Raw genomic sequence first — 144,179 nt, 5'->3', positions numbered from 1 at the left:
TGGCAAGCCTACAGGACAAGCACCGCTGCAATCGAGACAGAGGAGAGACCTCCGCGAAAAGAAGAGCAACAAGCGAGAAGTAGGTCCTACGCGCACATGGGCACACTATACACCCAGTAATACCACAGATACAGATCAGATAGTGTAGGCCTAAATATGAGATGGAGCAACACAGGCCTAATAAAAACATAGTTAAAGTTTTGAGTCAGATACAATTGGGGGAACTGTGTCCCAGGTTGGCTGTCTTTACGAGTTAGGAAAGTGAAACTGAGCCAGAGCCACAAAAAATTGAAATAACTCTTCTCGGGAAAAGGGGAGCAACCCTAATTGGGTTAAACGAATTAACTTATAAGGTAAGTTATCTAGTTGAACTCATCCATACAGGCTTGCTTGTACTTTCGCATGAACGTTTCAAATTCGTGTTTATTAATCTCACTTGATCATTTTACATCACGAATGAGAGTACTGACGAATTTTAATATTGCCTTAATACTGAACAGAGCATGTGGACAGTGAACTGTTAACAATAGAGATAATGTAAGGGGAAACAGTATCCATTACCTATTTTACGAGCCTGGCGGGCACTACATCCAAAGGGACAAGGGGGGCTTCATATGGGCTACAATATCCTAGACACACTCAGAGGAGTCAGCAGACAGATCATTCGACAGGAGAGTGTTGTTCTGCGCCCTGACATAATCTATCTATGCCCTAATGTTATCGATCTTCTTGGTGAGAACTAATAACAACTTTTCACATTGTTCAGGGGAAGAGGTCACATTACTGTTAGAGGAATCACTGACAACATCATTAATAATTGTGTTGACAGTTCTCAGAGAGACATTTAGAGAAATACTTTGCGCTTGCATCTTTAAATGCATCAATGTATTTGCTCATGAGATATTTCATAATGGCATAAAACACTTGTAGCATACATGCCTTCCATTCACACTGAGCCTGCTTTTGTAACCAGGGTGAGACTCAAGGGCAGGGTCAGCTAGGATAGAGCATATATACAACTGAAATGATCAGAGACATCTAAATCCTTAGTTTCCAAGCTATCTACATTGGCATAGAAAGGACAAAACAGATAAACACTGTACAACACACAATGTAGACATATACTGTCAAATAGACATGCTGTACAACAGACATATACTGTACAACACAGTATACAATCAGATTATGTACGGCAGATTCATGTAATTACCTACTCTCCAACCCTGCTAATAGGTTTGGGTGTAAACAACAACAACATCATTGAAAATATTGAAAAAACATGCTGAAAGTCATGTATGTTTGATTACGATATCAGTGATTTAAAAAAAAAAAATGTTTAGGGCATTTCTGCTTTTATTGGGATAGAGATAGTAGAGATTGATAGGAAGGATGGGTGAGAGAGAGAGGATGGATGACATGCAGGATATGTCGATGGCCGGAATCGAACCAGGGACCTTGCGATTATATGGTATTTGATTACTTTCAGGAGAATGGACCACAAAAGATATGAAGATCTCAAGAAGGAACTGGATGAAGGTAGGTGAACAGAACCAGTACTTTTTTCCAAGGTCTACATGTGCATACAGTACGTTACTTCTATTATCACCACAGTCTATTACTATTAGTATTACCTATATTTAGTCCTACTACTACAATCATTTATTGCAAATAAGTGTAGACAAAGCATGTAATAGCATGTAAAAGTCCACCAGAGGGAAATAAGTGCCAAGGTAATAAACCATTATTCTAATGCCCTTATGCTAAAATAGCGACCTCGTAGCCAATTGAAATTCTATAGCCTAAAACACTTGATAGATGGTTTGTAAACAATGTGAAAACTAAACAGATGAACAAGAGCAAGTACAGAGAGACTAGGAGTCACTAAGACAAGGATTTAGAGAGAGAACTAAATTGAGAGGAGGGAAGTATGCAACGCAGATGAAGAGCCCTCTAAGGTTCTAATTACTCTGTTGCGCGTTGTGCCTAACAACATCCCCTACCCGTGACAATATTGACTATAAACCACAGCTTCTCTGGCATTATTTCTTAAATATACAGTACATTAGTACATATGGTATGGAAGGGAAAGAAAGGGGAAACCTTTGTTGTGTTTTCAAAAAGGTAATCTAGATCATCTTCATCTTAAAAAATGTTGTGTGCTATCTATGTCACGACTCCAAGATGTCACGACTCCTGTCTTGTCCACTCAAGAGCAGGTACAAAAAAAATCCTAGTTGTTGTTGTCATACATTCTTTCTCTGACTGACTTCATATTGCTAATACTTTGTCACATGCTAATTACTGACTCTTTCAACAGCCCCAACATACCCAACAGAGGTAAGATTGATCGTGAAGCTCATTTTAATAATACTGATAATATTTTACCTAAGGATCAAAAAGGTTGTCCTCTTATAGGTAAGTCTTCACTTCAACATGTACTTCATTTAAGTAGATGACACATATTATTTTATTTCATTCAGAATAATAATTTTACTATCCTCCATGTGTAATAATTCCATACATTTACAATACATTGTCATGCCTAACCAAACTTGTTCAATGCAATTATAGTTCTATTGTAGATTGATAAACCTTTTACAAATAATCTATTAAGTCATTGTTTGCCATATATCAGACTAATGTTGTCATCAATTCTTCAATGCGTAGGGGAAAACTGCACCTGACCTGACCTCACTTGAGGAGGCAGTGCCAGATCTGGAAGGAGTGCCAGTGTATGTGTCTCTGTTAGTGCCTGACACTGACTACACAGATTTGACTTCACGTAAGAACAGTTACATATAATGATATAGATTTTAATACTTTACAGACAGATACATAGAACACAGAAACATACAATGGATTTATGGTTTGTAGTCCTTGTTGAGTATGTTGACACTGATGGGTATTAATTATTTCATATCCATGCTTTGTATTTTGGAGATGGGTGAGATGCTTTGACAGGTGGGGATATGAAGAAAGATATAATCACAACACATCACAAGTCTTGTTCCTTGTGACATGTATTTCAGTTTACCTATACCGGCTACCATACGTCCCAGAGGAGCAGATACAGTACGATCCCAAAAAACTAATTGGTAAAGGTGGGTTTGCCAGGGTCTACAAGGGGTCGTATCAGAAGACTGTGGCCGCAGTCAAAAAGATCCAGCTTAACACTACACCCCAAGGCCTCCTCAGTCATGAGATAATCATTAATACGTAAGTGCTACATTTTCGTATCCAAAATGTTAAACAATTGGCATCCTCCAATGTTAGTCTGTTATTTCTGTTTTTAACAGTTGCTTACATGTATACTTCAATCAATTAATTAAATACCTTTATGACAGTGGCTTAAAACATTGCACTTCCTGAAGTGTGTTTGATTGTGTCTCAGGACAGAGTGCCACCCTTTTCATTCAGTGACCTTAAGCATACAGGCACAAACCTAGAGAGGCCACTCACTTTTGGTTCTCATCGGCAATGACCATATCCTTGTCCTGTTGGCATATACTGATTAGGTTCAGAGTGATTTGTTTCAGACTGCTCCATTTGCTTTTGAAGTTGTGACTGGCATTTCGCTCCAAAGTAGAGTTTATCATGTATTCTGGTGCAGACGTCTTTGTAACTGCCCACTCTCTCTTTGGCATGGTTATTGTTTACTGCTGAATGGGGATACAGGGTATTCTTTCACAGCCCATGACCCTACTGTATGATGACTTATTTTGTATAGTTGTCCGACATCTCTGTGGATTACTGTGTATCTGGGATATTGCCCTACAGTAAATCATCTCTGTGGATTACTGTGTATCTGGGATATTGCCCTACAGTAAATCATCTCTGTGGATTACTGTGTATCTGGGATATTGCCCTACAGTAAATCATCTCTGTGGATTACTGTGTATCTGGGATATTGCCCTACAGTAAATCATCTCTGTGGATTACTGTGTATCTGGGATATTGCCCTACAGTAAATCATCTCTGTATAATGAGAACAGGACAGTACAATTACTGAATCGTGTGGGGAACTCATTGAGACAGTTCTTGTGCTGTGTTTGAATCAGACTCACTGTGTTGAGTGTACCTCTAACTCTTTCTCTTACAAGTAAACCCTGATGATGACACTGTGTTTCTGTTGTAGACGTCTGAGCCATCCAAATATTGTGAGGATGATGGCAGTGGCGAGGATGGACAATGATCTACTAATTGCAAATGAATACATTCATGGCAGCAGTCTTGACCGCATCATTCATGGAGTCATCTCAAGTTTATATGTGCGTTGTTGGCAGTTATACAGTAGTACACGCATAGTACACTAACAGTAACACATTTCAAAAAGAGTAGCACCCACTTTTGTAATCTTTAAAGTTTACTTATTCAACATGAGTACAGTTATTCTTCCTGTGAAGGATTTATAACAACACTATGATCTGCTTGATTGCAAATTTCTGAATTGTATTTTAACATAATAGCCTAACAGTTTAAAAAATAACATGATTTCTTAGCTGTGTGAGATGCAGAATACTTACTCCAACAATGTTACCCTATATCGAGGACTCACTGTCTTGGAATATTATTTTAGTAAATATTTTTTTTAATGAACACTGCTAAACTTCTGTCTTTCATATTCAGCTTGATGAAGAGACAAAGCAGTCCATAGCCTTCCAGGTGTGTCTTGCTGTGGAATACATCCATTCTATCAACATTATCCACCAAGACATAAAACCAGCCAACATTCTTGTAAGTACTCCTGGTCGGTGTGGGGATAATAATAAAAGTGTCTCCCAATCTGTTCTCAGCCTGTACCTGATGTGCTAGTGCAAGAATGCAACAGAAATGTAGAAAGGCTGTAGGTCCCTATGAAACATTGGAAAACACTGAATTACAATATTTTGCAGGTGGAGAAGAAGAGCAAGAAGGCTTTCCTGACAGACTGGGGGATGGCTAACATACAAGACCCAGTGGCTTTAAAGATAGGCAGCAAGACCTTCGTTGAATCTGTAGGACCTGTCGGCGGAACCGCCCTATACACCGCTCCAGAGTGCGATTTGAGCTATGTCTCTCCAAGCAAGCAGTCAGACGTGTGGTCACTGGGGGCTACCTTTGTTGAGCTTTCTACAGAATGTCAACCAGAGCGCAAAAGCCTGTTTTCTGCCCACAGTAGGCCCCATGCTTTGACCAAGCTTTCGGCCATTCTGGGCAGTCATTATCAGGCCTTGTTTGTCTTACAAACCAGAGGAACGTCCAACAGCCAGTAAATTGGCTGAGATGTTCCAGTGTGGGCTAGATGTGAACAAACTATATGGGTGGTAGTAAATTACTGTTTATTTATTTATTTTATTTATTTTATTTATTTTATTTATTTTATTTATACTGTAGCTATATGTAGCTGTTGTACAACTGTTCTTGTTGTGATCTTGTTGTACTCTTCAAATCAAATTCAAATCAAATCAAATTATATTTGTGAAATACATCGCATACAGCCGTAATTGACATAGTGAAATGCTTTGGGATCTTGCTCCTTGCTCAACAACAGTCAGCAACAATCAACAAGTCAACACTAAGAGTAATAAAAAAGTGACAATAGAAAAGTGACAAAAAAGTTATCACACTCTTGTTGTAATCTTGTGTTCTAGTTGTAACCTTGTGTTCTAGTTGTAATCTTGTGTTCTAGTTGTAACCTTGTGTTCTAGTTGTAATCTTGTGTTCTAGTTGTAATCTTGTGTTCTAGTTGTAATCGTGTGTTCTACTTGTAATCTTGTGTTCTAGTTGTAATCTTGTGTTCTAGTTGTAATCTTGTGTTCTAGTTGTGATCTTGTGTTCTTGTTGTAATCTTGTGTTCTAGTTGTGATCTTGTGTTCTAGTTGTAATCTTGTGTTCTAGTTGTAATCTTGTGTTCTAGTTGTAATCTTGTGTTCTAGTTGTAATATTGTGTTCTTGTTGTGATATGGCGTTATGGATATTGTCTGACCCTGCTGGTCATATATTCTCTTATACACACAAAAATAAATGTTATTGATTGATTGATAGGCTATTCATTGACTGAATTTATTTATGCTATTCTATTATTTTAGCCTTTCCATTCAACATCACTTAACAGACAGACACAGACATTATTTATCATTAATTGGAAATGTTGTCTGGAAGTACATATAAATGGTTCTGAGTAATTCATCGTCAGAAGTAGGTGCAGACAACATTCTAGGTACAACATTGGATCAATAGTCTATGGCAAATGTGTATTACATCCATATGACTTTTGGTGAGCATTTTACATTTAACGGGAGACGGTAACTAGCTCTACATTGAGGATCGGGCTGTGTGGTGCACTAGCCATTTATTCTACAATAAAAAGCACACGTCTCCTCAAAGTTTTTTGGCTCATCAACTGGAACCTCAACCAACTTGGCTAAGAAGAAGTTCTTCAGGCATAAATATGTGGCCATAGATTTATCAACACTGTTGTGGTCCATAGTGAAGTCAGACATAGTGAGAACTCTGTGGCAGTGAGAACATTGTTATTGGCAACCAGTAAACTTCCTCCATCATCACACACCAATGTTGCAGCATGGTCTGCCAGGTCTTGGTCTACATTATAATGTTGCAGCATGGTCTGCCAGGTCTTGGTCTACATTATAATGTTGCAGCATGGTCTGCCAGGTCTTGGTCTACATTACAATGTTGCAGCATGGTCTGCCAGGTCTTGGTCTACATTACAATGTTGTAGCATGGTCTGCCAGGTCTGGGTCTACATTACAATGTTGCAGCATGGTCTGCCAGGTCTGGGTCTACATTACAATGTTGCAGCATGGTCTGCCAGGTCTTGGTCTACATTACAATGTTGCAGCATGGTCTGCCAGGTCTGGGTCTACATTATAATGTTGCAGCATGGTCTGCCAGGTCTTGGTCAACATTATAATGTTGCAGCATGGTCTGCCAGGTCTTGGTCTACATTATAATGTTGCAGCATGGTCTGCCAGGTCTTGGTCTACATTACAATGTTGCAGCATGGTCTGCCAGGTCTGGGTCTACATTACAATGTTGCAGCATGGTCTGCCAGGTCTGGGTCTACATTACAATGTTGCAGCATGGTCTGCCAGGTCTTGGTCTACATTACAATGTTGCAGCATGGTCTGCCAGGTCTGGGTCTACATTACAATGTTGCAGCATGGTCTGCCAGGTCTTGGTCTACATTATAATGTTGTAGCATGGTCTGCCAGGTCTGGGTCTACATTATAATGTTGCAGCATGGTCTGCCAGGTCTTGGTCTACATTATAATGTTGTAGCATGGTCTGCCAGGTCTTGGTCTACATTATAATGTTGCAGCATGGTCTGCCAGGTCTGGGTCTACATTATAATGTTGCAGCATGGTCTGCCAGGTCTTGGTCTACATTACAATGTTGCAGCATGGTCTGCCAGGTCTGGGTCTACATTACAATGTTGCAGCATGGTCTGCCAGGTCTTGGTCTACATTACAATGTTGCAGCATGGTCTGCCAGGTCTTGGTCTACATTACAATGTTGCAGCATGGTCTGCCAGGTCTTGGTCTACATTACAATTTTGTAGCATGGTCTGCCAGGTCTTGGTCTACATTACAATGTTGCAGCATGGTCTGCCAGGTCTGGGTCTACATTACAATGTTGCAGCATGGTCTGCCAGGTCTTGGTCTACATTACAATGTTGCAGCATGGTCTGCCAGGTCTGGGTCTACATTATAATGTTGCAGCATGGTCTGCCAGGTCTTGGTCTACATTATAATGTTGTAGCATGGTCTGCCAGGTCTTGGTCTACATTATAATGTTGTAGCATGGTCTGCCAGGTCTTGGTCTACATTACACAACAGAATTGGTGTTCCTTTGAAAGAATATGTACAATTATTGCTTGAGAATGGAAATGTATAAACACAGTTTTTCATATAATAGTTTAAAGATTTGCTATCATAAGGGCATCATTATTTTCAATGCATATTAATTACTCGTGGTAGATGTGAAGTACATGATGTTGGGTCTCTCAAAGAGTCCTGCTCCAGCCTGCCTCTAGATCTTGTGGTTATTCCACTCCTTTTTCTCAGTGTCAAGCTGCTTCTCAATCATTACGAGATAGCAGTATTGCACACAATGTCTACTAAAGAGACAAACTGGAGACAACTGTTTGTCTTCCTGCTGCAGTTCTCTGTCAAAAGTGCTAGTAGTGTACATTGTGTTTATACTCTTTCTAGAATAAACTCAACACTACCTACATTTTAGTTTGTCTGTCCATTGGTCTGTCAGAATACACTGTGTTGCCTGTTTTGTATTGTATGAATTTACAGTTCATTATTTATCATGTTTTATTTATCATGTATGGATATATAAAGGTGTTTGGGATGTGCAAAAGTGCAATAGTAACATTGGATTGATATGTCTGCAAGAGTAAGCAACCAGTGACAGTTTTGAATTTGAAGGAGGACAAATAATGAGAAATAAACAAATGATCATTCAGTTGCACATTTCAAGCTTCTCAGTGCCTTATGCCATATGACTCAAAATAATTCAAATTTGGTAACTTATTACATTTTATTGGATGCAACAACTACTCACATGTGAATGGGATTGGAGATGTCCAACAAATCTGCCATCTGCATTGACCATAAATATATATTTTGAAATAAAGTGTCAGTAGTCAATGAATAGTGTTTCAAAAAGGATTCACACGGCACATTTATAAGACTCAATAAAGTAAGACATTCAACAGTTCTATTATGGTAAGACTGCATATACACTTAGGCTGACAGCAACGTAAATCCACTTTCAAACTGGCACATCCGTGAATAATCATACTTAAAGGATTCAAGTGCCACAAAATGACCCACACAAATATGTATAAAGTAGGTGCACTCTTAGAAAAAAAAAGGTTCATTTGTCCATACCCTGTAGGGTAACCCTTTGAAGAACCATTTTGGGTTCCAAGTAGAACTCTTTTGATTCCATTTAGAACTCTTTGTGGAAAGGGTTAAACATATGTGACTGGTGTGGAACTGCGTTGTGTTACTCTACTTGTTACCCAATGCATTGCAATACATTTCAACAATATAATGCAGGAACAATGGTAAGAATGAAGGACTATATACATAGTGTATGTGCAAAAATAATAAAGAGCAGAGGAATGCATACATTCTCCATTGAGAAGTAAAACATGAGAGAATTAATGAAAATGGAACAAGATTCAACCATAACATGGAATGTTCCAACAAAATACATTTCTTTTCAGCACAGCTAATCAAATACAAGACAAAGCTAGCATGTTGCCTATTACAAGAAAACAACACAGAAACGAAGTTTGGATAAAGTAAAAAAAAAAAGATCCCCACATTCTCCCTGTCCACTCTTGCTCTGCGCAAAGTAAACAGCTGCATTACTGTGTACAACACCAGGTAATACCAGGAACATTAGGGAGGTAAGGGAAGATTTGGTGTAATTCTATAAGGCAATTAACTTTGTTACACCCACCCTCCTACAATTACATACCGAAATTACATAACAAATGTAATTATTACAAACAAATTACATAAGAAAATCTGAACCACATAATCAGTGGAACATGTCAACAATATCAGTTACCTAATGAAAGTTTAGGAGATAGCTGAGAACAACCAAATCCCAGTGCACTCTCTAGACAGAATGAGGTGCCTTATATAGTGGGGGAAATAATTATTTGATCCCCTGCTGATTTTGTTAGTTTGCCCGATTACAAAAAAATGAGCGGTCTATAATTTTTGTGGTACTTTTATTTTAACAAATAGAGACAGAATATCAACAAAGAAGTCCAGAAAAAACACACTATATAAAGTTATAAATTCATTTGCATTTGATCGAAGGAAATAAGTATTTGATCCCCAAGCAAAAAATGACTTAGTACTTGGTGGAGAAACCCTTGCTGGCAAGCACAAAAGTCAGACGTTTCTTATAGTTGGTCACCAGGTTTACACAAATCTCAGGAGGGATTTTGGTCCACTCCTCTTTACAGATCCTCTCCAAATCCTGAAGGTTTCAAGGCTTTTGCTTGGCAACTCGAAGCTTCAGCTCCCTCCACAAATTTTCTATAGGATTACGGTCTGGAGACTAGCTAGGCCACTTCATGACCTTAGTGTGCTTCTTCTTGAGCCACTCCTTTGTTGCCTTGGCTGTATGTTTTGGGTCATTGTCATGCTGGAAGACCTATCCACGACCCATCCTCAGTGCTCTGGCTGAGGGAAGGAGGTTCTCGTCCAAGATCTTATGGTACATGGCCCCGTCCATTGGCCCCTCAATGCAGTGAAGTCGTCCTGTACCCTTAGCAGAGAAATAACCCCAAAGCATAATGTTTCCACCTCCGTGTTTGACGGTGGGGATGGTGTTCTTGGGATTGTAGCATTCAGCATTTCTCTCCCTCCAAACACGAAGAGTCGAATTTATGCCAAAGAGTTAAATTTTGGTCTCATCTGACCACATCACCTTCTCCCAAGCCTTCTCTGAATCATTTAGGTGTTCATTGGCAAACTTCAGATGGGCCTGTACATGTGCCTTCTTGAGCAGGGGGACCTTGCGGGCACTGCAGGATTTCAATCTGTTACGGTGTAGTGTGTTACCAATGATTTTCTTGGTGACTACAACTCTTACCCTGATGTCCTTTGAATGTTCTTTGGTCTTGCCCATGGTGGTGGAGAGGTTGGAATGGAAGAGATTGATTCTATTGACAGGTGTCTTTTATACCCATAACAAGCAGAGATTAGGAGTACTTTTCCTAAAGTGACAGGACTAATCTGTGTGCCTCATGGGTATATAACTGGTCTGTATGAGCCAGAATTCTTGCTGGTTTGTTGGGGATCAAATACTTATTTCCTTCGATCAAATGCAAATTAATTTATAACTTTATATAATGTGTTTTTTCTGGACTTCTTTGTTGATATTCTGTCTCTATTTGTTAAAATAAAAGTACCATACAAATTATAGACCGCTCATTTCTTTATAATCGGGCAAACTAACAAAATCAGCAGGGGATCAAATAATTATTTCCCCCACTGTACACCACAAGGACTTAGGCCATGTAAAGGACACAGCAAGGGCACAGCAACTGCTGTGACTGATTCTCTCATCAACTAGACGTGAATTCAGGGTTCAGTTCATGGAATGTCCCGGCTCTCTTACGACCACAAGCGCCCTTTCCTTTTCATTTCTGGCCTGCTGTCAAGGCGGAGAGGGGCTTAGCAATGGACGAGCATCCTGGAATTAAGTGCTGGTAGTATAGGACTATTCCAAGGAAGAATCTCATCCTCTTCTGAGATGGAGTGCAGCTGTCATCCTCCATAAGATCCTCCTTCTTGAAGCCAGAGTTGTCGATGATATGGCCCAGAAACTTCTGAGCGAGCTTCAGGTTGTTGGCTCTCAGCCAAGAGAACACCATTTCCAGCTGTCTCAGCGTCTCTTCCTGCAAAGGTGCAAAGACCAACAGGTCATCGAGATAACACAAGAGGCTGGAAAAATCAGAATCAGAATCAGAATCAGAATTATTTTATTTGACCAAGTATATTTGCACATACAGGAAATTGACTTGGTGAGGTTGGTGCATGGACATAAAAAACAAATAGCAAATATTGACAAGAAATTTACAAAATAGCAAAGTATTAACAAAATAGCAATAACAAATTTACAAAAAAGAGCAGCAGAACAATACATCTTGTAGGCTGTGTGAAACTAAATGGCAATGAGGCTAGAGGCTGTGAAATGGTTGTGGGGCATGTACACTATCAATTAGAATAATTTTAAATAATTACAAATTACACTGTCAGTGCATTGTTTGTGTGACATGGTGGGGGGGGGTCAGTGAGAGGCAGGGGGCTTGGTTGTGAGCCCCACTGCCATGGGGAAGAAACTGTTCAGGTGGCGCGAGGTTTTAGTCTTGATTGACCTTTTTTTGCCGGATGGAAGTCTCTGGAAGAGGTTGTGACCAGGATGGGAAGGATCAGCAATGATCTTTCCTGCTCTCTTACTGGTCCTGGAGTGGAACAGGTCCAGGAGAGATGGCAGGTTGCAGCCGATGACCTTCTCGGCTGACCGAATGATCCGCTGCAATCTGCCTTTGTCCTTGGCAGTGGAGGCAGCGAACCAGACGGTGATTGATGAGCTGAGGATGGACTCAATGATGGCCGTGTAGAACTCAACCATCACTTTCTGCGGCATGTTTTGTCAGCTGCCGCAGGAAGAACATCCTCTGCTGGGCCTTCTTGATGGTGGAGGTGATGAGGTCTTTTGAAATTATTGTCCTCAGGAATCTGAATGACTCCACAATGTTAACTGGGGAGTCACACATGATGAGGGGGGCGGTTGGGGCTGGGCTTTTCCTGAAGTCTACTACCATATCGACAGTTTTTAGGGCGTTCAGCTCCAAGGATGAAGTGGAAGATGAAGTGAAGTCCCATGTTGACTGCGTCGTCTACAGACCTGTTGGCTCTATAGGCAAACTGCAGTGGGTCAAGGAGGGAGTTGGTGATGGTCTTGAGGTGGGTGAGCACAAGGCGCTCAAAGGTCTTCATTACCACAGAGGTCAGGGCGACTGGTCTGTAGTCATTAAGGCCTGTGATCCTCTGCTTTTTGGGAACTGGGATGATGGTGGATGTTTTGAAGCAGGCAGGTACCATGCATTCAACCAGTGAAGTGTTAAAGATGTCCGTAAACACTGGAGACAGCTGGTCTGCACAGAGCTTCAGTGTGAAGGGGGAGACAGCATCTGGTCCAGCTGCCTTGCGGGGGTTCTGTTTCTTTAACAGTTTGTTGACGTCTCTCTCCTGGAGGAGAGAGGTGCGACGGGGAGGAGGAGGCTGTAGAGGTTAGTGTCTCTGTCCAGGCTGGGAAGGAGAGGTGCGATAGCTGTGGGGGAGGGTTGGTTTTGTGGGTCAGAGTCAGGGCTGCTCCATTGTCTCTTGAATCTACAGTAGAAGTTGTTCAGGTCATTTGCAAGTCTGAGGTCATCCATAGAGTGGGGGGGATTTGGTTTTGCAGTCTGTGATCACTCGAAGGCCTTTCCAGACTGACAAGGAGTCGTTGGCTGCAAACTGTTGTTCTAGCTTCTTTGAGTACTGTCATCTGGCCTCCTTAATCTCCTTGCCAAATGTGTACTTAGCCAGTCTAAACCTTTCCTTGTCTCCACTCCTGAAAGCCCTCTCCTTCTCCAAACGAAGATGTTTGAGTCTTGCTGTGAACCAGGGCTTGTCATTGTTGTAACTCACCCTGGTGTGTGTTGGAATACATCTGTCCTCACAGAAGCTGATGTATGACGTCACAGACTCTGTGTATTCGTCCAGGCTATTAGAAGCAGTCCTAAAAATGTCCCAGTCTGTCGTGTCAAGGCAGTCATGCAGCTCCTCCACTGCTTCTCTGCTGCTCCAATTCTTAGATGTCCGTTTTAATAACGGAGACTGAAGCCAGAGCTAACTTCGGAGTGTGCTCTCCATTTTATTAACCAAAATGCCACTAACTGAAAACAGGTACGGTCATGTGAATCGCACGTTGCCATAAAACACATTGCACTGACGCAGCAGTGCCAGATGTAACAAGTCCCCCCCCCTCACAGAACTAGGAGTGATACTCAGTCACAAAGTCACGCAGGTGCTCGGGACTGCCGCGTGCCCGAACTGGGCGGGGTTCAGGTGCAGCAACAACCACTGGCCCGTCAGGCTGGGCCGGAGGAGCTGGGATTGGTGCAGCCTCTAACCATGCAGCCGGCAGAACTCTAGCAGCGGGCACCACCAGGTCTGGCCTCGGGGGGGGCTTGCACCTTGCGCAGGCGGCTAGCATGCCAGCGTGTGCCGTCGGCGAGCCTGAATGAAGCCGGGCCAAGCTGTTGGCTGACCTGGACCGGGTTCGACCAAAACGACTGGAGCTTGTTGTCACGATGAGGTCGACGAATCCTGACCCAGTCCAAGACAGCGATGGCAGGTGGCTTAGCACGTCGGGCCCTGTTGAAACGGTCCTTCATCCGACGTTGGCGTGTGTCGACGGCGGCTCGAACCGGGTGGGCTGGGGCCCAAGCTGCTGTAGGGTGGAGCCTATCCAGAGGCAGCTGAAGCTCCCGCCCCAGCATGAGGGAGGCTGGGGAGACTCCTGTGGTGGCGTGTCGGGTGGCCCGGTAATGCAGCAGCGTTTGGAGGAGGCTGGTGGTGAGTGTGCACCCTTGTGCCAGATGGGCCCTAATGCCATTGAACCAACGGCTGAACCAAGACTGGTTCAGCCGTTCCAGCCCCCATTCGCAGCTGGGTTGTAGAATGCTGTGCGAATGTGGCGTATTCCTTTCCCCTCCAGATAAGAGGACAGTTCGTGGGAGACCATCTGGGGACCATTGACGGTCGTGATCCTCTTGGGCAGGCCCCAACGCGCGAACAGAGAGTCGCGAATGTCAATCAACTGGTCTGTTTGATTAACTGTTTATATTTAGGGAGTTTGTGAGTTAAGTTGCCCTTGTTAAAGTCCCCAAGGACAATAACTGGGGAATACGTGTTCACTCTCCTTCCCTCCACTCCACTTTCACGTCAGCTTGCGGGGGGATGTAAACTCCAGCCAATATAAAAGAAGTGAATTCACGTGGAGAGTAGAACGGTCTGCAGGAAAATAGAAACAGATCCCACCTCCTTTCGCCTTGCGAGTAGAAATCGGGTCGCGATCCGCCCGTAACAGCTGAAAGCCAGGCAGCAGTACAGCGGAGTCCGGTGTAGATTCCATCATCCACGATTCCGTGAAACACAAAACAGAAGAGAGGGAAAAGTCTCTATTTGTCCTGATAAGAAGACGCAAATCGTCCATTTTGTTGCACAGTGCGTGGACATTGGAGAGGAGTATTCCCGGTAGAGGCAAGCGTAATCCTCTCTCGCTGAAGCGCACTAAAGCCCCGGTGCGCTTGCCACGGCGACGCCGCCTTCGTCGCACTGCTTGGCCATGGGCCAGAGCACCTTTGACCAGAATGTCCAGCAAATCCACAGATGAGGCGAGAAAGTTGGGACATCAATCAGATGGTGTTGAGTCCCTGATGTTAAGCATCTCGTCCCTCGTGAAAATAAACTTAGTGGAATCACAATTAACGGAATTAAAGAATAGAAACAAACAAAGAAGTGCACACCAACACACCGTGGCAGCCGTATGAGGCGCCATCTTGCGTAAAAAAAATAATTCAGGTCACCAAAAATGCTGAGCATCATACGCATAAAGGACGCTGGACTGTTGCATAGGCCTTGGGGGAGCCTATTGTACTCATACAAACCCAGAGGTGTTGTGAAGGCTATGTTGAATGAATGTTGAATGAAAATGGTGCCGCCGATGCCGGTCGCCATTGTGAGAGCTCCGCAGAGGATGTGCGTTTTTTTAGCTTTTATGTATTTTCTAAATTCTCTCATTGTGAGAAACTCACTGGCACTGATATCCTACGACAAGGACACACTTCTACATGTAAATTACAACTTTAGACCAAGTATTTTGGATAATTATTCTATCGACCCGGCGTGGCCGGCAGAGATCAGAAGGACCCCCCACGATAACAACAATGGGAGCGCACCAAAAAAGAGGAGGAAACACTGGGGAAAGCGGGGAGGCATTCGGAATCGGCTGAGAGCTCAGGCCCACCGTCCACCTCTGCCTAGCATACTTCTTGCTAATGTCCAGTCTCTGGAGAACAAGATGGATGATCTCAGGACGAGGATTACTTTCCAGCGAGACGTAAGAGACTGTAACATCCTTTATCTAACAGAGACATGGCTTACCTCGTTGGTACCGGACCGAGTCATCTGCCCTTCCGAGTCCTTCTCTGTTTTCCGGGCGGATAGAACGGAGGAGTCTGGCAAATCCAAGGGTGGTGGAGTTTGTTTCATGACCAACAACAACTGGTGTATCCCTATCAACGTAACGACGCTTTCTCAGACCTGCTCGGCGGACCTGGAGCATCTGACCATCTCATGCCACCCATTCTACCTTCCCCGGGAGTTCAGCTCAATCATCATCACAGTCGTCTACATTCCACCACAGGCCAACACCGAGGCAGCGCTATCGACCCTACATGATACGCTGTGCCGGCATCAGAGCAACCACTCTGAGGCGGCGATGATAGTAACAGGTGATTTCAATCGGGCTAACCGACAACACATCAAGTGTGCCACCAGGGGAGATAGAACTTTGGACCATTGTTATACTCAGTTTAAGAATGGGTACAAAGCTGTTTCCCACCCTCCCTTTGGGAAATCAGAACACTGCGCCATTCTGTTGATGCCTGTTTACAAACAGAGGATCCAACAGGTAGCGGTTGTGAAGAGGGAGGGAAAGCGGTGGTCCGACCAATCAGAGGCCGCGTTACACGCGCTGAGTGACGTCGACTGGGATATGTTTCAATCAAGTTCCAGCGATGTCAGCAAGTTTACAGAGACTGTCTTGGACTTCATCTCTACATTAGCCGATAACATCGTACCAACTACAACGGTAAAGATCTACCCCAACCAGAAACCCTGGGTCGACAGTTCCATCCGTGCCACTCTGAGGGCTCGCACCGCCGCTTACAACTCCGGGCTGGCATCCGGCAGCATGGAGGAGTATAAAGCGGAGTCCTACAAACTGCGGAGGGCGGTGAAAGCTGCCAAGAGGAGATATGCAGACAGAATGCAGGCGCAGATGGAGAACAACGACACCAGAGGCCTATGGCGAGGACTACGATCTATTACAGATTACCGGCACACACCCCCCTCAACCGGACGTGCAGATGCCTCCCTAGCCGAAGACCTGAACTCTTTTTATGCACGGTTTGAGGCTGCCAACACCACCGCTAGCGCGCCGGCTAACAATAACAACATCAGAGTGCTGGCTAGCGCGGCTGACGGGAGTTCACATGCTAGGGCAGAGCAAGCAATCTCCGTGATGGAACACGACGTGAGGAGGGCTCTGCTGAAGGTGAACACTAGGAAAGCTGCTGGCCCGGATGGCATTCCGGGGAGAGTACTTAAGACCTGTGCTAACCAGCTAGCTCCTGTGTTCACTACCATATTCAAATTATCATTGGCAAATTCAGTAGTTCCCACCTGTTTTAAAAGATCCTCCATCGTCCCTGTGCCCAAGATCACCTCCCCAGCCTGCTAAAATGACTATAGACCCGTGGCTCTAACCTCAGTGGTCATGAAGTGCTTTGAGAGGCTGATTAAGGAATACATCTGCTCCTCCCTCCCTCCGACCCTGGACCCACTGCAGTTCGCATATAGACCAAACAGATCTACGGACGATGCAGTTTCCCAGGTCCTCCACACCACTCTCTCTCACCTTGACAGTCAGAAGGGGGGCTATGTGAGAATGCTGTTTATAGACTACAGCTCAGCGTTCAATACCATAGTCCCCACCAGACTGGCTGATAAGATGATTGGTTTAGGACTGAACATTCCCTTGTGTGCCTGGATCCTGGACTTCAGGCCACAGGGGGTCAGGGTGGGTAGACACACCTCCAGCTCACTCATACTGAGCACAGGGTCCCCCCAGGGCTGCGTCCTTAGTCCCCTCCTCTACTCCCTGTACACCCACGACTGTGGGTGTACAGGGAAAACTCCATCATTAAGTTTGCGGACGACACAGTCGTGGTGGGGCTGATCTCAGACAACAATGAGAAAGGCTACCTGGACGAGGTGGCGGACCTGTCACTCTGGTGTCAGGAGAATAGCCTCATCCTGAATGTCTCCAAGACAAAAGAGCTGATTGTGGACTTCGGGAGAGCACAACTAAGGGCCTACACACCGCTGGACATCGATGGGACTGCTGTGGACAGGGTGAGCAGTTTTAAATACCTGGGAGTCCACATCACAGAAGACCTGACCAGGACTACCCACATCAGTTCTCTGGTGGGAAAGGCAAGGCAGCGCCTGTTCCATCTCAGGCAGCTGAGGAAATTCAAAGTCTCCTGGAGGATCCTTCGGTCCTTCTACTCTGGAGCTGTGGAGAGCATCCTGGCTGGCAACCTCACCGTCTGGTACGGTAACAGCACGGCCCAGGACAGGCGAGCTCTGCAAAGGGTGGTATGCCTGGCAGAAAAGACCATGGGAGCTCCAACCCCCCCTCTCCATGTCCTGTACACCAGGAGGTGTAGGACCAGAGCCTACAGGATTATGAAGGACCCTCATCACCCGAAAAACGGACTGTTCCAGCCGCTGCGGTCAGGCAAACGCCTCCGCTGTCATGCAGCAAGAACAGAGAGGCTAAGGCTTAGTTTCTTCCCCCACGTCATCAGAATCATCAACGATGACCCCACCAGTGCCCCCCTCAAGTCACTCACACACTCACTGACATCATAACACATATGCACACACATAATCATCCATCTGCTGTTTATATTGCTTACTGCTTATACTGTTCATATTGTTTATACTGTTTATACTGTCCATATTGTATATTTTTTAGTACTTCTATTTTATTTTATTCTGGCAACCGGTGAGTGCCTTTTTTTTATATGTTTTTTTTCCGGGTATTTCTGCTTTATGGGAATGGAGACAGTAGAGAATGACAGGAAAGATGGGTGAGAGAGAGAGGAGGGATGACATGCAAGATATGCCAGAATCGAACCAGGAACCTTGCGAATATGCAATATGCGCATTAGTGTGCTACGCCACTAAGTGCCCCCAGGTGAGCGTCTTTGATTGTCTTTGCATTGATCCAACAGAAGTCTGTGCTGAACCTGAGGTCTCCATTCTTTTTACAGACCATGGCAAGGCATATTCACTCAGTGACTTGCAGATCATCCCTTTTTCCTCCATCTCAGTCAACACTGACACTGTCATCTGAGAGGTGGATCCGGTGTACGAAGTCCTTCAAGATTCAAAGATTCAAAGTGTTTATTATCATATGCACAGTAGAAAACACGTTTCCCTGTACAATGAAATTCTTGCTTTGCTGTCCGCAGAATGCCAACCAATGTAAAATGTACAATACTAAAAAATATACAATATATACTAAACAAAATGTACAAGATAACAAAATTTAAGGCAGCATGTGATAATAAAAAAGCAACAATCACCTCTCCACAATCCAGCTTGTCTGTAGGGTGACATCCTGATACTTCACCAGGAGGGCAGTCACCTTACTCTTCCAGTCAGTGGACACCTCACATGCCTCAACATCCACGTCTTGTAGTCCACAGGCCTTCAGCAGATGTAGAACTTGGGGGAGGAGCAGGAGAGCTGGGGACATCAGACTGGCATTGGCATAGCCCCTGAGAGATGGACAGATCCTCTACAATGAGGAAAGGAGAGACATCAGCTAACTTGGCATTACGGCACAGCATCACATGTCTCTTTGTGGAGTTCAGGACATTCATGGGGACCCAGCGGTCTCCGCACATGGGTGTCACAACCCTTCCCACCAGGATATTCTTAGGGGCTCCACTTGCTGAGGTGGGCTCCACCATGACAGTGCTCCCAGGAGACACATGAGCACTGCTCTGCAACTTTCCCCATACCAAGTACTCTTGCTGAGGAAGGATAGTAACTGCATCACTCTGCATCTTAGGGTCTGACCAGGGAGAGATACAATTCAAGAGCTCAAGAAACTGCTCACTCTCAGGGTCACTGATACTGGAGGAGATACGTTCCCAGTACCTCTCAGTCGATTTCAGGTTTTACAGGACAGACCTGTGTTGGAACAATGAACTTTGATCCATAAACTTCAATATCCAGATCATATATACGCTTTGGCTGTGTAGTTAGGCCACCACAGCCAACTATCACCATATCACTAGGTGCTGGCTGAATACATGGGAGAACACCACCCACTTGCAACTTTGACTTGCCCTCTTCACTAAGCATGCATAATATGCTTCCTGAATCTAACATACCCTTCAATTTAGACTAGCCACCGACTAACACTGGGCTATAAAACAACTCACTAGCTCCATCAACTCGCTGTGTCCCTACAAAAATGGCTATTTTGTCTTCTGGAAATAATCTGCAGCTATTTACATAAATGTAGTGTAAGTCTGGTTCTCTGTCAAGGGTAACTTTGCCCATACTACCCCTCTCACTGTATGGGCTGGCTAGTTTAAATCAGCATGGTTGGAGGGATGGCCTGGGGTGCTGTTGTTGGGGAACTGATTTTTTAAGTGCCCAGGGCAGAAACAGTGGCAACCCAGCCTGTGGAGCCTGCAGTGCGTGTAGGTTGTGTGGTCTCTGGTCTCACAGACTACATGGGCTGGGCTGGCTGTGTGAGCGAGGCAGCTGTCTGTGTGAGCGGGGCAGCTGACCAGGCTGCGCTTTTCCTGTTGTAGTGAGAGAGGTGGAGCACAGTGAGAGGACTCTTTCCCACAAACCGACCACATGACGAAGGGTTCCTCTGTGGAGGGACTGACAGGAGCGGGAGCAGGGATGGGAGCAAGAGAGAGGGCAGGAAGAGTGAAGGAGAGGGGCTGCTGTGGGTGTATCACCACGGGGAACTGGTGTTTGTCTGTCCATGCAACAGGAGGCGGGCTGAACATCATGGGGCTTTGACTGCATGTAGACAGGGTCACTGCATGTTGGGCAGGCATGGCAAGGCCGGCAGTGGCGATGGGCAGCCCTAAATAGATAGACGTAGTATATGGACCTACAGTAAATACAAATATGAGATTAAACATTCAAACACGCCCCTGGAATGGGTGGGCAAGACGCATGTTTGGATGGGCTGAGCCCACCCCTGCCCATAGCCACCGCCAGCCTTGCTGGGGTTTGTTGCTATTGGACTGGTGCATGGCGTGAACACAAGCTGTAATAGAATCACCAGTCTGCTTAGGTAGACCGGAAATTATGCTGCCCAATGCCCCTGCAGTGACAGGCTGAGAGACTATGTGTGTAATGAGAGTTACAACTGGAGCGACTAAGGAACCCAACACTGACTGCTCAACTCTGTAATAATGGTTCATCTCTCCTGGAGCTACTGCCCTCCCCATCTCATAAGTGACATCATGCTCAACAGGATCTGGATTGGTAGCATCAATAGCACTGAAAGTATCTTCAACTGACATGTTTGAAAATGTAGGTCATATCGAAAGAAAAAGGCAAATAATGTATGTCAAGTATATGACTGTATGAAGCAGGATCAGTGACAGATAACCACTTGAATAGCCTTCACTGTTCACAAACTAGAAACCAGAAAACTCAATATGTAAATGGAAAATGTAAATGCACTGTAAAATGCATGAAACATATGATAGCAACCAGTTTTCAATATTCAGGAAAATATATTTTTTAAATTTAACTGCATTATGTACACTGACATATACACAACAGGAGCGCCGGAAATATAACAGAATAGAATGTCTCTCACCACTCCGTGTGTTTATTGGCTGATGGACTATACATCGCGCGCACAATTGCATTTAAAGCACAGTGCGGAGCGCAGATGAGAGCGAGGGAAACAGACGGAAGGGGGCAGCGGCGGAGACCGAGCGCCGGTCTTGTAGTTCGGAGATCACGGCATCACGTGTGACCGGTGTGAAACTGCGTTGTTTTACTGTACTTGAAGAATGACTCCAACAACGACGTGCTGCGATGATTTTATTCGGCCTACATCGAGAATGTAAAACAGATCATTAATAGCAGGCCAAGGCTCTCACGAATACCATAGAAAAAGTCTGCAGACCTCAAAACAATCACAACCACAAACATTTAGCCAACATTAGGGAACAGAATGTAGAAAGTTCGCCAACAGCTCATGCATGAAAAAGTACGACCATCAACAAAAGAACGGTTACCCAATGCATTGCAATATATGCACAACAATATAATGCACGAACAATGGTAAGAATGAAGGACTATATACATAGTTTATGTAATAAAGAGCAGAGGGATGCATACCTTCTCCATTGAGAAGCAAAACATGAGAGAATTAATGAAAATGGAGCAACAAGATTCAACCATAACACGGAATGTTCCAACAAAAAGGTTCCTAAAGTTTTCTAAACCATGGCATCTCTTTACAGAGCCCAGCCCATGATTTTTTCCCCAAGGCACCCCGAGCCAGAAAATAAATGTTTGCATAACACCCATTTATTAATGATATCAATGATGATATGATATTGACAAAACTACCTACTCCTATAAAACTACCTACTCCTATCTCCTCGAGCGTATGAGCTGTTATTTCTTTCAATAGAGCTGCTGTCTTGCGCGCGGCTATTAATCAGTAATTAATGGGAACATATCTAGGTTCTCGCGTGCCACTCTCTTGCCACAGTGCAAGTCTAGACCGGAACCCTTTCAGTTTGTCCGTGGCCGTGATCACGTTTTCCTTTCTTCCATGCATTTTGGTGTTCAGTTTGTTTAAATCGCTGAACATATCTGACAGGTATAGGCGATCGTCATTCATCTGCTCTTTGTGGGGCAAGTCGTGCTCTGTTGAAAACTGTAGCAGTTCATTTCGGAGAGAATCATCAATTTGCAGTGCAATTTCTCAGATCGCCAATGCGACGTTTTATAATGTTGTCAGACAGGGGGATCTTATTTATTTATTTAGCAGCATTTGGCCCAATCCTAACATTTACAATGCGTTTGCAAGCTGGTAGAATTAGGGACTCAGTAATGGTATGGGGCTTTTTCGATTTGGCTATGAGCTCAACCACGAGTTAACTGGCCTCCTGCGCTTTTTCAGACGCAGATGCACACACACTTGATATAATGCAATTCTGTTGATCATTTGGGCTCTTATGCGCTTGAAGTACTCCACATCTTAATTGTAGATGCCTCTTCAGCTTACTGGGTACCATTGCAGCAAATTTCTCCCTGCAGATCAGGCATTGCGATGTCGGACAGCTAGCATCACCGAGGTACAAAAAGCGATACGCCATGTACTGTCTGTTTTTTTTTCTCTGTCTTTTTGGCTGCTGGTTTAGGTGTATGCTCTGCTTCAACTATTGTCGATGATCCCGGATCAGCCTTTTATGTGTGACAAATCTTTCCATCTTTCATCTTTTGCTGACTTGTCTCAAGCTGTCAACTGATCACACGTGCGCGAGAGAGCGTGGGGGTTATCCTGGCAACAGGCACGCGAGTTTCGTTGTCCGTTAGATAAACAGTTGCAGCATAATGCGCTTAGGCTATCTAATTAGGCTATATGAATTTTATCTTTGTTTATTAGAGGATTTTAATCTGTTTTATGTGTTTTTAAACGTTATTTGTGTATATGTGGTTGAAGGTTAGACTCAGCCGGCAATTAAAAATCTAAATGAGACTGCACGTTACCTCTAGCCTGTTGTCACTGCACCCCAGGGTGTCGCGGCACCTAGTTTGGGAACCACTGCCATACAGGGACAAAATGTAGAACCCTGTTTTGGTACTAACTAGACGTTTTTTTCAAAGAGTGTATATTAAGTACGTAAAACTCACACAATAACGCTTAGGGTATATCAAATGAGTAAAACTCACTCAATAATGCACCCACTACACAATGATACATAATTTGTGGGACAACAACGGAAAGATCACAGGAATACCTGAACTGAATGAATTACCTCAAAGTAGCTCTGCCAGAGAACAATCCAGGATCTATTCAGCACACAGTTAAAAGCTTCTGCTCGCTGATTCTTCAATAAGCATTATTATTTCTACATAGAAAAGCAAAACATGAGAGAATGAATGAAAATGGAGCAACAGATTCAACCATAACATGGAATGTTCCAACAAAATTCATTTATTTTCAGCACAGCTAATCCAAATACAAGACAAAGCTAGCATGCTGCACATTAGAAGAAAACAACACAGAAATGAAGTTTGGATAAAATAAGTTTCAATGTAGAAAATAACTTTAGAAATGGACAAATCCCCCATAAGTGACAACACATTCTCCCTGTCCACTCTTGCTCTGCGCAAAGTAAACAGCTGCATTACTGTGTACAACACCAGGTAATACCAGGAACATTAGGGAGGTAAGGGAAGATTTGGTGTAATTCGATAAGACAATAAGGGGAATTACAAAGGGGAAATATTAACTTTGTTACACACAGAACCCAAAAGGGTTCTTCAAAGATTTCCCCTACAGCACATGTGTCAAACTCAAGGCCCGCGGGCCGAACCCGGCCCGCCACGTCATTTCATGTGGCCCGCGAGAGCTTAAAAAGTACATAATTGTCTTAAAATAAAGGTCTACGCTGCTTTACAGCGTACAGTGACCATAAACTACATCTCCCACAATGCATGTCAAATTTGTGACCCGCGAAATGACGGGATCCTGCCGCTAGATCGCATAGCGGCGTTTGACTAAACCGGTGATGGATATGAAAAAGATCTACAAATAATCCCAAAATGTCCAAGAAGAGAAAAGTCGATGCAGAGGGAAGGCAATTTAATGAAAGGTGGGAAGGCGAATACATGTTTTTGCTTCAAGGAGAAAAACCGATATGTCTTCTGTGTTACGAGGCAGTGTCGGTGATGAAGGAGTACACTCATTAGTTGCATGTATGCCCTCTGTAAGGCTGTCTGCAGCTATTTGTTTTTGTTAAATGCCACACATGTCCCACATGTTTTAGCAGCTCACAATTATTTGTTCTACCATAGTTCTGCCCTTCTCAACTGTGACAAAAAAAGTTTTTTAAAAAGTTGATTTGTAATAACTTGTTTAATCATATTAAACTTTGTTATTCACTTGAAAAGTTTGATCTTTGATTGATGGAGTAATGTGGGTTTCTTAACCTGATAAATTAAAGGGATTTATGTTATAATAACAGTGCAATGTGCTTACATATATTTTTACATTTATGTAAATGCATGTACAATATTTGTACACTTGAATAAATAATAATCAAATGCAGACAGTTATTTGTTACAATATGTTAAGGAGAAGTAACATGTATACAGTCTTACAGTTACAACCGGCCCTTTGAACTGGCCCGGGGTGAAAATGAGTTTGACACCCCTGCCCTACAGGAACACATATAGAACCTGTTTTGGTATTAACTAGAAGTTTTTTCTTCAAAGAATGTATATTAAGTATGTAAAACTCACACAATAATGCCTAGGGTATATCAAATAAGTAAAACTCACTCAATAATGCACCCACTACACAATGATAGATAATTTGTGGGACAATAAAGGAAAGATCACAGGAATACCTGAATGGAATGAAGTACAGTGTCTTCGGAAAGTATTCAGACCCCTTCACTTTTTCCACATTTTGTTGTGTTATACTCAATTTAAAATTGATTAAATTAAAATAATTTGGCATCAATCCACACACAATACCCCAGAATGACAAAGTGAAAACAGCTTTTTAGAAAATTTTAGTAAATTTATTAAAATTGAAATACAGAAATACCTCATGTACATGAGTATTCAGACCCTTTGCTATGTCACTCTTAAAATTAACTAAAATACAAAAATGTCATAAACAAATCACTCAATAAGTTGAATTGAGTCCATCTTAACGCAAGGATAATAGTTAATTAATATCTTTGTTTTTATAGGGTCTCTAATTTGCATAGGAATAAATTACACACTGTGTGGATCAGGTTGTCATTACAAACTGAGCACTGTCATAGGATACCACCACGTAAAAATCTGTCTGTCCTTGGTTGCGGAACTCATTACAGAGTTCCAAACTGCGTCTGGAAGCACAAAAACTGTTCGTCAGGAGCTTCATGAAATGGGTTTCCACGGCCGAGCAGCCACACACAAGCCTAACATCACCATGCGCAATGCCAAGTGTCAGCTGGAGTGGTGTAAAGCACACTGCCATTGGATTCTGGAGCAGTGGAAACACGTTCTCTGCCGTGATGAATCACACTTCACTATCTGGCAGTCTGACGGACAAATCTGGGTTTGGTGGATGCCAGGAGACTGCTACCTGTCCGAATGCATAGTGCCAACTGTAAAGTTTGGGGGAGGAGGAATAATGGTCTGGGGCTGTTTTTCATGGTTTCAGCTGGGCCCCTTAGTGCCAGTGAAGAGAAATCTTAATGCTACAGCATACAATGACATTCTAGAGAATTGTATGCTTCCAACTTTGTGGCAACAGTTTGGGGAAGGCCTTTTCCTGTTTCAGCATGACAATGCCCCCATGCACAAAGCAAGGTCCATAATGACATAGTGTGCCAAGTTTGGTGTGGAAGAACTTGACTGGGCTGCACAGAGGCCTGGCCTCAACCTCATCAAATGCCTTTGGGATGAATTGGAACGCCGACTGCGAGCCAGGCCTTCTCGCCCAACATCAGTGCCCGACCTCACTAATGCTCTTGTGGCTGAATGGGAGCGAATCCCTGCAGCCATGTTCCAAAATCTAGTGGAAAGCCTTCCCAGAAGAGGGGAGGCTGTTATAGCAGGAAAGGGGGGACCAACTCCATATTAATGCCCATGGTTTTGGAATGAGATGTTCAACAAGCACATATGGGTGTGATGTTTGGGTGTCCACATACTTTTGTCCATGTAGTGTATGTGTCAACCAACCCATCAATACAAAGGTGGTGTTATGGTCCCTCCTCCTAACCGACCCTCTAGCACAACCTTGAGGCCCTGGCGATCATCACTGGAGCGTCCAGCTCCCAGTCGACAGCACACCTGTTCCCTATCCCCAATCAGCACACCTGCGACCCATTCCCAATCACCCACCTATAAGAACCCTGTCCAGTCTTCACTCCAGTGCCAGATCGTACTGTGACTTACGGTAAACCTTTCCACGAGACCCGCAGATGCTTCTAGCCCTCCCAAGTTTTCCTAGCTGTTCCTTGTCTTTTCCCTTGTGACTCACCTTGTTTTCCTGTGCCCCTCTAGAACCCTCGTCTCTCCCCCCCCAGACTCCCTCAGTACCCCTTCCACGGACCCAGCCCTACCCTGCACGTCGACCTTACCCCCACCCCTCTCTGCTACTGGATTCCCTTCTAACGACCACTGGACCGAACCCCGACTACCCCTTCGAATTATCCCACGGCTCTCTTCCCTTCCCTCGAACACTGGACCTCCTGCTATCAACCCCCGGACCGGACCTCGATGACCCCCTTGGATTATCCTTCTCTCCCCTACCCCTACCCCTACCCCTTTCCCTATTTATTATTATTAAAATACGCCTTCGGGCTACACATCCCATCTCTCTGTGTGCCGTCATTTGGTTCCTCAGACGTTCGTGTAACAGGTGGAGCCATATATCCCATAGAACCTCAACTTGTCATTGCCTAAAATGGAAAGAAACAATTAATTAGAAATTAACAATATGCAGCTGCATAAATAATAACATCATGATTTGGCATTTAACAATTATGACATTTACCATCAATGTGCCAAATGTAGTTTGGTCCTTTGGGCATTGTACTGCCTCCTTGGGATATGGCATCTCTCTGGTCTCCTCTTCTCTAATCCAGTAGCATCCAATTCATGCATTACAGCATGGACGTCCTCTCTAGATATATACAGTATTTTGCACATATCAACTCATCATACAAGACATTGCATCTTCATTTCATTTGATATTCCGAGAGACCAGCAAATGCTGTATTCACACACTACCTGTAGCAAGGCCTCGCTCCCATCTCTCACCCATCTGTGCATTAGTTGTGCTTTAGTTTATGACCAGTTTTTTAGCTCCTAGAAAAATGTGTTCAGCAAAAAGTTGTTCACATACAAACAGGGAAGTAATTAACTAATTAGTACCTGCACTGCTGCATGAATGGCCTCAAAGACGCGGTCATCACTCCTTTTCCTCAATCCAATTTTATGTAGATATTTCCGTATTTGACGATCCCTGCAACAATGAAAAACCTATAGCTTCTGACAACATGGGAAGATGAAACAAAATGATGCAACTGACATCACTAATGTTAATAGTTTTGAGTGACAATGCCAGGGTGTTGAGAGAGAGAGTGGTAATTATGTGAAGAGGACAACATGAGAATGCAGCAGCTTTTAAGAGACTGTTAGCCAAACGCCAAACAAGATGGGTGCGTGTTGCTATGATCCAGGTTCAGATCTCACTGAGGGACTTTCAACTCTCCCACCAAACTCTCCCACCAAATTGCTGCAGTTTTTTTTTTTGTTACTTACTTCACTTGCAGAATCACAGACATCTATTTTTGTGTGTATTCTTGCTTGAAAAGGCACTTGATCATATTATATTCTACAATACAAAAGTGAGCCATACGTTACTCTAAGTTGCCCCTATACAGTATCTACATAACTACACAATAATAACTATGTTAAGCGATATGGGTTATTAAACAATTGGAAGCCCGGTATTGATAGGATCTTGATCTAGACTAGGACCTGGTCAAAACAATTGTAACAAGGCACAGAGTAGAATTCATGTCACCGAAATGTCTGTCTCTCTTGCACTTGTGTAATAACCTAGCTATACGCTAATCTTTATTACCATTAAGTAGTTATAACTGTGTATATAGGTATAAGGTAATCTTATGTTACAGTGTTCCCCAAAAGTGCACTTTTAATAGCACAATACTGTATTAGACGTTATTGAGAATCGTGTTAATGAATCACAACATTTGGCTTAGTAGTTAATTCCTCCTCCCCATCCTTCTCTTCCAATAATGCTTTCACTTAATAATAATAATAATAATAATAATAGTAATAATAATACACTTTATTTATATAGCACCTTTTTAAACAATGTTACAAAGTGCTTTACAAATAGATAAAACAGACATGCAAAGGACAGGCAGGATCAATTAAAGGCTAGTCTATAAAATTAGTTTTAGGAAGAAATTTAAAAGAGAATACTGATCTTGCTAGCCTAAGATCCTCAGGTAAGGGCCCTACTGGTAAAGGGCCCAGCCTGAGGATCTTAGGCTGCGCTGAGGCTCATATGGGATTAAAAGGTCAAAAATATAGTCCTATGCCAGACCCAGCCAAGCCTTAAAAGTTATCAGTAAAATCTTAATTAAATTAATTCTAAAACTAACAGGTAACCAGTGTAGGGAGGCTAAAATTGGGGCAATGTGGTCTCTTTTTCTAGTTCTGGTTAAAAGCCTAGCTGCTGCATTTTAGACTATCTGTAACCGTGCAAGGGATTTTTTTTTATTGAAGGAAGAATAGAGGGAGTTGCAATAATCTAAACAAGATGACATGAAAGCAGGGAGGACTTTTTCTATATTGGCAAATGACAAGAAGAGCAGTAGTTTGGAAATGTTTCTCAACTGATAAAAACATGACTGTACAAATGTTTTGATTTGTTTCTCAAAATTGAGGTCAGCATCAAAAATCCTCCTCGATTACAAGCTGAAGATTTCACGTTGGCAGACAGACAGCCAAGACTGTACTGTGTTACTACCGTAGAGCTAAGAGGGCCAAATATGACTGCCTCAGATTTACTGTCATTCAGTTGTAAAAAGTTTTCAAGCAATCATTATGAGAAGCTAAACTGGACGAATCATGGGTTTTAATGGGAAGATATAACTGGGTGTCTTCCACATAACAGTGAAAGGAAATATTGTGTTTACGGATAATCTGGCCTAGTGGAAGCATGTATAATGAGAATAAAATTCTAAAGAGGAGCCTTTTGGCACACCAAAGTTCACTTGGGCTGAGGAAGAGACACACTTTCCTAGACCAACAGAGAACTGTTTGCCAGAGAGGTATGACAAGAACCATTTTAAGGCAGTGTCTGTCATCCCTACACAATATCTAAGACGGTTTATTAAAATGGTATGATCGATTGAATCAAAGGCTGCACTGAGATCAAGGAGAATTAAAATGGAACACTGACCTGAATCAGCTGCTAAAAGTAGGTAGTTTCTGAATTTAAGTAGAGCAGTTTCAGTGTTATGACAGGGGAAAAAAACTGATTGGAACTTTTCAAATAAAACATTCTATCCAGATAGCTTCTCTAAAACTTTGGATAAAAAGTGGAATTTAGAAATGGGTCTAAAATTGTTTAAAACCGATGGGTCCAGACTTTTTAAGTATCGGTTGGATAAGGGTTGTAAGGGTGGAAGGTTACTTTTGTAGGAGTGCACAAGTACTCCATAGGCCCCACAGCCATAAATATACTGTTCCAGAGTCATAACCCTCCACCATCAACCTGTTACAATTCTCTCTTGTCTACTCACTGGCACTACCATGACCTTTATTGCAGTTGTTTTGAACATATTTGATTGTCTTATGGTCTTTGTATTTATTACTCCAACACTTCAGTTGACTATGAATGTTTAGACTGATAATAATAAGAACAATAACAATAATAATAATAATAATAATAATAATAATAATAATAATAATAATAATAATAATAGTGCAAAAGGCCTGTTTATTGTACTGCAGATTACAGGGATAGTGGTTAATTTTTATGCACTATGTTGAACCTCAACAAGGAGGCAGAAACTTGGATGAACATGTCATAGCTACCCACTGTAATAATTATTTGCAATCAACAAACTGCTCAAAGAACACTTATGAATGTAATTCAGAGGCCTATTCAGGCCATTTTCGCATCACGCTGCATTCGTTCATTGGGCCACTGTCCTAATTATACCTTCAAGGTATGTGACCTCATAACAACTATCTGAAAACATAGATTTCACTTTCTTGGTGGAGTCGACATCTGTGTGTATTCACCTATTTTCCTTGTGGATCATTACAGCCTTCCCTTGAGGGTTTTTGTTTTTTAAATTCCTGGGGTTTTTTGGTGGCCAGAGGCATTAGACCCTGTAATCCAGCAGTTCCCAAACTCTGATTGTAAATTGGTGTCCCTTGAGAAAATCAAACTAATATGATTTGATAAATAAGACAAATACTTGTATTCCATATGAAGAAGACAAACAATGTATTTCAACTGTAGCCTATATTGCAGTGTTTTGGGGTTCAAATCCAACCAATTATAGCATATTTTAGATGATTTAGAATACACTTGGACATCATTATTATGTGTTGGCATAGCCAGCAATCACGTTGTTGGGGTCACAGGAAATTATTGATGCCAATTTGGGGTCACAAGACAAAAAGGTTTGGGAACCCCTGCTGTAATCTGTAGTACCTTGTCTTCAAGTGTCTCTTTTCAGCTCTCTTGCAGTGATTTGTTTTTAATAAATGTGTGCATGAGGTGATGTAAATTAGTCCAAAATGAAAGGTCTATAACTATATCTGCAGGGGCTTTGAAAATTACACAGCCTCTTGAGATGGAAATCATCATCAACTAATGTTGTCTCAGAAACAGATTAAAGAGGCAATGGTAATGGTTCCATCATGTTCTGCATCAGGGGTCTCCAACCTTTTTTTTACGAGAGAGCTACATTTTTTCCCTTTAATTTTATTAATGACAGACTTGATGACACTGCATGTTCAGCTTCCAAAAACACATTCTCCTACTACTCTATTATCTCCTCTCCTCTCTGAGAGGGTTGACACCACATGCTCTCCTCTCCTCTCTCCTTTCTGTAAAAAACAAGTGGCAGACAAGGTATGGTGCCATGCCACCATAGCTTTGTAGTTTGGAGTGCATGTTCGCTCAATGTTCTTGTGGTCTTTGAACAATGTCCCGGCGATGAGTGTCACGGCATCTTAGACAAGTTATTTAGCTAGTTTGCTTAAAACTACTCAACGGCGCTCACAGCCTTCTCCCACCTTCAAATTAAAAGAAACTACACGGTACGCGATGACGTTTAACGTTTTATGTTGACAGGTGGGCATTGATTGGCAGATGTGTGATTATAAGTGTGGCTCGCGGCTACTCTCCGATGGAAGCCGCAAGCTTTCTGATTATTTGTGGGAATTTTTGTTTCAGCGCGGAAAATGTATGTACTTTCACTAGTTACAGCTACTTATACAGTTGGCGGCCCGCGATCAGCAACTTATAGCTCGCGATCGACGGGGTGGAGACCCCTGTTCTACATCTTACAGTAATTTAACTCTGACCTTTTTCTTGGAGTGAGTCTACCTTTGAATTGCGTTGAATGGATGCAGCAGGCTATGTAAATGCATACAGTACATAATGTACATAATGAAGTGTGTGTGTGTGTGTGTGTGTGTGTGTGTGTGTGTGTGTGTGCGCGCGCGCGCGCATGCGTGCGTGTCAGAATATTGTTGGCCCTTTGACATAAGTTTGGCTGTTTCAAAGCTTTAATTAATTAATTCAGTTTGCCATTCACAGGAGAAATCCAAAGAAGAAAATAGCTGTGATATTTGTCATTAACAATGCAGCAGAGACAGAGGACAATACTTCATTGTTTGTGTTGACAGTGCATCATGAATAAGCAAAGTCATGGCAAAGTCAAGGCTCCTCATCACCTCTATTTGGTACTGTGTTGTATGGTTTATACAGAAAAGCTGCACTGTCTAGTGAAAACATTGCTTCATGTCCCATCCCCCACCCCAGCCTCAATGTCACACAGAGGCCCTTTCCCTGTCCTTTAATGTCCTTCACATTATCCACTGACAATGAGCACTGGGGTGCATGATGTCCATCATCAGAGCCTCCCAGCAGTCTGCCAGCGATGTTTATCTCTCGCCATTGACCCTTTTAGAAACATGTGCCCTAGAAATAGCTGTTGTCAATTGTAGCCACTAATACAGTATCGCTCCCTTTGTTTATTGATTGTAAGAAATTCCTTTCATGGGGAGATGACTTGTCTCAAGATTTCTCTATATCTCGCCCCCTCCCTCATTTCAATCCTGAATACTTGCACCTCTGAGAGTCTGTGTAATAAGACAGCATGGGCAAGGTGCCAGACTCAGGAATTATGCTTACAGATTGCCCCTGTGGAAAAAGCCAAAATGGCAGTATAATGTTCCTACTGTAACTTTTCCAATGGTTTTACTTTCAATCTCAGAACCATAGCTCATTAAACAGTGATGTTGTTACAGTACACACTACTGAGTGCTGTAAATGTAAACAAATTCCTCCTACAATGCACTGCATATCGTATTACTCAACCACACATGACCTCCATGTAATGTAACACTGACAGCAATATTTGATCTGTGTAATATTGAGCTGTGTATTTATAACACAGTAGACATATTCATCCATACTGTAAGTGGGTGGTAGGAGGCCATCTGTGATTACACTTAGAGTTCACCATATTGTTGCTGCATCTATTAAAGGAGTGCTTTGGTCAAGTATATTTCTCATCAGTCCCATTTTTGACACAAAGTACATAATCAAATCACGCTTACAGGAAGTAAATATACGATTGACATTAGGAATTCTGTTCTGTTTTTTTTTTTAGCTCTGCCCAAGCAAGGTATTTGATTGGTATGACATGTGTGAGGCATCAGTAAATTCAAACGGGTTTCCACCCCTTTGTAGCTACTTTCTGCAAACGATTTCCCCAGGCAAAGCCATGAAAGCCTGGTCTCAACAAGGTTACCCATTAAATAATGGCAATAATCAATAACATCTTTTTTTTAATTTATTTTTTTACATTTGGTGTTATTTGAAGCCAATTCATCATGTTTAAATCATCCCAAATGTAGTTTTACATGAATAACATAGTATAAAGAACTATTACATCCAATGGTGCCGCACCAACCCCCTTGAAACACAGGAACATGAGCACAGATGTAAGACAGTTAGAATCAAACAAGAACCAGCATCAAAGGTACATCAGTTAGTGAGATAATGCACTACAAAGAACAGGTTTTCGTAACAGAGATTTTGACCTTTTCTTGCCATGTTTTCAGACTGGGTTTGAATCCTACCACAGGACACCACTCTCAAAAAATATGTTCTTAATGAACTGTTGCATGTAACACAACCTATTGATGTGTAATTCATTTAATTAAAGAAAACACGATAATTTACTGCACTATTGGCTTTATTTTACAATGGACTGTACCTTAACAGTGTCTATTTTACCTTGGGATTTTACCTTGGGAAGACTGGAGTGGCTTTTCTCACACCCAAATCTTATCAATCACCCCCCCTAGTTCAATAAAAAAAGCAGCAGTCATATCACTGGAAATATATTGTAAATGAATTCTACAACAGTGCCCACTGGAACATAATTTGTAGCTGTCACATGCAATACTGGATACATTTTTTAAAACAATTTTCCCATTCTTAGGCCATTGTCTCACATCAGAGAGCCCCATCTGCACCGTTCTGTCTCGCATCTCGCAAACGGTCATGGGATAGATCAAAAGTAGCCTGGCTAAAATGTGCTGTCATATCATAACTGAAACAATAAATCTATCAATTAGTTTCATTTTTGACTCCAGCGAATTTCTTAGTTACATGACCTTGAAACTAGCAACGAACTTTGGTGGTTTAAGGTGTAGTCATTATTTCGTTTGGAAATGTACACTAAAACTTTAGGCAATGCTGTGCAAACTTAACAGTGCATATAAATGATTATTAAAAAAAAAAAAAACAGTAACTTCGTATATAGAGTTTTGGTTCCACATCCTACAAGGCAGGTGACGCCAACTGTCATAAAACACAATGCCCTAGGCTAGGGCCTTTTCACACAGCGCTTAGGCCCAGGGAGCTTTTAGGCGGGGCAAAGCAACTGTTCACACTTGCACTTTCTGAAGTGAGCTAGCACCGACTTTAGCCCAGGGTTTGTACGGACTTTTCAGGTTGTAGCCCCAGACTTTCCCCCAATACGGTGCCAAAACTATCCAGTGTGAAACAGGGTCAGGGTAGTCAAAGAGTCAGAGTCGGCAATTTTGAGAGGGAGAAAAATCGACTCCTGCTACAAAAAACGGTAGCTAATGTCAATCTTCTCCCAATGCATCAATAGCCCATTTTAAGCACTCACGCACACATCCTGACTTTATTCGGGATTATTCATTTTACTAACATTTAATATCTCTTTGTCCATCATTTTGCCTAGTATGTTTCCTTTTGTCAATCATTTGTTGGTTTCGTCCCGATGGAGCACTAGCAAGCTATCTATCTGGCCAATTTGCATGGCTAGAATGGTCGCATGTTGCTATGGTTATTTCAGTTTTTTACATTTACATTTTATGTAATTTGTTTTACGCCCCTCCTCCGCACCCTCCACTGGCTCCCGGTTGCAGCTCGCATCAGATTCAAGACCCTGGTGCTCGCCTACCGGGCGGCAAAGGGAACAGCCCCTCCCTACTTGCAAGCAATGGTTAGCCCCCAAACCCCTGCACGATCACTCCGCTCTTCCACCTCGGCTGCCCGCCTGGCACCGCCGCCTCTACGTGGATGCAGCGGCCGCGCCACTCGGTCACGGCTTTTCACTGTCCTGGCGCCCCGCTGGTGGAATGAGCTTCCCCCCACTGTCAGGACTGCAGAGTCACTACCGATCTTCCGCCGTAGATTGAAAACCCATCTCTTCAGGCTATATCTTAACAGTCCTTCCTAAGACATTTTCACCCCCGCTACCCTCCCTGTACTAACCCTAACCCCAACCCTTGAGACCTCTTCACCCCCACTTCCCCCCTGTACAAGTTCTCTCCTGTTAATAAATCATTTAAAAAAAAAAATTGGCTTCTGGCATTACGACTGCCAATGGCCCCTGGTGTGAGCATTGATTACTTTGTCTTAAGATGACTGTTGGATAGATGATTCACTTCATGTATTTGTTATAAGTCGCTTTGGATAAAGGCGTCTGCTAAATGCCATAAATGTAAATGTATTTCAGTTAACCTATAGCACAAGTGTGAATCATTACCAAATGCCTGTGTGAATCGAGGGTAGCCCTGAGTCAGTCAGGGCCAGACTAAGGATACCCCTAGGCTAAGAAACTGCAGTGTGGAAGCCCATAGAATTAGCACCTGTTGTTTACCATTTGAGCTTCACCCTCGATTTACCCTCGAAACTGACGTTACAGTTATGAATGGCGTACCTATTTCAACCATAAAGGCTATCAGCAACATTTACAGAAAGACAATAACTTATTTGCATTATCAATGCGCGATTACATGTGTATATAAGCCAGCGCGCAACCAGCCTCCGAAGACGAGACAGGTATCCTTCATCACACCTGTATGTCAAAATACAGGCTTATTGTACTCAAACCACAACATAGTTTTTCTCTTAGTCTATTTAGACCTTGATTTCAATGAGCAAGTACGTGTGTCTGTGCGTACAGGCCAGTGATAAACTGTTTATAACGGGGTCAAATACCGAAAGTGGGACGTCAATGAGTAATGATGTGGATACTCTGTGTGTGCTTGTAGGCTAAGCGTGTCTGAAAACAATTACTCAGTATTGTCCATCGGAAACTACAGTAATAATACTTTCCATACCTGGATAGAGCGGGTGATGAAGAATTATCTTACTTTTTATAGTACAGCTTTCCAATATGCATCTCGCATTCCCTGGCAAACAAGTTGATTGCAAAGACGTAAGCATGAAAAAAGCAGACATGAGCTTTCTGACCCTCACTCTGAAATACGCTCCACATTTGACAGCGGGTTTAAATACTTTTTCACTGTTTTATTAATACACAAAAAACTATGACTTACTTGTACCTTATTCGATGTACAAATAAAATCGATTACATTTATAGAATTGTGTGTTTGTCTCTGATTTTACTGTATGATGTGTTATAAACAGCATCGACCCCAAATCAATGTAACAAATGGAACCCACATTACAGAATTTCAACTTTCACCAGCTGAGTTGAGGCACAAAGGTACTAAATGTACATGCTTGAATATACAGAAGTTATTAAAGGCCTTGTGCCAAATCTGAAGAGCCATTATTTAATCACCGCTGCATGCTGATACAGCTAGAATTCAACATCAATACCTGCCCTTCTTTGTGTAAGAGGAGGGGGTGGGTTCACAAGTCACAATGCTTTAATTTCATTGATCAGTTACTTCATCGTTATGTTAGAGAAAATAGTACTTCAGGTGTTTTAGATGCAGTGGATGGATTTTCCATAATGATCCTCAATGTGCTTTGCCTTGAACACTGCATGTATTTCACCACATACATATTGTAAAGTGCATAAGCCAAAGACACTGCATGGGGTGCATCAACATAAATATTTAAAGCTCTATAACGTATGTCTCTGTCTTTGGCATACTTGCTTCACTTAATGGAAAAAGCCATGTATGCTTTTATTATTTGGCAAGTTACATGTTTGGGTGGAGGAACTAAACACTGTCTGCAGTAAACCACATTGAAACAAGTTTGACATCTTTGAAAAATGAATCAAAGAATTGAGAATAGAATGGGTGGGATAGATGGCAAACAGTCTGGTAAAGTGAGGTAAAAGTGAGTCACACACAAATGTGTCAGTTCTTTAATTTTGTATACCTGAGTAATGCCAGATTAATTCACCTTATTTTTAATTCAGATTAATTCACCTAGATTTTTCAGGTGCACTTTCAAGCTGTGAATCTCCTGTTCTACCACATCCCAAAGGTGTTCTATTGGATTCAGATCCAGTGACTGGCAAGGCCACGGAAGAACACTGAACTCATTGTCATGTTCATGAAACCAGTTTGAGACGACTTTTGCTTTGTGACATGGTGCATTATCATGCTGGAAGTAGCCATTAGAAGATGGGTAAATTGTGACCATGAAGGGATGCACATGTTCAGAAACAATACTCAAATAGGCTGTGGCATTCAAGTGATGATTGATTGGTATTAACGGGCCCAAAGTGTGCCAAGAAAACATTCTCTGGTGAGGCTCTGCCAGGCCTGTACAGCAGCCATCTTCAGTTTCTGTCTGTCCAGGGTCTCCTGGCCAGTCCAAGGTTGCCCTTTCTGTCCTCTCGAAGCATGACCGGATGACTCAAGAAGAGGTGCATTGGAGAACGTTGGAGGAGAGACAGAAATGGTGTGTGTGTGTGTGTGTGTGTGTGTGTGTGTGTGTGTGTGTGTGTGTGTGTGTGTGTGTGTGAGGTGAACCAACTCTGATGAGTCATTACTCTCTATCAACCGGTTATCTACAGTGCCATTGTGCAGTAGGCACACCAATGTTCCCTTTCCATAGGGGTAACATATGGGGGGCTGGTGGAAAGGAATTAATAAATTAATGAATGAGAGAGAGCAAGTGGATTGAGTCTTCATGGCTCCAGGCCTCTTATACGGTGACGCACCAATGTTCTGTCCTGTTTCTCAGACAAACATATTTCTACAAATAATTGTCCAAATCACGATTCCCATTGAGCTTGATGAAATAGCCTAGGTTTTTGTATAGGAGAGGAAATTGTTTTTAAATGAGAAATGTATTGTACGTATATGGTTTGACATCTTGTGCTGCTCATTAGGTAAGGAATGTGGTGGTCTTGGTAACAGTGGGACATGTATCGAGCTAGCTTTATGTAATGTAGAGAATCACAACAGTATTTATCCAATTAAACATTAGGCAGCCATAAGCGCTGTTCAACTCGATCATTAAAATGAAATCACCCGAATACATTTTCACACCCAGTCGGAATTCTACTTCACAGATCATCATATACACTTGTTGCCGCCCTTTCTCACGTAGTCCACGTAGCATGATAGAGATGTCTCTGCTATTTTACGCATGAGGTGCAGGTTTCGATCCCCGTTTGGAACATTAAATTGGCTCAATATTGTGTAGGAAGATTATTTCTGTTACTTAGCGTAGGAGTTGAGCGGTTTGTGTTATTATACAAGAGGAATTAGGAACAGTCCTTATTCCACTAGTAGTAATAGCTTAAACTGCTCAACTTCATTAGTATGCAATTACAAAGAAATGATCAACTTACAGCATGTTAATGTTGTTGGTAGTATAATTACAGAGTTACTACACAGGTAGGGGCAACTGTAGGCCTACTCACTGTAATGTGAGATCAGAGGCTCCTCCAAGCAGTTTGGCGGAATCCTAACTCCCTAGGTAGGATAGCCTACACTTTATTCAGATTTTGGCTATTTGCAAACTTTTTCCTCCAATTTTGAGAAACGTGGGTAAATGATGAGTCTTGCCATAGATGCTGAATTTACAAAATTACACTGGCCCAATTGAAAAAGAGATTGTTAGGAGTTTTGAGGTGACGCCGATTTATCTTATGATGATGCGGCTAAAGTGATAGGTACTGTACCTAAAAACGATGATTGACAGAAAAATATACAAATGGTTAATTTGATGTTTTCAGGTAGGCCCTATCTAAAATATATATATATATAAAATAGCTTGCACTATTAGATTAGGTCTGTTAATTTTCTTAATCGACAGAACAGAAATATCTTTTGTGAGGGAAGCCATACAATACCTTTTGGTTAGGCAACGCATTCATATTTTCTGGCATTTCCCTATCTGTCATTGTGCCTCCTCCATCAGGGAGTTTCAAAGGAGATCTGTGCACAGAGCTCAGTTTTTTTAACTACATCAATTGTTCTAGGCTACTGTATTTGATAACTGCCCACTCGCACCCGATTTAGGATGGCTAAACACAAACATTACATTACATTACATTTTTGACATTTAGCAGACGCTTTTATCCAAATCGACTTACAACAATTGTCTAAAGTAAGTGAATCATCTATACATCAGTCATCATAAGCAAAAATCTATGCTAGGACCTGGTGCCATTGGCAGTCACAATGCGCAAAGATGAGTGGAGACAAACTGGTTTTCTTCTCATAAAAGTATAACAATTACGATTCCCCCTTGCCAAATCCATTCATAGAGATGTTCTAGAGACTGCACCTGTAGTGTGTTCATTGTATGTTCACAGGAGTGTGTAATGAGTGAAGCCAGGACTGCTGAAGAGGCCCAGGCTGCCCTGATGTTGGAGGCAGCAGGTCCACAGCCAGCCTACATCCCACTCCCACAGAGGACAAACAGGCAGGCCAGAGGTGGAGGGAGAGAGAGACAGGAATGAGACGGAGAAAGAAGGCAACGTTAAATGGGTGAGAAAGGATAGGGATGGGATGATAAGGTGGAAAGGAGGGAAAGGGAGGTGAAAGAGGAGATCCGAAAGTTTAGAGAAGATGTAGTGAAGAGGATGAAGACAGAAATGGAGAGAGAGGGAGAACATTGAAAAGAAAAGAGCAGCGAACCTGGAGTTTGCAAGAGAGAGCATGGAGAGGGCTTTCTATAAAGAGAAGTAAAATACAGGTATGCCCTCCATTATCTGCTTACAGTGTATTCTATGCATGATCCTTTTTTCTTCTCAAATCACCTAAAAGATCAGTATCTGATCTACACAAATGATAAGACAATTTCTCTCTATCTTCTCTATCCTCTTATACCCCATACTCACTCCTGCTCCACACGCACTACGTCACTATAAACACCCCTTTACCCCTTCACTACAACTTCCCACAGAGTAACCACACACATTCCAACTACCCCAACAAGGCTTCATCTACTCCTTAATTATAATGCCATAATTACCCCAATCACTACAAAACACTTACACAATTATGAGGTGGTCTGAGTTCCGGTTCGCTTTTTTGGATGCAATGTGAGCGCAAAGCACTCACAGTCCACTTGTCATTGGAACCACTCTGTCCTATACTATCATGACTCTCTTGGTCCTCTGTGCTTGCCTTACATGTCACATGCTCAATCAATATGCAATTACCTGAGGTAAAAAAGAGCAGTTAATTGAGTTCTAATGAAAAGATGATGCCGTGAAAGCAAAGTGGACTGAGACCAATGCTGAAATGGACCAGCAAGAAAGCAGGGTCCTCTTTCAAACAAAAAGCCAGTGTGATTTCAGAGTTCTGTTATTTTAAGCACTTTCTCCCATTCCTGCAAGGACAGCATTTTCTTGTCATAACGGACAATACGTCCACAGTCCACAATACGTCAATCGCAAAGGAATAATGCACTCTCTCCAACTCATGTCAGTGGCATTTGTTCTCCCTAAGGGACATTCATGTGCCAGGAAAGCTGAACACAGGAGCACACTTACTGTCGCAGCAGGAAGACTTCTAGGGAAATGGCTGAAAAATATCTGACTGAAAAATACACCCACAGGTCATGACAACCGTAGATCTGTTCTGAGAAAACGCACGCTAGGCACAGATACTTTCGCCCACCAGTGGCCACGTGCGCTCCTGTGTGCCTTCCCTCCAGTGGGCCTAATCCCTCCCACTCTCGACAGAATGAGAGTGAATGGTCCGTCCCTACCAGTGGAGGCTGGTCCATTGAGGAAGAGGAGAATAGTTCTCCCTTGAATTTTGACTAAATAATAAAAAATAAAAAAATACAAACTAAAATAAACAACAAAAACTATAAATCTGCTCGATTCTGCTGCCCAAAATGCACTTAAACAGCTCACACAAACCTGTGTAACTGCTTGCTGTTACCATGATTGTAAACATTGAATGGAATTGTAGGTTACCCGTATTGTAGGTAACTGTTTTTAATATGGTGATATGTTGTGTAGCGGTTATTGGAGAGGTTTTTGCGGCTGGTTTTACAGACAGCTGTTGTGCACTGAAGTTCCCAGATAAAGAGAGAAGGTGAGAGGAGAAGAGCGCGTGGATGAAAGAAGGAATTATACAACAAGCAAAGTCATGATGCTGTATGTAGCTGCTATGAAATTGTACTGTGTCTGCGGGTGATCAGATTAGCTAGATCCAGGCAAGTACAAGGTGGTATTCAATGTGTCACTGTCACTGTCAATCTACAGTTAGGTCCGGAAATATTTGGACAGTGACACAATTTTCATAATTTTGGCTCTGTACGCCACCACAATGGATTTGAAATTAAACAAATAAGATGCAATTGAAGGGCAGACTTTCAGCTTTAATTCAAGGGGTTGAACAAAAATATCATATGAAACGTTTAGGAATTGCAACCATTTTTATACACAGTCCCCCATTTTCAAATGTAATTGGATAATTAACATAAACATAAATAAAATGTTCATTTTTAATACTTTGTCGAGAATCCTTTGCAGGCAATGACAGCCTGAAGTCTGGAAGTCATGGACATCACCAAATGTTGGTTTTTTTCCTTTGTGATGCTTTGCCAGGCCTTTACTGCAGCTGTTGTTTGTTCGTGGGTCTTTCTGCCTTTAGTTTTGTCTTCAGCAAATGAAATGCATGCTCGATTGGGTTGAGATCAGGTGATTGGCCATTGTAGAATATTCCACTTCTTTGCCTTAAAAAACTCCTGGGTTACTTTCGCAGGTTGTTTTGGGTCATTGTCCATCTGTACTGTGAAGCGCCGTCCAATCAACTTTTCTGAATTTGGCTGAATCTGAGCAGACAGTATATCCCTAAACACTTTAGAATTCATCCGGCTGCTTCTGTCTTCTGTCACATCATCAATAAACACTAGTGACCGAGTGCCATTGGAAGCCATGCATGCCCATGCCATCACACTGCCTCCACCGTGTTTTATAGATGATGTGGTATGTTTTGGATCATGAGCAGTTCCAAGCCTTCTCCATACTTTTTTCTTCCCTTCATTCTGGTACAGGTTGATCTTAGTTTCATCTGTCCAAAGAATGCTGTTCCAGAACAGGGCTGGCTTTATTAGATGTTTTTTGGCAAAGTCTAATCTGGCCTTTTTATTCTTGAGGCTTATGAATGGTTTGCACCTTCTGGTGAACCCTCTGTATTTTCTCTTGTGAAGTCTACTCTTTATGGTAGACTTGGATAATGATATGCCTACCTCCTGGAAAGTGTTCTTCACTTGGCTGGATGTTGTGAAGGGGTTTTTCTTTACCATGTGAAGGATCCTGCGATCATCCACTGTTGTCTTCCGTGGACGTCCAGGTCTTTTTGTGTTGCCGTGCTTACTAGTGCGCTCTTTTTTTCTCCGAATGTACCAAACTGTTGATTTGGCCACTCCTAATGTTGCCGCTATGTCTCTGATGGATTTTATTGTTTTTGCAGCCTAAGGATGGCCTGTTTCTCTTGCAATGAGAGATCCTTTGACCGCATGTTGTGTGTTCACAGCAACAGTTTCCAAATGCAAATGCCACACTTGGAATCAACTCAGACCTTTTACCTGCTTAATTGATCAAGAAATAACAAAGGAATAGCCCACACCTGTCCATGAAACAGCTTTTGAGTCAATTGTCCGATTACCTTTGGTCCCTTGAAAAAGAGGCGGCTACATATAAAAGACCTGTAATTCCTAAACCCTTCATCCAATTTAGATGAGAATACCCTCAAATTAAAGCTGAGAGTCTGCACTTATATAACTGTAACTTGAATATGTTTTGGTAAACAGCTAAAAAAGAGTCCAAATATATATGGACCTAACTGTATCTCTCCTCCTGTGCACCTGTGTTATAAACTTTCATGTGTAGGCTAGGTTGTAGCAACCTCATTATAGGTAAAGGTTCAGCAAAATCTGGTATCATTCCCGGGCTGGGTGTTAGGCGGGTGGTAGTGCGGTGGACCCAAGTGCGGAGAGATACTCAGACAACAGCATAAAGTGTTCTAAACAGGGGTTTTAATCACAAAAGTGGGGAATGGGGTACAAACAAACACGGGGACCAAACGGCAAAACAAGGGTGGAGAAAACAAGCTCCGTTAAACCAGGTACACACTTAACAAGTGGAATAATACGGAGGACGGGATAATCACTGGGACTAGTGAAACAGACAGGCAGACAGGGTACTTACTAAACAGACAGGGAGAATCTCGGACAAAGACATGGGGAACACACAGGCTAGATATACGAACAGGAGACAGAACACACAGGTGTGACGATTCAGGGTAGATTGGGAGGCCACTGACCCGTATAGCCAGAGGGGGGCGCCAGAGTCACCAGACAGCAACCTCAGGCATGACAGTACCCCCCCCCCCCCCGATGAACGGCACCAGCCGTTACTTAGGTGCCCCAGGATACAGGCGGCGGAAGTCAGTAATCAAGGCGGGGTCCAGTATACTCCGCCGGGGCACCCAAGTCCGTTCTTCCGGGCCATACCCCTCCCAATCACCAGGTACTGCAGCCCCCTCCCCACCCGTCTACACCCCAAAATCCGGTCCACCGTGTATGCCGTCTGTCCTCCGATGAGACGAGGTAGGGGAGCAGGGCGGGGAGGGGGGGGCAGGGGGCAAGAGATAACGGGCTTGAGGAGGGAGACATGAAAGATCGGGTGAACCCGCATGGAGGGGGGGAGCCGCAGCTTGTAGGCGACCGGGTTCACCCGCCTAATGATCTGAAAGGGGCCCACGAAGCGGGGGGACAGCTTCCGGGACTTGACCCGGAGGGGAAGGTCGCGGGTCGAGAGCCACACCTTCTGGCCCGGGCGGAAGAACGGGGCCGGGCTACGCTTGCGGTTGGCCTGGAGCTGGGACTTGGCCAAAGCCCTCTTGAGCGCCGCCCGCACCCATCTCCAGGTCCTGCGACACAGACTGACCTGGGCCTGGACCGAAGGCACCTCTGCCTCCTCCTCTTGCTCAGGGAGGGGGGGTTGGTAGTGTTATGGAAAATACATTCATAGAACTATTTTCAGGTTATACACTTTCATATGACTGATACAACTTGTGTAACTACTGTGATTACATTTTCTCTTGCCACACCTCTAAAGTTCTATAGCCATTGTTCTGAGAAGCACTGTATGATTTACCATATGAACAGCAGTGATTTCAGAGGGCGTGGTGAGAGAGCGCAGTAATGGGGGAACAGACATATCCTGTCGATAGGTGTGAAATGTTGAACGCCGATTAATCAGTAAGAAAGCGCTGATTGATCGGTAAGAGAGTCTCCCCATTGTTCATTCTCTCCCGCCCTTTCTCACGTAAGCACAAGCCCATGAGCCGATAGCCTTGGCGGCGCCTGGTTTATGTTTAAACTGTATAAAAAACAACTCTGATAATCGTATCGTCAGACTTGCGCTGAACGGAACCCTGGATCTACGCTGGGCTGCTGTTACGCACTTGTCTCTTGTTTGCAAGCAATAAACACCGGACTCAAGTATTGTGGCTACTCAGGACTTGTTTCTTGATTCTTACCTCCGAAGAGCTAAAGTACAGAGTGGTAAATCCTAGACTTCCACCACAATTTGGGGGCTCGTCCGGGATCGCCTGCCCTGAGCTCGTCGTCTCTCTGCCAAGAAGGTCAAAACTCGTATACGGACAGGATATATTCCTGGAGCCGAAATCCTCCCTTTGAAAGTTCAGAACGCAAAGGTTGAGAGAAAGGCGCCTGAAAGGAGAGGGACGGAGTTCTCAGGCACGACGAGTCCATAAAGACATTGAACTCGGAAGAGGTAAGACCACAACATTTGTACTAAAAATCCCAGCCCTCGGGTAGGACTGGGTGCTAGCAAAATCCCCAGCTGGGTGCTGGGTCGCTTTTATAACATCTTCAGTGTAAAATCCTGTTTTGGTGATAGGTCTTCAGTTGTGAATCCTGTTTTGGTGATAGGTCTTCTGTTGAAAATCCTGTTTTGGTGATAGGTCTTCAGTTGTGAATCCTGTTTTGGTGATAGGTCTTCTGTTGAAAATCCTGTTTTGGTGATAGGTCTTCAGTTGTGAATCCTGTTTTGGTGATAGGTCTTCAGTTGTGAATCCTGTTTTGGTGATAGGATTTTCAACAGAAGACCTATCTGGCATAGGTAAGTGTCGAGGACACTTGTGTGGAGGACACACCGTTGGTCTACAGTTGTAAAATCCTATTTGGTGTGGGTGTACTGTTGAAAATCCTATCTGGCATAGGTAAGTGTGGAGGACACTTGTGTGGAGGACACACCGTTGGTCGGCTGTCTGGAACAGTTGAAAATCCTAAACCGCGTTTAGGTCTGCAGTTTGTTGTTTGTTTGTGTTTTAGTTTTTTAATCTAGACAAACTTCTTGCTGAGAGCCGACGGGCTGATTAACACTTTAATCGAGAAGAGGTGTCGGGGACACTCAATGTGTGGAGGACACACAGTTTTTGGTATACCTAGAATTTGCATGAAACGCGTAAAAGACCGGTGTGGAGACACGTGAATAAAAGGTAAGGAACTCACCTATTGTCGTTGACGACACTTAACCTTTCTAAAATACCTGAAAAAGTTGCTACACTAATTGATAATGGGGAAAGCGGCCAGTAAGGCGAACCCGCTGCCCTCGAGCACGGAGGGATGCGCCAAGATAATGATTGAAAAATATGGTTGATGGACATGCGAACAATTGCCTATGTGGGAGATTTTGGGTTTTCCAGTGAACGGCAGTTTTAGCCAGAGACAGATTAACATACTAGAAGATAGGCTTGAAAATTATGCTGCTGGTAAGATAAAGAACTTACAGAATGGGTCGCGTAAGGTAGATTGAAAGGCACAACAAGCACAGGCGGAGCAGCTAAGGATGAAAGAGGAAGGTCAGGGGGAGTCAGGGAAGGCAAAGCAAGTCGAGTCAAGGAAGGTAAAGCAAGTCGAGTCAGGGAAAGTAGAGCAAGTTGAATCAGGGAAGGGACAGCAAGTTGGGCCATGTAGGCTAGGGTCTTCTAACCAGAGTCCTGTAGTTTTATTGTCTGAACAGGTTGATGTGGATCTCGACTGCTCCTCTGTCTGCCCGTCGACTGAGCCCTTCGTCGCCGCCGCCGATATCTTTGAGAACGAGACAACACAGCCACGACCCCGGCAGCCAGGGCATGTTCCCTATGGTGGAGGTGACTAATCCGCAAGCTGGGATGGACGGTCAGCCAAATACCGTCCTGGTGTATCGCCCCTGGACGCCTGCCGACCTAAGAGAGGTGGCGTCAGCACTGCCGAACCCCGATAAGGAAGGGGGAGAGAGACTTGTCACGGCCCTTGAGCTGCTAATTAGCCAATACAAACCCAACACGGCCAAAATCGAGATGGTAATGATGAAAGCCCTTATGCTCAGATGGACATTAGTAAAGGGGACCTGGCCCCAGCACTCTGTAGTATGGAGTAACGCAGAGGGGAATCACTACCGAACGGCTGTGCACGCATTATATGATCGAATCAGAGAGACTTTCCCTTTGCGAATGAACTGGGAGAAAATTAAAGACTGCCATCAGATAGCGGGCGAGAAAGTAAGCGAATTCCGACTTCGATTCGAAAAAGTGTTCGGGGATCATAGTGGCCAGGCCAGACCCAATGGGGCTGATGACACTCCCTGGGAACAACAGTGCAAACATAACTTAATAGCGGGACTTTTGCCGGATATTCAGGATTACGTGAAGAACAATTGCATCATCTATGAAACCGGGAGGATGAGAGAGGTCTGGCCGTACATTAAACACGCCGAGAAGGTGGTAGAAAACCAGAAGGCCGAGATAGGGAGAACTAAAGAGAAAAGGGAAACGAGGTTGTAGTTGGCCCAACTGAACCACTACGACCAAGCCAGAGGAATGCGTGATCGGGGGCGAGGAAGGTTCGGAGGCGAGCGCAACAAAAACGATCATTTCAGGCACCCGAGACAGATGGGGTGTTTTCCGTTGCCGAGCGGAAGACCACTGGCTGAGAGACTGTCCCGAGCCAGCGGAAGGAGAGAAACTGAGCTATAAACAAGGGATTACTGTCAACAATTCGAAGGGGAACGGAGCGAGAGGGCGACTAACGGGCAGAGGAGGTGGGAGAGGTCCCATCGACAGCATTACCCGGTGAGATAAAACCAATACGCGAGCACACACGTACACCACAACTAGACATACAGGCTATTAGGAAAGAAAGTACATATGAGGTACTACCTAGAATAACATTGAAGGTGGCTGGCAGATCGGTTACATTTTAGTAGATTCAGGAGCAGGGTACTCTGTCTTAAGAACAGAAGATTGGCAACCCCCACCGAAACTCAGTGGAAGGGTAATCACCATAGTTGGAGCAGAGGGAAGAGGGGTAAAAGAGAGATTCACAGTCCCTTTATCTGTGTATGATGAAGATGGTTGTCAATATAGTAAACATTCATTCATATTATCCGACTGCTGCCCAATCAACTTACTAGGTAGAGACTTGATGTGTGGGATAGGACTAAATCTGTGGTGTTCAGAAGATGGAATTAGAATAGAATCAAAATATATCGTTGGGTAATGCACCACTAAATTATTTTTACGGATGGAACTTGCCTGTCTCTCGGCTGACATCAATTGCACAAAAATTGTTGGCAGAAGCCGAGCTAAGAATTAGAGATTGTACGTTCATAGATAAAGATAATTCTTATTGTACAGCTAAGGTCTCGGAAATTCAGGATGAGTGTTGAAAAAGTTTGGTTCAGAGAGAAGCCATAGATGATATTTACACCAGCTTTTTAGGCATTATTGTTCCATGTCCTGACAGCCTTTTGTTGTACTCTCATCATCCCCATAAAAGAGGCCAAACAGGAAGGCCAACCACAAACCTGGCGCTTTGTTCGGGATCTTAAAAAGGTTAATGAAGCAGTCCAAGCGCCCCCCTCTATTGTTACGGATCCATATACTAAATACACATATACAAAGTAATGCTACATATTTCTTAGTGGTCGACCTAGCTAATGCGTTCTTCAGTATTCCTGAACATAAGGATCCCCAGTTCTGGTTCGCATTTCGCTTTAAGGATAAGTGATATGATATAATATATATATATATAGATAGGTATAGATAGATAGATAGATAGATAGACAGACAGACAGACAGACAGACAGACAGACAGACAGACAGACAGACAGACAGACAGACAGACAGACAGATAGACAGATAGACAGATAGATAGATAGATAGATAGATAGATAGATAGATAGATAGATAGATAGATAGATAGATAGATACATGGTCTAGAGCCTCTATGGGCTACGTTGAAAACCCAGCAGTATTTAGGCAGCTATAAGAGATAACTTTAGTATCTATTTAGTAAGAATTTGGTGTTGAAAGGGGGTAGGCACCCTTGAAATATTTGGCAGAACAAAGCCACAAGGCAAGCTTGCAGAGACTACTATTTGTAAAGGTTGTTGCTGTTGTTGTTTGTTTTTGGGCCATAAGCTCACCAGGGAGGGCAAAAGCCTGAGTACAAACAGAATAGACGCAATCACTAAAATACCTAAGATAATTACTCTGAAACACCTGTTATATTTTTTGTTTTGGGTGGGCCCAAATGATAACCCATGTTTACCAAAATGTTAATTTTATTTTTATGAAGTGTTGTCACATGGAGAAGATCATGTGTCAAAAGGGGGGATGACGGATATTGTAAATAAGCATTGGTACACCCAAGGCTTTTCAAATTATTCACAGAATTTGGCATAGTGTATAAAGAGGGCAAATGGTTCCCCAATCAAGCCATCCTCCTCCTGATGGCCCATTTGATCGTGTTATGATGGACTTTGTTGTTTTGTTGAGTTAAACCCCTGCGAGGGAAAAAAATATTGTTTAGTTTTTGTGGGCATGTTTTCTGAATGGGTTGAGGTTTTTCCGTTGGGAAAAGCAGATTCCTCAGCAGTGGCGAAAGCATTGGTAACTGAAGTAGTGCCACAATTTCCCAAGGAAATTGTCGAGTGACGATGGGTCACACAAAATGTCTGAATACTTAGGGGTGGACTAGAAAAAACTCACTGCTCTTATCACCCCCAGAGTGGAGGTATAGTGGAGAGTGAGAACAGGACAATCACAATGGAACTGACAAAAGGGTGTGAAGAAGTCGGACTGAACTGGGTTAAAGCTTTTCCATTGATCCTCACAGCTATGCGAGGGAGGCCTAGGGCAAAGAACGGCCTGTCTCCTCATGGGATCCTGACTGGTAGACCAATGCTATGCAAATTACTAACATACTGTGCTAACTTGACCAGAGTTTTAAGAGGCATCCACAGAACCGTGAAGGAGGCACTCCTCACACCACTAGGGGGACCTCTCCACGACATCCAGCAAGGGGAGTGGGTGCTGATCAAGAACTGCAGGAGAAAACACTGGAGCAGTCCACGGTGGTTGGGGCCTTTCCAGGTACATGTCGTCACGCAGTCTGCAGAGAGAGGCACGTGGGTACATGCCACACACGGCAAGAAGGCATCACCACTGGAAAGACCAGCGGGGACGTCAGCGGGCAGACACGGAGTGACCCAGTGAGACCAGCCATCAGCGGGCAGACCAGGAGCGACCCAGCAAGACTAGACTTCAGCGGCCAGCCCAGGGGCAACACGACGGGACCAGGCATGACCAGCCAGGAGGGGAGAAGTAGTAAGGCCCAAGACAAGGACAACACTGAGCCACCGCAGGGCTCCAAGAAGAATCATGTGCTAGTAACCTCTGATTCCAACATAATTGAAACACCATGAAGCCGCCGAGACGATTGCGGCCTACGGAATGGGGTTCCGGAGGGGTGAGGATGGTGATCGGATGTTTTCTGATTGTTGCCCTTATTGTTAGAGGATGTTAGACAAGGTAACATGACTGATTGTTGGATCTGCCAACACATCCCTGCCTTCTCATGATCCCCTGAAACCACAGAACTGTTCGGTGCCACGATCCCCAGTGGCTGTATATGAGCTACATAATGTGACATACTGGTTCTCTAATAAGACAAGAGGCCAAGTTTATCTGGAAAAGAGTGACTGTCAGGATAACGCAGGAAACCAAACCCAATTAGACCTCACCGTAGCTAAACCACTGCCAGAGCAAGTGTACTTAGTCTGCGGTCCAAAAGCTTACAGTTGTGTACCTAAAAATGCAGGTGGAACTTGCTATTTGGCCTATGTGATGCCCTTAATCAGGCGTGCACTTAGCGCTTTCTTGATGAAAAATTGTTATATATAGTGTAGTGATGTCGGTGGTTGGCAAGGCATGTATAAGGACGGCGGCCACCCATATAATGACAACTAACATGGTACTCGAACGAATGGAGACAGGGGATGACCTTTCTAACCCGGATCCCTTTCCCAGTTTAACTTATTTGATGTGGACAAGGAGGATATGAGAACCTCCGTCCAGTGAAATATGATATTTAGGCTGAAGTGTTGTTAACATTCAAGGAATTAAATGTTAAAAGGAGGGATTGTTATGGAAAATACATTCATAGAACTATTTTCAGGTTATACACTTTCATATGACTGATACAACTTGTGTAACTACTGTGATTACTTTTTCTCTTGCCACACCTCTAAAGTTCTATAGCCATTGTTCTGAGAAGCACTGTATGATTTACCATATGAACAGCGGTGATTTCGGAGGGCGTGGTGAGAGAGCGCAGTAATGGGGGAACAGACATATCCTGCCGATAGGTGTGAAATGTTGAACGGTGATTAATCAGTAAGAAAGCACTGATTGATCGGGTCCTGGTTGACGCGCTCCATCTGCCCGTTGGACTGGGGATGGAATCCGAACAAGAGGCTGATGGAGGCGCCGAGGCTGGTGGCGAACGCCTTCCAGAACCTGGAGGCAAACTGGGGACCCGGATCCGACACCACATCCTGGGGGAGACCGTGGATCCTGAAGACATGCTGCACCATCAGGTCCACGGTCTCCTGGGCCGAGGGCAGCTTGGGAAGGGGGATGAAGTGGGCCGCCTTGGAAAACCCGGTCCATCACTACCAGAATAGTGGTGAACCCGTTGGAGGGGGGAAGGCCTGATATGAAATCCAGGGAGATGTGGGACCAGGGGCGCTTGGGAATGGGAAAGGGCCGGAGGAGACCCGCCGGGGCCAGACGGGGGTTCTTTCTGCGCGCGCACACCGCACATGCTGCCACGAAGACGCGCGTATCCCCCTCTGCCGTGGGCCACCAGAACCTCCTCTGGATGAATTCAAAGGTCCTGGCGGCCCCTGGGTGACCCATGAGGGAGGACGCGTGTGCCCAGAGGAGCAGCCATGCGCGCGCAGCCTTGGGGATGTAGCGTCTCCCCGGTGGACCCCCCCCGGGGTCGGGCTCCCGCCCCAGGGCCGCCCTGACCACCCGCTCTATGTCCCAGGACACAGGGGCGAGGATGAGCACCTCCGGAATGATGGGGTCGGGGGTCTCCACCAGGTCCACCGGGTCGAACTGACGGGAGAGGGCGTCAGGTTTGATGTTCTTCGCCCCTGGACGATAGGAGATGGTGAAGGTGAACCTGGTGAAGAACAGCGCCCACCTCGCCTGACGGGAGTTCAACCGCTTGGCCCCCCGGATATACTCCAGATTCTTGTGGTCAGTCCACACTTCAAACGGCTGGACGGCGCCCTCCAGCCAGTGCCTCCACTCCTCCAACGCCAGCTTAACCGCCAGCAGCTCACGGTTGCCCACGTCGTAGTTCCGCTCTGCTGGGGACAGCCGACGGGAGAAGAAGGCCTGTGCCTGGTGGACCTTCCCGTCCGTAAGGCACCGCTGGGAGAGCACCGCCCCCACTGCAGTGTCGGAGGCATCCACCTCCACCACGAAGGGCCGGGCCGGATCCGGATGCCCAAGGACCGGGGCGGAGGTGAAGCGCCGAGTGTGGCGAAGGCGTTCTCTGCCTCGGGGGACCAAGCGAATTGAGGGCAGCTGGACTGGGTGAGGACGGTCAAAGGAGCAGCCAGGGCACTAAACCCCCGGATGAACCGCCTATAACAATTGGCGAACCCCAGGAAGCGTTGCAGCTGTTTCAAGGAGGAGGGTTGGGGCCAGTCCAACACTGCCTTGACTTTGGCAGAGTCCATGCACAGCTCCCCCCTGGAAACGATGAATCCCAGGTGAATCCCTGGTGAAAAACGCACTTCTCCGCCTTGACATACAGTTGATGGCGGAGAAGGTGTTGCAGGACCTGGCGAACGTGCAGCCTATGTTGGGCCAGGTCCTTAGAAAAAATGAGGATATGGTCCAGATAGACGAAGACGGACTGGTCCATGAGATCCCGAAGGACGTCGTTGACCAACGCCTGGAAGACCGCCGGGGCGTTGGCCAATCCGAAGGGCATGACCCAGTACTCATAGTGGCCCCTCGGTGTGTTGAACGCCGTCCACTCATCCCCCTCCCGGATCCTCACCAGGTTGTACGCGTTGCGTAGGTCCAGCTTGGTGAAGACCCGGGCCTGCTGCAGGGATTCAAAGGCCGATGTCATCAGGGGGAGTGGGTAGCTTCACGGAGACGGCGTTCAGGCCCCGGTAATCGATGCAGGGCCACTGTTCTCCGTCCTTCTTGGCCACGAAGAAGAACCCTGCACCCGCCGGGGACGTGGAAGGGCGGATATGTCCCGCGGCGAGCGCCTCCTCAATGTACTCCTTCATGGCCAATGTCTCTGGTCGGGACAGGGAGAACAAGCGACCCCTAGGAGGCATAGAACCTGGCAGGAAGTTGATAGTGCAGTCGTAGGGCCTGTGGGGTGGCAGGCTCTTGGCCCGTCACTTACTAAAGACCTCCGCCAGGTCCCAATACTCCGGGGGAACACCGGTTAGATCGGGAACAAGGGAGGTAGGTGGCAGTGGGTGGGGAATGGGGGTAAGGGGACTGGATGGACAAGGGTGGACAGTCAATCCTACCCCCAGAACAACCTGCCCGGTAGCCCAGTTAATCCAGGGGTTGCTGGAAGCCAGCCAGGGGTGGCCCAGGACAAGGGGGCAGTCAGGAGTCTCAATGATGTAAAAATGAGCCCCCCTCGACCTGGAGGCGCACGGGGATAGTGATAAGGCCAGCTCCCAGGGGCCGACCGTCCAGGTGACCCGACCGGCCGCAGTACAGGCAACGCCCCTCGCTCAGGCGGCGCTGTCTCTCCGCCTTCGAGAGGTGCGCTGCTCCCAACTGCATAGGCTCCTCCTGAGGGTCCTCCCCAGGGAGACGGGGAAAGGGTTCTGGGTAGGGAGGCACAGGGGGAGGCGCGCCGCGTGTCAACCGTCGCTCCCTTAATCTCTCCCGGCGACGGTTGTCCACGCGTATAGAGAGGTCGATGAGGTCGTCCAATTGCTCAGGGAGCTCTCGGAAGGCGAGATCGTCCTTCATCACCTCTGAGAGCCCCTGGGCAAAGAGGACGACCAGCGAGCTCTCCTCCCAACCTGCCTCCCTCGCCAGGGTCCTGAACTCCATGGCGTAGTCCGCCACGGAGTGCTCACCCTGCCGACAGGCCGTGAGGCGACGGCCGGCCTCCAGGTGGGAGGGGCTGCTACCCTGCTAGTCATCAGCAATCACAGAATCTGCATTTATATCGTGACGATCACAGAGTGACAGCCTCTGCGACAGCCTCCTGACACAAAGACGCTTGACACAAAGACGAAGGAGTCAATCTGTGGACTCCATCGAGGAAGGCCTGAAAGGAAGGCCAAACTACTAAGTATTTGTATTCTATTACGTTGTTTTTTCACTACTCTGAGTGCTACCTACGTCTTGTATTGCCCACAAACCCTCTATCTCTATACCGGCAAATATCACAACGTGCTTCCTCCCCATTCCTGTTATCTCACCCCTCAGGAGGACACATCAACGCTACACCCCCACTCGCAACCCTTCCAATGTAATCTACCCACCATGCTCAGTTGAGCACGACTTTGCTGTCGCGGGAGGACTTTGGAACTGCCAGTCAGTGGTCCGGAAAGCAGAGGCTATCTCAGCCCATGCCTGCTTCATGTCCCTCCACTTCCTTGCTCTCACAGAGACATGGATTACACCGGATAACACAACTACTCTGGCAGCCCTCTCTGATGCCTACTCCTTTTCTCATTCCCCTAGACTCACTGGTCGAGGTGGAGGAGCAGGACTCCTCATCTCGCCTAAGTGCTCACATAATGTCCTTCCCCTGTCACACCTGTCCATATCCACCTTCGAATTCCATGCTGTTTCTGTCACCTCCCCTGTCAAACTTCACATTGTTGTTATCTATCGTCCACCAGGTCAGCTTGGCCACTTCTTAGATGAGATGGATGTCCTTCTCAGCTTCTTCCCTGAGGACGGCACACCGCTCACACTACTGGGTGACTTCAACATCCAGTCGGAGAAGCTTCACTTGTCACCCTTCTCTCCTCCTTCGGCCTTACCCTGTCCCACTCTCCTCCAAATCATAAGGCGGGCAATCAGCTCGACCTTGTCTTCACCAGATCCTCCCATATCTCCAACCTTACTGTTACCCCTCTTCTGGTTTCTGAATATCATTTTGTATCCTTCTCCCTTCCTCTCAAATCCTCCCCCTCCCAGTCAGTCTCTACCCACACTGTATCCTCTCGTCACAACCTGCGTACCCTCTCACTCACCGCTCTCTCTTCCTCTGTCTTATCCGCCCTACCCTCTGTTGAATCCTTCTCCCTTCTATCCACTGATGCAGCCTCCTCCACCCTCCTGTCCACTCTTTTCTCATCATTCGACTCTCTGTCCACAGACCTCAAGGCCGGCACAATCCTCTCCACGCGCTCCCTGGCTGCCTTAAACCCTGCAAGCTTGTAGAGTAGGGCTCCGGGAAGCTGAGAGGAAATGGAGAAAAACTGACCTCCCTGATGACCTAGAACCTTATCTCTATCTCCTCCTCAACTACACCTCATCTGCATCAGCTGCTAAAGTTTATTACTACCATTCCAAAATTCAATCCTCTGCCTCTGACCCAAGGAAACTGTTCTCCACATTTTCCTCACTCCTCAACCCACCTCCTCCACCTCCTCCACCTCCTCCCTCCTCCCTGTGTGCGGATGATTTTGTCACCTACTTTGAAAAGAAGGTTGATGACATTAGCAGCTCTTTCCCTCTAACTCTCACCAACACTGCTACCTCTCCTCCTAAACCCACTGTGCTACACCCGGTCTCTGGTTTATCAGATTTTTCCCCCCTCTCCCCTGATGTTCTAAAACTGGTCACGTCCAAGCGGGCAACCACCTGCCCCCTCGATCCTATCCCTTCCCCCTTCCCCCTTTCTCCAATCCATCTCCAAAGACCTTCTTCCGTTCCTTACCACCGTAATTAATTACTCTCTATCCACAGGATCTGTCCCAGCTGCCTTCAAGACAGCCAGAGTCAAGAGTCTGGCTCTGCACTCTCCTGGTTTGCATTCTACCTGGCTGATCGCTCTTACCAGGTGACAGCAATCCTCTCCACGAGCCCTCACCACTGGGGTCCCCCAGGGCTCTGTCCTAGGGCACTTACTGTTCTCCCTCTATACCAAATCTCTTGGCTCAGTAATTTCCTGACATGGTTTCTCCTACCACAGCTACGCAGATGACACTCAACTCTTTCTCTCTTTCCCCCCTTCTGAATCACAGGTGGCAACATGTGTCTGTACGTGTCTTGCAGACATTTCCGCTTGGATGTCAGCCCACCACCTCAAGCTCAACGTTAACAAGACTGAGCTGCTCTTCCTCCCAAGGAAAGCGTGCCCTCTCCAAGACTTCTTCATCACTGTGACCTCCTTCCATACAGCCAAGAACCTTGGGGTGATCCTTGACAACCACTTATCCTGTGTGGCGAACATCACAGCGACAGCACGCTCCTGTATATACTTCCTGTACAACATCAGAAGGATACGTCCACCGCCACTCGAGAGAGATGGGCCCGAGCGGACTGGGGCAACATCCTAGCCCCCTTCCTGACTGGGGAGGCACAGAGGGTCTGCCGGGATCTAACCGCAGCTGGGGCCGCCAACTACGACACCCTGAAGCCCACCGTCCTCGCCCAGTATGGACATAGCCTCCTGGCCCGAGCCCAACGCTACCACCAGTGGACATACAACGCCGGCTTACCCACCCAAGCACAGGTGGCGGCCCTGAATCAGCTGACTTGCCGCTGGTTGGCAGAAGGGGACGGGCCTTCCTACTTGGAGCATGTGGTGCATGTGGTGCTCCACTGCATCAGAGGAGTCCCTGCAGAGGCCAAGATATGTAGCCCAGCAGGGCCCCATGACCGTAGGAACCCTGATGACCCTACTAGAAAACCATCAAGTGACCCAGGAGATGCTGAGGACCTCCCAACCTGAGAGCGTGAGTGCCGCATCACCAGGACCCAGAGCAGACCATGGATTCCCGAGGAGGAGGAGCGCCCGGTGGAGGGCCCCCAGTCCGCAAGGAAACCCGAGGCCAGAGACGACCAAAGGTGCCTTTCTTGTGGCAAAGGGGGGCACCTGGTACGAGACTGACGATGGCCACCACCTCAGAACCCACCCCCCGCCCCTGTGTGTTCCTCATACTGGGCGCACGGCGAGGTCAACGCCCTAATGCTCCCCATCAAAGTAGAGGGGTGAGACACCACGGCCCTCCTGGATTTGGGCAGCAGGGTGACCCTGGTAAAGCCCAAGTACGCCAGTGCATGCCGCAGAGAACATATAGCTGTCGCCTGCATCAACAGAGATGCTCACCCCGGCCCCACTCTGGAACCACCGCCTCTGACGCCACCCTCAGGCCCCCCGAACCCTTTGAGGAGAGAGACCCCTAGGAGACCCTCTCTGACTTCGCCCAGCAGCAGGGAGACCCCGACCGGTTTTGTGAGCAGCAGCAGTGGACCCCAACCTTACGCAGGCGTGGTGGCGAGTGCGCCAGATCGACGGCCTCCTACAGGACGGGGTGAGTGAGATCGCCGACCCACATTTCATAGTAGAGCAAGACTTACTGTACCGGGTGCAACAAATTCGGGGGGAATGCGTTAAACAACTGTTAGTCCCCCAGGCCTACATCTTGAAGGTCCTGTACCTGGCCCACACCCACCTCCTTGCCGCCCACCTGCGAGAAAACATACAACCATGTCATCGCGCGGTTCTACTGGCCGGTGGTGAGGACACTGCACTGAGTGCCAATTGCAACCCCTGATCCCCCTCCCTATCATCAAGGTCCCCTTCGAGCGCATTGCACTGGACAGTGTGGGCCCCCTCCCCATGTCCAGCCGTGGCCACCGGTACTTCCTCGTCATCGTGGACTACACGACCCGATACCCAGATGCCACCCCCCTCCGTACGGCCACCGGCAAGGGAGCTAGGGAGCGGCTAGGGAGTTGTTCCTGCTGTTCAGCCGGATGGGGAAGGAGATCCTAATGGACCAGGGCTCCTGTTTTATGTCCACGGTGATGAGTGCGATGTGCCGGCTGCTGAAGGTCACCCAGATTCAGACCCCTGTGTATCATCACCAGACCGATGGGCTCGTCGAGAGGTTCAAAAAGACCCTGAAGGCTATGATGCAGAAGATGATCGACACAGATGGGAAGGACTGGGACCAACTCCTCCCCTACCTACACTTCTCCATCCGGGAGGTCCCCTGGCCTCCACCGGGTTCGCGCCCTTTGGGATGTTGGAACATATGCACCAGCGGCAGAGCCGTATATGGCCTGTATATGAGCCATATATGCTGCGTGAGCACATACAGCACGCCCAACTCGCCCAGGCATGGGTCTACAATCGGGGCGCTCAGGCCCACAAGTTCCAGCCCAGCGATACGGTCAACTCAACCCATGAGTGCAAGTTCCTCACCAAGTGGCACGGGCCATATGAGGTGATAGAGCGCACGGGGCCAGTCAACTACAAGGTGAGGCAAGTAGGACACCGGCGCACTATTCAGATATACCATATAAACTTGCTGAAATGTTGGCACGAGCTGGTCCCATTCCCGGCACAGGCCCTCTAGGCTCTCCTCTCCCCCCAGATCAGGAGGTCCAGATCAGGAGGTCCAGAACACCTGACGACCCACCAACCAGGTCCGGAACCGAGACGTCTTCTTTAAGCTGCCAGGCTGCACCAGGCTGACTGCCCATGACATTATCACCGAGCCAGGGAAGAAGGTCGAACTCCGCCCCTACCGGATCCCAGAGGCCCATCGGGAGGCCATCCAAGAGGAGGTGCGGAGGATGCTGGAGCTGGGGATCATCGAGGAGTCACAGAGCGATTGGAGCAGCCCCATTATCCTCATCCCCAAGCCTAACGGGACCCTGCGCTCCTGTAATGACTTCAGAAAGCTCAATGAGATCTCCCGGTTCGACACCTACCTCATGCGCAGGGTGGACGAGCTCATCGAATAGTTGGGGCCGGCCCGGTACATCAGTACTCTGGACCTGACCCGGGGCTACTGGCAGGTCCCCCTTACGTACAGAGTGAAGGAGAAAACGGCGTTTGTCACCCCAGATGGCCTGTTTCAGTACAGGGTCCTGTACGGCGCCCTGGCCACCTTCCAGCACCTCACGGACCAGGTCCTCCACCCCACCAGGAGTATGTGGCGGCCTATCTGGATGACATCGTCGTCCACAGTGCTGAATGGGGCACACACCTGGGCAGCCTCGAGGCCATGTTGGGGGCGCTGCGAGAGGCCGGACTGATGGCAAACGCCACCAAGTGCCACCTCAGCTTGGAGGAGAACGCGTACCTGGGGTACACGGTGGGACGGGGATGTATGAGGCCCCAGACCACCAAGGTGGACTCCATTGCGTCAGGTGAGGGCATTTTTGGGCTTGGTGTGGTATTACCGTCAGTTCATCCCTGCCTTTGCCTCTCTCGCAGCTCCCCTGCACCACCTCATGTCCAAGGGCCTGCCCAGCGCCATCGTGGAGTGCCAGACCGTGGAACCTCTCCCCCTTCGTGAACCAAACATCCGAGTGAGACGGAACCCCCGGGAAGACCCGGACACCACAACGTTCACCCCCTCCAAGCCTGACGAGGTCCATCGGAACTGAGAGAAGCGTCGCCCCATGAGCCCCAGCGAAATGAGGGAGTGAGACACCCCAAGGGGAGAGCAAGACTGATCTCTTTATTTGTGTTTCCTACAGGCCACGAGACCGGGCCAGCCCGAGTGAGATACCCCAATCTGGGAAGAACATTAGTTATTTTCTCCACACTCCCCCTGATCGAGCATAATAAAATCCTTTATTATTTACTGTACCGCCGACTCTGTTCGGTTGCGCTATATATATATATATAAATATTTATTTATATATTTTATATACGTATATATGTGTGTGTGTATGTATGTGTATGTGTGTATATATATATATATATACACCCAGCTAAGGCATTTCATGCACACATAATGTTAATTTCTTATCAATCTATCTTTTGCTTATACCCTTTGTTCTTCCTTACTTGTTTTATTCCATCTTAAGAATAACAGGTTCAAACCTTGCATTGCTGCAAATGCTTCACAAATCCCTATGTGTGTCTTCTTAACAGAGCCCTGCTCCACTGTTTCTGTGGAAGGAAACTCAATCACTGTTCATTTCTAATTAATAGGCCTTAGGGGAAAAACAACTGCGGTGATTCATTGGCTAGATCCCTTGCCACAAGACCCAGGCAGACTTGTGATGAATGTCAGCACCTTTTCATTCACTTTATGTTGTTATGTGAGACTAGCAATGAATTTCACCCTATTGCTTGTCTATTGAATCATCTGGAGCCGAACAACTGTATTTGAGTTAAGTGAAGGATAAGGGTGGAGAGAGGGAGGGGTGTGTGTGTGTGTGTGTGTGTGTGGGGGGGGGGGGGGGTAGCGTGTGGGCTAATCAACATATGAGTGACTTATCTGCTTTTAGATCTTGGAAAACAACAATGACGGCAAGGTCTTCTTCCTGCTCTAGGATTAACTCTGATAACATCACGGGAGGTTTAGGCCATCCTCAGAGGACTCTGTTTACTGCAATAAGCAACCAAAATCAATGTTGTCTTCTTTGTTTTGTTTCAGCAATGCATAAGGATAAACTGTGCTATCATTATCCCTGCCCTTCAGATCAGATCCTGCCGGGGATCACAAACATGGATGCCACTGTGCATTAAGTTAATTACCCATCAGCCCCTACCCTCCGCCACTTAACCCCTTATTAAAGGAGAGTGTGGGCTGCTCTCAGCACACACATGTTTATATTAATGGAAGCTCTTGGCCTTGGATATTCTGTTACTAAGAGGTTTCTGGCAATAAGCTCTCATCTGCAGGAGCTCTGCTGCTGTTGCATACTCTCAACTTCTCGCAGATGAAAGAGTGCCCTGGTGATTTCAGTATTGCAGCGTCAAATGCAAAACACTATCCACTCGATTCCTTTTTAGTCAAGTGGATAGTGTTTCAATTTGAAATCAAACATGTTTGGATTTGAAATCAAACAATTACTATGAGGTTAAAGAAGAGATTCTCAACTTTTATTTGAGGGGTACCAAAAGTAATGGGACAATTGGCTTGACAGGTGTTTCTGGTATTGTAAGTCAAGTGTGGTCTGTGCAGGCATAAGAGAGCTGTCAATGTCTAGTATTGATTCTAGATATGCCTTTGGAATCTGCTATTGGTGTCGGTCCACATGAGGACCAAAGAGGTGTCAATGAAAGTAAAGGAATTATTAGGCTGAAAAATCTGAATTCTGAATCAGAAACATAGCCAAAACCTTGGGTTTGCCGAAACCAACAGTTTGGAACATCAAAAGGAGGGTCAGTTTTGGAGGGTCAGTTTTGCATACTTAAAAAGCCTGCAGAGGTCTGGAAAGAATGCTTGTGGACAGATAAGATGAATATTATCATGTACCGGAGTAAGTTTGGAGAAAAAAGAATCTGCCCAAGATTTACAGCATACTGTACCACCTCATTAGTGAAACATGGGGGTGTTATGGTTTGGGCATGTACAGCTGTCACTAGAACTGGCTAACTTGTCTTAAATGATGATGTAACTGTTAATGGCAGAAGCAGAATGTATTCTGATAAATGTACAGAAACACCTCGTCTACTCGACTACAAGCTTCATCATACAGTTAGACAATGCCCCAAAACATAGTGCCATAGCAACTAGCAAGCTTTTCAAAACCAACAAGTGGAACGTTCTTGACTGGCCAAACCATTTCCTGATGATTAGATGTTAGTCAAAAACACCTAAAAACAAACAACAACTGAAGATGGCTGCAGTACAGGCCTGGCAGAGCATCACCAGAGAAGATACCCAGCATCTTTTGGGGTCAATGGGTCGCAGACTTCATGCAGTTATTGCATGCAAAGGATTGTCAACCAAATACTAAACATGAGTGCTTAATTTAGACATTATAATCTGTCCCCTTACTTCTGGTGCCCTGAAATAGGGGGACTATGTATACATGTTGTAATTTCTAAATAGTGAAACCAATATATACACAAATACCATCAAATGGAAGCTGAGAATCTCTACTTTAACTTCTGAGAAAAGTTCTGAACTTTTACAGAATAGAGCCAAAAGAATAAAAAATGCTTTACTGTCCCAATACTTAGGTAGGGCACTGTATGTTCGCTGTAGGACAAAACAAGACATTGAGTAGTTTAACAACTGCAGTCTGCAGGTACAGTATAAACAGGTATATATTCTCTATTGCTTCAGCTGCAGTGATTATTATTTATTTTTTCATATGTTTTTAGGGCATTTCTGCTTTATTGAGATAGAGACAGTAGAGGTTGACAGGAAGGATGGGTGAGAGACAGTCGGGGTGATATGCAAGGTATGTTGAGGGTCGGAATAGAACCAGGAACCTTGCGGTTACGTGGTATGGACCCCCCAGGTCCAGTGATTTACACAGAGCCTATCAGTCCCCTTGCTATGAATCAGCATGGAATACATGCTTCAACATTGGCATGTGTAGTACTAAATTGGCATGTGTAGTCTGGAGTGTATCGAACCGTTTCAGATACATGACATTCAGCACATTCATGTCTTAGAGTCTGATATGATACAACTGAGCTTACATATACTTCGACATGACAACTGCAACTCCCCTGCCCCACCCCCTGCTAGTCTTGTGGAGCGCTTTGAGCTTGTTAATTACCTCCGCTCCGTCTAAGCATCCGGCTGGGCTGAATGACGTTTTCATTAGTTAGAGAGCAACCCGGTCTCCCTCTGATCATGTCCATAGGGTACTCACCAATCCGGGGAGGAGTTAGTGCTATCACAGCTCCCGCAATGTCTTGTAAAATAGATGAATCATCTCAGTGGCTGGCAAGCTAATACTTCTGACAGGCAGTGAGATGTTTCTGCTGACATGAAATATGCACAGTGTGTTCAGGTCATTAGTCATTCTGGGTGTAACAGAGTTGGCAGTGTGCAGAGAAGGAGTGGAAAGGGAGTATGGACGCATAGGGAACACTAAGGAATTCTTGAACATGGTCCATAATCTAGGTCCTCTGATTCAATCAACACTCAGTTTTCAGTTTTTGTATTCTTCTATTTGTCAGAGCACACTCTCACTGTGTGGGTATAAGTTCTCAATTCTCAGACAAAACAAAAAAAAGCCTTAACAACCATTATGCAAAAACTGCAGAAGCAAAGCTTTTGTATACATAATGAAGATGTATGACAATTATTTGCAACTGAACTAACCCATGTCAAAAGAATTGTGCGCATTGAAACCACAGACATACAATAAACATAATTGTTTAAATGGAAATACTACATTTAATTGGCAAGCGCTTTATGTCAAAAACAATGACTGAAGTATTGAAAACAGTGAGAGTTTTGACATAACAGTATACAGCAGGAAAAATCGAATCTGTATTGCAGTAAATCAATCAATTATCACATCTATTCCAGTATGTGTGTATAAACAAAAAGCATCCAGAGAGAGGTATTTACAGCATGGTTCCCACCTACAAGGATTTGGGTTTCTCTGCCCTATTGATTTGTGCATATCGACATGGGGCATCTCTGTGTAAGCAGGTTCCATCTAGGAGGTGCAGCCTGTGCACATTATGCCACTGACAGAACTGAATAGCATGTTGTTCAGTCCACATTTCAGGTGTGGGATATACTGTAAGTGTAAGCAATATTGTGCTGTGGTGATACATCAGTCCTCTCTTGATGATTGCACTTTATATAGACCCTTATCTTACTTCATAGGGTTACTATTCAACCAAGAAATTACTCCAATGTCAGTTAGCTGCAGTGTGCACAAATATGTGACATCCACAGGTCAATTAAAAGTAATGTATAATAAATGTACACCCATGTTAATCTACATGTATGGGTGACTGACAGCATTATCAGCCCTTAAATGAACACCTCTTTACAGTCAACAGGAGCTGCCAAACATGAATGATAAGGTTGTGAATGCTATTGGGCATTAAACACCCTACTTCATAACATCACTGTTCGAGTAGAGGACAAGCCCTGTAAACGTATGCCCTTGGTGCAGATTGTACCGTGCAAGTGTCCGATCTCTCACAGGATGTTGTCGTGATAAAATTTGCACTTCAATCTTGACCATCAGAAATAAAATCAGTCATCAAGTGTGGCACAGCTAACAATTGACAGTTTCTCATTGCCAAAAATAAGATAATTGCTTGACAGTTGTGGGACTCTTTTCCATGTCATGCCCCTCCTTTGATGCATCCAATGAATTCAATCAACCAGTTTGGTCAGGTCTTTCCATTCTGACTGACTGTCCCATGCTTTGAAGTCACAAAATCCATTGCCCCCAAGCGAATCACACTGTCAGTCCAGGGGGTGGGGGCAAAGCAAGGCTACAAATGGTGGTTCTTGGAGAGGTATGCGATGAGCGCTACAGCCACGCCCACATATATACCTGTCCCGATGGTGATTGACAGCACAGCCAAGAAGAGGGCACGTCTGGAGCTGGAGCTGGCCAAATGAAAGTCCCCCTTAGACACTGCCTTGTTTGTCTGTGTGTGTGAGAGAGAGAGAGAGAGAGAGAGAGAGAGAGAGAGAGAGAGAGAGAGAGAGAGAGATTTACTGAATTAATGGGAGGAAATGATACAGCAAATTGGCCTATTTCCAGGCAGATGACTGGATGCGGATCTCGTGGAGGAGCTCAGCAAAGAACGGCAACCCATGGGTAGATAATGAAATCGCCATAAATCAACCCATCCAACAGGGTCCTCAAGCCTTTGATGTCACAGACATTACCACGATTAGGGCGAGATGAATGTATTTCTGTCTCAACATCCTAGAAGTATTCGTTATGTCATCTCTACCTGCCCTTATAAGGGCAGTGTAGGGTAGCTCCCCCGGTTACCTTGCTGAGGCTCTGATGTGTTATGTAATGGGGAAAGGGGAGGTAGACTGTTAGTGGGCAGACCTTTCATCTTCAGCGTAACGGGTGGCCTTCAAGTGTTGCCTAGACAGGCCCCCCTCTAATATAATCTTGCCTGTTTGAACTCAGTCGTTGATTTATTAACCAGTCCTAATCTGGAGATTCCAGACCAATTTCATCACAAGGTGGCTATGAGCAAAGCTTATTACCCCCAGTGGTGCGTGGCTCAAGTATTCAACAATGTCTTCTGTTCTCCTGGGTCAAAGAAGGGTGCAGAGTGGAGATGAAAGGATCATAATGGTTGTCATTTACAGCATTCAGGGGCATAACAAGGACTGATGTTAAGGCTACAAGGACTATGTGTGGATCAAACTGTAAACTGTTGATGCCAAATAAGTTACAATCATAATCACAAGAATTGCTACGTATACTGAACAGTACCACAATCACTGATTTGATCTCAGTCCCTGTTTCTCACCAATTTCATACTGGAGAAACATTCCTTCTCTGCAGTTGCAGCACGTAGGAGGCAGCACAATGCATACAGTATAGGGAGCGAGAGTCAGAGCAAGAGAAATGTGGGAGAGAAAGAAGGAGAGACAGGAGGGAGGAGGAGGGTGACTGGGAGAGAACGATGGGAGAGGACCTATGGTCCATTGTGAGCTCTGCAAATTCATTTTTCTTAACGATAATTTGTATTTGATGCTATTTTTTTCAACATTTCAGAAATGTTTGGGAATTAAATGCGGCTCCACTCCACCACTTTCTGTAAAACAGGATTCTAACAATCCATTTCAGTAAATGTGATCTAATATCTTCTTTCACTGACACGTTTGGGTGTTGTTTAAAAAGCAAACAGCCATTGTGTGCCTCTTTAGTATACCTAAGCCTCCTCTACAGACATTCCCCTGTGGCCCTGTGATACACATTCAAGTCAAAGAGATGTACTGTATGTAATACTTTATGTCAGGGCATCAATTTCAGTCCTTGAGCCCTAATAGCACAGCAGCAAGTTGTTATCTTCAGCACTGTGATCCACTTGTTTCGCTGGAGTGTATAGCAACCTAAACCTCAACACTATGGAACACAGTATGTAGTTTAGCTACACTCATTGTCTTATTCAGCAGTGTTTGCAGCCTTCACTTTGTTGGGGAAGATCAATACGACATTTTTGAAGGGACCAAGTTGCAGTCCAGAACCTCTTTTCTAAACAGTATATACAGTATCTATCAAGATGCGTCATACTTCATCCAATGAAAAATTGGTATTGTATATTCAACATGAGCTTAAACCTAATATCTATTAGGGATAAGTAGATATACAAAAAGAGGTAATCTTATTTAACATGGAATCAAAGGCTTATTCCTTGGCTTGAAAGCAAAGGATCAAGGAAATTCTAACAATTATTTTCAGAATTGTTGTATCCCCTACCCCATTGCATACATATACTCACATACATACTTTCTCCGTCCAACCATCCAACTCCAAGCTCCAAATGCTGATCATCATTCCCAGCATTGGGATGAGTGATCATGGTTAATCTGGGCTTGAAGGTATTATTTCATATAAAGAGATCAAATTCCTGTCCACTGCCCCCACTATCCTCCAAAATAGAAGGCCCTGCACTGCAGGGACCATGTAGATCAATAGCAGACCTGACTGCAGGCCATGTCACCGATTTACTGAAAGGCACCACTAATCATTTATCCTGCATAGAGCTGGCAGATGTGGGCCTTGGACCCCAGCATCAGGTAGGATTCTGCCCATCTACCCCACCAACATCTAAAATGTATCATCAATGAGGCATTTTTACTATAATGTACATGATATCAGAGTTACATAAATCAGACTATTCATACAATGAGAGACAACTAAATAGGGTGTCTTCCATATAGTTGTTTGTAGGATAAGAGGGAGATGGAGATTTCTCAGTAACCCTCAGAAGCCTTTCAGCTACAGATGATTTGTTTCAGATGTGAGCTGCTCCCAATGTCTATGTCTCATTATTCTCATCTGTTTAACTACAGTGTGCCGCATACAGCAAGATGAGTCTTAAGGAGACACCCATTTTCAATCCTGGCCTCCCTGCAGTTAATGAGCATACTAAGTATGCAAATACGATTAACGACCATATTGTTCTGTGCAGGCAAGAAACAGTTATTTGTAATTACTGGTTCAAATCAAGTCAGCCTGATTAATTACAATCAAATCGAAGTACAAACGAATTAACCATACAGCTACAGCACCACAGTTCCTCAGATGCAGTAAGAAGTGAAAACAGGAGATAATTTCAGACTGTGAAGGAAAAACGTGTCTTACAGACACATTATACAGTACACAGTTATTTTTTTACCCTCGAGATCTGAGGGCATTGCCTAAAAAAACCAGACAATACTCCTACACTGTCATCCACTGGTGCATACACGCATATACATGAAAGTATAGAGAAGTAGGTCATTGTGTGGATGCGGGGATAGAAGAAAAAATAACATAGAACCACACCAGTGGTAAATACAGTAAATAAAAAAATCTCTGCTTTGTGGAATATGTCTGTCCATCGCCCAAGGAAGGTATTTGTTCCTAGCTTATTCCATACAAGGCCCACTCTCACACTGTATCGAGCCAAAATATTATGTAAAGAGCTTACCCCATTTGTGATGGAGCATGCTCTAAAAGCAGTGAATCAGATTATGCACACTGGCTTAGCAAAAACAGATTGTTGCAGTTTGCTATTGGGACACAGAGGGACCCCCTCTCAGGGCTTTTTGAACTTTGCCCATAGTATCAAACATATTTAGAGAAAAGAGGATATTAACCAATAATGTCCCTCCTTTACAAAAAACTCCTTTACCTTGCATTGGACTTAAAAACATAAAATCCAATTTTTACATACTACCATTTTTTTCAGTCTACCACTACTTTCCCCTGAGAATATCAATGAGTTTTTATGCACAGGATAATTGTCTTGAAAAAGCCAGTGGCTTTGATTCCTTCTTTCAGCAAAGTTTTAGGAAGAGAGTATCAGAGGTGATAGAAATAGGTAATTCATGTGTGTTTATGTCTGAAGCTATGATAATCACTATCAACACAAACATAATTAGGTATTACTCATGGCTGACCCAGCAACTAAATGACCAGACAGTGCACGCTTCATCTGAAGAAGATCACATTGTGCTCCTTTGTTGTTTGTCTTGGCTGGTCAGTCTGTGTTTGGCCAGTACTCTCCCAATGTTATGAAGCACATAAATGGACCTAAGCAGAGATGTCCACAGACCCACAGAGTTTGCACTGGGATATTTGACAATAGTAATGTACCTGCTTTACCTGTTTTCTCTATCTTAGTATAAATAGAGATCATCATCACACATCGGTTTGGTCTTGTTGATATACAGTATTCACCGAGCAACATGCTGAGTCATACTGTATGTGCTACAGCTGTACAGCTGTTGTTTTATGAGTTTCAGCCATAATATGCAAATGTACATGACATATATTTCTGTATTTCAAATTTAATACATTTCCTGACATTTCTAAAAACCTTTTTTTTGCTTTGTCATTCTGGGGTATTGTGTGTGGATTGATGGCAAATTATTTAAATTCAATCCATTTTAAATTTCACAATTTAACAAAATGTGGAAAAAGTGAAGGTGTCTGAATACTTTCCGAAGGCACTGTATATGTTACCCTGGAAACAGCATGCTGAGCAGAAAAGATGTTGATATTCAGAACAGGGTAGAGGACAGACTGTTTGAGTGTGTAAAGTGTGGTCTTGACTGAATGATGAGGCAATGCGTATACGAGTGTCAGTCTCTCTTTTCTTAGATCAAGGTCTTCATATTCTTCTCATATTATGATGATCCCAACTGGACAAGGATACCTGGATAGCATACCTTCCATACTGTATTAGTTATGATTGTCTTGGAATATGCCCATCAATGCAGCTAACACATCTGAATGATGTCTATTTATGTACGATGGGGTCTACAGACTCTACTCAAAACTGTCCTCTGGCCCTACCCTCCCCCTCTAACGCTCTGGTGGGTTGGTGAATGTCTGAACTCCTGCTTGCATATGAATTTCACAATATAATCTCTCTTGGTTTTCCTTCCGCCCTAGAAGAGATAGGATGTAATGTGGTGGTGGATGCATTATGCATGAAACAATGAAGCTGTTCCACTCTGCAAGATGGTAATCATGAACTGTTTTACTGTTGGTGCTGTATTAATGAAAGTGACTCTGCCATAGTCCTAAATACTTCATCAAGGCAAATTCAGGACAGCAACATGTCCGTGCATCTCCCTTAGACAGTGACATACGAAGTGTGGGAGTATGGAGACTGGAACATGCATTCCTGCTTTATTGGGATAGAGACAGTAGAGATTGACAGGAAGGATGGGTGAGAGAGAGAGGAGGGATGACATGCAAGATATGTTGAGGGTCGGAATCGAACCAGGGACCTTGCGATTATGCGGTATGCACATCAGTGTGCTACGCCACTAAGCGCCCCCCGAACATGCAGAACATCCAAATACCATTAATTTCTCTCAGAAAAGGACATCATTATCACCTAGAAAAAAGATATGGATAATGTTGGTGGTTGTGACAATGATGCCTTCTCAATTGGTGCAAGGGAACAAACCCTCAAAGACAAAAGGGGTAAACAATGTAAATGTCTGCACAGAATGAATACACAATTCAGGTTTGAAGTTTCCAGGTTTGACAGATTTACATAATAGTTTTTTAAAGGCAACTGCTAATGCTACAATAGGTTGTTTATCTAATAGAAAGTGCTAATGCTAATGCTACAATAGGTTGTTTATCTAATAGAAAGTGGTGGATTCCCTGCAAACTTATTCCATTAAATCTAGATTTGTCCTGCATTAAAGCATCTTTCCTAGTTCACTCTGATGCCCCAATGAGCTGTGTATTGATCGCTTCGTTCTCCCTCAAAGGAGGAAATTATTTGGAGTCCTGAGCATACAAAAGGCAAATGGAATCAGTAAAAAATGTGTGTGGCCTGTATAGTCACTCTCGATATGAAGAAACTAAGTGCAAAGCTTAGAGCTACTCTTTTACAAGGTCCTACCACTGTGAACAGTAGCTAGTTCCTGCTTTGCTTTGACCATGTGAAGTATATCTTCACAGAATGTGCACAAGCAACAATTTGATCTTCATTAAAGTTAAATACTCTGGAGGGAAGTGTTGAAAGAGGATCTATCAAACACAATGCTGTATGTGTGGGCAGTAGACATGGTGTATCTTTAGCATCCACATAAATGCAGATGGTTCTGTATCAGCCTTGCACTAAGATAGTGGGATGTGTAGCGGAATATAATTTGTTATGTTTCAGTATTCTACCTCTCATTCCTTTTGTCTCATGCATCAATGCACACAACTTCCCAAGTGCATTTAGTTTTTTCTACAGGACAAAATGTGTTAAAGAGATGATCATATGTTTCATCAATGTGGCTGGTCTTTTCTAAACGCTGTCATTTCTACCATTTTGCCATGCTTTGCAAACTATCTCCAGAAGAAGATATTATATATATCGGATGATATAATCTTAACGTGTGCTTATATGTGTTAAGCAAGTTACTGAGATTCAGAATTTCGAGCTGTGCTCAGTCGTACAGGATCTTTGAATAGCTTATCTGTGATACACTGAAGCTTTCAAAAACCTCCCTCAATGGCAAAGTGGCTTTCTGTTGTTTTAATTCCAGCCTGTGACATTGTTTGGTACTCTGCAGCTGCATGGCTTTATAGTTGGATTTTAGGGAATTGATTTTAGTGTGGGCTGTGTTGCCTATGCCAACCAAGCCACATTTTAAATGGAGAATGAGAGAGATGCAGTCGTGACCACAGTGGTGCAGAGTGGGCAGAAGCCTGCTTTAGAACAAGCTCCCCGCGAGCTGAGGCTGCGAGAGCAGCTCACACTCAGAAACATCATTATCACAGACACTGGGAAAAGATAACCTGCTGAGGCTGACCTGTGATACGAGCTGATAAAAGCCACAGCTAAATTCTCCTAGATTAGTTTTTCAGTTTTCAATATGATTAGTTTTTCTTTACGGTGTTCTACCTCCCAGGCTCCCCCTGGGACCCATAGCTTGACTTTTTTTATGTTTCAAATGTTAAACAGCACAAAGGAATATTGAATAACGACTCATAAATTCCAACAACAGTAGTACAGGCAAGAGCCCACTGCCTGACTCAATTACATGAATGAGGCACAATGAAATAGGCTATATGGTTTCATTGTATGTCACAAATAATTGCCTCTAGGTCTGAGATTTAACCATACATTCTAAGCCTTGCATCTAGTCTCTTTCCACAGCTGCTGTTAGTCTGGCATTCAAGCCTACTTTACTGTCAATACTATGCCCTGAATCTGTAAATGATTAATTTATTACAATAATTTATTTGAGCACATACTGAGGATAGAAAAAACACTGCCTTTTTAGTTTGACAGACAGTTGTTTGTGTTTTGGTTGGAGAGATAGGTGTGTGTCAGTGTAGTTCTCACCTCATGGGACAGGTAGAAGGCTGCGATCCCCAGGGGCCAGAAGCAGCACAGCATGGAGAAAACACTCAGGCCCAAGTGGTCTCTAGGTGGCATCATCAGAAAGTTGTCCTCGCTCTCTGTGTCACTGGAGTACTCACTCTGCAAAAATACACCAAATCACTACTTTGAGATGAGGGTCAAGACAGAAGATAGGTCTAAAGGTCTGTAGAACAGGGGTGAGTTTCCCAAAAGCTTCGCAGCTAAAGTAGTACTTTATCTCTTTTGAAAATCCAGGCCCACTCCTACCCTAGACCAGCAGAGTTCTTTATTTAACAAATTTCGTTAGTTCACGCACAGAAGATTGACCTGCAAACAGTGACTTTACAATTGTTAATTTAAGTACTACAAACCTTCCAGGGTGGTACTCATCAGTCATATTCGTCCTCTTCGGATGAATCATGATGTTGTGAAGCATAGGCTCTAAGTTATTTGGGATACCCTAATATTTCAATTGGTTCAGCTATAATTTTATCATGTCTATTCACTACCAACTGTTATTAAGGTACTGGATGTGAACAAAAAGCACTTTGAAAAAGCGTAAGTTAGGGGAGGGATGAAGAGAATGGATGTGGCCCCGAAGTTACAGTAACTGAAAAGAAAGTATTTGGTTTAGCAGACCCTTTGGGGGCCCTAGTGTCACAAGAACAGGCCTGGCTTGCGGAGACTATCACATAGTAACCATCACAAGGATTCACCAGCTTTGCGTCATTGCCTTCTTGTCATGTTGCATTTTTGATTACTGCTTGCTAATGTTTAGCTGAGATAATTTTCTGTCTTCACAGACTACAGATGGCTCCTTGTTTCCCTCACCCAGGTTTTGTGAAGGCATAAACAGCTTGCACAGCTGGGCCTCTCTAGCAGTCGATTTACACAGAGAGGGCCCAGTACATATGTTCACCTAGACAGGGGCATGGCCAGCCTTGCCAGCTGGACAATGATGCCCCCCACCCCCTCTCTCTCTCTTTGATCGTGTTTTGACGACCATCCAGTCCCAGAGGGTGGTTAGGTAGGAACTTAACAAATCATTACACCCCCTAAAACATCAAGCTAATTAACTTCAAGTGGATTCTGATTCAAGGTGACAAAATGTTTGATTCATTAATCTCATTCGTCATACTGCCCTGAATCTGAGGGTAGATTCAGAAATGTGGCTGCATAATCAGGTGCTCAATTAGTTGGATTCCAAAATACACTTCTTTGCAAGTACTTTGCATCAAAAGGTCAGAACACTCAGTAAATGATAAAACAACTGAAGTGACACAGATTAAGCCTAGTCCTGGACGAAATAACATTTTCAACAGAAAATCTCAATTGAATATGCATATTAGTCTAGGACGAGGTTCTCTGGGCAGCAAAGAGTACATTACATTACATTGCTGTGCATATCAAAGAAATCATATATAGAATCTCTAACTATATGAAAGTTGTGTAAAGCTTTTCATATGGAAATTACAAAAATGTTTTGTGTATTATTTCGTCATATAGTACAGTACTTATAAAAGTAATATATTAATCTAAACCGGACTACCCGAAGCATAACATTTTCAGTGTTGACACAATAATTCTTTCTGTAATTTGAACTTCAACTATAATTGTAACTATAATTTGAATTTCATTCAGTTAATCAAGGGACAGGTACTACACACACACACACACACGCACACACACACGCACGCACACACACACACACACACACACACACACACACACACACACACACACACACACACACACACACACACACACACACACAAAAGATAGCCACCTTACATACATGTCACTGAGTTCTCATAAGTTGGGGAATTTACAGGCTGAATCAGAACAGTTGGTGGAGACAGCCGGGCACAGCAGGTAACTGCTGGTCCAGAGACTGCCTCTCTCCTTCCCTCTTCACTCTCTACTCTACACTTTTCTCATCATCCTTCTTCCCTCTTTTCCCTTTACAACCTCTCCCCTATTCTCACTCCCCTCCCCTGCCCTCTAACCTAGTTCCTCTCCTTCTCTCCTCTCTCCCCACCTCTCCATTCTGTACAGAGCCTCTCTTAATGTGGAGAAAAACTGTGAAAACCTGATATTCATCAGAGCTCAAGCAGTGTATAATGTTCAACTGTTTACTGCTTAGTGTCTAATGAGAAAATGACAAAAGACAGATCCCACCGCCAAGTCTTACCTCAAGCTCCTGGAACTCATCATCATCGTCTATGTCATAGGACAACGTCTGGATCTTTGCATCTTCCACAGAGAGGTCCAGGAACTTGCCATCAGCAAACATCAATGTGTCCCCGACAGAGGAGCCATGTGCCAGGTCCTCTATGAAGGTGGTCTCACAGCAGTCCCCGCCCCCGCCCTCTCCCCAGGCCCTTAGCATGTTCTCAGAGTACAGAATGAGGTTTGATCTGAAACGGGGGTCCACGGCCTGGGGCAGAGCACTGGGGTTGAGCAGCTGTGGAGGTCCCTGGGAGGAGGACACCTGCTGCGGAGGCAGGTTGACCACCACATGGCCCTGGTACTGAGGGGCAGAGTACACTGACACCAGACCCTCCTTCGTCTCCACCATGAGGCTATGGGTGTTAATCAATCCATTGCGCTTGCAGGGGTCCAGCCCGGCATCCCCTACCCCGGCTGGTGATGTTTTACTCTGGCTAGGGGGCACAGCCTCCTCGGCCTGGTCGGAGCCTGACCCTGCTCCCTGTCCACTCTCCATCCCGGCTTACAGAGCTGGATTGTTTGATCAAATCCCCTCCTCTTCAGAGGCCTTTCTCATAGGGGCCTTTGGGAAGGCATGAGATGGCAGGCTGCACTCTCCTGTGGGAAGTAGATTAAAGTGGTTGAGTAGATAAAAAGGTATTTTGTACTCAGTATTGTGTTTCCCATTCAAAAGCATTAGACACACAAATAGACTATATTTACACCTCACTCTGTCTCATCTGTTCGGGTTACTGCTATGGTAATTCAGATGTGAAATAATCACAACACGGTTATTTTCTGTCAGTGTTTGGCATTCTGCCTATTTTCATATGCTCTTGGATTCAGTTCTCAAGTAAATGTAATTGATTATGCAAATGTATTTTGTAAATCTAGCACATTCAGCAGCATGGCCAAGTAGAGGGGTTATCATAAAGTGGGGAGGAGTGATTTGTCAACTAACTTCTGCCATTTCTATGAAGATGTAATGCCACAGATGCCAGTAAGAAAACATCAACCCTGCTGGGTGTTAAATACTATGGGTCCTCTGTGCTGCGTAAAGCATTTCAGATTCCCAGCCTACATCACTTTGCATTTCATCTGGTGGTTTGTGAACCAACAAATGTATGTGCACACACACACACACACACACACACACACACACACACACACACACACACACACACACACACACACACACACACACACAGTCTCGCTCTCCCTCTCACACACACACACACATGTACGCACACACACATGCACGCACACACTGGATGGAACACCTCATGCTTGTCCCATTGTGGTTCAGATTGTGTTAATTGCATGGGTCCTCGGTGTGTGTATGTATGTAAAGTAATTGTCCTGTTCAAACAGGGTGTAAATTCCTTACACCCTGGTTAGTATGGTAATAAAATATAGATTTTTTTTTACTTTGAAACACACACGCTACCTCTGTCCACTGTCCATCCACTATCCATCCACTGTCCAACAGACTTGCAAGCTTTTATTTCTCAACCAATGCTAGTACTCAAGCGTGAGAAGAAACATCAGATTGATTCTACCATTGCATTATCTGAACACTCTGTCTTGCTATGGCCCGGAATGGAAAGGATGTTTTTTAGAGTGCTAAGCAGCATCCTGTGACCAAACAGACATCTGGATATTTTCTGGGGACAAAATTGCAATCCTTTATTTGTATGCTTTTTATCTTTTGCACAAACAAAGTTTGACTTTCTATAACCTCAGGGGAAGTTATCCACCAGCTTTTAAGTTCATGCTATCAAACACATGTTGCTTTAATCTGATAATTAGTAGCTCCACTGGAATTAAAATGTACTACTGCTATTCTCTTTATATCTCCTTCAATGCTCAAAGCTGGTCAAAGCTTATGCCTATAGGAAATATAGACCAAAATGTTACATCACGAGAGAAGGCTGTCCAGTTTATCACAGTGGTAGTCATAGCATATGACTTATCTATGAGCATATCACCACAATTGGCCATTACAAATCAAAGCTTTTAAAGGTTTATCTCAGCATTGAGCATCGGCCATTTGAGTAGGCCTACATACTGTAACTAGTCTGACAGTAAGGAAAATGAAAGAAACAATGTAAATTAAGTGTGTTGAGCGACACTCTTTATCTGTAAAATTGTCTTACATGTTTTCTTTATCATTGAGGCTGAAACACGAAATAATAATTAGTTATGGTTAAAGAAGAATTAAGGCTATATAAATCAGAATGTTTCAGTGAGCGCCACAGTAAACCTATCTTCTGATTGACGAGGGGAAGTAATCAATCAGGCATAATAATGTTTACTTTTTTTTCTGATCCAGAGTGTGATCCCAGTCAAAAACTTTATATGAAACTCATTAATATAATTTCAGTTTTAATATTCATATATTATAGTTGAGTTCTAGGCTACTTCAAAATACAATAGAATACTAGGCCTCTACAGTAGCCTAACTGGTTATTTACGATTAATAGCCATGCGCTTCCCCCACTTTTGATTTCGTTCAGGGCCTATGTTGTAGCCTACTTGCGAGGACAAAATATGAATCTAAACACCAGTTTAATTTCAGTGATATCGATGTGCATGGACACACACGTCATGAAATATACAGTACATGGTCAAAGAAGAGAGGCAGATCAGGAGAATTAAATACCCGGGTACAGGAGCTGTCCATGGTACTGTCATTCAATGTCCTGGATCGCATGAGCGGGATTGTCCCCTTATACAGTCATACTCATGTTGAAACAAAATCAGCCATTGGAAATGCGGCAATATCGTTGCAATACGCAGAAAATATTAATGAAGCATATGTTGTCCAAAGATTATTGTTGTAAACCCTTTCCATATTGTCCGAATGTCACCCTCAACTAAACCATGAACGCAACCTATTCCAAATAGGCTATGTCTTTTGCATCAAACATAGCATGGTCAATTAGTAGCCGTATTGGGATAAAGCATCCCTATACTTGAATAGCAAATGATTCACTATTAACATCGTGTTGCCATAGGCTTCATTTGATTTTGATGCACTGATGTAATTTTTGTGCAATAATTCGGTGCTGTAGGCTACACGTTCGTGATCTGACAGGCAAGGCACACTATAGGCTACTTACCTCTCAAGGTGAAAGAGCGTTCTGCTGTGAGAAGACCCAGTGCAAAACATAAGTGGACCCAGCGAAATCCTTTGCCGCTCCTTCCTTTTCACTGAGAATCCTAGTCGCCTATCCAGACTATGTCCCCCTGCATTCCGCCTTAATAGCAAACAATGTTAACCGAAGTTAAGTGTCCGGTTTGTCTCTGCCACTTTTTCCCAGAATAGGTCTGACCTAGAGATAAACTAAACAAAAATTAGTCTGTGACACTTTCGGTTACTGTGTGCCTGCGATGATGGTGTTGCATTCTGGCTTTTGGTCTGTGAGACCAAACAAACGTGGAACACAGCACATTGACAGGCTGACACCCAGACCCGTTTGAGGCAGCAGCACTCTACGCTAGTGTGTGAAATCTAGGCTACCACTCGAAAATAAGACAATATCCCCCATGGTCCTAAAGAACGCGGCTAGTAAATATGTATGTTTTTGTGTGTCTCATAACAGAGCCACAATCCCATACTTTTTCATGCTGAATAGTCTACAGGCCTATATGGATGTAATTAGCTCATTGGTTGAAATTGAAATTAAGCTAATCACTTAATTAAATAGCCTACTCAATTACAAATAAAGAAGCTAATCAACATCAGGCTATAGGCTGTATTGTTGAGAAAGCAGACAGCTTTGTTGCTCTTGACTGTGTAAAGCCGCTGTATCTTACGTTCATGAGTCTATGCCTGCTGCTACATCACACAATGCAATGCTGCCCTCAGGTGTACACTTCATGCAAATATGGGTTAGAGCAGTGGTTCTCAAATGGGGGTACGCGTACCCCTAGGGGTACTTTGGTGTACTGCAGGGGGTACTCAGAAACATTTGGTACTTTTTAAGGTATTGGTTATAGACAATTCTAAAATAATCCCACGTTAATAAAATCAGTTAAATCTGGGTACCAACATACAAGTTTGATAGCTTAAATCTTTATTTAAAAAAGCAATGAGCATATCACGTTCGGGACAATGACGTATGTCAACATTGATTGACGTATGTCAATCAAAAAAATACTTTCGCGCCAGCTAGCTAACTGTATACATTTTCACCCTGAGTAATTCTGAAAGCTAGATAATAGAAAATGGACAAGTGGTTAAAACGCAAATCTGACAGCAATGAGAAAGGAGAACCAGTGAAAAAGAAAGCTCATCCAGAAACGCCAAAATTCCGTCAATATCAAGAAGTGATGCGAAAAGCCTCCACAACAAAGCACTCAAGGCTTCTCATGCAGTGTCTTTGCTTGTAGCTAAAGCTAAAAAGCCATTCACCATAGCTGAAGACCTGCTGCTTCCAGCCGCTATTGTATTGGCGGAGACTATGCTGGATAAAACCGCAGCAGACAAATTAAAAACTGTGTCTTTGTCAAATGACACAGTTAGCCGCAGAATTGATACGATGGGCACAGACATCGTTGATCAAGTAGCGAGAAAACTTGGCGAATCATTTTCATTTTCACTCCAGCTGGATGAATCAACTGATGTCAGTGGACAGGCACAGCTTCTTGCTTTTGTGAGATACGTCGATACTGACGACATTTGTGAACATGTGCTTTTCTGCAAGAGTTTGGAGGGGAAAACAACTGGAGAGGATATTTTTGATGTTGTTAATGCATTCTTCGGTGAAAATGGTCTGAACTGGAGATCATGCACAAGTGTCTGCACTGATGCGGCCGCATCAATGACAGGTCGCGTCAAAGGGCTGGTTGCGCGAGTGAGGGAGAAGAACCCTGATGTGCTGTGGAATCACTGCATCATACACAGGGAAGCATTGGCATCAAAGAGAATGAGTCCTGAGTTACACGAAGTTTTGAACGACGCTGTCAAGATCATTAACTTCATCAAGTCAAGGCCACTTAATGCGCGACTGTTTCCCAGCCTCTGTGAACATATGGGCGCTGAACACACGCAACTGCTGCTCCACACAGAAGTGCGCTGGCTTTCCCGAGGCAAAATACTTTCTGAGAGACCATGGATCTCCCCATGTCACCTTGTTTGAGGACATGCACTGGCTTGCAAAGCTATCCTATCTTGCAGATATATTCAGCAAACTCAACGAACTGAATGTGTCTCTGCAGGGAAAGGACACATTCAGTTCTGAACCTGTATGACAAGGTGGGGGGTTTTCTCAAGAAAGCAGAGCTGTGGAAGAAGGCATGTGCAGAAGGGGATTTCACCTGCTTTCCTCAGGTGGATGCTTTCCTTTCCAATGAGGATGTGGATAGAGCTCTAGTGAAGGCAATAATAGAGGGACATTTGGCCAACTGGACTAGTGGTTTTAATTCGTACTTCCCTGACATTAAAGAGAAATCTGCACAGCTGGACTGGGTGAGAAACCAATTTCTCTTGGCTGAAAGCAAGAGAATCAAGTTTCCTGCCAGTCTTCAGGAAAATCTCATTGATGTGTCATCTGACCGTGGCCTACAGATGAAGTTTGAGAGCTCCACTCTCACACAGTTTTGGGTGTGTGTGAAGAAGGAACACCCTGAGCTGGGAAAGAAAGCTTTGGAGCAGCTATACCATCTGGATCGACTTATTTGTGTGAAACCTCCTTTTCGGCAATGACCCAAATTAAAACAAAGCAAAGAAACAAGCTTTGGGCGTGACCAGGCTCCGGTTCCACTGTCTCTCTCTCTCTCCACCTGCTCAATACACACCTTTTGGCCATCACCTCATCACCATGCAGTTATCTACCCTGGCTTTCCAACTACTCATCGCTAGATTGTACTAGTTCCTATGGTAGTTTCTAGCCTTACTACGTTGAGGCTTGTTACTACATTTCGTCGTATTAGCTACTGGTGTTTTGTACCTGTTCTAACTCTGATCTCCCTGTTCCTCGTATCAGCTTCCACCTACCCGTCGGCCTGCCTACCTACCAACCAGGCTGCCTGTCCGCCCACCGGCCTACCCTCCCACGCTGCCGGTGCTACCTGCCTTCCAGCCGCCTGTCCACTGCCAGACTACCCCCTACCCTTATCCCCTCATTAAATACCCAAACCTGCTATGCTTGTCTGACTCTGTATTCGCGCCTGGTTTCCCCATTCAGTGCCTAACTAAATGTTTTGTGCCGGTGAAGGGGGTACTCAGCTGAAAAAATATTTTAAAGGGGGTACACTAGCAGAAAAAGTTTGAGACCCACTGGGTTAGAGATCTCCCTGAAGAAACCTTGTGTGTTTGCGTCAACTGGCTAAACTAGTTAAGTTAAGGCCTATAGGTCTAGTATCTTCAATATAGGCTAGGCCTATGAAAAAGTAACCTAATCTGAATCTTGAAATATATGGCTATCTAATCAGTGTATGTAGGTTATAATGGTGCCTGTCTGATGTATGTTCGTATTCCCTATGTCGTCTGCCTGCCTAGTAGACCAGCCCAGAGTAGTTCTAATACACCACTCTGGACCAGCCTACCCTACCTCGGCACGACCATATACGGCCGGAGTCATTTCAGCACCACGGCGCTGTCCGCTTGCGGCGCTATCCCTCTGTTCCCCCTTTCACCTAACTCAATGGCTGTCTTTCATCCATCCCATTGATAATAGGCCCCTCCTCACCTGAATCTAATTTAATACAGATTGGAGGAGAAGGTCTGAGTTGGTGCAGTTGTATCAACACATGGATTGGGATCGTCGTCTGTTGATAAAATAGCCTAAAGTAGCCAAATGATTAACAATATTCAAAGCTCACTTTTTCCAATTAATCAAATCAAAGGTAAACCAATGTCGTGTTCGTAGATGCTTGCATGATGATAGTTCTCAGGCACCGGCTTGACGGTTAGAAAGTGAGGTTAGATCCTGTAGATGGCAGTAAACGTTGGGGAAGCTACGTCGCCATAAACTTAATTGATAGAAGAAGAAAGATCAGATTTTCTGGTGCCACTGACGTGCGCAACGCCATACAGTACTGAACATTGGCTTCCAAACAACTTCCAGACTGGGAAACGACACATTACAACGGAGAAGAAAACTCCTTCGACTAAGGGGGAAAACTGTGAAGCCGGGGAAACCCTGTAGCCGGGGAGACACTGGAGGTAAGCCAGATACGCCCTGTCATTTTGGTGTTGTTGTTAGGCCGCGCGGTAGTAGTTCTCCGCAGCGAGCTAGCTACGGAGCAGGCGTTGTAGTTAGCCAGCTGCCTGGCTCCACTGTCTGGGGTAGGATTATTTGCTGAATCGAAAACGTTTACATGGAATGATTTAGATAGATATCATGCCGTCACAGGTTTGTTAATGTATATCTAGCTTTCTTTCTCAATGATCAGAAACCCCAAAGGGAAAGCTGATGTAATCATGTGCATATCCTAGTATTACATTTGACGCCGTTTCCATGGACCTTTGTGTCATTCTATTCCAGCAACTAAACGGACCCCTCCTCAGTTTCTTGCCTCGTCAAATGCAGGCCCCTGCCCAGGTGATGAGGGACAAGCCTATTAAATATCTGGAGCTAGCTAACAAACACTCAACGACATTGGCAGTCATATATATTTGGCTACCTAGCTGTGTCCGTTGTAAAAAAGGAGGATAGTCGAGCTGACTCATTTCCCAGGTGATGCAATCACATGTTTGAAGAAGTTAACTCATGTAGCTCGCTCGATAGCTAACTTAGCTATACTAGCAACTGACAGAGACAGCTAGCAAGTTATTCACACTCAAGAAGTGCTCGTTGACAGCGTTAGCCAACCAAAACAAGTTAATAAGTAACGCAAAATATGTTGTCAAATGTGGCATTATCAAACGTTTCCACTAACAAAATTAAATACACGTGACTAGCGATAGTGCCTGTTCTGAACTCGCTAACTAACTTTACCTAGCTAGGGTCTAGTACCCAATAGTCATAGTAGCAGTGACTCATTATTGAAGTTCTCATTTGAACGTGATTGTCATTGGCCTCTTCATTAGCTAGCTAGCTTTCTTGTGAAGCTGCTACGTAATTAACTTATCATTTTGTGGGCAGCGCCAGAACAACATTGGTGAAGTTAGTTGTCTAGACTGATCGTACCAAAAGATTGCACACCAGTCGGACATTGAGGAAGTCTTTTGTGAAGCCATCCATCTCTCTACCAAAGTAACACGCCCATTAGTTGACAACTAGCAGTCTGCTACTAAGAAGCCTGTGTCAGCTAAACAAGCTGTCACTGTCAACTGTTTCCGAGAAAGTTCCATTTAGAGGAAACGTAGTTGGATATTTTAGTATTAAGAGTCTATGAACGTTTCTGGAAATGTGTATTTGCATTACAGTATCTCCCACAAGCCATGGTAACCAACTTGTCTGTAATTTAAGGTCTCGCAGTTGACCCTCTCATGTACTCATGAAGTACAAAACGACATTTCTGAAACGATGCTTTCATTTGCTTATTGCCTACATACATTCATAGCTTGCTTGCCATAGCTCTTCTTTTACTTTTTGCCCTGCCCACTCAGTATCTCAATTTGATTTGCATAGTTTTAACAGCTGATTTTATGTTACTCTATTATGGGCCACACAGGTGTCAAAGTACTTAGATACAGCATACATGTTGTGAAAAAGATATATATTTTTTTGGTCATATGAAATGTTCAAAGTATTATTATACTAATATATTGACAGTCATTAATTTCAATATTTTTTAATTGTTTTACTACTAGCTATCATGGTGGGCGAACGCCGTAATGGGAACCTGCTGGTCCAGCTGGGCCCAAAACAGCAGGCATACCCAGAGGAGTTGATCCGGCAACGCCGGACTCACGATGGGCAGACAGAGTACCTAATTCGCTGGAGCCTGCTGGCCATAGATGATGGCAGTGGCTCGGGTGGAGGGAGCAATGAGGTTGGGGGAGGAGGGGGAAGCAGTTCAGGTGTTGGTGGCTCCAGTGGCTCAAGCTCTGGTGAGAGCAAGACAGAGAACATCCTGATGTGGATGTCAACAGAGGATGTGTATGCCAACTGCCCCACTCTGTTAGGCAAGCGCAAGGCAGACACCCAGCGACCCCTACAAGAGGAGGAGAGGCCCATCGGCGAGTTCCCTGCTGATGTGACCTTTGATGAGGTGGAGCTCTCAGACATGAAGGACGATGTCAAGAACCTGGTGCGGAGGGCCCGCAAGCAGATGGGCAAGAAGAGTGACTTTGCCATCAGCATCACACACACTATCCACGTGCTGAGCGCCTACGCCAGCATCGGCTCGTTGGTGGGGGTCTTCAAGGAGACTGGTGCCCTGGACCTGCTCATGGAGCTGCTCTGCAACAAAGAGCGGCAGACCCGCCGTAGCGCTGGGAAGATGCTCCGGGCTCTGGCCTCTCATGATGCAGGTATGTTGGTTGGGGCCTTGATGTCTTTATTTTATCAGCCATAGACGTAGAAGCCATAGAAGATGTACAGTAAGCAGGGGGAAAGAGACTGAGGCTATTTGCGCACACATTTGAAATGCTCTATTGTCCCCTACTTCCCTTTTCTCCTTTACAACCACTGACCTTAAAGGAACGGACAGATACAGGCAGCTTACTGGTAGAGTAAGTGGGGTAGGTTTCTGCCCCATTGCATACACACATTCCTCATAGATCAGTGCAGTGGTCGGGTTACACCGTAATATACAGTCAATGACCTATTGACTGTATATTAGTGTGTGACCTTAAACAGTATAGATGAAAAGTAGGGCAACATTGGGTTGTGTAATTTACTTCAATTATGTCAGGACTGGGCCTTTGTTTGAAATCTGCACCCAGTTCCCTCATTGTTGAATCATGAACTTGTGTAATGATTATGTGTCTTGGTGAAACATGACTCATCTGCCTGGTATTCCCTTCACTCTCCACAGTGAGGGTGTAACTTTTCCGTAGTGCATTAGATAGGGATCATGAAGAATCATAGATAAGACAAGACTGTTTTTGGTTTCTATTACACTGAATGTGTTGTGTTTATTGTGGATTTTGAGTATATTCTGTAATGTAAAACATGGTAATCTTATTCATGAATACTCACAAGACTCTTTTTGGGTCAGTGTGATATACATGTTTACTCATTTAGAGTTGCTGAGTGTTTCTCATGTCATCTATTAATGGGGAAAATTAGTACTCCTCTCGGCTTATAGAGGAGCGACGTCATCCTGTCTTCTCTGATACAGTTGCCAAGAAACCTAAAAGGATTTAAACAGTCCAATAGACGGAGAGTTTTGGTTCATGCTTTCTAAAAGAAGGAACAGTAGTCTATGGGGTGGGGTCAGCTGAATTTCAAGTCAATCCAGGGCGTAAATTAAAATCACAATTCGGTGACTGCAAATAGGGCATTTTTTTTTTTTTATTATTTGTTTTCTCACTGAAAAAGTTATGCTTTTTTTTAAACTTCAAAACAGTTCTTGGGTTTTTCTTTTGATTGACTGTTCACAGTACTTCACAGTACAGTGAAATCAGAATATGTTTTTTTTTTTTTTTTTTCAAATAGTGGGGGAAAAGAAAATTGCCTCTCAAAGTATCTGAGTGTTCATTAGCCTACATTATGCTTTTTAACGCAACATGTTTGATATTCATTCTGCCCTTTAGTTGTCATTTTGTTCTACCACTTTTGGCTACCACTTTTCTACCAAACTGAAACCATTCTCAACCACTTGACCAACTAAAAAAAGATTATACAAACTTGAAAGTGCACTTCTTACATCTATGGATTGATGGAAACCAAGATGCAATTTGTGAACGACTGCTGCTCTGTCAAGCTATTTACACCAATCCAACTGTGAAATATTAGAAAAACAAAAAGAAATCCCTGATAAAACCTCTGTGATACCTATTAATCTTTTTGGAACACTCTACTCACATCCAGCATGAGACATGCAGAACTAATTCTTAGAATGATTACACAACAGTGCACTCTCTTGGCAACCAGTTCTACCACAATAAAACCACCTTGCTCTGCCCCTCTCTCTCCTACTCCACCATTTGAAACCCTCATCATTGCCCTCCTCACTCCTGGGCACTTCCATGGTAACAGAATGACCCTGGGACTACATTTTTCACTTTCAAACGTGTGCCAAACTAAAATCCTTGATGGGAAAGATTAACAAACTATACAACTCTATGCACAAGGACTACTTCTAACAATACACTAGAGACACCCAAACACATGTTCAACACTGCAAAACTGACATGAAAATGTTAATATTTGGCTGCTAAATGTACTTCCCCACATAATTGAGTGTTCTTCAATTTCCCCATCATCCCAGAAACGGAGACAGAAGTCTGTCTTTGCCCACCAGCCTGTTTGAGATTGCTAAGCTCACCATCTTTTTAATGTTGTTCCAAACTATTGATTTTAGCAAGCCTAAGGTTTTGGCCATGTTTATGATTTTTCAGCCTAATAATGCCTTCCTTAACTTTCATTGTCACCCCTTTAGTCCTCATGTTGACAGACACCAATAGCAAACTCCAAAGGCAAATGCAAAGCCTACAATCAATACTAGACATTTACATGACGGAACACACCTGAAACATCTGTCAAGCCAATTGTCCCATTACTTTTGGGTACCCTAAAATAGGGGGCTATGCATAAAAAGTGTAATTTCTTAATGGTGAAACCAATATGGACAAATACCATCAAGTAAAAGCTGAGAATCTCTACATTAACCTCATAGAAATTGTTTGATTTAAGCCAAATGAAGAGAAAATGCTTCATTGTCCCATTACTTCCACAGGGCACTGTATTTACATGTGATCTTCGTCAATCAACTACATCACACTTAAAAGCTACTTCAACATCAACCAGTGGATGCTAGCTGGCTAGTAATGCTACTTGTCTGTTGTTATGGCTGTTAGCAGGTGATATTTCTGCATCCATGGTTGCAATTTGCAGCTATATTAGCAACTGGTAACAGTTAGCCAACCTACTTGTACTAGCACACGTCTCGAATATCAAATGCAAATATTTTATCATGTTGAACAATCTCTTAAATAGCTATATTTACAGTATCCTATGGAGGATACTATTTCTATACAATCTTGTTATATTTGTCTCCAGATATGTGTGTTGTCATGGCATTCTTTGATTGCATCAATCACTTTACCAGCGTATTCCAACTGAAAATGTATTACATAAAATGTTATTTAACATTTACTTTATGAACTGTGCAGCTTCAAAGTTTGGTAACGGAATGGCCATAAAATCACCCTTTTTTTTTTTAGTTTACCACGTACTGTTAAATATCTGCTCCAAATTAAATTTCAAATATGTGCAGAAAGAGTGGGGTGTTAGCCATCATATGACACCTTGAGTTTGAAAATATCTCTCTTGGTTGTTGAGCTACAGTAAGTGAAGTGGATTTATATCCAGTAACAGAATGAATAAATGGGTCCCCTACAAAAATGCAACATTTCTGGATTTGAATGTCATTCTGTATGTGATGAGGAAGCTAAAATATGGAAAAAATGTATACATATACAATAGACTCTCATTAAGGTTATAATGTATTATCAACTTATATATAACATTAAAAAGGGACAAAAACTCAAAACACAAGAAACCTAAAACTCTTTAATTCAATGTGATTGAAATCAATAACATTTGTGGTTTTCAGTGTCTTGTTCTTCATTATACCAAAAGAAAATGGCCTACACTTTTGGCAGCAAAAAATTATTTGGAAAAAATAAAATAAAACTAGGCATACAGTATGTCATGTCTAGACACACAAAGAGACACCCAATCTGCTCCTAGTTTGCCTCAGAGATAGCCTCTTCAAAATGAAAACATTCTTTATTGTCTGCAACTGGTGTGGGAAGGATTGTAAGAGTCCGTCTTTGTGACACCACCCAATATTTGTTAGTACACTCTTTCATGATGAAGATAAATCCTTTTGATGTCCGTTTTGTAAAACTATGCAACATGTATGTCATCATTCTCAATGGAAGATGCTTGCGCTCCATATTTGTGATATGCTGGCTTTGCTTTCCCCACTGTACTCAACAATGAAGTCTCAATTTATTGGAGCATGAGATGAGGATGTTGATGCAGTGGTTTGTAACAACTACTGTAGGATATCCCACTGTTTTACAGCTGTCTCTGTAGAATAACCCTTTTGGAAACCCTTTTAAGTTCCATGTAGAATCCTTTGGGGTTCTATGTAGAAACCTCTATGAAATGGGTTCTCCATGGAACCTAAAAGGGCTTCCTTAAAGGGGTCTCCCACAGAGACAGTCGAAGAACCCTTTTGGTTCTGTACAATCGATGCAAGTGAATGTAGCCAATTCAATTTCAGTAATTGCTGAGCTTGTTTCAGCAAGTCCAACTATTGTTATTGCTCAAACTTCTTCTTGTTCTTATTATTAAAATCTTTCAGTATTCTACTCCTCCTACAGCTTTTACCAATCAAACCAATCAGGGGGCGCATAGTGGCATAGCACTATTTAAAAAAAGAATCAAACCAATCAAACTTTAAAATGTGCAGAGAGGTCTGACTTGAGTTGCTTACATTTATATTCTTCGAACTCATTATACTTCTTAAACTAATCAGCTTTTTGTAACTCAAAAACTCCTGTCTTTTAACATGGTTGAAATTTGATTTAGGCAAACATTCTGAAAGCCCCATTGTTGCTGCAAATGCTATGGAACTTTCACAACTTTATTCAACTTGAATAAAAACAACAGGAGACCTGCAGAATGCATTCTTAGAATGATTACACAACAATGCACTCTCTTGGCTACCCCTTTTCTACCCCACTAAACCAACCCAAAAAATTATTATGCAAACTTGAAAGTGCCCTTTTTCATCTATTTGGAGACCATATAAAATTCATTTGGTTCTATGTAAACCAAAAGACCGCTGCTGCACTTTCAAGCTATTCACACCAATCCAACTATGAAATGTTCCAAAAACTCAAAATTCCCTGATAAAAGCTCTGTGCTACCTATTAAGCTTTTTGGAACTCTAAAAACTCTCATCTAGCATGAGACCTGCAGAACTCATTCTCCTCTAGTAGAACTGGTGGCCAAGAGAGTGCATTGTTGCATAGTCTCTTGGCCACCATTCTGCAGGTCTCCTGTTGTTTTTATTCTAGCGTCACACAGTAAGTATTGTTTACCAATAATGTATTTCACCAGTTCAGTTCATCTACCCAGAATATCATCAGCAACCCTGTTAAAAGCTTTCTGATACCCATTAAACCTTTAAAATTAAGCTTTTTGTTACTCTAAAAACTCTCATCCGGTTACCAAATCAACTCTACTAATCTCAACCACTCAACCAACCAACTCTCTATCCACTCCACTGAAGTACCCCTGGCTCATCCTATCTATCTCTATCTATGTATCAATTAATCTATACAATCAACCAACAGACCAACCAGCCATAAATCCATCATTCTACCAACCAAACCACCTTTAGCTTTATCCACTACCATAATAACACTCTCACTTTCTTTCAGCTACCAAGCAAATATATTGATCTTTCATCCAAACCATCTGTACATCCTATTGTGTGACAAACATTTTGGTGTGACCAAATCATGTGCTGGTGCCACCAAATGGAAAAAGTGGAGAATTGATTTGGTAGTACGGTTATTGGCCGTGTCCAAGCTACTCTTCTGTACTCTCTGTGTATTCTCTTCTCTTTGACAATTCTAAACACTGTTACCATGGCATGACATAATGATGCCAAATTGTCACTGATCTCGCTCTATTCGGTGGTGTTAATGAGCTAGTTAGTTGAGCCCTAGAATATCTGCAACTCTACTGGGATGTTGATAACCATCTCATTACATAGAAGGTGTCATTAGAGACCAACCAGCTGGGCTCCCTGGGCTGTGTGTGTCATAACAATTGGAGCCTGACCAATACTGGATTTTTGGGACAGTGCTGATTTATGGGTGCAAAATTCACTGGTAACAGATATAACTGCCACATTTTTTTTATTACAGAATGAATTCCTTTTTTAGCACAGTTTTCTTAGGGAAACAATGGCAAAAATATACTCTTAATGCTGATTAAGGCAAACATCCATCTCAATAATGACCTGAAATTTATCTCCATTGATGAATAGAGAAACATTGATTTATTTTATGTGCATTCTTACTTGTACTATGCCAAATGAGAATTCCACATGTTCAGTGCATATTGATATCATCAGTGATTTGCTGTTCAATCTAACTTGTTGATTGAACAGCAAACTTAATGGTTTATCCCAGCCCTCCCCTTCCCCAAGGCGAACTTTATCGAAGTGGTAAATTCCGCTCTGTTCACGAGTAAACAAACCTGCGTCGACTCATGGATACAAGCTAGCCATGTTAACTGGTGAAATAAATTATTGGTGAGTAATATCTTACTGTGTGACTATTTGTATGCCGAATAACTCTCTTGTTCAGTAACATCATTTTAGTTAGCAACTGTGCTTATTGACTGCAGTCCAAAGAGCTAACGTTACTTTGCTAAATTCAGCCATTTCAGTAGGCACTCCAGTAACAGCAAATGCCAATGAAGTTTATTAATTCATAAAAATCCCTGTGTATATATTTTGCTCTGGAAGAAAACAATTACACCGATTTTCGATCATTTCGGAAAGTAATGCTGACGCACATCTTCAGTGCATTATCGGTGGAATATGTGCTGATACAGATATTCCTGTAAAAGGCCAATATCGGCCGATAATATCGGTGCTCCAACAACCGTGTCCCTTCCTGTCTCTCCACAGGGAGTCGTGCCTATGTGCTCCTGTCCCTCAGTCAGCAGGACGGGATTGAGCAGCACATGGACTTTGACAATCGCTACACTCTCTTGGAGCTTTTCGCAGAGACCACCTCCTCCGAGGAGCATGGGATCTCTTTTGAAGGGATCCACCTCCCTCAGGTAGCTACTAAGCCACATCTCTCACGCCTGTCTGCTTACCATCCTATTGTGTGTGTGTGTGTATTTATGTACAGTCCTCCTGAAGATTAAGCCAGTGAATTGGGCTTGTATTCTTTTTTTACACGCACATCAAAGACTACTTGCTCTTTTTTAGATTACGTTAAAAACCTTGCATTCTCATATTAAACAGCAGCAAGTAATCTGACAGTCTTTAACATGCTCTCTATTTGGTTTCTTCTACTGTGTGCTCCAGATCCCTGGAAAGCTGCTGTTCTCCCTGGTCAAGCGCTACTTGTGTGTCACGTCCCTGATGGACAAGCTCAACACCGCTGGGGTGGAGTCCAGCTCTGAGCGGCAGGACGGCGGACCCTCCACCTCGGCAGGGAGCCACCAGACGGAGCAGCTGCGTGTGCAGCGGGAGTTTGAGTACACCATGGCCATGGCTAACCTGATCTCTGAGCTGGTGCGTGTCATGGGCTGGGACCGCAACCGGCCACCCCCCCATCGCTCCAGCAGCCAGGCCCAAGGTGGCATCTGTGGTGGAGAGGACCAGGAAAATGAGCCACCCCGGCGAACGCTGCGCTCCATCTTCCAGCCACGCTTCTCCGCCTCTCCCATCGCAGCCGTCTCTGCACCAGGCGGGGCTGCCACCCCCACGCTGCCCAAGAAGAAGACTGGCAATGGGTTCAAGACACGCACAGATTTCTCCAACCGCTCTGCTTACGTAGAGTATGTGCAGGACAACCTGAAGAGTGGCATGCTGGTCCGTATGCTGGAAGACTACGAGGAGGTCAGCGCCGGTGACGAGGGGGACTTCCGCTACAGCAATGATGGATCCCCTCCTGTGCAGGTAGGAAGCATGATCAGACTACCAGTGCCTCGTCAAACTATATGTAGCCATCCAGAGCAGGTTACTGACATGTGACTTTAGGGTTGCGCAATGTATAACCTACACATCATAATGATTAGACCATGCAGTGTATCATAACGACACATCTTCGCTTAGGCGGCGTAATTTCCTTTGCCAGTGATGGCTAAATCCACATCATATGTAGCCTACTGTTCTCTGTAATCCCTTTGTCTGATCTCACTGAGAATTGCTGAAACATTATGATGCACCATACATGCACCCAGTCATCTTTTCCCTGCCTTTCACAGTATAGGGGATAGGTCACATGTGACCTAGCTAGAGTTACTAGGTTTCACTTTCCCTTCTGGGCTGCTGCTTTCAAATGCTTCCCTTACTCTGCCCAATCTATCACGTGCGTACCATTTTAGAGACGCTGTGCCAAGCTCTGGTTCATGATTCATAGACAGGTGACAAGTGCTGCTGCCTGATATTATCAAGGATTCTCACAACTTTGTGGTGCCTACTTAATGATAAAATAAAGTATAGATTAAATAAAAAAATAAAAAATATGTATTTGGTATCCCTTCACACTTGGTTAGAAATATCATCAAGTGTTCTCTAATGTGATGAATACATTAGCTCATTACTGGCTGTGTTTGTGTTGTGCACACAGGTGTACTGGAACTCCCTGTCGCGAACCTACTGGGTACACTGGCACATGGTAGAGATCCTGGGCAGTGGCACCAGCGCTCAGACTGAGAAAGAGAACCAAGAGAAGGCCTCCAATCTGACTGAGACGCTCAAGCTTACAGCTGGTAAGAGGGGGTTATGTTATATGCAACGTGTCAATGGACAATGATGCAACTCTGGAGCATCAAAGCACATGAACTTTGAGCCTGTATACAAGTTCATTTTGGGGAAAACATTTAATGTGATACATTTTTTCCATTATCCAAAGATTTTCATCTGGAATGGACTATGTAATTGTACTGTAGAAAGGCAAACCAGCATTGCCTAGATGTGCTACAGAAATTATTATAATAGTAATAATAATGACCCTAACCCTTAGAATGTAATACTATAATATATAAGGAAGTATATGTGTCCCCCAAATGGTGAACAAAACCGTATTGCCTTGCTCTATGACGGTTTAATGTCATCCATGGTGTGTCCTCTCTTGTGTGTAGTGAGCCAGACATTCTTCTTGAAGCCCCCTGGTGGGCTATACTCGTTGCCTTACCTAGCTGAGGGGCTGCAGGCTGATGGAGCCATCCTCTGTCGGGCCGAGTGGTGGGAAGTGCTCTTCTTCATAAAGAAGCTCGAACCAAAGCAACAGCAGGAGGTCAACAACATCCTGTGCCAGAGCCTGGATGACCAGGCAAGAGCCGTCACCTCATCTCTGGCTTTCATTGCATTCTAGCTCCTAACTCCTTCACTCTCTAATGTCCTCTCACTGTCTCACCTTCCTGCCTACTCGTGGAGTTTGAGGGAGAGGATATGTAGTGCTTGCGTAACTTGTGTTTTCTCGCGCTCTGTCCTCTTGTCAGATGTCAGATCTAGATGAGGTCACTCTGATTCAGCTGTCGGTCCCAGGCGAGGTGGCCCGGAAGCTGCTCCACTATCTAAAGCAGACCCTGCAGGCCTCCTGCCTGGGAGACCTGCTCTGCTCCCATGCCTACAATAAACACTACCTGAGTCGTGGGGGTCGAAGGGTGGAGGATGAGGAGCTGCTGCCTGACGGCTCCTCAGGGCTGAGGGGGCAGGGAACCTCCTCTTCATCCTGTGCCGCCGCCTCATCTTCCTCCTCCTCTTCATCCTCCTCCTCCTCCTCTTCCTCTTCCACTATGGGCTCAGTGTCCAAGAAGCCCAAAAAGGAGATTCCTGCAGACTCTGGCTGTGGGAGCTCTGACACAGAGAGTGAACTGCCCAAGGAGGATGAGACCAAGTACCCTGAAGACCTGGAGGAGAAGATGAAAGGTGTGTGTGTCTCTGTGTGTGTGTGTGTGTGTGTGTGAGTGTGTGAGAGAAAAAGAGAGTAACTTCAAACCAGTTATTGGGAGTTGTTGGCGTTCTGCCATGTTATGCATTTCTTTAGAAGCACATTTTCCGGAGAATGAAAACACCAGAGAAAGGCATGTGAAGGCATACCCAGCCTATTTTCATGATTGGGTGAATTACCCTGAGTTGTCCTCATAGGCCAGTCATGAATCTTATCTATTCTCTTCTTTGCTACCAGCAGCACAGGCTACTAACAGTTAGAGGTGTCCTCTCCAATAAACTGTGTTTCAGTGACTTGATAACAGCATCATCTGAATTGCTTGCCAAAGTTCAGTAGCATCAAGTTCAGTAGCAACAAGTTTAGTAGCATCAAGTTTAGTAGCAACAATATCCAAGAAGAACCTGTACATGCTCTCATTCTTAGCATTAATTATGTTGTTTTTGCTATAACATCTGAACTTTGTAATACTTCTCCACTTCCTATGCATTCTCAGGAGAACGGTGAGGTTGTTCACAGCTGGTAATTACTCTGCTGAAGAAAAAAACAATGCTAGCATGCTGTGGCTGTGTGACTATGTAAGGAGATAGTTCTAGTCATCATCAGATACATTCTAGACTAATAGTTTCTTTCAACAGTATGCACGTAAACAAAAACCTAGAAGCTGAACTTATAATTATTAACTATGAGGTTTGTGCATACAAGCTAGCGAGGAAAAAAAAAAAGCAGAGTAAAATTCTGCTTTAAAGTACAGGATGATGAGAGAAACTATTATGCACATGTCACAAATGGTCAAGATCTGCGTGCCGCATTATTACTCAAACATGCTTTGACTTCTGTTTCCCCCCTGCCTCCAGTGTATAACAACCCTAAGGTACAGGGCAAGAAGACAGTCCTGGAGAAACTAGGGGAAGTGGTGGACATCATGAGGAAGAACGTCTCAGATCCAGGGCAGCAGCTGGCGGGCATGAAGTTTATTTCCAAGGTCCTGGACGAGGAGGCGCCTCAGGAGAGGTGCACGCTGAGGACAGACGCTGCCCAGACCATACGGTGAGGCTGCTGCACTTACTCCCACCCCCATTGGTTAACATCATGGGCTTAGTGTCCCATAGTCCCAAAAGTACATTTAAATACATTTGGCAAAATTATATAGTAATAAGTAACCACTGGTGAACTTCACAAGTTGTAATTTAAGGGGGACAATTCTAAATTAAGATTAGGCTTCAGGTTTTGCAGAGGGAAGCGAGAGAGTGTCTGCAATTATCTTTGGTTTTCGGCGCAATACCCAAATGATGCACCTGCCCATCTCAGCCAGATGGCTGCACTGATCATATTTATTGTATATATCGATCACTGATCGATAGACCCAATTTTGCCCTGTATTATTACATAGATTATAATTCTAAACAGGGCCTTCATTTATGTTGTATTGTAAACATTTGTAGAATTGCAGGAAATGTGTTTTGAAGTTTATTTATTTTTTAAATCCAAATTAAATATATACTTGGTTTGACCACTCTCTTTGGAAGAGGGTACATTTTTGAATCAGAGATGGAGCACTCACCCGGATGTCTTTGCTATGTCTTTGCCAGGGGTCAAGACCTCTAACCTCTAACATTATCTTTGCGCAAAATGAAATGGGGCAGGTCTGCATAAAAATAACCACGAAAGGGTTTAATTACAAAAGTAAGTTATCCAGATTGGCCATAGCCCAATAATCTAATTATTGACTCATGGTGCAGACAAAATCTTCATTAGACTCTGTAGTCATTGCTAGCTTGCTGAGAAACAAGTGAACGTCTGTACGACAGCAGACTCTCTCTCCTCGCCCACAGGGACAAAATCCTGAAGCTGCTGGTGGAGATGCTGAGTGCGCAGCCAAAGGAGAATGTGGTCTGCGCCCTGCGTCTGACCCGAATCCTCATGCTCAAGTACGAGTGGAGGGTCTGCCTCGCCACAGAGGGGGGCGTCAAAGCCATCCTCTCGTGTATGCAGGAGTACCCCACCGTGACACAGGTTCAGCAGGTCGCCCTGGCAGTGAGTACTATTCAAGCTCAGGGTTTTTAGCCTCCAACCTCCTCATTATCACATTTATGATGCGAGAGAACAAACGCAGGCTTGTTTTCTTACACAAAGCTCACGGGGACGCAAAGAGAAGAGACAAGTATACTGTACTTAGCTTATGTATTGGTTTCCTTCTCTTATTCTTATTCTTCTCTTCCTTTTAGACATTGAAGGTCATCACAGGTGCCAGTAAGCATGACCTCCGCAGTATGGGCAGTGGCCTGCCTCTGTCAGAGTCTGGCACTCAGATGATGCTGGAGATCTTTGCCAGTATTGGCTCTGCCACCCCCGAGGGCTCTAAGGGACTGCTGGGTACCATCCCTGCCGCCATTGAACTGATGCTCAACACACCAGGGTATCTGACTTTAACACACGATCAATGTAAATGAAAGGGGGTATTCACCATGATGAGACTAAATGTTAACTTCCAATAGGGATCTCTACCAGACCTGGGCAAAATGAATACTTGAAGCAATCAATGAGTCAAGCACCCCAAGTTATTCAAATACTTGAAACCCATTTTATTATGATGTGTTTTGGCCAGGTCTGATCTCTATTCTGTCTGTCCTGCCAGGTGCATATTGTCAGTGAGGAACGGTCTGCTGGTGATCATCATGTTGATCTCTAGTCACAAGAGCTTGGCGGAGCAGTTGGTGGCCTGTGACGTCAGTGCCGTGCTCAAGAAGTGCCTGTCTGCCCCGCGGCCAGAGACCATGCTGGCCATCATCGCCCTCAACCACATCTCCATGGTTCACAAGCTGGAGAAGAAAGGTACACATTTGGTGTGAAGGTGCCGAATTAAAAAAAAAAAGAAATGAAAAAAAGAAACATGCAAACAGTTTCTTAGACCACCGCTTTTTCCTCACTGACTACAATCGGCATAACTTTTCCAATTACTTCTTAAACACATGTGGATGCCGCGGGAAATGTCAAGAATTTACATTATTTTGACTAATTCAATGATTTCCTTCAGAGTCTAAGGAGGAGCTGGACTTCAAGGACACAGAGCTGAAGATGCTGGTGGTGAGTCTGAAGGAGATGCCTGCCACTAAGGAGGTGATCCTGACGCTGGAGCAGCTGCTGTGTGATGACGCCTCCCAACTGGAAGAGGAACGCAACCAGGTGACCCGCAGCAGGGAGACCTACCAGGACCTGGTGCGCCTCATGGACCAGCACAGAGCCGACCGTGCTGCACAACTCTCCATCCTCAGGTACAGGGGTGTCCTGGGGCCGCCAGACCAGGCAAACTGTCGTGTTGCATTGTTGGCATGTTTGTACCTTGCCTTGCATTTAATCCAGTAAATAATGTTATGAATTAGTTTATTCTTCTTCATTCCCTCTGAGCATGGTTGTGTGTCAGATGATCATGATCAGTGGAATGTTTTTGTTTCCCCTACTATAGGATATTGAATAAGTTCTTGGACAATTACCAGGAGGATCTTCTCCCATGGCACGAGAGCATCGAACCATGCTTGTCCTCTGTGACAGCCTCCATCAATGACCGTGAGGTAGGAAACATTCTCCATGATGATGATGATCACAAACCAAACTGCGGTCATGTGTATCTAAAGCCTAGAATGTGGGATTATTCAGCTCATGACCAGGTGATTGAAACAGGCTTGTACCATCTATGTAGGTTGTGCAGCTCTTCATCCGTTTCCTGTATCGCCTGGCGTCTCTGAATAAAGACTATGCTGTTGTAATGTGTCGTCTGGGCACTAAAGACGTCCTGGTCAAAGCTCTGGACAAGCACAGCACCAATCTGCTGATGGTCACTGAGCTGAGGGACTTAATCAACGACTGTGAGAAGTACGCCAGCCTCTACAAGAAAATGACCACCAGCGTTCTGGCTGGATGCATACAGGTTGAGTACCAACACTACTCCCTCTCTTCTTTCCCTGTTAAGTTATCTTGTAAAGTTTTTGCATTTATTGGCCTTACTAACTGTATTATAAAACAATTCTACAGTAGGAGGTAAATACGGTATTATGCTGCTTGAGATGGAGGTTCATTTAACACCTATGCTGCTTGAGATGGAGGTTCATTTAACACCTATGCTGTTTGAGGTGGAGGTTCATTTAACACCTATGCTGTTCGTTTCAATCCAATACAGATGGTTTTGGGCCAAATAGAGGAGCATCGCCGCAGCCACCAACCAATCAATATCCCCTTCTTTGATGTTTTTCTGCGTAATCTGTGCCAAGGTATATTTACTTTTAGCTACCTGTGTCACTGGATAACGAAATGTCATGTAATTGCTTTTTTTAACCTTTGCTTTCCTCAGATTTCAGTCAAGTGAGAAACTTGTCCTGGCTTGTTTGATTTACTCGTATGCTTTATGAAGTCTTTCGACTTTGTAAAGAGTCTGGGTAGCATAACAAAGAAATACCAAGTAACTTTTTAGGGTCACCAGATGTCCTGTATTTCCGAGCACAAATTTGAGCTCCTTTTCCAATCTGTTTACAAAAAATTAAAATAAATTCAGTATTTTAGACCGTCAATGTATTCATGATAGTCAGTGGTCATTTAGCCTATGTGGAACAAGAGAGCAACTCATATTTTCCGAAAGCATTTTGTTTGCTGAACGTACAGGTAAATTTGCCACAAGGTCGCCGTTGCATGTCTGAAAAAATATTGAATGACCACATTTGTCATAATTAGTGGTATGGCCTTTTTCATGTTTAATGTGTGGAGAGGCCAATGCCACTCTTCTACCAAAAGCCTATGTGGGAAATATGTTCTGACTGCCCTCGACCATATTACTTCACATAATAGTGGTTTTATTTGATATAAAACTCAAAATAACCACAGCGTTTTCAATTCGACTCAGCTAGAGGGCAGCAGAGTTAACAAATCGAGCATTAATGATAACTACCTATAGTTTTATGACTTCAACTGTCTGACTTAAAATGCCTTGACTTAATGCTCTGCCTATGTGGCCGTTCATGACAGGGTCTAGTGTGGAACTCAAGGAGGATAAGTGCTGGGAGAAGGTGGAGGTGTCCTCCAATCACCATCGAGCCAACAAGCTCACTGACAAGAACCCCAAAACCTATTGGGAGTCCAATGGCTGCACCGGTTCCCATTTTATCAACATCTACATGCACAAAGGGGTAGTTATTAGGTACGTTGACGCCTCCCTTTGGTCATACAGAGGGTGTAGAGCTGTTGGAATGTTCCTGCTCTTTCACTCTTGATGTGTCACAATGTAAATAGAGTAGAGGATTAAGCACACCTTTCGCTGTCCTACTGTTATAATTCAAATCTATGCAGTGATAATCAAATGACTATAGCTGATGTTAATTGATGGCATGGGACGAGCAAGAAGGGGAAAGAATACCTTGATCCTGCACCATTTGACTATGCGTCATACTCAATGTTTAAAACTGCTGTTACCCCAATTATGTTTGCCCTGTTTTACTTTAAAATGCTTGATAATTATTATTGAGGCAGTGAAGTGAATTCCCTTTGCTGCAGGCAGTTGGCAGTGCTTGTGGCCAGTGAAGACTCCAGCTATATGCCTGCCCGCATTGTAGTACTTGGTGGAGATGACCCCACTAACATCAATACAGAGATCAACACAGTAAGTAGAGGCAGTGTTTATGTGATGGAGAAACTTATGTGATTTCTTGTAATGTGGTTTAAGCCTCTCACCCAATCAATACTGTATGCTTACAGGTCAATGTGCCTCCGTCAGCCAATCGCATTGTATTGCTGGAGAACATGAGCCGCTTTTGGTCCATTGTGCAGATTAGAATTAAGAGGTGTCAGCAGGTGAGATTTGTCTCTATGACAATATAGATGTTGATGAGGCTTGCATAAGGAACTTGCATAAGGTGAAGTCTTGACTGTTAAACCTCACTCGACACCTCCCTCTTCCTTCACCAGGGTGGCATTGACACAAGGGTCCACGGCTTTGAGGTGTTAGGCCCGAAGCCCACCTTCTGGCCGGTGTTCAAGGAGCAGCTGTGCTGTCGCACCTACCTGTTCTACACCACCAAGGCACACACCTGGTGCCAGGAGATCCTGGAGGACAAAGCCCAGCTGCTGCAGCTCTTCAACAAGTAAGCCTGACCCCTCTGCTGTAATACAACACTGCCACACCAGCATGCATAGCAGGCTCTTTAAAGTTGTTTTGTTTTGTTTGTGGGGCATTCCCACTCTTGTATTTTCATTTTTATTGGATAGAGAAAGACAGGAACGTAAGGAGGAGAGGGTGTGTCAGCAGGGCACGTGTCCACTGTAGGCTGTGGTGCTGGACCACTGGCCAGGCCACTATAGCAAGCTTTTTAATTAATTATATTTAGCCATTGATGACTGCCTCGTGAGCTTAGTTCAACTGTCTTACCCCATCAGAACCCACAATATAAGCTTGTTTTACTCCATTGTTTGTAAACAATGTACTGTAATTGTAAATGAACAAAACATGGTTAAAACTGTACACTCATCAGTAGCTCCATCTATGAATTTGAGAGTGGTTACATTTCTCCTGCCCCATCCCTCAGCTGTTTACCAATAAACATGGTGGTTTGTTATTGTTTGAGTCTAAGATGAGCTCTAAGATGAGCCCTTAACAGCAGCATTTTCCCCTGAGTTTCTCAAACTAACCTGCAGTCTGATCTAATCTGGGCTGATGTCTGTCTGCAGACTGAACAGTGCTCTCCGACATGAGCAGATGTTTGCTGACCGCTTCCTGCCTGACGCAGAGGCAGCAGAAGCTCTGGGTCGGACCTGCTGGGAGGCCCTCATCACTCCCATCGTACAGAGCATCACTGTCTCAGGTACTGACTGTTCACTAGTCCTAGTAATTCTTCACCATCTCCTCCTGCACCCTCTACCTTCTGTCAACCATGTATCAAAGATTACTTATGGGTATCATTATGGCATGACTAACGTGCTTCTCTCTACCCTGTTTCCTCCCACACCCCTATTTGTATTCAACAGAGACCCCAGTCCTCAGCCCCCTGTCCTGGCTGCTAAGCGAGTACCTGGACAACGCAGAGTCAGCCAGGCGCTGCAAGAGTCGGGCAGCCATCTTCAACTCCCGCGTCCGGCGCCTCACTCACCTGCTGGTCCACGTGGACACCAGCCGAGTGGACACAGAGGAGCTAAAGCCCCCCATCAAGTCCAGTGAGTTCCCTGCCAACACCTCAAATATGACTCTGGTGTTGATCATGTAGTTGTCATAACCATGTTGTCATGGGGGGGATGTTTGATTTGAAATGTGGGGTGGGGACAATAACGCTGAAATGCAGAATCCAATTTTGGGCAGAGGGTGTGGTAGTCCTCTTACAGGAAAATGTGGCCTTCTGTAAGTGCATTTCGTTCAATTCATACAACATAGTGTTGACTGTTTTCTTGCTATATACTACATCACATCACCAGGGAAAACAACTCCACATATATGGGGGAGACACTCCTACGAATTTTGTAACTAATTTGATATACTACAATTAAATGAATCGATTTTGCACAAAAACATGTTCTCTAAAAGTTTAGTTTTTTTTAAAAAGAGGAATACATAAAAATCAATCAATAATCATGATGAAAGAATGAAGTACCATGAAGTGTCTTATTTTGCCCTGCTCAGTTCTATGTCTTCAGCAACCATCTTGTCTGTTTTGGCCAGGCAAAATGATGCCTGGTTGCCTTGGCAACCACATTGAAAAATAAACATCGGCCCAGAGTGTAGGTTTCCCAACCCTCAAAATAGTAAATTCTTGGTCTCTAGAATGCCAAAAACCGGCTGGAATTGCCATTCAAAATGAGCTGGTCTTCCCCATGCATTTAAGATGAAATATTAACTGATTTTGCATGTTGGAGTGTATTCTTTTGAAATGCAACCACACTGACCAACTTTTTTTTTTTTTTTGCTGTGTTTTGGAAAACAAAAACCGCATTTTGGTTTTCAAGTAACATTAAAACCAAGTCTTGAGGATGAATGAAAGTTTATCTTAGGTAGACACCACCTATATCACGTCTTCTATATTTTAAGGTATTTCTTTTGTTTTCAGAAGGTATCAACCGAAGCAAAGATTTAAAGAGTAAGTAACAGCTTAGAGGCTAATGTACTGCATTTTGGTTTTTACGTTACTTATTTGTTTCAGCTCAGTGGCATTCCCATTTTTTAACTAAAGACTGAGACATTCCGCTCCCCCCCCCCCGCACATGCAACCCGCCAGTTTTAATTGCAATTAATCAGGATGTGTTACTTCTCATCTCTCTTTCAGTTGTTTTTGGCTGCTGTATCATTTCTTATACTGATTTACCATGATTTTTCAAGGGACTTTAAGATCATTTCATTATCATTTTCTTTCAGATGGCAAAGAGGGCAAAAACAAAGATGCAGCTGCCGCTTCCTCGTCCTCTAACTCTGTCAAGCCGAAGGTGAAGAACACCAGCAGTATTGCAGGGATAGCACTGTGTTGGCAAGGCGTAATACAACGGCAGGTAAGTCACTCTTGTACTCCTGCTCTGCTGTAATGCCTGAGCATTGCTCATCCATATGCAATAGGATAGTATCTCAAACAAGCTAGAAACTGTTGTTGTTTTGTTTTTAGACTGGCCTAATTCCTCTACATATATATTTAACAGGTGAAGAAGTTCCTTGACTCCACGTGCAGCCTGCCAGACTTTGTGGAGCGTTACAGGAACATGTACCTCCGTCTGAAGAATGCCATGGAGGAGTTGTTTGGCCAGCAGACTGCCTTTGTGCTTGCACTCCGCCACGGGTTCTCTGCAGCCCTTCTACAGCTCTCCATCCTCACCGCCATGCATGTGAGTTTACTGCATGTGCTCTCACTGCTACCTACATTGCACCTGTTACACATTATTCCCTAAATCACTGCTCCTTGAATGGACCAAGTTATCCATCCCTGTATTTACAGGTGAGTGAGCGGTTTGCCCAGTACATTGACCTGATGATCCAGGAGAGTGGAGTGGACTCTGGAAATGTGGAGACACTCAACCAGCTCCAACAGTTCCTAGAGCCCATGCTCTTCCTCTCTGGACTGGAGCTGGCCAACACCTTCGAGCACTTCTACAGGTACATTTCTAGAATATCTGTTGTACTGCTAATCTAACTCTATTCAGCATTAAAGGGGCAATCTGGGATTGGTACATCCATGTTCAAGCTTTTTAATATTGTTTGAGTCCCAGATTGCCCCTTTAAAATGAGCTCTTAGCAGCAGCATTTTCCCTTGAGTTTCTCAAACCCGTGTTCCTCCCTCTCCCTCCCTTTCCTTACTACCCCTCCTCCTCTCCAGGTACTATTTGGGTGACCGGCTTCTGGGCAAGGGCAAAGTGTGGCTGGAGAGTGCCGTCATTGAGCAGATTGGCACCTGCTTCCCGAACCGCTTCCCCCAGCAGATGCTTAAGAACCTGATTGAGTCTGAGGAGCTGCAGCAGGAGTTCCACCTCTACCGCCTCCAGCAGCTGGACAAAACACTTCAGGACGAGGACGAGGAGGTGAGCTGGGGGACAGGTGTTCTTTTGAGCCCTGCAAGATTATTAGTGGTTTTACTTTCTCTTGAATAAAAACAACAGGAGACCTGCAGAGCACATTCTTAGAATTCTTACACAATAATGCATTCTCTTGGCTACCACTTTTCTACCCCACTAAAACCACTCTCAACCATTTAACCAACCACATTTTTTTGAAAGTGCACTTTACATCAATGGATCTATGGAAACCAGAAGATGCAATTTGTGAACCACTTCTGATCTTTCAAGCTATTCACACCAATCCAACTGTGAAATGTTCCAAAAACTCATAATTACAAGCTCTGTGGTACCTATGGCTATCAGTTCTACTGCAACAAAACTACCTGTCTCTCTCCCTCTGACCATCCTACTCTCACTTTCTTTCAGTCAGTCTCATCCTATCTGTTCATCTATGACCTTCTAACATCTATCTAACCTCCCATCTTTCCAACCTTATCTAACCTGTCAACTACCTAGCATCATCTTTGCTTCCATTTTCTACGTTTTAAACTATTACGATTTTTGTAACTCCAAAAACTCTGATCCGGTTAATCAACCAACTTCCATAATAAGACTATCTCAGCAAGTATATCGATCTGTCTTTCGTCCAAACCATCTACTACCCAATAAGACTTTGCAAGTGCACAAAGTTTCTTCTGGAACTTCTTTTCTAGTTTGTTTATCTGTATTTAACTAGCAAACACGAATGTGTCAGATGACCGTTGCAGGAATAATAATACTTAAAAAAAACAAAAAACCTCTGTGCTGTTAGAGAATGATAGTTGATATGAGCACATAATATTCACATTATATGAAGAGAATTAACAACATTATTGAGTTCTGTTAAGATAACCTGAGTACTCCAATGATTCAGTCCATATGAGTAGATGAAGCTACTCTATCATAACTTCCATTTAACTGTGAATAGGTTGTTCAAGAGGCTTTTTGTGTCCCATGCTGTGCTGTAGATGATGGAGGATCAGTCGTCAGAGCCTGAGGAGGAGAGTGAGGTGAAGGTCCTGGTGCTGTCTCCACGCTGCTGGTCCGTCTCCTCACCCTGTTACCTGGACAACCCCAGCAGGCACTTCCCTCAACAGCTCTGCAGCTACCTAGCAGAGTTCACAGACTTCTATGCAAACAGTCAGTACCTACTACCTTGTCCGTCTGCCTTCATGCAATGTTCTTCATATGGTTGGCATTAGGGTTGGGCAGGTATAAGGTATTACGAGATGAATTAGGTATTTCTGGTATTTAAGCTTTTAAATGCCAATACCATCCATACCGTCCATCTCTATTTTTCCATTATCATACGCTCCAGTGTTTGTTTAATAAACTTCCATACGGCATGATCAATAACTATTGTCTGAGGGCGGAGGAGGTCATACATCTGACTTGGACTGGTAACGATGGCCAGAGACAAACTACTACTTCTTAGAAGATAAAAGTCTTTTACCAAATAAAGAGTCCAAAAACCCTGAGCGAAGTTACAATTGTTTAATCCCAAGATGTATCAGCTGAATACACACAGAATGAGAGTCACAGTACTCCCATGAAAGCTTGAGGTACAATATGATGTCACAACAAAATGTCTTTGTCTGAACAGCTGCCGGTGTCCACCAGTAAAGATGTACTCCCCAATGTCCTCATTGGAGAATTTTCCGCAGAACCTTGAGAACTTAACACAATACTTGAAACGAGGCCTATGGCCGCTCAATACATGTTACACAGTTCACACACACTTTCTATGCAATCTATCAGCGGCAACAAACCAAGTAACTAGAATTTTCCCCCAAGCACAAATCTGTCTCTCCTCACTGGTGATAATGCCATCGAAAAAAAAAAAAAAAAAAAAAAAAACATTGAGCCAAAAAAGGCAGAATACCATGCGGCCTGGAAGTGTCTCACTAATAGGCTACAATTTAGAAGGATATGGGGAGATTAGGACGCTAGCACAATACTCAACCTAAAACCGACACGGCCTGTATTATTGGAACCGACCGAAACATAATTTGTTGAAGTATTGGAGCAGGACCAGGAAGAGGATAAACGTGGATGAACAAACACTGATGTCATTGCCTAAAGGCACATAGCCTGAGGGTACAGCAGTGTCCAATATTATCATCAAATAACTTTTCTCCTGTAGTTCCGCATCTATACCGTGTTTGCTTCATATTATTTTGTGCTTATTTGCAGTTATCAGTGATCAAGAACTGATAACGACACCTAAAGTGGCCGCAAAATGAATGCTTAGGATGGCTGTGTAAATAACCAGATCAACATATCCCTTTGGCTGTATGAAGCATGTAGAGAGCTGCACGTAAAGGATGGCCATATATCGCTCATGGGACAGATTCATTCCGCCATTGCTATTTTTTTTATTATTATTTTTTAACAAAATAGCTTATTTTGGGTGAAATTTGTTGTATATTGATATACTTAGAATATGGATTTTCAGCTTAACGTGCTACCTACTTACACAGTTTGGTCGTGCAAGACGTTGATGGGTGTATTTGTGTTTTGTGCAGGCCAGTGCATGTATAGTCTGAACCACAGTAAGCCTCGACGCCTGCAGTGGACCTGGCTGGGCAATGCTGAGCTGCACTACGGCTCCTGTACCCTCTATGTCTCAACACTGCAGATGTACATCCTGCTGCGGTTCAATCACCAAGAGGTAACATGATTTACTGGGGGACACACTCTGGAGAAAGGAGGTGAATAACCATTTTAGCCAATAGGCTGATCAACTACTGCTCTGTTCCCTTCTTCTCCAGGATGTAGCTGTGGAGACTCTTCAGCAAGCCACAGGCCTCTCCCCGACAATGCTGGCTCATGCTCTGTCTCCCCTCGTCACAGAGAAGGGCATCCTCAACCAAGTCAGCCCCAGCAACGACCTCATGAAGGGTGAGCTCCTGACGCTTGTTTTGTCTCACTCTTTATCTATGACAAGTAATGGTAACTCCTAATTTACCTAGAGTGTATTATGGCGGCCATTCTGAATGTGTTTTCTTTCTAGTCAAGTCACTATATGGTGAAAGACGCCTGTGGAGTCTGCCTGAATGCAAGGCTTTGTCCCTGTCTAACAACAGGTGTCCTGAGGTTGAACTATCATGTCCTGTCCATGATCGTGGACAACCACAGCTACTGCTACCTGCTGCCCAAGCAGACCTACCTGAATGTGGACGAGGATGCTGCCCGAACGCTGGAGAGAAAGAGGAACTATATGTACTGCCTCATTGTTCAGATCATGAAGGCTGAGAAACAGATGCACATAGACAACCTGGTGTTCAGAGTAAGACCTCACTCCTTACTCTTGTGTGTAAACCATGATTCTGAACCAAACTGAAGCCAATGATATGTTGTTAAAATAAATACCTTCTGGTCTGAAGGTTGGCTTCTGTTTAACAACTTGATGTGTCAGGGACATGTGCCTTATGCCTCTCTTTCCTCTCCTCCCCTCTCAGGTGTTGGACATGTGTCAGAAGCAGGAGGCCGGACGTTCCCCGGGCACGGTGCGTTTCAGCTGTTGCACCACTGACGTGCTGTCCTGTGTCATGCACGTCATCAGCAAGGGATACGTTAGACGCAATGAGGACAGCCCCCACATCGTGGAGTTCCTGCCCGAGGACCCCTCCACACCTCAGAAGGGCCAGGCACACTTCTCCTTCAGCAAGGCCGAGCTGAAGAAGGGCACCACCAGCAGCAGCAGCGACAATGCAGACATCAGGTGTGCGGACGACCCTTGACCTTGTTGGGGAGGCAGGGTTTTATATGAAAAGCAGGTGTGGCCTCTGGGGTTAACCTGTACTAGGGCTGGTTTTGCTTTTGAATCGGAGGGAAGGAGAAGGGAGGAGAACTGCCAAAACATCAACAAGACAATACGATCATGCTTTCTTTTTCTATCCACCCTTGTCGTCCATAGCCATCCCAAAAATGCTTTGATAGAAAACTAATAGAGCACATCATCATAGCATATCATGGGTTGATATTTTCAGCCCTGATGCTGGAAGAATTCCCTATGCCATATGTTCTGTCCTAGTTGAGCTTTTAAATGCACTTTGACCTACACTGTGGCTGCATGGCAATGCCTGACAATAACTGTCATACATACTGACACTGTTCTTCTCAGCCATCGCTCTCTCAATGAAGTCAATCCTTGGTTCTAATATTTTTGACAAATTATCTAAGCGCTCATGCAAGATGTTTTGAAATAGGCTGAAGATGCTTCAGAATGTTTTACGTATTAAAAGAATAAAGAAAACCTATAAACATTGAACCATGTTTGTTGCTCTCTTATTATGTGTGGTTAAAAGAAGAATGTTCAGGAATGTGACTTTGATCTGGCTCAGACATTGTTGTTAAATCCAGACCCACTAACCTTACAAATATCAATTTTCCTTTTCACTATGATGTCAATGGTACTCTTGCAAAAACGTTTTTAAAAGTAGGAATGGTAATTTTCGGGTATGTTAAGATCGTTATACTCAGACTTCAAACTGACCAAGTCACTTTTGAGAAGTGAATTCTTAACGGGCAGCAAGATTTCATATTGTCTCTTGACGTGTGTGTGTGTGTGTGTGTGTGTGTGTGTGTGTGTGCGCGCCTGTGTGTGTGTCTCGCCCTGCAGCCTGGGAGGCCTCATTGCAGACCCTCAGCGTGCGGAAGACGGGGTCCTGGAGGCAGTTATTTTCTCCATGGGCCGGACCATGAACCAGGAGGAGGTTCAGCAACTGATGCAACGCACGGTCCAACAGGTCTCCGGCACCCTGAGTCTGGACCTGGACCGGGCAGAGCACCTCTTGGTCTACTGCAGGTGGAATGTGGACCTGCTGATCCAACGCTACACAGATGATGCAGACTCCCTGGTCATGGCTGCTGGGCTGAAGAGTCACAACCCCCTGCTACCCCCCAGCCCCGTCTCCAGCTGCCCCGTATGCCTCATCTCCCACACAGGGGAGTCGGAGCCCGCCCCCACCCTCTGCTGCATGCACTACTGCTGCAGGGTGAGTCTGGCAGCCATAATGTCTTATCAATATATTTTTTTGTTGCTTAATTTTTTTTAAGACAAATGTTGCAAATGTTGAGCCATAATATCCACTTAAATGAGTATGCAGGTTGACCAATGGCTCTTTATAAATGTTGTTGTTTTCTTCTAGTCCTGCTGGCAGGAGTACCTGACCGCCAGGATTGAGCAAAATCTGGTGATGAACTGCAACTGTCCTATCACAGACTGCCAAGCTCAGCCCACCTCCCAGTTCTTCTTTAACATCCTCACTGACAAAGACACCATCGCCAAGGTATGGCCCCCTCACATCTCAATGAAAGAGGAACCCTAATAACCTCATCAGTTTTCATCTCATCACTCTAGTTCTCATATACAGATCCCCTTGAGAATTAAGCGGGCATTGATGATAAGAGATCGCTGCTCAACCTTATTGTTTGGACTTAAGCAAGCCCTGTACCCATCCACCTGTTGACCCCCCCCCCCATCACCTTGTACTCTGTTTCCCCCAGTATGAGAGCGCCCTCCTCCGGGGATACGTGGAGTGCTGCTCTAACCTGACATGGTGTACCAACCCCCAGGGCTGTGACCAGATCCTGTGCAAGGAGAACATCGGTAGCATAGGCACCTGCTCAAAGTGCTGCTGGGCCTCCTGTTTCAGCTGCAACTTCCCAGAGGTTAGTGCCGCTGGACAAACACTTGCCTGTCATTCTGTCTGTAACTGGCCTGTCTTTTTCATAAGTCTTTACGCAATACAATAGATTGTTTTGTTTGTAATACTTTCCTGTTTACCATTGATGACCATTAAAAAAAAAAAAAATCTGTTTCAATAATACTTGGGCATGGGTTTAATCTATCTAGTATATAGCTTTTATAGCACAACTGGTATAGTTGTAAACTGTTTTCTGTCATCCCCCCCCCCCCCCCCCCCCCAGGCTCACTACCCAGCCAGTTGCAGCCACATGTCTCAGTGGATGGATGATGGTGGCTACTATGACGGTATGAGCATGGAAGCCCAGAGTAAGCACCTCGCCAAACTCATCTCCAAACGCTGCCCCAGCTGCCAGGCCCAGATAGAGAAGAACGAAGGCTGTCTACAGTACGTACAAAACTACAAGACCAGTCAGTTTCCATCAAACCATTTCAAGGTTTATTAGCAGTATAGTGTCTAGAATGAATGACATCTTTGCAAACGTCTCCTTTGTTTCTTTAACTTTAGTATGACCTGTGCCAAATGTAACCATGGCTTTTGCTGGAGATGTCTCAAGCCATGGAAACCAACACACAAAGATTACTACAACTGCTCAGCTATGGTGAGTCCATTTGACTTTGATCAAATCTAATTTGTGTTGGCAAGATACATTTCTAATGTATGGATGGGTTTCCTGTGAAATGTAGTGCATGCATACCACGCATCTCAATACACGCCTCTTTCTCTGTATTTCTACAGGTGAGTAAAGCTGCAAGGCAGGAGAAAAAGTTCCAAGACTACAATGAGAGGTGCACTTTCCACAACCAGGCCAAGGTACTAGATACTTCATGAACCAAAGAAAAACAACATTTATTCACTGAAAGAGAATCTTCAGAAGTGCCATTCTGTTAACTCGATTTTTTGTTTTTTCCATTCATCATCCTTCTGTCAAGGACTTTGCCATCAATCTGGAAAACAAAGTTGCCTCCATCAATGAGGCCCTGCAAATGAAGTCCTTGACATTTGTCATCGACGCCTGCAAGGTCCTTGCTCAAGCTCGCAAGGTAAGAGTGGGCTGATAAGAGTATGTGATTATCCTTTAATTAGGAAATTAAATTTATCAAACCATGGTATGATTATACATGCTTTTTTATTTAAAAGATACAAGACATCTGCAGTTATCCATTACATGTCTCATCACAATGACATGATATGAATCTGCTATGTAGGTGCTGGCCTACTCTTGTGTGTACAGCTACTACAACCAGGACACAGAGAAGATGGATGTGATGGAGCAGCAAATGGAGGCCCTGGACCTTCACACCAATGCCCTGCAGATCCTGCTGGGTAAGAACTGTTAGAACTTTAGGTGGCACCATTGTAATATGGCGATTTTTTAATATTGAGAATGTTAGTTGGCACAGCTGCTACTTGCCCAATTATATGTACCAAGCTCTCCGTGTGTATTTTCCCTTTAGAGGAGACCTTGTTGCAGTGCACTGATCTAGCATCCTGCGTCCGCCTCCTGAAGCCGGAACACCTCAACACCGGCCTGGAGCTCATCCGCCGCATTCAGGAGCGCCTAGTGGCCATTTTACAACACTCTACCCAGGTAGGGAGAAATTACCTCCACACAGTCTCTGAAGAGCAGAGTAAAAACAGTTAAGTGTTGTCATAATAATTATTGGATGCTTTGTTGTCCAATCAACAGCAAGTCATGAGGGTTTCCTGTCTGGTCTCTCCAAACACAGGACTTTCGAGTGGGGTACCAGTCCAAAACGGGACAGGAACAGGAATCTGCTCAAGCTTCAAATCTCTCTAATGCCACAGACACCAACAAAGCGTGAGTACATAACATTGAAAAAGTGGATCTCTACATTTCAGCATGTCATCTATTTAATACCCCATAACTTTTGGAACGCAGTTCCTGATGCGCACTGCTCAGGTATTAACAGGGTTTCCTCTCTCTGCAGGGCCAAGTCAGGGGGCTCTGACTCTGGTGACTCTGACAACAATAACAACACCGGCGAGGATGTTGGAGACGAGGTGGAGGAGGATGATGAGTATGATGATGAGTACGTCCCAGAGTGGCACGAAGACTACGATGAAGATGAAATAGACGAGGATGACTTCTTCTCTGATGATGACGAGTCAGAGAACCTAGAGAGGGATTTCAGTCCCTTTGACTAAATATCAAAACAATTAAAAAATAGGAAGGAAAATTGTCAGTGAAAACAATATGTGCAGGCACTGCAAGCATCATATAAAATATATTAGATATATTAGAGTCAAATAGTACTTTATATAGAAACACACAGCAGAAAAGAGATCTCTAACAGAGAAAGTTTGGGTTGAGGCTGGGTGCGATTCATTTTTCTGGTCAGTCTCTTTGTGCTGACCATTCAGTTTCAATCCCATGCCAGCTGCCATTGTTGAAAGGCTGCATTTACAATGTCAATTTTTTTTATTTTTTTTTAATGTTAATTCAAATAGGTCTGAATTCTTATGGCCTTTTCCACATTAAACCTTTTTTTTAAACTGATGAGGGTACCATGGCTATCACACAGAATGAAGGATACTTTCATGAAAATATATTTGGGAACAAAGCCCATACTTTCGTTTAATGCAGATGCTGCTGCTGCTTTTGATTTACCTGCACCACTGAAAAAAGAAGGGATTTATAATCCAGTGCTAGGAAGGCTGTTAGTCTTAGTTTTAAGTTTGTTTTTTATATATTGTATACTGACATTGAGTTGGCAGTAGAGAATATATTTCTTTCATTACCAAAAGGTTTGCCTTGATTTATTTTGTAATACATGGATATGCCTTCATTCAATAAAGAACCCATGAATCAGAGAAACAATATATTTAGTATCTTTATCTAATGGTGTTAAACTACATTTTAGGTTCATGTTCAGTACTCTTGTAAGTTAAGATAAGATAATTCATACCGTTTGAGTAACATTTTCATGCATCTGTGTTAAAGGGCTACAGGGGGGACATGTAATATTATTTAAAAAAAAAAGAAAAACATGACGTTTGTTGTTCCTGGAGACATACGGGCAAATCAGAAACATGGCATCTGCCTCTAAAATCTCACTGCAATAACAGTTTGAAAGTGTCACAGTTCGATTGCATTATTTGCTAAGCAAAAACTTATGTTACGTGTTTTCTGATAAATAACTTTTATCTAGTTTTTTTTGACATGTCAATGTTCAACTGTATTGGTGTTGAGATCTTATTCTGAACATCCCACTTTGCTGTATGTTGAGAGATCCCTATATTCATATTATTCATCTCCGAAAATGTCCTATCTTTCTGATCTCATTATAATGCAGCTGTGCTACTTCAGCTGACTAAATAAACGCTTTTCTGCTATCATGAAGTGCGAATGTTATTAAGCAATAATACATGAGGCCATGTGTTAGGCCATTTCTTTACCATGACTGTGACGTGGTTTGATAACGCTTGAGGATAGAATACCTACAATATAACTTGTCCATCTCAGGATGGGAATTCGCTTGGAATCACCATGCGATTTTTAAAAAAACAAACAGATTATTAATCATATACACTGACCGAACACTTTATTAGGAACACTATAGTAATACTGGTTAGGGCCTCCCTTTGCTCTCAAAACAGCCTCAATTCTTCGTGGCATTGATTCCACAAGATGTTGGAAACATTCCTTTGAGATTCTGGTCCATGATGCCATGATTGCTTCACGCAATTCCTGCAGATTTTTCAGGTGCACTTTCAAGCTGTAAATCTCTCATTTTACCACATGCCAAAGGTGTTCTATTGGACTTTTATTGGACTCTACGACTTTTGCTTTGTGACATGGTGCATTATCATGCTGGAAGTAGCCATGAGAAGATGGGTAAATTGTGGCCATGAAGGGATGCACATGGTCAGCAACAATACTCAAATAGGCTGTGGCATTCAAGCGATGATTGATTGGTATTAACGGGCCCAAAGTGTGCCAATAAAACATTCCCCACACCGTTACACCACCTCCACCATGAGAAGGTGTACAGGTGTTCCTAATAAAGTGTTCGGTGACTGTACATTAATACACATCATCACATTAAACACAGTGACACACCATTTATGCACACACACATTCATGCTGTCCTTGTACTTATCGACTATGTTCCATGTACAGTAGAAAAGCAGTCCCAGTCAAATGTGAGTCCTAATAAATAATCGCTACAAAATACATAATGTTGGAGTATTTGCATGACGCCTTTGGTAGTCTATATCACTTGATACCGTAGTAGTAGTGGTCTCAATGAAATCAAATTAATATATACATATTTCCCATAAAGAAGCAATCGGTGTTAATTTCATCAAGGTAAAACAGCTGTTCGCGGAAATGCGTCATACGCGTCTACAACAACATCCTCTGTGTCTGTGCAAAAATGCAAGAGACACTGGCTCAGTAGTAATTCGAAAAAATATGGTAGCTAAAATACATGTAGTCTTCCAAAACTATACATAATAGTTCAAACATGTGCTATGTTTTGTGATATAATAGTTTCAACATTGGACTCACACGTCCTAAACAAGTACTAAGGAAGCTAGCTAGCTAGCTTAGCTGCCTAGCCAACTTAACTCGCCATCGCGTTAACATTTTTGAAATGGCACGAGGTGATCGGAAGCGGGCTGCCAAATTTCCTCCCCAGGTCAATGGACCTCCATTTGAGATGGGCCCAGGTCCTCCCCCGCCAGATGGAGGCTGGGGTGGACCTCCTTTCCCTCCGGACGGATTCCACGGTGGGCCGCCAGGTCCACATCCTCACTTCATGGAAGGGCCTATGATGGGTCATCCCATGCCGGGGTATGATGGTCCTATGAATGGTAGAGGATTCGGTTATGATCATCCAGGGTTCGGACCTCCAGGTCCGCACGGAAACTTTGATCCGATGGGGCACGGACCCATGCAACCGCCAGGCTATGGGAGTGACTATGGTCCCATGGGCAGCGGTTACCCTCCTCCGATGGGTAGTGGTTACCCACCTCCTATTGGTAGTGGTTATCCATCTCCGATTGGTAGTGTTTATCCCCCTCTGATGGACAGTGGTTACCCCCCGGCTCTAGCTTATCCTCCCCCGATGGCTCCTCCATGGCAAAGCGAGGTAACGTTAGCTTGCCAACTACAACCTGTTTGCACATCAGAGCCTATAAACCATTGAATGCCACCAAATGTACGATCTTCTCAGTAACTCTATTGACGACTACTCATGACTAAAAGTATTCTAAATATCATATGACTGTGTTCTTTAGGCCAACCCATATCCGTACCCGCCACCAAACCAAGATGTGAGCCTCAACATAACCCCTGAGCAGCCGGCATGGGTGAGTCTAGTTGCAATTGTGACCCTACAAGAGGCTTCTCTCTCGAATTGCAAAAATATACATAGACCAAAAAACACTTGGCTGCACATATTGTAGGATATTACTCACTATTTGTTTGTAGGATATTGTGTAGGGTGTGCTTAGCAAGAGTGGGCCCACGGAATACACCAACGCCACAGGAAAAACTGTTAAAACATAACTTCTAGTGAGTATTTTGACTTAATTTAAACGTTCTGTAAGAAGGAACACAACAAACAAGTAGGATATCTTGAATCAGGCTTTTATTCAGCAATGTAAAGCTGCCATGTCTTTTATGGTTTTAGTCTATGTTTATTTTTCCAACTCAAGAGAGAAGCCTCTGGTAGAGTTGGAGTTGCAACTAGGGTGAGTCCAAAGCCGATTCTGTCATCTGGTGACAATATCTCAATTGAATTGATGTGCTTGCAATCTATCCACCGGAACATCTTACCTTTTGTATTTTTGTCTATCAAGAAGGGATACGATTTTTCCAGATTAATCAAGATTTTTTGGACCTGTGCTACTGAACTAAATACACATTTTCTTGATCAATGTGTTTCAGATCACATCCCTGATTATGGGAGCATCCCAAACAGCCCCTGCTCAGAGTGAGATAACAGATTTAATCGGCGCCCCAAAGGTGCCTGACAAGCCCAAGACAAGCCAAAGTAAAAGTTTGAAGACCAGCAGCACAAAGAAGCTCAAACAACTAGGCCTACTTGGGAAAAGACATTTTGACAAGTAAATTACCTTTTGGCTTCACAGTGAGATTAGCGTTGCACCACAGATACGTCTGAAACATTCAGTGGATCTTAGCCTTTAGACTGACTTCCACAGGCTAGGTCATGCAGTTGTTCAGGCAGTTATTTTTGTGATCTACTCTATCATTCTTTCTTCTGTATGACTTCTATAGGCCTCCACCTGGAAGATCCACAGGAATCATCTCATTCATTGGAGTAAGTATGAAAGCTACAGTAGGACAGAATCTTTAAAACTAACAACTCTTGGGGGGCCATGCTTACTCGAACCATACTATTGAAATGTCAGGAAGCTATTCTTGATCCCTAAACATTTATTTAAATGTTTATATGCTAAGTTACTATGTTGAGTGGATGTTAATGTTGCATCCTCTCTATTCTACAGACAAGAAATGTCAGGAAGCTATTCTTGATCCCTAAACATTTATTTAAATGTTTATATGCTAAGTTACTATGTTGAGTGGATGTTAATGTTGCATCCTCTCTATTCTACAGACAAATTATGGCTTTATTGAAAGAGAGGACCTGAAGAAATTTACTTTCAGCTTTGAGGTTTTTTTTGGAAACCCCAAGTCCATGAAAGCTGGGGTCAGGGTTCACTTTACAGCCTGTAAAGAGATGGTGGGTCATTTGCACAGTCTCTGACAAATTTAAATCTGGGCACTTGATGAATTAAGGTCCACAGATTTTCATTGCATTTATGTTTACTTGTTTTTTTACCCCCATGTCGTGTAAACAGTCATCAGAGATTGCCACCGATGTGAAAGTACCTCCAGGCGGAACTGAGAACATTGACCCAGAAATTCATGAAGGACTAGTCAGCAAAGTTATCACTGATCCGGTGGTGAGTAAACAAAAATAATCAGTGCCTGTCCTTGATATAAAATGTTCTTCATGTTGTTTCACTTCCATGGTTGTGTGAATTTGTACACTCCTGTAAGGAAAGAGTTATCAAAGTGTGTTACACACCAATTGGTTTGTTGTCATCTATTAGGCCTATAGTATGTATGACAGTATCTATTTGATTCTGTATTCAGAATTGTCTTCCCGTTACTGCCACAAGCTTGCAGCCTGATGTCTGTTTACAATGATCGTGTGGTTTTCCTGACATGTCACGATGACCAAGGCTAGGTGCTCCCTAATGACCAGTTTCCCAGTAACACTTAACTAACTGTTTGTATCCTGGCATAGCTTGGCGAGAAGATGAAACCTGGTCAAGTTGAAGCCAACATTAACGGCCAGCGAACAGAGCTGATATTCGAAAAACGAGACTGCACCATCACTCTGATGCCAGGGGACCATGTGCTGCTCAACCTCTTAACTGATATAGTCACCACCAACAGGAGAGCTACCAATATTATGCCAAAGACACCTGAGACTTTCAAGATCACTGGAGAGAAGCGGGAGAAGGTCAGGCATGCCTTTTATTCTCTCATCTTCAGTTTAAGAAACTGACTGACTGTTGTGTATTTCAGGGATAGCTAACGCCATTTCTGGAGAACCACAGCGTATGCAGGCTTACACATCGGATTAAAGTAAAATGTAACCATTGTCCTTGATTTAGACCAACATTTTTTGAATCAGCGGTGTTAGAGCTTGGCTTGAACAAAAGCCTGAACACCACCTTCAACTCTCCATGACCAGAGTTGGCTACCCCTGATGTAAAGCTGCTCATAACTTTTGACGTGCTCCTAAATTGCAGGGTGTGGTAATGAGCGTAAAGGATGGCTCTGGTAGCATCATGGCAGTGAGTCACGACAACCTGCCCTTTGACACTACAGAGAACATGAGTGAAACCGAGCTGAGCGTCATGGATGAGGTGGAGTTCACAGTCACCACAGTGAGTCCCTCCTCCTCCTGCCCTGTAGCTTCTGTTTGTTGATGCCAGGTGTGCAGGTTTTGATGGGGTTTAGGTAGGATATCTGTGATTTACTAGCTATTTGGACATGATGTTCTGTCATTGTTTTATTGTCTAGGTGAAAGGGAAGGAGAGGGCTGTCAGATTAAAGAAGGTTGAAGAGGGCTCTGTGGTGTTTGCGCCTGAGAACCAAAGCCTGTTGGAAGAGGTGAAAAAAGAGGATTCCACTGCCGGCAAAGACAAGGTTGGACTCATTTCACTGCAGCCTCAGATAGCTGAAGAAACTGTTACGTATTCATGACACAGTTCAAGGTGGGAGTGAAGGGTTTTGTAAAAGGCATGTCAACTTGGTTGAGGAGGTTGTTTTATGTGTTGTCTCCCTTGTGGATCCTTGCAAGTGGTCCTTGCAAGGTAGTTTTCAACCTCTGAACTGTTTCACAGATTACTCTGAGCATTTCATGTGTGACTTGTCCAGTCACAACCTAATTTAATGTATCCTCTGGCTGACTGTTTTCTGCAGTGGAAGCCGGTGACATCAGAGGTGCCAGTGATCCCAGAGGTGCTCCAAAAGATATTGGTCTCCGAGGACATTAGCTATGAAAAGTATGAGGGAACGGTCCTCAAAGCTATTCTCAAGGTACCTCACAAGAAGCAGGTAAGGGATGGCGCTTATGATGGCTAAAGTGCATGAATGCCTAGCCTAGTAATGCGGCATGCTACAGTATATGATTTATTCAACTCCTGCATCTCATTCTGTTTGGGGGGTCTTGATTTCCCTGCTACATTACTAATCATAGTAAACCTAAATTGTGAGTCAAGAGACAAACATTGTTGTGCATTCAGGCCACTGAGTGGGGAAGTCTTGTAGCAGATATACAGCAGATGGATTTGAAGAAACTCTTCCACTCTTTGCAGGTTCAGAGTCAGGAGCCAGAGCAGGGACGTTTGGTGATGACGGTGGCTGGCGTACAGAAGCAGCAAACCTTTGGGGCAGTTGATATTCTGACCGAAGCCACCATGCTAGACGGTGACAAGGTTACGTTTAACATCTCTACCCACAACGAGACCAAGGCAGAGCGTGCCGTCAACGTGGAGATTCTTCCAGACACATTTGAGGAGTCCACTGAGCAACGCAGAACAGTATGTTGGGAATCTTTTGAATATGGGTTACATAGTGCAGTTTAGAGGGCTGAGGCTAGCTAAAAGGGGTGGTTCAGCCTATTTTCATGTTTAGTAAAAAAAGAGAAAAAAAATGCGTCTTCCCCCCAGGTGTCCACATAGGCCAGTAGTGAAAGCATCTCAGCCGTAAGGGTATCGCAGGGTACGATGCATTTTCACCTAATCATGAAAATAGGCTGAACCATTATAATGTAACTGCATTTCTTTTTTCAAAAACACTCAAGAAGACAGTGGGATTCATTACTTAGCTAAATTGCCTCTCAAGATTTATATACTATGCGTGATTGTGTTTTCCTCTAACAGGGTGTTGTGGTGGATGTCGGGGTGCTGTCCGGCTTCATTAAGTGCCAGCAGAACCCTCAGCTTTTCTTCCGTCTGTGTGAGGTGATGGAGGAGAAGAAGCTGGACCTCTCAGAGAAAGTGGAGTTCAGTGTCATTCCGGTGAGTCTCCCCTGGCTGTCACAGTGATTTAGAGATTATGGAGCGCAAAGTATACATGCATTTACATTTGGCTATTTAGACACACCTAATATTTCTGGCCTGTCCTCTCCACCTTTATGAACCTATAACTTCATGTTACATTAATTGGGATAAATCAAATGAATAATTTATTATTGTTCATTCAATACTCAATTAATGTTCAAGTAAGAATCAAATACAACAGCAATGATCAACAGAAAGAAAAACTTGCAAGGAGAGAGCAACAACATACCCCAGGTGAAAATAGTTGTTTACTGGGAGGCATAGCTCCCAAAGACTCTCTGGAGAAAACTTGAACATTCATTTGTTATATACTGAAAAGACCTTCTGAAAAGTGTGAGTGGAGAGGACAGATAACTAATTCACGGACATTCCCCACCTTATGTTCTCAAAACATGGCTTCTGACACACACGGCTCTACTTAATAACACATTACACAGCCATTATCAGTTTCCCCTGAGCACCGCCCTAAGGGACATGACTGTGTTATACGTTTAAACCTTCTGTTACATACATTTTAAAACATTGTTGGTCACAACAAATTGTAAGAAATAGTATGAATGGAAGTTCAATAAGAGGTACCTTAAAGCTTGGTACGTTTGATTGCTGTCAGAAAGCCAACAGTTTTAATCAGACAAAGTTCTCCATGTGAATATTCTTCACTGAACATGATTTACAACACGCATGCATACAATGATGAGCTTGGCTCACGCCAAACCCATGACGCAGTGTCATCTACTGGTGAAATGGTGGAAGGGTCAGATGAACAATATATAGCATGCAGTGTCATAACAGGTTGAATTCAGGAAATGACCTCTGTTAAGAGAATTGTACAACAGGGGATATGAGGGTCAGATTTCCCACAGACGTAGACACAACTCTATTCCACATGCTCTCTTGCTTTTCCCCTATAGGGGGAAAAGCAAGGTCAACTGTTATCTAATAATTTGGCCACTGACCTGACCTAGTGGGGGCAGACAGCAGGACTACATCCTGCCATGAGCTTTTAGCAACATAGGGGAAAATATCTAAGCTTTTGCTGCTACGGCACAGATTGAAGTCGAAGGGGTTGCGTTGTGTTTCTTCAAGTTCACTGATTAGATTGTATAGTTTACTTTTTACCCATTTTGATATGTTGATATGTCGCTCCTCACTTAACTTGATTGATGACTGGTTCTTGATAGACCATTCTAATTTGAGTTCTGACACTCGGCATGCTTTCAGAATACAGTCTACCCACCACTACTAAACATGTGGAGTTGTTCATTAGCCTTAAGTTTCTTAACTCACATGGGGCTGAACCACAGGTAAACACTTAGATCTTTGCTCTAAGAATCTATCCCTTTAAACAAGAACTTCGAATTACATTCGAAAGTAAAGTGTTGCTTTAAGCATTTCCATTAGATGAAGTCTATGCCTGTACCAGTCTGTTTTTCAGTGACTGAATTCGAGCTGAGCATTCCTCCTCCTTGAGATGCAAGAAGAGTTTTTGTATAGCTTCGAAAGTGTACTTCCACTCCTTGGGATATTCTATGTTGAAAACGTATATCAGGCCAAAGAGCAGTCTGAATGCAGTAGGGAAGTCTTCAATACCTTCAAGAACAACCGCTTCCTCCAGCACAACCGCCACATCCACCATTGGTCTGTTGCGTCCTCGACAACCTCGACAATAGCCATCTTCACCCCTCTGGTATGGGTCTCCATTGCATCAGTTCTCTGGAATTAGACAAAATAGAGTTCTGGGATATGTTGATTGACACATTGACAAATCAATGACAAGCAAAGTAAAGAGTGGTTTTACACTTTAGGTTTAAAGGCACTTACCAGGCAGGTCTTCACTACGGCAGGGTACTCCCGTAGGTAAAAGGAAGACCTCTCACTGTCACGCACATTCGGTGCTTGCTGATATCTGTGGTAACATAGACATCATATATAGTTCTGAGTTCTGATATATATAGTCGTCCCCCACCTCACAATAATCTTTTGTGGCATTTTTTTTATATGGAAGACTATCTGCATACACAGCAAGCTTGTGTTCCGATAATGTATCCCAATCCTCTCTCAACTGGAGCATCTTCTGTCTCTACTTCACAATCACAGACATCTGTGACGGTGTATTTACGTCACATTCCACAGGACTCAAATTGACTTCCTCAAACTCTCCACAATTTGCAGTCAATACTATTTGAAAATGTCTTTAAGATTTAGCCTTATGTTTCCTATTTCTGTGAGACTTGAATGTTGCATAAATGTTACACTCATCACATACCGCTCAACTGCTTTCTCTGATTGTGAATGGGCCCTGTTGAGATGAGTTTTCAACCACTTGTAGTCCTGAATATGCACACACAGTCTAGATGAAGGCAGTGTAATGGGCTGTTATTCAAGTGTTGCCAGTACCTCAGTCTATAATGTTTCAGGAGTCCGTCTTGATTTGGATGTGAGAACTTGCAGTCGACACAGCATTACATGGCTGCACTACTGTCACAAAGCCCTGAGGGCGAGAATCAACAAAGGCATGAATATTCTTCACTGAAGGTGATTTACAACACGCATCTAACCATCTAGCAAACATCTAGCCTCAGAATGCAGCTATATTAACATGACATGTTCATCATGCAAGGTGAACAAACATCTAGCCTCAGAATGCAGCTATATTAACATGACATGTTCATCATGCAAGGTGAACAAACATCTAGCCTCAGAATGCAGCTATATTAACATGACATGTTCATCATGCAAGGTGAACAAACATCTAGCCTCAGAATGCAGCTATATTAACATGACATGTTCATCATGCAAGGTGAACAAGTGAAAAGGAATCATCAATATTAGCAAATTAACGACCAATTCATCAACTACAAAATACCTTAGTGCAGGCCATTCCCACGTGGCATCTTTGAGAGATGCCAGCACCAGTACCAAGCAAGACAGATGTCAATACAGCTTGCTAACTAGCTAGATTGCAAATTTGCCACGTGTATCTTAACTCATTGAACGTAGCTAAAAAAACAACAACATTGCAGGACTTGTTTTACCTAGTTTACATGTCAATATCACAATATATCAATAATTTAAAATGGACCTTTACTCGTATGGCTTTGTATTGTATGGTGGTCTCTGCTCTATCCCCCTCATTTTCTTATGGTGATCCTGCGCTCGTCAGGAATCTACCACAACACAGATGCACCTCATCAGTGGTTGTACAGCATTGTCTGTCTCAATGCCATGTATGAGGACTTTACATACCAGTGGCGATTCTATCGTATTTATTAGGAATAAAGGTTAACCTGTTATTTCAATGTGTCTTGAAAGCACATCAACTTTTTGTTTGAGTACAACATTCCATTTCAATTAAAAAAAACATCTTACTTTCCATTTAGTAAGTTGTTTGGGATACAATGATATTATCAACTATTTGTCCTAGGCTACTTGGCAGTTCTCATACTCTTTTCACACTTCAGTTTTAAAATATGCCCATAATCCTCCTGAAAGGGTTAGGATGAAGTATTAATAATATTTTTTTTGTAAACGTTGATGAAATGGTACAGTAGTCTAGTTTAGACAAACTCTTGAATTTCACTCTTTTTGTATGGTTTAGGACTGGCAGATTCTCCCTGTCCTTGTTATTGTAAACGAGTGGCCAAGTTTGATGCTTTGGTCCACCACACCAGAGTGTTTGGGTGGAAGTGTCTGGGAATGAGGGTAATGTCAGGAAAACACCCGTATTACAGCTGGCTACAAATTTGAATTGGTGACTAATATCCACTTATATTTCTCTAAATGTGTTTACTTTGTTGAACAAGACCAGGCCGCTGGTCAACACTCTGAAGGAGTGCTGGAGGCCAAGTAAGCAAATATTATCATTGTCAACGAGGCACAAATGGTAAACTGTCTATTAATTTGCCTATGCTCAATGGTTGTGACGATTCACAGAATCATACCTCCCTCATTTCTTAGAGTGATGTTATTAATGCAAATGTTGAAGTCTTCCTCAAACAATAAGAGAAATGAACCTATAATAGGGCCTGGCTCTGCATTCTAATAGTTATATTGTCTTTGATCTGATATCTTTGATCCGATATGAAAACGTAACTTTTATCTGTTGTAGGTACACTAGAAAGGTGTTGTGTATTGTAAATAACGGGACGCGAGGCAGGTAACAGGATGGTTGCTTTCGTATAGCACGGTAGTCAACGACACCGCACCTTCTGCTTCTTCTAGCACATCTCATTTGAATGTAATGATGTAATGATGCTGCCTCCTGGCGGTAATCAGTATGAATGCAATGTACCACAAAAGGTTATTTTGTATTACTCATATTCCTGAAAATTGTAATTAAAAGTACAATCTGTGATTTGATCTGCATTAAGGGTTATTTCAATTCATATAGGTGGTTACCAAACTGTGTATTCAAATTGACTAAGATATTGGATCTATTGGAGCTGTTTCACTGAATTGTTTGTAAACACATATCTTTGAAAATAGACAATGCATGGCTTTGACTGTTCGCCCCTCCTTCATAGCTCTGTCTATGACTTTATACAAAAACCAGGCTTGGTAAAACAATTTCAATTTCCATCTTTTGAAATGGGCAAACAAAAGCAACTTCTCCTTAAATATGCCTTGAATCTTTCATCACCTATTTTACAGTAATAGAATGAGGTCAGCATCATTTAGACTTCATATTGACATTATACTTAATGGTTTGACTTTTTCAGGGCTATTAAAATGTCCATGTTTATTGTTAACACTATAAAAATGTATTTATTGTTTATTTATTTAATGTGTTTATTCTTTTTCCAAATAAACATTTTCAAAATATTTACAATTTCCTCTTTGTTAACAGTCATAAGAGTACCTCAGAGAATCCCTTTTGTGAATGTGAATGGTTGTATGCCCTCAAATTTCTTAGATCTATTTATCTTATTCAATATTGTTCTATTTGATCTGATTGAGAAGTGCATTTAATGCGTATTGCTGTTGATTTAACATCATCATGAACTCTCTTTTTGTGATAACACCTTTTATCTAGCAACTACGCGTCACATTTCCGGGTCATCCAATCTGACCATTTTGCCACATCATACGCGTCTCCTACATGCACCTGTAGTTTTGTCAAAGGGGAGTGACCCCTTAAAACGATGCAAATTTCAAAAGAGGTGAAAAAAGGTTAACTATTTCGTATCTTTCCCAAGCATGAAACAGCTGAAGGGGGGAACCAAGCGATTAGGATTAAACGGCTCACCAAGACGGTCTTCACCCCTGTGCCCAAGCTAGGGGCCCATGGGCCGGGAAACAAAGAAAAGGTATGACACTTTGGTCAATGATGTTTGTGTTTGGACAATAAGTGTTATATTAAAGGGATATTAACTTAACTGTCTATGTAATATTATATCATAATAATACACATATATAATACTGTGTGTTCAACAGTGTATTTCCTTTCCACAGAAGAAAATGACCATCAAACTGCTGAGAGACCCAAAAGACAAAGCAGAAAACAAAGATGGTGGTCCTGTGTGAGTTTGATTGATAATAAAAGCTTTTAAAGGTGGTATTGGTCCCAACATGAAGTTGGCATGCAATGTAAAATCTAAACAACACATGCACAGTAAAGCATTTCCCCCTTTTTCCAGCAAGGACAACCCAAAACCTTCGGCTGAGTCGGACAAGCTGAAAGCGGTTGTGAAAACTCTGAGATCTGGATTGGACAACAAAGTGAGCACCGGGTACGACAGCAACCGGCGCAGATATGGCCGCAGCAGAACTCGTAGCAGGAGTCCCAGCCGGGACAGGTTCGGCCGCGTCATCCTCAGAAGGCCACGGAGCACCAGCAGGGAGCGCAGGCAGGAGAGGGGCAGTGGCCACAGCAGATCCAGGCGCAGTAGCAGCAGGGAGAGGTCATACAGACGCAGCCGCAGTCGCAGCAGGAGCAGAGAGCGGCCCCGCCGTGGGAGCAAGAAACGAAGCAGCAGCAGGGAACGAGAAGGCAGCAGTCAGAGGAGGAAGGAGTCCAAGCCCGGTGCAAACACTGGTATGGTACCTCCAGATGTACACATGCATGATGATGTGGTGGATGAGGAGCTAGCCAGGAAGAAGAGGGAGCTAGAACAGCTCAATGAGTTGATAGCCCGCAAGAGAGCCATCGCTGCCATGGAGCCTAAGGTGGCAGAAGTGAAGAGAGAAGTGGAGAAGACTTGCTTTGACTATGATCACGGAAGGATCGCGCTAGCAGACCTTAAACCAACCACTGACTACAAGACAGTGCCAGTCAAGTCCATTCTGAAGAAACGCACAGATGGCATCACAGGGCTGCTTTTCCCAATAAAGGTATTTTCTCATGAATTTATCCACTACAGAAAAGACTATTTTTTTGTGAAAATACTAAGTTTTCAATATTGTTCTTTGGTACACTCTATCATTGGTTGTATTGAGGTTGGTTGGTGGTTGTGTTATTGGTCCTTTATTCACTGTTATACATAATTGCAAGATGGTACTTGTATATTACTCATGCTTCAATCAATCAAATATTACTACAGTGAAAGTATTATGTTGATTCTATTGCATAATTCCATGAGTCCAAAGTCTCAGATGTACAAAATGTAAAATATCTAAAATTATTTATTGTGTCCTGTCTGCAGGTGGAATCCACTGAAACAGAACAATGCCGTTATAACCCGCCCACTCTCCACCATATTCAATCTTTCGACACTCCTGACATCCAAACCCCCTATAAATCTCCCTCTGCTCAGCCATCAGGTCAAAGGTCGTATTATGAACTTCCCTATCAACAGTCTTTTGTGCACCACTCCTCCCAACTCGACCAGTTGTCTCCAGCTGGCCAAACTCCTGTTGATCTGCACTCACCATATCCACCGTCTCCCAGCCAAAAGATGCTTCCAGAGGATAGGAGCAACTTGTCCACTCAGCTCAACCGTTTCCTCAACATCCTCAATAAAGGGGTGGATGCTGGTCTGCTGTCCACTGTGGTCAATGAGGCTAGAGATGAGATGGCTGTCATTAAGGAGAAGACTCCTGAATCTCCCCAGTTTTATCATGAGTCGCACACTGGGGAAGACCATTATAGGGAACTCTACAGGGCTAAAGAGGTGGAGCCCACATGCAGGGACTTTGTTAGGGAGAGCGTGAAGACCACAGACATTTATGAAGACTACAGAAATGACTACAATCAGGACGACCTGCTGCCTCACGAGAGAGCCGTCCAAGACGGAAGTGGTTTTTCCCAAATCTTCGGATTGACGGGTGATGGGCAGCACTGCCATAGAGAATTTCAGAGAGAGACAAGTGTAGATGAGGAGGAGCAGTTCCTCTATGGGGAGAAAACCTCTACAACGGAGAAGGAGCACTTTGACAGCTCTGCGTTGGCAGACAGATACAGGCGTGATGGGGAAGATAAGAGATCAAGCCCAGTTCAAACCTCAGTGGAGGGGACCAGGGAGGACAGTGAGAACAAGAGGGAACACTTTGACAAGATTCAGAGCCTGCTGCGGACCATTGGCCTGAATCTGAACACAGCAGAGGTCACCAAGCTGGCCGACAGGACTCGGGAGAGGCTCTATGGAAAGAAGAATGAAAAATCTCCATCAGAGTACTCAGACAGAGAGAGGGGGCAGTCATCAAGGAGGGTGGATCGGCAACGGAGCCGTACACACTCCTCTGATTCTGAGCGCCACCAGTCCATCTCCCCTGTCAAGTGTTCCCAACGGGAGGTGCATGTGAGCCACCAAGAAGTCTCAGAATATGAAGGGTTTCTTGACCGGGAAGAGGAGGAGGCTCTGGAGAGGGCTAGGGAGATGCAGAGTCTCACCAGGACGGTGAGGAACACACCTATGCAGACCAGTCCCACCACCCCGACCACCACCTACTCACAGGAACTGCCTGGTACCTCTTATCCTTCCACACAGTATGCTATGTCTGGATGGCCTCAGGGAGCTAGCTCGCAGTATCCTGTGCCGTCCAGTTCTGCTATCCCCTCCTTAGGCCGCCAGGCTCTTGGGGTGTACCCTCCAGCCGGATATCCTCCCTATGCCTTACCCATGGGTCACCCTCCTGGCATGCCCCCCACACCCCATGTGCCTCTAACTTCCCCATATTATGGACAGTCTTCCGGTGGCATCCCCTCCACCTCTCCCTATTCTTTACATCCTTTAACTGGTGCCCCCATAGTGCAGTCTACACAGTCCCAGGTCCCACAACAAGTCAGTAACTTGACCCAAGTGAAGCTATCAAATCCTGCAAGTGATGCATTAAACACTGGCACGTCGAGATGCCTTAAGGTGATTGAAACAACCGAGGCTGTTAAGAAAGCTGCGCCTAAACATGCTAAAGTTGTACAATTTAATCTACCAAACTCCGAAGCAGCACAGCCCCAGGCCTCTTCCAATTCATCAAAGAATCAACAAGCTTCCACAGGAGCAGAGGATGATATCAAAGCTAAACAGAAGAAAAGGGTATGTGATCTTTTTTTAATTTAATGTGCAAATGGACAATTTGTTGAAATGGACAATTTGTCGATTGTCTTTGTCATGATAATATGACATACAGAAGAAAGGAAAATACCTGTTGAAAGTTCTCGTAGTTTATTGCTCAATCTCAATGTTGTATCAAGTTTCACCATTTGAAATTTCTATCAATTTCACCATTTGATAGGTGATACATTGGTTCAAGTTTTCCGTCATTGACGGATTTCCATCAAACGGATTCCTGAGAGGTGGTTGTTGAGATCGGTGCAGATCTGCAAAAGCCAACTTTTTGAAGTTGGTCAGCTAGCTAGCTAGCTAGTTACCTCCTTGCACAAATTAGAGAATATGTCACTGTGGCCTATATTTGGCAAATCGAGTTGATTAGGCTTGCCATGTTTAACAATGTCATGTAAAAGAATGAATATGAGAGAGTGAGGGACAGCCGGGGAGAAAGTGGCAAATGGCAGCTGGTGAGTTACACTGCCTGCACCAAATCTTTATGTTTTTAACAGGTTTTATCTGGTCAGACCTCCGAGTGTCTCTGTGTTGTCTGGTCAGCATATCTCCCTTTGTCACTGTTTTGTAGCTGGAGCAGTTTAACCAACGGATGCGAGACAAGAATGAGCAGCGGATGAAGGATTTCAGGAGTCGGGATAAAAAAAACACACCAGGTATCAAAACACTTGATCGGGCCATGAAGTGTAGGTCTCCGTATACATGGCCACAAATTGTAGCCAGGGATAGAATCAAGTGATTCTAAAACCAGTCAAGAGTATAGCTAGCCAGATTCAAGTCATTGGTAATGGGCACCAAAAACAAATAAAAGTACAGTATGAAGTGAGCCAAAGCCAGTTAGTTAGTTAGTTACACAGATAGATTTGAGGTGAAGTTTAGGCCTAGTTATTTTAATTGCTTTTTCCAGCCACAGTTTATCAGGCTTTGGTAAACCTCTTACCTTAAGCCATTAAGTTTTCCTACATGGAATATTCAAGTTGTTTTTATGTCTGCCTCATAGTCGTTCAAAATAGATTACTGTGCTTTGCTAATAAACTATCAAGAAAGGAGGTTTTGCGGAAGATAAAGACTGACTGCTTATGGTATAATAAAATCTGTGACTATTTATTTGCTCTATAAGGCTTAGCACCGTGACAATGTACCCTCTTTTTGCTTGTTTTGATGTATAAAGGAAAGGGTTCCAGGTTTGTTTTTACCAAGAAGCTATTTATTGCCCACTGTACCTGCAATACAGTATTTAGACACAGGTCTTTAGTCTGGTGACCATTTTGCTTAGACAAGCGAATGACAGATTCAGTACCTTTACTCTGGATAGAAGATTTAAATTTGATGTAAGCTATCTTTAACATGTCAATTTATCCCCCCTGCTCGGTAAGTACTTTAATAGAATTTGCATCAAAGGTTTTCAACTATTGTATTGCATGTGTGTTTTTTCTGTGAAGCACAGGGACATTGCTCAAGTGAGCTTTGAGATAGATAGGGCTTTCAGATAACGTCTCATCTTATGTACATGTAAGGAAATCCAAGAGTGAGGTTCAAATCTCTGTAGCTGAGGAAAATAAATCTACCAGAATGAGGTTTTATGTTAATATTTTAGTTTTCATCTCAAATATGGGGAGTATCATTTTAACTGCCATTAATGTGATACTACTAACTAGGGCCTGAATACAAAGGTGTGTAGTAGCACTAGATGACCATGGTCAAGCTAGATGGTACTTTTGGTCTCATTATTGCATTAGAGCATAGGGTATCTGTTGTATCAAATGCTTCACTTGACGCATTTGAATAGTTTCATTTAACAATTGTTTATTTTGAGACCAAATTCAAGGTAGATAATACATGGTCTCATTCCTGCATTAGTCCGTAGGGTATCAGTTGATTGACACATCAATCAATGCATTTGAATATTTGTTGTAGCACTAGGTTAGTTTCAGGAGAAGATAATTTTTTTGTCTGCTCCATCATAGTACAGTACTAAGCAACAGATGGAGGACAAACAGCGGACCAGCAACCTGCAGAGCCACGAGATTGACCAGGCAAATCCCAGCAGTAACGTCAACCCTCTAGGCTAACAAATACATGTCCCCTTTGTTGTTGAATTTTTACAGGCAAAGTTATAAGCGGTGAGCCTAAGAACATATGGATCTGTGGCCACTCGCTTATTTATTGGGCAGAGATGAGGGCCAAGTCACCTGAGGTGGGTATGCAGCTGGGCATGGACCCCAGCAGTGTGGTGGTGTGGTGGAAGGGCACCCAGGGTATGACGTGGGCTCAGCTCCTTCCCCAGCTTCTCCAGCTCAAGGTCAAGTGGCCCAATCCAGACGTGGTCGTCATGCACCTGGGCGGGAATGACCTCAGCACAGACAGCCCCGAGTCCCTCCTGGCGTCTGTGAAGAAAGACCTGAGCTCCATGCGGAGCATCTTCCCTCAATGCCTGTTGGTCTGGTCAGACATCTTGCCGCGGAGGTCCTGGAGGCACTCTGACGACATGGCAGCAGTGGACCAGTTTAGAGCCGCCATCAACCGAAGAGTTCACAGCATCATCGCTGAGCTGGGTGGCACGGCTCTGACCCATGACAACATTAAATGTGGAACAGATGCAGGGCTCTATAGGCCAGATGGGGTTCACCTGTCTGGTAAAGGCATTGATACCTTCAACTTGAACTTGCAGGACTTTCTGGAGAAGTGGGAGACGGAGGCAAACAAGGCCCCTGAACAGGGTTAAAAGATGTTCATGATTTAATGTATTGTGTTTTTGTTTATCTTCCCATTGTAATTCCTTACTGTGTCTGAGCATTGGATACCGACCCAAGTGTGGATTTGAATGTACAGCAATAACATAATTGGAGATAACAAATTCTGTTAGAGGTATCGACTCTGATTTGATGCTGTAATACATCTTTTGGCATACCATTAGCATGTTCCAGCTATTGATAAAATGCCAGCTCTGTGCTTATTGTATGCATTTTGTTTGGCTGGGGGGAGGAAATTAACTAGACAGTTGTCATTATGTGCCTGGGATTTAATTCTCCCTGGAATCCCCTGAGGTTTGAGGTCCTCCGTAATACTCCTTGTAATTAATGTGGCTATAGATTGTGGAGTGAATGTTTGCAAAGGTTATCAAAAGAACTAAGCAAAGTTTTCCAGTGATGCCCCTGTTGAAATTCTTCAGCATTCTGTCATTAAAAAAGAGATGCTGTGATTAGTTTTTTAAGGTGCTTTTGGCTTGCATTGCAAGTAATGTATTTGAGTCAAGTTTGTGATTTAGCCTGGAAGCACAATTTGGACTAAAGCCCACTTTTTTTTTTTTTTTTTTTTTTTTAAACAGGGTTACACGGTCATGTTTTAGTCGTTTTTATCTTCTCCGTTTTAGTTTATGTCCTCCAATGTGTCTGTTGTTAGGTTGCCTCTGGCTTACCAAGCAGCTGTGTTTCTTCCTCTGCAGGATGATTGCGGGCTCTTTTCCCAGGATAACCACAGGTTTTGAGAATCCAGCAGGAAAGAACAAAGGGTACCTAGGTAACGATGAGAGAGAACATGCATTTGTTGCACTTGTGTGTGTGTGTTTTACTGTAAAGCATCCCTAAAGTGTTGTCAAAGATTGGTGAACAGAGAGTACGCTATTGCAGATGTCTACTATTTAAGCCAATCATTGTTTTCCAGATGTCCTCACTGATTATTATTTTCAGTAGATGGCCCCTTGTTGTTGATTTACTTTTTCATGTAACGGATGACACCCTGTGGAAGAAAAGAGAAATGGACACTACAAAGTCAGTCTGTGAGAGAGAGAGAGTCTTTCCATCCAGTTTACTCCCTCACAGAACTGTAATTGTATAAAGGGATCTCTTTTTATGCACGAAAAAATATGTTTCTTATGAATAAATCCTTCACTCATGTTGCAATTAAGTCTGGGACCTGTAACTGATAACAGTGAAGATGTTTGTATACATTTCTCAATCATGTTGTATGCATGGTTTAATCGTGACTGGACACACAAGGAAGCGTCACGATGTGGCCAGGGATGAATATCAACGATGCATTGCTTCCATTGCTTGCTGCCATTAAAACACCACTGAAGAATAACTTGTTATGTACAGACATTTATTTATCAATTAAATTACATACAATTGAGGGTACAGTTTCCCAAAATGCATTCAAATGCCCGCCCGCCCAGTCGGTGGTGGTAAAGGACCTTTACATTGGGTTGCCTTAAAACCCCATTGAAGAAGAAGAAAAAAAATAATCTACGCAGTGATTCAAAGGACCAATGGGGTGTGAGGATATTCAGAGGTTTGTGAAGCTTGTCTACAAGCTAGCATCGTGAGGTTGCTGCGGCGCTTTGAACACATATTGAATCCACAAATATATGGTCAAATGTATTCAGAATCAAATACATACAGTAAGTAAGTAGTAGAACACGGCAGTCTGGGTTCATTAAGTACTTTGTTATATTGCTACGAAAGGTCAGATTTAACAGAGAAATGTATCGTGGTCGGCCTCCACCTCGAGGAGGCGGCTATCTTCCGTACGAAGACCGTTGTCCCCCGCCCTATGGTCCGCATCTTGGGCCCGACCGGCCTTATCCTCGGCCTCCTTTCATCGAAGAAAGAGACAGGCCGCGGCCTCCATATGGCCACGGTTATCATGATCGTGGGCCTCCACCAGATCCGTATAGACGTTCTGCACAGCGTAGGAGGTATCCGTCTCCCGGTTCAGGAAGTCGCAGAGGTTCAGGTGACTGGGACAGCGGACCTCCTGCCAGCGAGGTATGCGCATCAATAGATGATCGGCATAAAGCTTCATCAAATTAATTTAGCTGGTTGCAGTTTGGCACAGGTGTATTATTTCGCACATTATCCCCAAGACAGCTCACGTTGCATCTGTCTGTCACGCAGACAGATGCAACATGAGCCGGTTGTCAAGGTACCGAGCAGCGACTACAATAATGTATCCGCATCCATTTTATCTGATGAATAAAAAACAATTTCAAGTTACTCTAATGGTCATGATTAAGAGGATAATGAATGGTGTTTTGTGCTGCTACTTCTAGCTGATGGTTGAATACAGTCAAAACACTCATCAGCATTATGTTTTAATCCACTCTTCCGCATGCAGTTCTCTGCATGCTCAGGCTCATTTGAAAATATGGTTATGGCCATTTTGTTTTTTTCAACCGTTCGCTAGAAAAAACAACACAAAAACAAACCAATATAGTAAATTGAAGTAGTTTTTTTACTGATCAGATTTATGCCATGAAGTACCAGGTGCCCCTTTTCCAGATTGCTACTCTGAGAGGAGTGTGGGCTACCTTTTGCACAGCATGCCTCCAACTGATTAAACTAGGTCAATTAAAACAGGCTGTTTTCTATTGAGCATTAAACAAGCATATCTTTCAATCAGGTTACTTTTTGAGAGCGAGGTGCACCATTGTTCTTCATAGAATTGTTGATGAAACATATTTTGTCTGCAGCGGTTATCACCATCGCCTGCCCGTGGTGGGATTCCCACCAGTCTGGTGATCACCGTGGGCAATGAGCTGACTGGACCACCTGGTGTGGGACCCCCTCGAAATCCAATCCCCCCTCATGACAGGTACAGTAAATGCGTCACTGATCAGGTACATATAGCCCATCCCATGGTCACATGGCTCTTATGGTGAGATTAATTCCCGTTCTTCCTCCTAAATAGAGCATACACAGTGGGAGCCCCCCACGCCAAGCCTTACCTACCAAGACCCAGTTATGATGGGCCTGACGACCGCGGCCCCAGGAGGCGGAGTCCCAGCAGAGGGAGGAGCCGTCCTCGCAGTAGAAGCTGCAGCCCCAGCAAAGGACGGAGCAAGAGCCGACCACGAAGTCGCAGCTGCAGCCCCGATAGGAGCAGGGCGAAGAGCCGTGGGAGGAGCAAGAGCCGACCACGAAGTCGCAGCTGCAGCCCCGATAGGAGCAGGGCGAAGAGCCGTGGGAGGAGCAAGAGCCGACCACGAAGTCGCAGCAGCAGCCCTCATAGGAGCAGGGCCAAGAGCCGTGGGAGGAGCAAGAGCCGACCACGAAGTCGCAGCAGCAGCCCTCATAGGAGCAGGGCCAAGAGCCGTGGGAGGAGCAAGAGCCCAGTCGGCAGGTCTAGGAGCCGCAGCCGGAGCAGGAGCCGTGGTCGGAGCTCTGGACAGAGAACGAGCCGTGCCCGCAGCATTAGCAGAGCACAGAGCAGGGGAAGGAGTGTTGGTAGACTCAAGAGTCGGAGCCGCAGCGTCAGTACCAGCAGCACCAGCAGTAGCAGAAGCAGCAGTGGTGGCAGGGGGGATGGCAAGAAGAACAAGAAGAAGGCGACCAATGAGTTCAAGGAACTGGAGATGGCCCGACGTCGTAAGGCCATGGAGGACATGCTGAACATGCCCACCAAGTCCATCCTGAAGAAGCGCCTTGACTCTGAGACAGACTCCCCCTTATTGCTACAGGTGGGGGACATGTGATCATGTTGTTTAGTGTATTATCCTTATATTTGATGATGATTTTTACTGTGGCGGCAAGAACGCACATTACAGGGTACAATATTGAATGTGTTATAAGGCTTTTATTGTATTTATTTAGTTCTTATGGATGTGTTATGAATGCTATGTAGAGTTTATGTAAATCAGCACATAATATTCTTGGGTTTTTGTTTTATAGAAAAGTGATTCTCCAAGAGGTGGCCCTGCAGAGAACCACAGTGCCAGCATGTCCCGAGAGGCAGAGGGCTTCCTTAGCGCAATGAAAAGCATAGAGCCCAACATGTTGGCTTCCATGCTAGGAGAACTGAGGGAGGATCCACACGACAGGCTCAGACAGGACAGCAGTGGACTCTCTGGGATCCTTGGCCTGCTGGGAGGTGCAGGTGCACAGCAGGAGGAGAGAAGGAAGAAGGTAACAGATATTGAAGATGAGGAAAAATTCTTGTATGGAGATGAGGAGGAGCCAGTAAGGGCCAGGTCCCAGGCTCCAGCTGATCGTGTGACTGAGGCGGCGCTCTATGGGGACTTCACACTGCATCGTGCTGTGGCCTCCCCTCGCCTACTGGGCCTTGCTGGTATTGGAGATCATACTATCAGGGGCCCTCATCAGCAAGTGGACATTCGGTACCAAAGCAGGTCCTCTGTCACCCCTGACCAAAACATAAAGGTTGTATTGCCGAACTCTGGCTACCCACTACGAACGGGGTCACAGGAAGAGAAGGACATGGATGAGTATGAGAAGATCCAGGATCTACTTAAAACCATTGGGTTGGATCTTGGGGTGACTGAGATCAGCAAGATGGCCGCCAGGACTCAGGAGCGCCTGCATGGGAAGAGGGCTCCTTCGAAGACCGCCTCTCGCAGACCTGAGAAGAGGGAGCGTCGCAACTCGTCAGGCAGCTCAGACGGGAGCAGTGACAAGCGGAGGAGCCATAGCCTGAGCCACAGTGGGAGCCGAAGCTCAGACAGCAGCCGCAGTCACAGCCATAGTCACAGTCGGAGCCGCAGCAGCAGTCTTGAGCATAGAAGGAACCAAAAAAAGTCTCCCCCACCTGACAAGCGCAGCACCTGTGGAAAATCTCGAGGAGGCAGAGAGGTGAAGACTGAGAACATAAGCAGAGGGATCCCAGTGCTGGGAAAGACTGCTTCCCAAACCCCTGATCCTAAAGTCATGGCTTCCCACTCAGCTCTCTCAATGCCTCCCTACCCCCAGACACATGGTCTGGTACCCCCCAACTACCCACCCCCTGGCTATGGGCAGTACGGAAACTACATGCCTTACATGGCCCAACAGTGGCCCATGTACCCACCTCCATCCATGGGCATGCCGCCCCAGTCTCCCATGGAAGATTATCAGAATGCCCAAACGTTTGATCGGTCGTACGGTGAGAGCTAATGGTCAATGGTTAAAAGAATAGTAAATGGTTTCTTGGTACTTGTTCGATAGGGGTTTTCATTAAGCTACGTACTATAATAATAACTAAGTACGATAATCAATGAAACTGCCGTGTTGTTCAGGGCATTGTTCATTATATGGGTCAAAAAAATATCTTTAGTACGTAGCTTAGGATGTCTAGTTTCAGGAATACAATTACCCTCATATGTAGAATTGGACTTGAAGTGTGACAACATGCATTACACACCTCATCCAGAATTACACATGTAAAATAGACACACAAAAAAACAATTTTAAACGGCTACAGTCACATCAAGATAGGGAGAATGTATTGAATAAACCAAATGAGGAGAGTTAAATATTATTCTTCAAACAAACGTTTTTTGCAAAGTCCTTCGAATTGATGTACAGTATTTCAATAGGCAGCTTTCCTGCAGCTAACACCATGAAATATGAAGGGAAAGACAGGTGTAGTTTTATGTCACACCATTTTTGCTAAATATGTGAAGGCACCAAGTCAATACAAGGATGTAACATTGTTGAAATATCCTGTGGTCTTCTCCATCACAAGATATGCTGTCCTACTATAATGCAATAATTGCAAGTTGAATATAAATGTATTTGGAACAGCTCAAGTTCTCCATCCACAAAACAGTAATTGGCCCCCCTAATTTATGGAATGACACATTCAACTTTCCTCCTGTACAGGATCATCAAAGATGGCCCCTCAAGATCATGTAATAGAGAGCTCCAAAGCAGGCCACCAGGAGAGGAGAGTTTTAGAAGAAAAAAATAATGAAAGCCAAAAACAAAAGGTATTCTACCGACTATCCACTTACAGCTCAATGTGTTGTGGTATTTCCATACATGTACTCAAATTATAATATTGCTAATATTGCTCAAGGTACTTGAGGAACGAGAAAAACTGAGGGGAGATCGAGATATTCGCATGAAGAAGAAAGAGTATCTCATGAAGGAACTGGAGAGATTGCGTAAACAGCAAGGTATTTCTATAACCTAAATTCCAGATTTTTGAGAAGAAACTATCTGTACTACAATATATAATGAGCTGGGTGTTTTTGAGAGGGGTTTTGTATATTTGCATACAGTGTCTTGTTTGTGTCGTAGGGGAGCTTCTCCGGAAAAAGCGGCGTGAGAAAGATGGCCACAAGGACCCCTTACTGTCAGAGATCAGCCGGCTCCAGGAAGAGGTGATGGCCCAGATCTCTGTCCTACGAAAAGAGCACGAGGCTGCTGAGAAAAAACGGTCCGAACTCGACAAGGTTGCTCTTATTTTGGGTTTGTGTGCAACTGACAAGCCTCGGAGAGAGTGTACGGCCTCGGGGGAACTTGTACAACCACCGCCACTGGAGCAGGAGAAGAAACAGGAGCAAGCGCGGAGCCCAGGGAAGTCATCAGTGGACCAATCTTCCACCGCTAAGGTAGGATTCCTAACGCTTCTAGACAAGCCAGAGAACTGAAGCGTTGGTAAAAATCTTCTCATTGGTTATGTCTATTGCTTCTGTTTAAAGGTGCAGAATGTAAGTTTGTGGCCACACTGAAGTTTTAAAATGTAAAAATGCGAACTTTTAAAAAAAAAAAATATATATATAACCACACATATTTCTATATCTTTCTTAATGAGCAAAGCATAAAAAAATGCTATGTAAAGCACATTGCTACAGGACACCTCAATACCATATTTCAGAATGCGATTTTAGAGGCCATAGATACGTTGTTCAATGTTGAATTTCTCCCACCGAATCTGCTCTGAATGCTACCATGTTTATCATGAGCCCCAAGAGCCGTTTAAAAGCTAGAACTTTAAGTGTGTGCTTATGAAGCCTGTGGTAAGTTGATATCCTGTTGAATTTGACGAGAAGCCTTTGTTCTGTTTAGGAATTATGCCTTTCTGAACAGTCTATTTGAAAGGCTATTTAAAAGGACCCAGTTTTAACTTGGATGTCTACATGCCTTGTGTTGTTGTTTGATTCCAATTAAGCTTTATTGAATAGCTGCTATTTAGCCTTCCTCTTACACAGCATATCAGCGGTCAATGTCGGTGCACATGTGCAGTCTCACCTGAACAAATGATGTCATCTATTGGTGTTTTAAGTTCCCTCTCAGTATGCGCCGTATACCCGCCCTGACTGATCTTTTCCGGTCTGTTAATACATTGAGGGTTTATTAAAGTGTTAAGTCACTTTGAATTGAGCTTAATTAGTTGTGAAGGACAGGGGTACACATCTCTTTTCTGTCACATCTTATTATACATTTGACAGACAAGACAATATTTTTTTAAATCATGTGATAACATAAGTCAGGTTAGGTTAACACATTGTCAGTGTCAGAATTGTGAAAGTCAGAGTTGAATCTGTCTGGTATCCTTTGTGACAATATATCAGTCGTTCATTGATGGATGCTACATTCTCTCACAGTTGTTTTCAATGCAGCTGTTATTAGTTATTAGAAGTATTTTTACAATCAATATGTAGCCTAGGAGGTTGTAGATCTGTTGGGATAAATACTTTGCATACAGAGACCTATGGCAATCCTGTGGACCTCTCCACTGACCTTTGGGGTCTAAAACTAATACTTTGATATTAAGACTTGGTGGTTTCCTTTCTAAAGCAGTTCTTAAAAGGGAAATCTAACAATTATATTTACTTTAAAAAAGAGCATTTCAACATTTCCGAGTAGTTGATGAGTAGTGGGCTTTTAGATTAAGCAAGATGTGGAAATTGTTGAATGTGAGCAAAACAATTTATCATTAAAAGAACTGAAGCAATGTCTAAAAAGTCAAACTATCCTCATTCTCAGCTTTTAAATGTTGCTTTTGACGGAGGTGAATCTCCTGAAATCTCTTTGAATGTGCCACTCCATACTTGTGAATAGAGCTGAAGTGAAACCATTCTTGCTCAACTGCTTTTACTCACAGATCAGTGCTGAAATATTATTTTGACCATTCATTGGAGGTTCATGTGTATGTGTACCTTCAAGAATATAGAATGCATTATGAGTCAAGTACACTCTTTAAAACATAGAATATAGAAGGCATTATGAATCAAGTACATGCTGCACAGACATGGCTAGGATTCTCCTTAAGAACCCATGAGTACTGTAACTCCCTCAAGGCTGGAACACAGATCGCCTAAGTTGCCAAGGTAAGAGTTTTTGAATTTGGGGATTAGAGTAAAATTGTTTTTGGCCCTTCCTTGACAAACAGGGATTTATATTTTCTTTTAAAAACCATGTTTTTCAATTAAGAGGAATATGGAGCATACCACATACATACATACATACATACATACATAGTATGATTCAAATATGATGCAAACATCATGACATTTGAGCATGTGGTATAGACTAAGATTGTCTAACTGTATATACATAATCTATGTATATAACTTTATTTCAGCAGACTCCGATAAGTTGAGATGCGAATACTAACACATACCCATACACTTACAGACATACAGTATACAATGATGTGAGTATGTTCAATTGAATATTGAATACTGTTGAAAGTTTCAAGAGTTCAAAGTGGTTAATTCTTCACGGTTTGTTCATCAGTTAAGCTGATCAGTTAACCCTTGGAACTTGTGTTCCTGGTCAGGCGGCTGCATTGTCTTCAAGAGCATCTCCAGAAAAATCGAAGCAGGATGTCCCTGCCAGCACTTCGTCTCCAGTGATTCCAGACCTGTTTGAATACTATGACGCAGGGAACCACTGGTGCAAAAACTGTAACGTCACCTCTGGTTCCATGTTCGATTTTTTCACGCACTTGCACAGCAAATCGCACAGAAAGGTTTGTGTACCATTTGTTGGATATGCAATCAAACTCAAATTAAGTTAATTGAAAAGCTTAAGTTGTATGTTATGAAAGTGCTGTTTCCTCTTCTTCTTGTTTGTGTGTCACAGGTCAGCCATATCGCTCCTTACATTTTTTTCATTTATCCTTAACAATACTTTTCCTTGTTTTTTATATTAGTTTGTTAATGCAACATTTTTCTTTTTGCACTTACAGACCCAGGATCCATACAATAGACCTTGGGCCCCAAGTATCACCAAGAGTCAGAAGAATTATTTATCAACAGAGAAAATGGTCAAGCCTACTAAAGGTACAAAACGGCTTTGTCTTGTTTATTACACATTTTTTATATATCTGTCATGAATTGTACTGTTAAATGTTGTTAGCAATCTTTCACTTTTAGGTTTTGTTTACTGCTGGAACTCTGCCACAGTTTTCAATCACTGAAAACAAAACTATGCATCTGGAGTAAGAGGCATAAATGGTTTGCCAAATTCATAGGGTGCACATATTACTTTATATGCATCTCTTCACTGAATATACCTCTATACACATTCTCAAGGGAACAGATTTAAATGTATTAACCATCTCCTCTTACTACAGGTTTTCCATGGAGAGCACTGTAAAGGTAAATTACGGTCATCAATGACTCTTCCCTGTGGCAACCCAGGTGGTTCAACTCTGTCCACTCTTTTTCTCTCATAGGATCTGAATTTTTGCTGCCCGTGAGGGGATTTTATTGCCAGCTGTGTGAAGAGTTTTATGGGGATGCGATTTGCGCAGAAGATCATGTCACAACTCAAACTCACAATGAGAAATACAAGGTAATGGCTTCCTTGTAGTGAGAGAGGCATGGTTGTACTGCTTTTAGAATTCATTTGGGAAATTGTTTTGTCACAGGTTCCTTTAGCTATGCTTTGAAGGGCTCCACTGAACCATTGGTATTAAGTTAAGTTCACTTGTGTACTGTAGTATTTTTCTTTTCTTTAATAAGTAAGTTCAGTGCTACTTCTTCACATTAATGACCTATTTGTCTTCCTTCCTTTCACCAGAAACAAATGTATGAGTGTCCACTCTATGAAAAGAGGAGAAACCTAGACCGCCAGGCTGCACTCACTTTGGAAGTGAGTGATAAGAAGCACACTGAGCTGAAACGGAAACACGAGGAAGAACACAAAAACAGCACAGAGAAGGAGGGAAAGCCTAAACACAGCAAAAAGGAGAAGAAGGACAAGGAGAAGGATGAGAAGTCTAAAAATAAGAAGGAGGAAGAGAAGCCCAAGTACAGCAAAACTGAGGAAGAGGAGAGTCTTGTGTACAGCAAGAGAAATGAGGAGGAGAGGCACAAATATAATAAGAGGGAGGAGGTTGATCGATACAAACATAGCAAAGATGAGGAAGAGAGGCCCAAGCACAGTAAGAGAGAGGAGGAAGACAAATACAAATATAGCAAGGAGGAGGAGCGCTACACAAATCGCAAGGAGGAAGAGGAGGAGAAATCCAGATACAGCAGGGTAGAGGAAAGATCCAAGAACAGTTGTAGGGATGATGATGAGGAAGATGAGGAGAAGTCTAGATACAGTAAAGGGAAAGAGCCCAAGTCCAAATACAACAGGAAGGAAGAGGAGAGGTATAGATCAGAGAAGGAGGAAGGGAAATTTAAGAAGGAGGATAGACAGTCAAAAAAGGTCAAGGCTGGGCGTCCTAGGGAAGACGAGAAGTCAGGATCTAGAAAGCAGCCCGAGCCTCCCGAAAAATATGTTGAGCCTCCCAGGGTGTTCTGTGGGCCAAGTCCAGCAATGCGAGCAAAGATGCGCAAGAAAAGCGAGGAAACAGGCAAAGGTGGGGTAATAGCCCCGTCCATGTTCGGAAAGTTCAGCTGGAAGAAAAAAGAAAATGATCTTGCGAAGGAGGCGGAGAGAGTGGCTGCTGAGTTCTTAAGGGACGATGAGACGGTGGTTAAAGGGGATGGCAATGAAGATTCTTTTTCAAAGTCTTTGGCTGCTGCCAAAAACATTGCTATCAAGCTGTCAGGAAAGACTGTCATCCCCCAAACAAAAACCTGGCTACCCTACCACTCTGACCGTGGTAAAATACGGCCCAATCTCCCTGCACCCACTATGGTCCTGAGGAAGTCACCTTGGGTGTATGCCAAACCTGCCCCTCTGAACGCCTTCCTCTCTATCACACCGACTGTTGGCGCTGGGGTGACACCTCTGCCAGTTCTACAGCATCATCCTAAAAAGGACAGTTCACTGCCTGCGAACATAATTTCCAAGGCCTTTGGTGGTCAGGAAGTGGTTCTAAAAAAGCCACAAGATCAGGACACTGGGAAGTCAGACACTACTTCCACATCAGTGTCTGTGAATCCAGGATCCTCCCCTACTCCTGCAACAGCGACATTCACGGAGGCCACAGCCCAACAGTCTAAGCTGACCATGTCTGTGATGACCCGTAATGAGTCTGATGTAGCTGCACCAGGCGTGCCTGAGAGTGAGCAGAACCTCACAATGCTGGTCCACCCCCCTCCTTTCATGAGCAAACCCCCGAGTGAGGTAATCCAGAAATCAGAAAAACCCAAGTCAAACCTTGCTGCCGCAAAAGCCCAAGATCTGTTTGACATCTTCTACTGTAACAGTACCCCATCCAATACCAGCACAGCCACTAAACCTGCTATGGATCCTAAACCTGGAGCGAGTGACTCGCTGAACTGTGAAACTTTGGAGTCCTTGGCTCCACAAACCAAGCAACCCCTAATTAACCCGGTTCCTGAAAATACCAACCGTGTTGAAACAAACACAAGGGAATCCGAGAAGTCTGAGAATAGGGTTGAGCTGCAGCCCAAGGAAGACAACCCTGAGACTGCCACCAAAACTTTGGATAACCCACCTGACAAATTGAGTATCTCAACAAAGACCTTAGATCTCCCAACTGAGGTGCTGAACTTAGACTTGTTTGATTTTAATTTTGAGTAGTAAGACTCCACCAGACAACGGGCCTTGGGAGGGAGTTTTTGGGTGATCAGCCAGATAAGGGTGAACAATGTGGGGGGGGGGGGGGGGAACGACGACAAGTAGTAATCCACACATCCTCTGTGAAATATAGATCTGTTCACTAAATTTAATGAATGAGGAGGTGGAGCTTCCTTTGAGACCTTCCATGAGCAAGCTCATACTGCTGTTTTGCAAGCTTATGATTTTAAGAAAATAGATCTCTTCCTCCTTCTGACTTGCACAGCAAAAGTTGTCTTTACTTCTAAAAGGTAATGTACTGTACTCATGTTTGTTGATTTATTACTATGTTGTTTCTTTGTTATACAAGTACAACCTCTTAAGCTGTTTATTCTTGTCTTCCCTATTTGAACAATTGAAAGGTATTGTAATACAGGAACAAGAGTGCTCAAGGTTAAGAAGAAAAACACATTTGGTAAGATAGTGCAGCATGGACCAAAATATATCTCTAAAATAATGTTGTTTGCTTTGACAACTGCATCATAATATGTCACTCTTTATCTTCCAGAAAAGAAGATGTGGATGTATATTCATGAACATAATGTGGAATCATTTCTTTACTCGCCACTATGTTTCACTGGCAGTACTATGCTCAATGCTATTCTATGTATTAGTGAAAATATAATAAAATGTTTATCCTGTAAGTGTTGCTTAAGTACAGTTAAAATAAAATTGTTGCCACAGCATTTCACTCTTTTATTCCAGAAAAATTCAAGTCAAAATTCAAGACATCAAACTAGTATTTGATAGGATACCTATTATAACTTTAGCAGTTTGTTAACATCTTCTATCTGTCATTTTATTTAAAAAGACATTTGGTAATAGGTAATGCAGTTCAACATCAATGGCATTTTGAAGAAAAACTCATTATTTCTGTGGTGGCCACTGACTATTCTGAAATAAACAGTAGCTTATTATTTTTTGTTATCAAATGTATACAGAACCATTTTTCATTCCAACTTTATTAACATAGTACATTTTTGTGTGGACATCTGTGCTAACCAACATGAATTGCTTTGTAATGATTTGTAACATTCTAATTGTTGAGATCTGATTTATGTTGAGGCGCATGGAAAGTTTCAAATTGTATGCAATTCACCAATGGCAATGAGGCATACCTGAAAGTGGTTTCATTTTCTGTAATTTGCTTATTTCTCTGCAGGCCCTTCATCAGTAGGATTTTAACTAATAGATTTGCTATATTACTGTCAATTTGAATTATGTTAATCTGAAATCAAGTGCCTGGGCTTGAAATTGGAGTCTGAATGAAAGCATCAAGCACCACTCACTGCTTCAGAAATGTTCACAAAGCCTCACAAATCTTCGCTTCAGAAAAGGTAAGGCTGTCATAGCAATTTGATCAGCACTATAAAGGGCTGTTTTTTGTCCTGTAAATGCTCAGAAAAAGAAACGCAATCTGAACATAAATAGGATCCACAGTGAATACATTGTTTTGGTCTGTTTTACTCTGTCATTACTCAGCGCAAGACTCTGACAGAGTTGCCAGCACTGAAATTCTACTTAATTATTCTACTGTTTCAATGTACATACAGTATCACTAACAACATGTGGATCCTTGATATTGTAAGAGCAAGACTGCAATCCTTTTCATTGTATTTGTCAATAAAGATGTTGAAGGCTGGCTGTCCATATTGTAGGTTAGGTTGTCCATATTGTGAAGTGTATGTCATGTAATGTCATTGTCAATGTTTTTACTGCAGTAACTTGGATTCAATAAATATGAGGCAATAGTACACAATTGGAGGCTTTTTGTAATCATTTGACAGATCTCTTAATATGTGTTCTACATGCTCATCTTCATAATTTCAGTAGGCCTACATAATAAGCACTTTGTACTTTCAACTTCTTTAGACCCTCTTGTTCGTGGAGCTGATGGTTAGGTTTGTATAACCTCAGTAACTTTCTCACTCATTATAAGTGATTCCATCACAGCAGCATCATAATTAATTTAGAAGTTTTCTGAGACATCTCTGGTCACTATAAAGATGTCTCCAGACTGTCAGATATATATGAAAATACCCTCAACACATTCTGTACTTGATTTAAATCAAGATTGATGGAGTATGCCAACAATCAAATGTTGACTTCACTGTCCAAATTATTATGGATTATGGTAACATGGGAGGCCCAATTTGATTCCAATTGTAAAGATTATTTCCAGTAGATGGCGCTGGTCGCGTGTATTAAGCTTTGTAAGTGAGTATAACTTGCTAAATTAACGGTTACATAATACTGCAATTGTTATGGCTTTTGTTCTCAAGGCTTGACTGCTTTCATGCCAGATAAGCCTAAAGAGGTATTGTCCAGTGGGTTGTTAATTACTAATTGGCAACATTCATATAATTTCCCTTGGTTACGGTTTTAGATTTTCCTCTGAACCAGAATCGAGGAAGGACACACCTTGTTTATGTTTTTGAGACTATAAACAGCTCATTGCTTCAAAATATGTTCATAAAATAAATGTCTATATCCTTCTATAGTAATTTTCCTACAGATCGTACCTTTAAATTCCCCATTACATTTTAATGCTATTAAAGATTAAAAACTAAAATGTCTGGAACACATGCCTATCCTATCCTGTTATGTTTATGTTTTCTTTCATTTAACAACTAACTGGTGCTATGGATCATTTACTATCCAGAGTGGCATCAATGTGCCCACTTGTGTTCGGGCCATCGATGAAACAATGCGAGCGGTGGGAACAGAAAGTCCGATGGATGGAGACCCTGATGCGGCCCCTCCATTTGTGAAGTGCGGGCTCCTGGCAAAAGCATCCACAGGAGAATATGAAATTTAAATATTTGTTCTCGTATTTTTGACTAGAGAATGAGCATGCATGTTCCCGCCCACGTGTCACTGATGAAGAGCTGGTAAAGTGGTGTAGATATGTAAAGGGTCATACCTCCGCCAATTAGGATTTTAGCTCTAGGGCGACAGTTGTTACAAACGTTCAATTTAAGCGCGATGTTTACGTTGATGGAACATTTTGTTCGCTCTGCGTTTATGTAGAAATTTAAACGGACGGTAAGACACGGAGGAAGCGTGCCAGTATTTGTTTATTGTGTACAGTTCAATTCAAATCTCGATGCTTTGTGTAGGTTGTTTGAGGTCCGCTGCTAGCCCCTCTTTCAGGCAATCCGCAGTAGGAAGGTACCAGGTAAGACCAGGTAGCCTTGTTTATTTATTAGCGGTAATAGTAGGAAGGCGTTGCCATCCGAGTTGTGGTATTTGTTTTACTCTAATAACCTGTACACTGCAACAGGTCTAGCTAGACCTAGGTGGTGCCAGAGGGAGTATAGCGGCAGTTATTCCAATACAGGTAATGAGATGGCCTTTAACTTGTAGTATAATATTCTATTGTAGATATACTGTCTCCTGTGTCCTTTCCCGTTGATAGGACTTTTTGCTAGCTGCTGTTTACCAATGCATGTATTAGTGAGGACTTTTTGCTAGCTGCTGTTTACCAATGCATGTATTAGTGTAGCACTGTGCTAGACCTTGTCTTGCTTGTGTGAGTCCATTCATTGTAATCAAGCTGACTTAATGTACTTTTTTAGCAGTATATACTGTAGCCATTAAACCAACTGGTCATCTCCATATAGTATATCCGTCGCTGCCACTAGTTCCTTTCTTTGCTTTGAGCGGGGAGCCTTGTGCTGCGGAAGAGTAGCGATACCTCGGCTTAGTCTCTTCCCTTTCACTGCATGCGGTGTGGTAACGATGCAATATCAATTTCACCTGTTTGAACACTTGTATCACCCTTTGCAGTGTGTGTGCCGAGTGTGTCCACAGTTATTCTCTCGTGTTCATACGAGAATATTCTTGTGATTAGTATCTCTCCCGTGGCCAGGGCTCTGCCCTCCCATTCTACCGTGGCAAGTATATATCCTCTTACCCTCAAACCTCAACCATTCATCCATTACTCAATTAGGCTACGTCAATTTAACTGTCCGTCCAATAAACATTTATATTTCGCATCTAACCTGTTTCTTTCAGTTTAATTATTCCATCCACATCTTATTAT

At 43.7% G+C, this 144,179-nt stretch overlaps 4 protein-coding genes across 11 annotated transcripts; 3 read left to right on the top strand and 1 right to left on the bottom strand.

Moving 5' to 3' along the window:
• Positions 1-63,975: 63,975 nt before the first annotated feature.
• syndig1 (synapse differentiation inducing 1) lies at positions 63,976-73,771 on the bottom strand (the record flags this gene model as incomplete). The annotated part of the gene is made up of 3 exons (XM_083695145.1): positions 63,976-64,134; positions 71,029-71,166; positions 73,238-73,771. 3 exons carry the CDS (start codon positions 73,769-73,771, stop codon positions 63,976-63,978), a joined length of 831 nt encoding a protein of 276 aa, XP_083551271.1.
• A 6,523-nt stretch (positions 73,772-80,294) lies between these two features.
• cul9 (cullin 9) lies at positions 80,295-110,652 on the top strand. 5 transcript variants are annotated; one of them, XM_083694440.1, is made up of 42 exons: positions 80,295-80,425; positions 82,019-82,681; positions 89,038-89,192; positions 89,446-90,042; positions 90,716-90,857; positions 91,230-91,420; positions 91,590-92,019; positions 92,896-93,088; positions 93,874-94,075; positions 94,267-94,457; positions 94,677-94,873; positions 95,076-95,313; positions 95,505-95,610; positions 95,739-95,966; positions 96,216-96,306; positions 97,055-97,226; positions 97,580-97,685; positions 97,781-97,876; positions 97,991-98,166; positions 98,750-98,883; positions 99,047-99,232; positions 100,120-100,146; positions 100,422-100,552; positions 100,697-100,879; positions 100,990-101,147; positions 101,368-101,569; positions 102,553-102,724; positions 104,110-104,255; positions 104,356-104,485; positions 104,671-104,873; positions 105,046-105,308; positions 106,209-106,584; positions 106,738-106,878; positions 107,096-107,260; positions 107,519-107,682; positions 107,803-107,896; positions 108,034-108,108; positions 108,228-108,338; positions 108,504-108,621; positions 108,753-108,886; positions 109,026-109,117; positions 109,248-110,652. In XM_083694440.1, exons 2-42 carry the CDS (start codon positions 82,024-82,026, stop codon positions 109,462-109,464), a joined length of 7,791 nt encoding a protein of 2,596 aa, XP_083550566.1. In that variant the 5' UTR covers positions 80,295-80,425; positions 82,019-82,023; the 3' UTR covers positions 109,465-110,652. The 5 variants fall into 5 exon arrangements, with proteins under 5 accessions (XP_083550566.1, XP_083550565.1, XP_083550568.1 ...); XM_083694439.1 differs by having other exon boundaries at positions 100,117-100,146; XM_083694442.1 differs by having other exon boundaries at positions 100,117-100,146; positions 108,986-109,117; positions 109,248-109,386.
• A 774-nt stretch (positions 110,653-111,426) lies between these two features.
• LOC310822673 (uncharacterized protein) lies at positions 111,427-129,493 on the top strand. Of its 2 annotated transcripts, XM_083695111.1 has the most exons (18): positions 111,427-112,412; positions 112,561-112,632; positions 113,213-113,391; positions 113,564-113,606; positions 113,904-114,029; positions 114,148-114,252; positions 114,600-114,818; positions 115,111-115,248; positions 115,385-115,510; positions 115,787-115,921; positions 116,182-116,406; positions 116,749-116,886; positions 122,124-122,234; positions 122,380-122,447; positions 122,565-123,258; positions 123,570-125,399; positions 125,998-126,082; positions 127,535-129,493. In XM_083695111.1, exons 1-18 carry the CDS (start codon positions 111,915-111,917, stop codon positions 128,149-128,151), a joined length of 5,409 nt encoding a protein of 1,802 aa, XP_083551237.1. In that variant the 5' UTR covers positions 111,427-111,914; the 3' UTR covers positions 128,152-129,493. The 2 variants fall into 2 exon arrangements, with proteins under 2 accessions (XP_083551237.1, XP_083551238.1); XM_083695112.1 differs by lacking the exons at positions 125,998-126,082; positions 127,535-129,493 and adding an exon at positions 125,599-125,965.
• A 235-nt stretch (positions 129,494-129,728) lies between these two features.
• znf318 (zinc finger protein 318) lies at positions 129,729-141,874 on the top strand. 3 transcript variants are annotated; one of them, XR_014554920.1, is made up of 13 exons: positions 129,729-130,192; positions 130,897-131,018; positions 131,115-131,883; positions 132,095-133,301; positions 134,021-134,127; positions 134,217-134,316; positions 134,441-134,754; positions 136,929-137,120; positions 137,340-137,433; positions 137,829-137,947; positions 138,176-140,385; positions 140,497-140,549; positions 140,643-141,874. XR_014554920.1 is itself a non-coding variant. In XM_083695912.1 (11 exons), the coding sequence occupies exons 1-11, from the start codon at positions 129,908-129,910 to the stop codon at positions 140,096-140,098; spliced, it is 5,232 nt and encodes a 1,743-aa protein (XP_083552038.1). In that variant the 5' UTR covers positions 129,729-129,907; the 3' UTR covers positions 140,099-141,874. The 3 variants fall into 3 exon arrangements, 1 of the variants encoding a protein (XP_083552038.1); XR_014554921.1 differs by having other exon boundaries at positions 138,176-140,549; XM_083695912.1 differs by having other exon boundaries at positions 138,176-141,874.
• The last annotated feature ends 2,305 nt before the right edge of the window (positions 141,875-144,179 follow it).

Source organism: Argentina silus (assembly GCF_951799395.1).
Source record: "Argentina silus genome assembly, chromosome: X".
NCBI lineage: Eukaryota > Metazoa > Chordata > Actinopteri > Argentiniformes > Argentinidae > Argentina > Argentina silus.
This window is presented reverse-complemented; position numbering and strand designations above follow the sequence as displayed.

What these genes read in the sequence shown, in the direction of transcription:
- cul9 (XM_083694439.1), top strand. Translation starts at nt 82,024, where the DNA reads ATGGTGGGCGAACGCCGTAATGGGAACCTGCTGGTCCAGCTGGGCCCA. An exon ending in TCTGCGTAATCTGTGCCAAG is followed by an intron (nt 96,307 to 97,054) that starts GTATATTTACTT and finishes CGTTCATGACAG; the next exon opens with GGTCTAGTGTGGAACTCAAG. An exon ending in TCCTTGCTCAAGCTCGCAAG is followed by an intron (nt 108,339 to 108,503) that starts GTAAGAGTGGGC and finishes TCTGCTATGTAG; the next exon opens with GTGCTGGCCTACTCTTGTGT.
- LOC310822673 (XM_083695111.1), top strand. Translation starts at nt 111,915, where the DNA reads ATGGCACGAGGTGATCGGAAGCGGGCTGCCAAATTTCCTCCCCAGGTC. An exon ending in CTCCTCCATGGCAAAGCGAG is followed by an intron (nt 112,413 to 112,560) that starts GTAACGTTAGCT and finishes TGTGTTCTTTAG; the next exon opens with GCCAACCCATATCCGTACCC. An exon ending in AGGTACCTCACAAGAAGCAG is followed by an intron (nt 115,922 to 116,181) that starts GTAAGGGATGGC and finishes CACTCTTTGCAG; the next exon opens with GTTCAGAGTCAGGAGCCAGA.
- znf318 (XM_083695912.1), top strand. Translation starts at nt 129,908, where the DNA reads ATGTATCGTGGTCGGCCTCCACCTCGAGGAGGCGGCTATCTTCCGTAC. An exon ending in GCGGACCTCCTGCCAGCGAG is followed by an intron (nt 130,193 to 130,896) that starts GTATGCGCATCA and finishes TTTTGTCTGCAG; the next exon opens with CGGTTATCACCATCGCCTGC. An exon ending in AACGTTTGATCGGTCGTACG is followed by an intron (nt 133,302 to 134,020) that starts GTGAGAGCTAAT and finishes CCTCCTGTACAG; the next exon opens with GATCATCAAAGATGGCCCCT.